Source organism: Odontesthes bonariensis, chromosome 12 (assembly GCF_027942865.1).
Source record: "Odontesthes bonariensis isolate fOdoBon6 chromosome 12, fOdoBon6.hap1, whole genome shotgun sequence".
Classification (NCBI taxonomy): Eukaryota; Metazoa; Chordata; class Actinopteri; order Atheriniformes; family Atherinopsidae; genus Odontesthes; species Odontesthes bonariensis.
In genome coordinates, this window is record NC_134517.1 from 26,178,247 (window position 1) to 26,322,425 (window position 144,179).

The 144,179-nt window shown below is 38.8% G+C and overlaps 1 protein-coding gene across 2 annotated transcripts; it reads left to right on the plus strand.

Annotated features, from left to right (window-relative positions):
- Window positions 1-14,277: 14,277 nt before the first annotated feature.
- epha3 (eph receptor A3) lies at window positions 14,278-116,302 on the plus strand. Of its 2 annotated transcripts, XM_075479895.1 has the most exons (18): window positions 14,278-14,627; window positions 23,183-23,247; window positions 33,314-33,974; window positions 70,217-70,372; window positions 74,816-75,175; window positions 81,580-81,704; window positions 85,200-85,362; window positions 86,766-86,871; window positions 87,331-87,395; window positions 88,432-88,557; window positions 92,057-92,242; window positions 95,780-95,841; window positions 99,238-99,447; window positions 101,283-101,432; window positions 101,937-102,130; window positions 109,474-109,629; window positions 112,239-112,357; window positions 113,698-113,780. In XM_075479895.1, the coding sequence occupies exons 1-17, from the start codon at window positions 14,534-14,536 to the stop codon at window positions 112,318-112,320; spliced, it is 2,961 nt and encodes a 986-aa protein (XP_075336010.1). In that variant the 5' UTR covers window positions 14,278-14,533; the 3' UTR covers window positions 112,321-112,357; window positions 113,698-113,780. The 2 variants fall into 2 exon arrangements, with proteins under 2 accessions (XP_075336010.1, XP_075336009.1); XM_075479894.1 differs by lacking the exon at window positions 112,239-112,357 and having other exon boundaries at window positions 14,279-14,627; window positions 113,698-116,302.
- Window positions 116,303-144,179: the final 27,877 nt, after the last annotated feature.

Genomic DNA, 144,179 nt, shown 5'->3' on the forward strand with positions numbered 1-144,179 from the left:
ACTATTCCTCTAAGGAAATGCTGCATTCATTTCTTTTTTTTATCAAGCCTCTTTATTTGATTGATAGTTTTTTTTTCCTTTGATGTCCAAGTAGATGTTACTCATTAACTGATTTTCAAGGAAAGACATTCAAAGTCGATATCCCTTTTACAGTTTAGACATTCCTGGTCACCTTTACACTGTGAGAACACAATGAAAATCAGTCTGTGTACATCTGCACCTTCTGCGGCCAAAACGCCATGTAAATATTTCCCAATTTAATATCAATTGTTGAACTATTTCTCATGAAAGACATTATTCATCTTCCAGTGCTGTAGGTAAACATTTGTACACTGAACTGAAACTAACAGTTAAACAGATTGTGTACAGTACGGCATGCCGCTACCATAATAAGGATGTAGCTGTATTCTTGTCATCCTGAGGACATAATGCTTATGTTCGCTCAGACTCTGTTGTATAGAGCTGCCATCCCTGATTAGTTTTGATTGGTTTCATTTGTTCCTGTGTTTTGACATCAATCATAGCACTTCCTTTACTGGATCTCTGCTGCCTCCCAGCTGGCTATGTTTCTTATGTGTGTCGATGTCTCTTTGTGTGCTAGCTTCACTTCACAGGTTCACTGTAAATCTATAGGTGTCAGAGAGAAACAAACACAACATAAAAGGCTGTGAGGTGTGAAGGTGGCAGTCTGGGTGCTGCTTGTGGAAAGTTGTCTGTATTTTGGCCCCATTTTCTAGCAGGCTGCCTGAATGGTTGGGTTATTTGTTTAAACCGGCATATAATTTTGCTAAAGTTTCAGGCAGATTTTACAGGGAAAAAAAAAGGTCCTCTTGTGATGAAATTTAAAACAGCGTGTTGATGAACAAGTCCATCTGAATCGAATGATCCGGTATTCACAAGAGGCCAGTGTAACAAATCAGAGCAATTCAAAGTACTCTGATAAGTGAATGGGCATCCCAGCTGTTTGACCACCGTGATTGCTGTTATATTAATGTAGGAAAACTGTTCTGTCTCTCTCCTGGATGGTTCATAACATGATTTATTACTGTAGTAGAGGTGAAGTGATCTATCTGGAAGACCTCAGACACTTCTCAGTATCTTGAGAGAAACAGCAACTGAGACGTGTAAGGTTGCAACTTCTGGCACAACAAAAGACGATGATCTTCCATGAAAGCCTCTGGGATGATGAGGTGAAATTGTTGGCGGAGAAAGAAGGAAGGGAGGAATAGTGTGTTAACATGATATGTCAGACATGCGGCCGCTGAGTTCATTCGACCTGGCAAATCTTCGAATGGCCTTGGTGCTGATGAAAATACGTCAGAGAGGGAGGAACAGAAAGGGAGACAGGACACACCATTTTGTAAAAAGAGAATGGTATTAGCCTGCTTCTTTTAACCGCACAGTTCAATTGAGTACTCTTCTCAGTCAGGGCATTTATAGTGGTGTTTTCTCAAGATTTGCCCATGTGGTTCTTCCACTGGCACAGAGCTGCCTATGGACAGATGGGATTGTTGTGGAAGGGTAAGTCTGGGTGGGTTGGCAAATTGAGCAGAATCTAAACAGTTCCCGAGTATCCTGACAGACAGAATGGCACCAGTGGACACATTCAATCAGTCCTACGTAGAAGGCCAACATCATTATCAAACTCAACCAGCTTCTCATCTTCTCCGGTGCATTATCGAGTAAATTCAATCTTCCTGCTTTTATCCATCAGTTTGAGTATTCACTTTTACACCAAAATGGACCAAACTTTTGATTGTGAAAAGACAACTGAGATATCAAAGCCTCTTTCAGTATGGCATGCCACTACTGTAATCAGGATGTAGCTGTATTTTTGCCATCCTGAGGACATCAAGTTTCAAGTTTCAAGTTTATTTATTTAACAAAGGGACAGCATATATTACTAGCATTTAAAACAAAATGCAAAATATACAAGATTGTAGCCATAAGGCTAATTTCCATCTTTAGTCCCTTGACAGGTTTGATGTTCCTTAAAAAAGGAATAAAAAACAATTGCACACAATTGTAAAATTAAAAAGTCAAAGATATCTCACTCATTTTAAAGTAAATAATACAAAATACAAATACAAATTTCAATACAACAATAAGTTAAGACACACCTAAGACACACAACATAATGATTATGTTTGCTCAGACTCTGTCGTATTGAGCTGCCATCCCTGATTATACACCAAAATGGATGGAACTTTGCATTGTGAAAACATAACTAAGATATTAAAGCCTTTCAGACATTTTTCTTGTGCCAACTGGTAGTGTCAGTTTGAGTGAGCACTCTGTCAGAGTTAATAACATACTCATGTCAATGTTAACATGGCAAAAGTTTGAACTGCTGCAGACACATTAATGCACATGTACGCAAAGTAGTGAATCGTTAATCTGACTTCTGACAAGCTGCTCAGAGGAGACACCAGAGCTGTCCAAACTTTCCTACAGCATGGTTTTTCTACCATAATTAGCTGCATTAACTGTTTTTCACAGTGTTAGAGCTAAAGGGTTGAAAGAAAACTATAATTAAAAGCATTTGAGCTGCAGCGACTGCACCTGCTCTCTGTCTGATTATATGCCTATCAGCTATAATATCATGTTCACCTGGGTAGGGTAGGTCCCTTCAAAGAGCACTGACCAGTCAGGGTGTGGACAAAGAACATCTGAAGGTGTCCTGGAGTGTCTAGTACTGTGATGTTAGTGATAATTAATCAAGAGCCCTGTGGGTTTTGGGGTGGAGTTTTTGTAGACTGGATTTGCGTCCAACAGATGAGATCAGATCCCATCAGACTGATATCCAGGGACTTTTAACAACTCAACTCGATGAACAACTCAGACTCTATGTTGTGTTCCTGAGCCAATCCTCAGCATTTTCTGGAGGGCCCAATGCTGTCCTACCGTGGGAGGTCTGTTGCTGCCATATTACTTAAATTTTCGAAATACATATAAATTGTTCAGCGAAGATATCAAATGTTATTTCCTTTGTGCTTGTTTCTTTTCAATATAGGTTCAAAGGAAGCAACAAATCAAATTATGAAATTTTTGTTGCAATTTAGAAAACCTAACTTTGAAAGAGAAGATATTTGTATAATTTCCTGCTTAAGACAGTGTAAGGCAAGTTTATTTGTAGAGCACAATTCATACACAAGGCAATTTAAAGTGCTTTACAGCTACATAAAATAACAAGAAGGCAAATAAAATCATTCCAAAAAACATAAAAAAAATAAGCATTAATTAATTACATTAAAAGCGAAGTGTGCAGATAAAATACTTTCACGTGTCATATGCACAGCTAAATAGAACTGTTTTCAGCCTGGATTGTATTTATATTCTCTCTAATGGGGTTTTTTATTGTACGTTTAAAAACTGTTTTATTAATTGTTGATAATTTGGGGTTCAGGAGAAATAGAGTCTGCCCTTACTTAGGAAACATTTGAAACATTGTAAGACTTGATATTGCTGTGGTAGATATCAGATGAAATGAGTGAAGCAGAGGTGTTTTTTTTATATGTGAATATCAGCCCTTCTTAGAAGTACTGCTAGTTGTGTGCATTTTTGTACAGACTTCAAGAGAAACTAAAGCACATTTAAGACAAGCATGCATTAGCAGCATTATCAGCAGGACTTACAATTAGTGTGTCTTAAAGTGTTTAATTTAACAGGGCCATATGGGTATTCCAACTGCATGAAGGTTAGTAAAATTTTATTTAAATACAAGGTGGGATGTCATGATGCTTAGCATGCTTGTCAGTGTAACTGTGCTATTCGGCCTGTGTCACAACTCTTCAGACAGTCAAACAAACATGCCTGTATATTAGGTATACTCAAATGCATGCCTATCACCCCCAGGTATAATCAGTACATTTTGTGCATACACATGCATGATAGCCTAATTGTAAAGCATATTGTGTGTTTATGCTTTCCATCCTCTGTTGTTTTCCTCTACATCAACAATACCGTTGATCTATTTGAAACTCCTGGATCATGACAGAAGGGTTTATGTATGCACGTATGCGAGCAACTCCAAAGGAAGGTTATTGGTCTTCTCACATTGTAGGTTGTCAATCAGTTTTCTTCAAGCAGACAGAACACACAGTAAAGTACATCCAGAATGGTGCTGCTCGAGTCCTGAGTAGAACCAGGAAATACCACCATATTAGTCCAGTGCTCAGGTCTCTGCACTGGCTTCCTGTCGCTCAGAGAATAGACTTTAAAACAGCTCTGCTTGTGTACAAGTCTCTTCATGGTCAAGCGCCAAAGTACATCTCTGACATGTGAACCAACTCGGGCTCTGAGAACCTCAGGGAGGGGTCTCCTGCTGGTGCCCAGAGTCAGGACTAAACAAGGTTAGGCTGCGTTTCAGTTTTATGCTCCTAAAATCTGGAACCGTCTTCCAGAAGATGTGAGACAGGCTTCAACTCTGACAATGTTTAAATCCAGGCTGAAAACAGTTCTATTTAGCTGTGCATATGACACCTGAAAGTATTTTATCTGCACTCTTCACTTTTAAATGAATGAATTAATGATTATTTTTTATGTTTTTTTTTTGGAATGATTTTATTGCCTTCTTGTGATTTTATGTAGCTGTAAAGCACTTTGAATTGCCTTGTGTACGAATTGTGCTCTACAAATAAAATTGCCTTGCCTTGCCTTGCCTAAAGGTTAACCTTCAACTTTAAAATATCTGATAATTTGTCATAAATACTCCTACATAGATATATTTTTGCAACTATCAAAACTTCTAATCAAAATGTAGAGCCAAACCTCTGACACGAACTCTCTGAACTTTAATTGCACTTTAATTTAAGTGCCAACTGCTTACCTGAACAAGCAACTAATCATCCATGGAACTATTGAAACCTAAGAAAAAATACCCCCTAATTGGGCACAGTTGCTGTAATTTTCATGTTTGTTTGCGCCTCGAAACATTTCAGCAGCCAGTTGGTCGACATAGGATGTTTTTGAGGATGAGTGCAAGCTTTATAATTTGAATCACAGTGTATTGAAACCATCTGTATATTATAATGGATCAAACAGCCTCTCATCACTATAGTTCAGATATGCAGCAATAGTTCATTTCTGCAATCATCCGAATGAAATGAAACTCCCTCATAAGCAGCCAGCTCTTATAAGCGTGGATGGCAAAGTTGTATGATGATTCTTTTCATGGAAATGTGCGTAGCACCATAAGAGGTCGGTGCCAGAATTACGCTTGTTGATGAATTCCTGTGATGAGATTCAGAAACAGCTGGCTGCTCAAAGTAATTTTCTGGGCTGTTGTCTTCTCAATAGTTTCTGCACTCTCATATATACAGTCAGCAACACACACACACACACACACACACACACAGATATAAGCTAGAAAAGGGGATCATGAGAGTCAAGGTGAAGTTCATCACTGAGATCTCTCCATTACTGAAACAAGCACAGTGGTTTAGTCTGTAGCTATCTTAGCAATTACAGCAGTTTCCCACGGGCTCCAGCAAAGGGCCTGCTAGCTAATATGCTAATGAAGACAAATGGAGGTAATCCCTCTGTTCTCAATATGTCTTTGCAGCAGAAAAAGTGAGCTGGAGAGACACGGAGGGAGAGATGGTGACAGCTAAAGACAGTGAGAGGATAATAAAAGTTTATCCAAATCTCTGCACTTTTTAGCGTTCACAACCAGCACAGATAAAAGCCATACACAAGAGTAAAAGGAGGCTATTTTCCAACCTGTCCTGTATGTTTGTAAAAGCATGTAAATTCCTCTCGAGAGAGCATTAAAGACTTCTTAAACAAGACAGGAAGAGCATCAGACACTCTTCACACGAAAGACAGCCCATACAACAGTTGATGAGGGCTTTACCATGCAGTGTTTTGGCTGGATGTGGTACAAACACACAACTCATCACGCTGCTGTTTGTGGACGATGTGTGTCATAAAGCGAAGAAGCATAATGACACAGGGCCCATTACACACAGTATTTAGAGATTAGACTAACACTGTGGTTTTGTGGTTGGAGTTGTGCTGATGGTAACCATGTGTTCCCGAGAAGGTTCGTACTTAGTCTGTGCTGACAAATAATGAGCTAATGGATGCCAACATACCTGTCCCATGATGGAGTGCCATGTGGGTTTTTACGGGAACAGGGTTGGTCATATGAGCAATGAACAAGTGTCATTTGATCACTTAGATCTGCGCTGTTGCTGTGTTCTCATACGTTTGCCATTGTGTTAATAAATTCAGGCAAACAAACTTGTGAATATTTGAAGTGTACTGTCTGCAAAAGTTCAAGCTCTAGTTGTACCAGGTGTTATTGTAACCATTCGTATTGCTGGAGGAAAGCCAACACACCCTCCACATCATGGGAAAATGATACAATGTCTTATTTTTCATACATGGTGGTTTTTGTCCAAGTGTGCAAGTTTATTTGATGAGAAAGCAGTTTGAACATCGCCAGCAATGTATAATCATTAACATGACAACCTCTTATTATGAGTTGATGTGATTATTTTCAACTGAACAAACACAATCACTCCCAGTGCAAGCACACGATTGTTCACTTGCTCACATCAGCAGCCCAGCTTTGCTTTACTTTGCTTAAATGTTTTACTTGTGAGTTGTCTGACAGAGTTTGGCTTGCTTACCCATGAACAACTACAGTTTCTATAAAGCTTTTAATGATCCATAAGCTCCTTGTAAATGTATGTTTATGACTGCACTCAAAGCTGCACCCAATACGTTAAAAGTATAGGTTTAATAACTAAATACAATGGTGTAGTTAAAGGCAACAATAAATCTAAAATAACTCATATTGCAGTTGTTTGATGATAAAAAAAAAAAGTCTGCTTCCTTGAATCCCTTATAAAGATGTTACATATCAAGGAAAACATTTCTAAACACCACTTTAAAGTTTAAAGTAGTTAAATTGCCTTGTGGTTGAAAGGTTTGACTCTGGATATCTCTAATGAATAACTGCATTGTAGGAAATGTTTAGCTGTGTTTCTAGCGGGCTTGTAATTTTCATAATTTGAATAGCAGCACACTCCAGAGTGTCGCCACAAACAAAACAACATTCCTGTTAGGCTTCCACGATTGATTTAGCCTGGACACTCATGACGTTTCAACACAAGTCCTTACTGATGCTTTTGGGATTCAATTTGTAGCTGTGCACCACACCCAGAGCCTTGGTTTTCACCGCGCTTGCCAAAAGGCTCATAGCTCGACAGGCAGGACAAAAAGCAGATGACGGAAACACAGAAATCCACCAACGTGCAGTTTGCAATGTTAGACAAAGATATTACTATTAGATTTGTTCCGTTCTGTTTTAGCTACTGCTTAAAACTGGTCTTACACTATCCGTCTGAGGAGACATCAATCTTCATGCTGCTCTGTGTCGAGAGAATGATTCTGTGTTAAAACAGTGTATATTTTTACTTCACAAATAACTCAGCCGTTTACCACTAATGAAAATGTTCTGTCTGAAAGGCTGAAATTTAACGAGAAGGTGTTGAAACAGTTATATGAAGGTGAGGTAATTAGCGTGCACATAAGACGACTCAGTGTCACTCACTGCTCCAGCTGCCTTTGTTTTCTTATGGCTGTCTACAGGTAAATGTAACAACAGATATCATTAATGAAAAAGGAATACCTCATTTTGTAGATTTGGAAAAGAGCAGGAAACAAGTGTGTATACGTGTGAGTGTGAACATATATGTGCTTCCTGACTTCACAGCATCTTCCATTTAGTCTCCTCTTCCTCTCCCGCAGCACCAGCAGTAAACACAAAGGTCTGTTGCTTTGTTTTTTGCTGCATATGTGTGCGTTGCATGTATGTATGATGTGTTAATAAACATGTGTGCACATCAGCGCATAGGTATCAGCAGTCTAGAGAGCACAGATGCACCCAATGAGAGTCGGCACTCTGCAGAGCCGCTGGCCAATTAGCTGCTATTGAGGAAGCTGTGCCATTCTGACACACATGAACACACACAACTTCAGGGCCTGCACTACATCATCTGTATAATTAAGGTGCTTTTCTCGTGAATATTTTAGTTAAATATCTCTGCAACAGTGCAGCAACAGACCAGACTATCTTCCCAATGGATAATACAACTCCGAATTGAACCATTAGAAAGCACAAAGATGATATTACAGCAACTGACGTGCGCTGATAAACTGATTTGTGCTCTGGAATAAATATTTATGAAGAAAAATTATACACTTAGAATAGAATATTTCTCAAACATATATATAAATATATATATATTTTTTTTTACCATGGATTATTTGTAGTGCTGAATACAATGTTAAGATGTTAACATATCGGCTCATTAAAGATGACAAAAACTGAAATTAAATAAAAAGAAGCATTTTATTCCAAGAACAGTGTTCTGAACCTGTGTATCTGTGTCCAAGGCTGGGTAGGGGTAGATGACTTAAATCTTACAGCACATGGAGGAGGAATAGTATCCAAGACAACACTGGTAGAAGGAAAGGCAGAAGGGGTGAGATGGGAGTTAGGAGGCTGTCCCTCAAAGATTGATGAGAGCTGTTTCTACGACATATATTTGTGTTAGGTCAGAGCTCCGTCTCTGACAAAAAAACCCTCTATGGTATTGCAACACCATGAAATTAGTTTATAATTACAGCAAGCTGGTGGTCTCGTAGTTTGCCTCCAACAATTGTTTTTCGCATTTAAGATGATTCTTTTTTCGTCTTTCAAGACCCCAGTGACTGCTTACTTCAATTTAGAACAGTTGGAGATAACACATGGCTTCATATGTTAACAATGAGAAGGTGTGGGCAGGTTAACTATGGGTTCGTGTTCAAGACCTAAAATTACAAAGAACACTAAGGTGGTTTAATGATTTACAGTGATTAAAAAAAACAAAAACAAAAAACAGTCGGCTGTGTGTATACATGTGTGGCGGTGAGTGCGTGTGTGAAAGAGAAAATAGAGTTTATGTCAGTTTGTTTGCATTTTTGTGTGTCTCTTTTTGACAAAACCTCAATGCCATCAAGGAGACCAAATGTTGTCTCCTGTCTCTAATTACCAGCTCTTGTGGTTTAGCCATGTTTAGTTTGGTTTCCACAGTAAATGAAGCCTTATGTCTAACTGTTTTCATTCAAGCAATTCTGCAGTTCAGGGGTTTTCTGATTTCATGTTTCCAGGTGAGATTGTATTTTTCTGTATATTCTTTAAGTAGAAAAATCTTGTGTATTCTCTTATTCTGCACCCTACCATGAGCCTGTATTATATTTGTAGTAACTTGTAGCTAATTCATGATGGGATTTTTCTTTTGGTCAGCCTTTTCCAAAGACAGGGTCCATCCATTAGGTGGGAAGTTATTTTACGTGTCTTTCATTTTTCTGGTTAAAGAATTGAATGGCTCACAACAGCAACGCAAGTCTGTCTCCTGCAAATTCCCATTCATCACTCAGTTGCAACATTAGAACCACTTACATAATATTATATAGGTCCCTCTTAAATTCTACCAAATCATCTCTAACCTACTGAGGAGGAGTCTTGTTGTGTCACTTACTGTGGGTACTTTGGGTTCTGTGGGTTGTGAGGTAGTCAACAACTTTTTAGTGTGGTCCTATGGGCATTTCTAAGTGATATTTGCAGTGTGGCGAGGTACTTTGTCCTTCTTCTTGAGGAGGAATAAGAATATAAACACGTTCTTAAATAAATGAAAACTGCAACAAGATAAAATTTCCAATCAGTGTAATTTGGACACAGACACAGTATATTCAGTTAATATTTGAATCAGCAATGTATTTATCTGGATTTATTTTTTTTTTCCTATTTTCTCCACCTGAAATATCTCATTTTAAAGTACAATATCAGCTTTGACATGCATGGCTACTGCATTGATACATTTATTTTGAATAGTTTTCTTTTGTCCTTGGTAACACTTGCTCAAGGTTTGAGGAAGATTGTGATCATGTTCAATACAGTGAGATGAAGCAACATGTATTTTATGCATATTTTTCTATCACTTACATTCTTTTTGTGTCTCTAACTTATCCAAAGTGCTTTTCATGCTTCAACATTAAAACACACAGGACTCTGGCTGCAAACTCCGGTTTCCTGGGTGAGAGTCCTGCACTTGGTTTGCTTCCCATGCACGCTACCTCTCCTTGCCAACTACAGTGCAGTAAAATGATAAATGTGGCTCATTATTTCATTCATTCATTCAGAAAAAAAAAAGACCGCTGCTGACTATTATATTGCAACCAAATGTAGTTCGGATGGCATTTGATTGTAAATTAAAGTAATGGCAACAAAGCCCTCCCTGGGTGGCACTGAAAGACGTTCCAACTTCTCAAACGGAGAGAGAAACTAAATCTACACAGTGTAGTTCACTTGTTACTTTGATAAAGTGGGACACATAACCTCTATAGCAGTAAATGCATGTTTCAGATGTCTCTTTTTGTTGTTGTTGTTTTTTGCTATAAGGCAATTTTTATGTCTAAAATGAAAAAAAGATAGTAAATAAATAGATCAAAACAAAAGGCTTGGTAAATGCCCAAATCATTCAAGCAGATACTAGAAGAAAAAAATGTATTTCTTTTATCTTCTTTTTTTTAGGTGCAGTGTCAAGTTATTATCTGTAATATTTTTAACATTTATATCTTAGAGAAATTCAAATAAACTGCAGTATTTCTACTTTTATATCAACACAGGATATTGCTCTGCTTTCAAGTTGTGTCTGCGTTAATACTGCTGTCATTAACACAGTCATATCCCCAGATCTGAAACAAGCCTAATGTAAAATTGTTAAGGACCACAAATCATAGGAAACTAATGAAAAAAAAAAAAAAACTATAAAATCAGACATTACGATGAGTGCAGCAACTTACTGTTTTTCCAGCTTCCATTGAAGGGGACAGTCCGTTCTGTCAACAACTGGTAATTATTTTATTCTCTGTCCTATCCTTTTCCTATTTACGTGAAAAAATAATCCCATAACCCCCAAGACTCCCTGTAAGCTTTACACTTTGATCCATGCCAGCCCCTTTCCCACAGAACTGTAACAATATGATGTCGATGTGGAAAGAGAGGGCTCGTGGACGGAGGCCCAGCTCTGTCTCAGCCTGTTATGGCGGATCGGTCACTCCTATCTGGACCGTCTCTCAGTGGGTGAGAGGGAGTATTTGCCTCATGAACCATAACCTAATTAATCATTGGTGCAAGCACAGGAAACTCTGGGGCACTTGATTTTTTTTTTTTTTTTTTTTTTTTTGTGTAAACAGTTAGATAACTCAACAGAACACATTCTTCACAACGTAATAACGGACACTTATTTGATGATACTTGAAACAACTCGTACTACAAATTAGCCAGGTCACATTCCCCTTGAATGGACCCATAGTAGATGTGATAGTCGTATTGATCTAGTCAAAAAGATTAGGATGTTAATTGTACTTCTGATGGGAATGACTTAATCCCTCACAGTTTTCTTCAGTGTTTAATTCTTCTGTTGTGCTTTAAGAAAATAAAAGGAAGACAGACTGGATGAAGAGTTGTGGTGCTGGCAAATGTATGAAAGCTTCCATGGTATGATGTTTGGTGAAGGGGGATAGTGTTACATGCCAGCAGCCCGCTGGCTTCTCCTCCTTCTTTACACTGTGAGTATGGAGGAATGTGCCGCCTGCGAACCACAGGGAGGAAGAGGGTACTGACAGCGAGCAGTAAACACAGTCAGCCTATGTGTTTGTTTGTTTGTGCGTTACTGTGTAAGAGGGCCAGGTCTTCGAAACTTCAAAGCGGCTCCTAAACAACATCTGTTCCATGAGTTTGGAGCGCTATTCAGCCTTGTCAGAACACACCATGACTTTAAATTGCGGCTGTAAATCAATATTTTCCTCCTTCTCGTACTAGATTGTTCCACTGGCAGGCGATCAAGATGGACAAGCGCTCACTGAGAAGAGAGAAAAAATGTTGGAGTGGATGTAGATGGGAGGGACACATCACATTCTTCCAATCCACCACAATCAGAAACAGATTTTCAGCAATTAGTCGGAACTAGCTTGCAGGTTTATTGACTAAAAACACAGTGACAATGCTTCTCAGACAACCAAATGAGAACAATTACTACTTGTTGTTGACAGTCAGTACGAACTTCCTTCAAATGCCACGTAATAATTATAGTAACTCATAGCATATTGCCGAGAATGCTCGTGATCAGATTTTTGCTCTTGTCCCTTTTGAGACTGTTTTAGCAAAAAATACTTAAAACCAAAGGCATGGGAATGAGTTTAACATTGGGGGGGGACACATATCGGAACCCTGACAGATATTAAATTATTTCTAGGTGGGACAAATTGCGGGACACGTCCCCCCCTTCCCCCCCGGTTCCTACGCCTATGCTTAAAACTATCCGCATTCTCTTTTGATTCTGATATTAATTTTTTGTTTGCAATTATTTAGCTCTTTTCACTTGTCGTAAAAGGGACTTTAATAATTTAGGATTAAGCAGTTTTTTTTTACCTTTGCTCCTCCGTATTGAAATGAGACTTCTCCACAGAATTAAATCCTGGAAGCTGCAAGCCCACAATGGCTGTCCACTGAATTGATTGTTAGCTGTGGGGCCTCTAATATTAATCATTTTCAGTGTGTAATAAGTGAATTAGTGGGATGTTGAGGATGATGTATGACAAAGACTGGCATGTCTAAAACCTGCTGTAAATCCACATGCCACAGTCACTTCATAATGTAGTCAGAGACCGCCTGGCATCATTCTCCTTTGTTTTCACCGACGACCTAAGACTCATGAATCTCTCACAGTTTGTGCTCTAAGGTGGCTGTTAAGATATTTGTTTGAAAAGATTTACATTGTATCCACTGTAAAAGCTTTCTGATTAATTTCAAAGACGTTTGAAGGCACCAAACCAAGCAGCATGTGCAGGGCAAACCAAAAAAATAAAAAATGCTAAAAGCTGAAAAAAATAATACATACTTCCTCTCATGAAAAGGTACGTGTTAAAGAACATGTGCACAGACCATGTTCACCATGCTGAGCTCTACATAGGTTTGTACACATCAAAATAAGCAATGATTTCTGCTGTAACTTGGTTTCATTTATTTCATTCATTGGAGCACAACATTATCACTGGTTAAATTGGCTTGACTTTTTTTGTATCCTTATCTCGGCTACCAAAGTATGTTTGGCAAATTAGATCTTCAATGGGGAAAAGTATGATTTAAAAAAAAAAATTAATTCTTATTTTATGCAACACTGATAATTGACATGGATGCATGTTTTCTCTAATCCCCAAGTGTATTTCCTCCTTCCATGCATAAACTCATAAAATCATTTAAATTCAGGAGCAGTTTCTCCGAGTCCAAACGAAGCTGCATTGTTGGGCTCAGTGTGTGCTGTGTCCTTTAACTTTTCCCATACATCACATGCCTTCCTAACCTCCATCTTCCAACCCCCCACCACAACAGCTGGTGTCTCAGCAAGGGCCCTGACGTTACACTGCCACCCCAGCCTTTCAGTATACACCAGGCATTGTGGTGTTGGGGGCCCCTAATGGCCTCCTCAGAAAAATGCCCACAGTAGAACTGAATACAAGCACATCACATGTCCTTCAACACAATGATAAATAAAACTTTGTCCCTCAATAGGTGATTAGTCTAACACGGAAAAGAGTATAAACATTTTTTCTTCCTCAAAAGAGGTCTTTGGTAGATTAATGTAAACTATTCATCATGTAAACTTGAGCTTGTTTGAGTTCACCTTCCTTCAGTTTGTGAGTTGCATGCTGCAAAAAGCCACAGTAATATTTAAAAAAAATCCGGAATGTTTTGGTGCATGTGTCAGTTTCTTCTTTGTGGATTTCATTGTCAAAGTTTTGCTTTTACAACAGTCAATTTGAATGTGAGCTCTCTAAAACCGTGTTCAAAAATCTAAATGCAAAGTAAGAGGGCACTAACTGTGGTCTAGAATAAACGTTTAAAGCTCCCGTTTTTTTTTTTTCTTAAATAGAGATTGACACATTTTAAGAAACCAACACTAGATTGTATTTCACTTCAAATCATTAGGTCCGTAATTGGGTCAAATCTTGGGGTAGTATTATGACTTATATATGCCTCTAACGATATTGGAAAGACAAAATATGGCAAATGTGGTTGAATTATTGCTACAATAAGGCATAACAAGAACATGTGCTTCAATAATGCTGTTCCAACACAAACTTCTATTATTTCCCTGCTCTTCCTTTTGCCATTTCATAATACCATTTGGGATTGGCTTGGACTGTAAATTATGGTCAGTCCCTACGTTCGCGATTCAGATAAAAAAAAATATAAAATAAAATAAATAAAAACACCCCACGTGGTACGAGTTCCAGGTTGACCTGTGATGAACTTGAGCGCCGTGTTTTGCTGTCTGTCAGACTCTGTAGGACCCAGCGGAAAACTGCTCTAACCGGAGGGAGACGGAGCAAGAGAGAGGGAGAAAGCTGAGTGGAGAGAAGACGTTCCCAGACCAGTCAGTGGCTTCATGGAGTTATGTACCTCTGATCCGCCGCCATGGATTGCAATCTGCGATCACTCCTTTTCATTTTACACCTTTTAATGTCCAGCGTTATACCTGTCTTTCCAATCATCTACCCCCATAATGAAGGTAAGCGAACTCTCAGTCTGCGGACGCTTGCGTTTAAGAGTGTGCGCTCGCTAACGTGTATAAGTGCGTGTGCGTGTGTGTTTGTATGAATGGTGCGCTATGGCACCCGCCGTGGCGTGCCGTGCGCCCGCCGCTGACTTATTGTTCAAATTACTGCGTTAACAATAACAGGACGATTCAAAGCGCGTGAAGGTGACTATGTGGCAGGAGTGACGCGACATTAGACTGCTGGCAAATATAAGTTGATATTCAACTTGAAGATGGACCCCAACAGGGCAGACATGGTAGCCTAATTTCGGACAGTGTCGCCAATAAGGGTTGATAGTTGTTTAATTCGGGATGAATTAACTAAGCGATGCCAAGAGAGCTCATCGAGCGCCCTTGGAGAGTTATTACGGAGATGTTTAGGGAACTCCGGTCTATGCTTCTATGACCGATTAGTGTCTAGTTGTCCGTTATACCCGAGAGTCCATTTGGGTAGACGCCCCAGTTACTGGGTGACTACAGCTGAACTCGATTTAAAGGCAATACATGAGGATGAGCACAGTTGCGGAGTGCGTAAAAGACGCAAACGGATATAGTTTTGGCAGGAAAAAACAAGACTTGCATTGTTGGCTTCTGCAGAGATTTTGAGCTGACCATCCTGAGAAGTTGTGTAATGACAGCTAATTTAGAAACATATTTATATCTGACCTTAAATCGAACGAGTTCAAATGCACTCTTCGTGTTTACGGTGCAAGCTTCGGTGACTTATTCGACAGTATAAGCTTTTCATTGGAGCACGGCAGACGGGTCCAGTTTCGGCAAAGCCATTTCTTCAACCCTGTCAAAGTGTACTTCAAACACGAGAAAGACACGAGAACAATGCTAAAAATATCCAATTACACAGAACGAGGTATCTTAGGTTTCTAAAGTTGTGCAATGCTACATTTCACAAGTTTAAAACGTGAGACACCTTAAAGCGCTTAATAGCGGGGACAACGAAGAGGAAAGAAGCATGGTGAAGATGCTCGAGCCGGAAACCTTCAAGTCTCCACTAAAGACGGAAAGAAAAAGGAAAATGAATAAGTGGAAGTGGTGGATTACGTGGGTATCGCTATAGATCACATCACATTGGTTTACGACATCGTTGATTAGGGTAATCCATCTAAAAATGCATAGAAAATAAAATCTACATTGTATGTATGAGCATACATACACGCACACACACACACACACCGACACAAAGGTCTCAGTTTAGGACAGCTTTGTTAACCCTCAAGGGATTCAATATATGTGAGTGAGCCTTTATTAGACATAATGTGTTATATTATTAAAAGAGGCAGACGCAAAACATATTAATTTTCCATTTTTTCTGCCGCCCATGCAAGACGGTATGACTGATGTTGCAGTTTTTGAAAGTTTATGACAGTTAGAGGCCGTCTCATAAACACAACACCAGTCTTTTTTTGAGACTTCCCAAACACAAGGTTCAACAGGACATGCAGTCAAAGGATGACGCGGTTAACTTGGTTCATTTTCATCTCTGAAGTTAAACTGGTTTCCCTCAGACGTTCATTTCTCAGGAACGGAAGTTTAATCCTGAAACTCAAAATGTTTGTGAAGTTTCATTTCAATATTGCGTTTTTAAAAAGCCGTCTGAAGTGTTCTCCTTTTCTTTTCTTTTTTTTTCTACAGCAAAAAGAAAAAAAAAACCTGTGGAGTCAGGCAAATAGCCCTGCTTAGCTGGTAATGCAGTGCAAGAGACCAATAGATTTAATTTATGGTACTTGACCTGACGGCGTGAGTCGGGAAAATGTGCTGCGTGACAAAACGGAATAAAAACTCACTGAGTCACACAGGCCTGCTCTAAATCGGTCTCTCAGTTTTCCTGTGAAACTTTGTTGAATAGCTAACGGCCATGATTAAAATATCTTATTGAAATTTAGGGCGGTTAGATAATAAAATGGACGTTAGATGGATAAACACTGAAAAACAGACAGGACTACAAAGTAGTGCAACCAATAAATAAATAACTTTGTCGAAGGGTGAAAAAAGAGTGCGTGTGCTTGAAAGCTCACGTTAGAGAGAGAAACTCACAACGTGTGTGTGGGAGTTAGAGAAAATACAGACTCTCTCTCTCTCTCACACACACACACACACACAGGGAGAAAGACACCAAATCACTCGTTTAGGAACTGGGATGGGAACAGTGTTAAGTGGCAGAATAAAGAGCAAATCTGATGATTAAACAACTTTTTCATCGCATACATTTACCAGAGAGTGTCAGTATCGAGCCACCCCGTATATAGGATATTGTACAGCAATTCATACAAAGTTCTGCACCACAAGTTCAGTGTGGATCTGCAAGAGGAGACAACAGTCTGAACTACAGAGCATAGCCTCTGTAGACATTACATGTTGAGCAGTGTGGATGCATTTGAGTCGCTCATCATGACTTTTGAATTTGGCAGCTGTCCAACAGTCAAACACAAGTAATGAATCATATCTTAATTTCAACTGTTGGCTTGTGTAGTGGAGTCTCAACGAAACAAACAACAACAACAAAAAGTGACTCTGAGTCTACAAATGAGCATTGCAGACGCAAAGAAACAGAACAACATTGTTAAAGGACTTCAAGGCATTTATTTTAAAGGTTCTCAAGTGAGACTAGGTTACTCCTTCGATAGGATTTGAGACTGTATTTATTTATTTATTTGATTTCGGAATGGAAAGTTGGTGGTGATCAAATGTAACCCAGCGCGCAGCAAATGACTGACCCTGAAAGTCTGTCAGTAGGTTTGGAAAGCGACGGTCACATGAGGAACACGGATAAATTCGTTGCAGATCTAGTTATGGGACTTATCTTTTTGGAAAATGCCCCAATGCCTCTTTTTAAACGTAAAAATAAACATTTTCACAAACTTGCATCAGCTTTAATTATATGATGGCAAAGTTATTTTATTTTCCACACTGTTAAAAGCCTTTTAAAAAATAAAAATAGATATTTAGTTCTGCAGTATTTCGTTAAGTGTTCCGCCTCGTCATCGTGACTCGACTTTCTTTTTTTTTTTCTTCCTTTTTTTCCACACTTCATTACTTTGCGGCTTCATTATATCGTGAGGATCTGTTCCATTGTGTGGACAAACAAGAACAGAGCGACATCATTTGGTTGGTCGGATCCATTTATACTTTGGCATGAGAAATCTGTACGTTTGGGCATTCTTAATGGCGGAAAAATATATTGAGTTGTGAGCTGGTGCAGCTTGTCCTATCAGGTGGTGCAAACGTCGGCCCGCTGCGGGACGTCAGGAGGCCTCGGGTATTTTTAGCCGGTCGGCCCAGAGAGCGCGGTGAATCGGTCCCGCTGGGACAGATGAGCGTCTGTGAGCTATGGTACCTTTCAGAGGTGCTGGAAATATGCGCGCACACAAACTATTCCTAGTTTCTGTACAAGCAGGCAACTACACGTCTTCATTTATATGGGCGTGCTGACCGAAATCTCAGCTGAATGATGAAGACTGGCATCCCCAATGTAACAACGAGAGTCCAAGGCGTCAGAAAAAAAGGTTAAAGGACATTTATGCATATATTGCAAGGATATGTGTGATAAGCAGGGCAGGAGTATGCTTTTATTGGCGATTAAGCCACTGTGTGTGAAGCCAATGCTTTTAAGGCTTTAAGTGTAAGAGAATGAAAAAGAAAGAAAGAAAGAAAGAAAGAAAGAAAGAAAGAAAGAAAGAAAGAAAGAAAGAAAGAAAGAAAGAAAGAAAACGGGGGCAGAGGAGCTGGGCAAGCAGCAGCAACATCAGACAGAGCGACTCTGCTCTTGAATAATTCATAATGGGAGGTGAACACTTCACCCTTTAACACAGACACAAGTCGCCTTGCTCTGCCTGCACTGCGGCCTGCCAACCCTCACATGCACAGTACCACGCTGCCAAGACAAAGACCCATCCACCTGCTTCGATTGGAGATTCGGTTCTATTGTATTCTATATTTTCAGTGTCTGATCAAGTCCCGTGTTGGCTCTAGAACTGCATTTGTCTGCTTCCACTCACACAACATCTTGATTGTGTCTGGGGCTGAGTTTCCGTGTTCATCAGCTGCGAGTCTGTTGGTGGAAGCAAGGGACTATCAAATTAAAATGTGTCCTGGAGAATCTTCAAGGCCGTAAATTATAACAGAGACATCAAAATAAGTGCCCTCCGTGCATGTCTGTGCTCCAGTATTCAGCTTACACTTCACCAAAGTGATACTAGATATATGATTATACAGCATGTATAATCATCATATATCTAGTGTCACTGACGACTTCCATTCGTCAGGTGTCAGTTTACGTGTGTGGGTTTTAAATGGTGGTCTCGGTTTGCTTTATATATTGATTCACCTGTTTCTACCTCTGGCGTTTTGCTCCCTCTCAGACAGGCTGCCTGAGTTTGCTATTAATACTCCCGTTTAGAGGCACTCCCTGATGGGGCAGGGGCTATATGCTTGGCTGACGCTAGCTTGCTAACTGACTGTGTGTGTGTGTGTGAGAGAGAGAGAGAGAGAGAGAGAGAGAGTGAAGACTGTCAGCAAATGTTTGTATGCCTTTTTGTGCTTGCTTGAGTGCGCACGCGCAGAAATAAGCACATGTTTTGATGAGTATGTGAAAGAGTTTATGCATACAGTAGATGTGGAATTGTACCAATACATGTGTAGAACAGTTGCCGTTAACATTTGAGCATGTCATATGTGAGCATCACTATTGTCCTTATCCAGTGTCTCTGTATTCAGTGTGTTTACTTTCATCGCTTCTTGCTTGAAGATGCATCCTCTGATGGGATTTTGTGTTTATGCGTGTGATTCTGTGGGCATGTGTGAGCGCAGTTTCCCAGCCAAGTGCAGCTGGAGGGGCCTCTTCCCTCCTGCGATATGAGAGCTGTCTAATTTTCTGCTCTCAAATTCCTTCACTCGGCTCAATTTGAGTGGTGGGCTCGGCTCGTTGAGAAATGCAAATTGGAAGCAATGGGCCTGGATGCTGAGCTGCTATTATCTGACATGAACAGATAGCTTCATTAGATGCTAATAGTAATGTGTCTACTGCCACTCATCTGGATGGGTTTTGTAGCATGGCTACAGATCAGGTGAGCCTCTTTACAAGTTCAGAATTAGATAACAAGTCCCTCTATGTGTCTCTGCCTTATTTGGGCTCTCTTTATGCCACAGCTGATATCTATCAGTTATGCCAGAAGAAAACGATGATTATCATCTCAAACTTTACTTTCACGTGAAGCAACAATTACCTCTTAGAGTGGCTGAATCACGTCTCTCTGCAAATCTGACTCTGGTTGTGTGTTCAGGGGCAAATTTTGTTTCACTAAAATAGGTTTTTGTGCAGCAGCAGCCCTTAACAACCCACAAATATTTTCTTTTTTTTGTCTTGAGGACTGGAGCTTTGAACAGGAGAATGCAGGGAGAATGTATTCGTCATATTCTCACAGTGAATGGAGTTACAGCTGCAGGGCCTGACTGCATTGTTGCTTCACTTTGCTGTGTATGTGCGCACTCGCTTGGTTAAGGATCCATGTATGAGTGTTTATTGGGGTGCACTCTGCAGGATGAGATAAAATGAGTTGAGTCTGTTTCATTGGAACAGAGGAATTTTTCCATGATTATTTATCCTTTTCCATTCGTGCAGGTTGAATAATCCACATTTGAGTGTTTTGCTCACTGAAAAAATTAATGTAAAAAATTGAACATACGCTCAGTTAGCACTGTCACCTCAAAGGAAGAAAGCTCCTTTTGAATTTGGACTTAGGCCTTTCTGTACAGAGTTTGCATTTATTTCCTATGTCTGTTTTCTCTGGGTCCTTTGTCTTGCCCCCTAAAACATGCATGCTAAGCTAACTGGTGATTCTAATTTGATTGTAGGTATGAGTGAGAGCATGCTGGGCTGTTTGGCTTGTCTGTCTTTGTTTTGTCCCTGCTATGGACTGGTGGCCTGTCACGAGTGTGCCCAATCTCTCATCCGGTGTCAGATGGGTTAGGGTTAGGGGTGAACTTCAGCATAGGCTAAACATGATAAAAATCCGGTTTAGAAAATGAATGAATGCCTAGATGAAAATCTTATTGGCCACATTTGTATTTAATCAGTACTAGACAGCTGTCAGCTTTGTGACATATGAGCCAAGCAGCCTACCAGGGATAAGAGCAGTGACTTTTCACCATCTAAATAACCCAAACTTGTAAATTTTCATAGCGGTTTGAGTAAACTTTATATGCTGGATTTTACATTGTGTTGCAGCAGGGACATTCTCTGACTGAGAAAATGTAGTGACAAAGTAAACACTTATCTGATACAAAATTGATGTGTTTTAAAAACCCACAATACAGATTGATTCAAACCGCAGTGGAATTTTTCAGATTTGAGTTGTTTTAGATTGTGAAAAATTAGCTCGTCTGATGCCCTGGCTGGAGCAACAGTTAGCTCGGCTCACCCATCTCAAACTCTGCCTCTCTGCCACTGAAAATACGCTAACCACTATTAGCTGCAGACAAGACATTACTGAACCATAAGTACTCAACACAACCTTAAAAAAACAGATTGTTTGCTCTGTTTTCATGCAAGTTGTTTCACGTTCACCCTGCTGTAAGAACCCGTACTGTCCTAAGTTCTCTATTGGAAATAACTTTAAGAAAAAAAAAACCTTCATAGAGAAATAATCAAGGTAATGAATTCTGCCATGCATCTAATTTTGGCTGTAAAAATTTAAATACTCAAAGGACGTATAAACATCTGATTTTTGTGCAACAATGCAGAATGAGGTGGCAAACCACTTGTGACAGTTTGTCTGCTGAGGAGGGAAATCCATGAAGCATAAAGCTGCCTTCAAATTCTTCATTCCATTCCATAACCCACTCTGACAGTTGTATTCAATGGCCATTATTCACTCCACAGGCATGTATATACACTAAGAATATAAAATGCAGCTCTTTTTTTTTAAAGTTTCAAGAAGATGCTGCACATTGTGTTGGACTCAGTTTGGTCAGCATATACATCAGCATACAGTCACCTGCCTTTTGTACGATTTAATGCAATAGAAGTATTTTCTCCAGTACTTTACAGCACAAGAAGTGTGATGCACTAGCATATCTGTGACTTTAGTTAAATAAAGTTCACTACAGAAAACACTTTTTGCCCAAATCTCAGCTTGCATTTTAATGCTGCTAAGCTTCTTGTCTTATTCATCCTCTGTCATATTTCCTCTATTAGTCATGGATTTCTCTTCGCTGCAGCTTGATGTCTGTTTGAAAAAAAAAAAACCCTAGCAGCACACACACACACACACAAATACTTGTATTTACATTCATTATAAATGGATTTATATTTTGGTTTCAGTGTGGAAAATTGAATTTCTGACCACCTCTGAAACTGGTGATTGCATTTGAATTTAGATTCGAAGCAGTTTTGCTCTACCTGGTTACAATCCAATCACCATGGATGAGCATTTAGCTAGGTAGAAACGGGCTTAGATGGGTCAAAAGCAAGGGTCTTTGAAAATAAACACGTAAAGTGTTTTTTTTTTCAACATTTGCTTTACTTTCGTTTCTTTTCAGGATATCTGCCAGAAACGACTAAGAATCCTATTTTCTGAGTTAGCATAAGCTGTATGCAGCGTGTGTGCAATTGTCCCGCTATTTTAAAACGGTTTCTCACTCAACACAAAACCCACCAACACCCACTGACATTTGTTTTTTTTATCTACAGTGGAATAGGGAGTATTCATTTAGGTTGAAAGACTGAAAATATAAATTATTTATTGGCTTCAGCTCCATATTGATGGAAAGAAGACACCTGGGTGGACATGCTAATATTCACTTAGTGCTGCTGTAGGGGACGCTAGAGTGAGCACATCACCTGAAGAAGTTTTATAAGTATGTTCATGAACCAAAACATCTTACAAAGAAGCTCAAACACTGACAGGAGTACCAAACTGTGGATAAAAAGACATAAAACAATTGTGTTTCACTAGTTTGTGCATTACTCACTCTCAATCTTGCCATGTGGGGAAGTTTCCTGCAGCCTAATCAAGGACAGTAAGACATTTTCACTTAGAAAATCCCCTTACCAGATATTGCTGTCCACCATAGTGTGTGGGACAGATGAACATTATCTATTCACGTTGTAGTCATCTGCATTGCTGTTCCTATGAGCGAGTTGGAGCTCCGTGTTTTTAAATCGTAGCTCTTGAAACGACAGTTATAATCAAGACTTAGTTTTTGGTGTAAGATTAGAATATGGGCAGCAGGAAAGGTGATGGTGTGGTTAGATGCTTAGTTGGTTAAGATAAGGGATAGAGAAAGTAAATGTCAATGACTGTTCTCATAAAGTTAGCCATATGAACACAAGTATGAAGTGTATGTGTGTGTGTTGTAAATGTGTGTGTGTGTGGCAGCTGAGTAAATAGTCATGATCAGTGCTTGAGGTTAGAGACTTTTCCTATGGGATTAAATAAAGGCTAATTGGGGCTAACAAGAACGAGATACTCATATGATGTTTGTTTTTTGCTCTCTCTTTCTTCACACCACAGTTAATCTGTTAGACTCCAAAGCAAGCCAAGGGGAGTTAGGATGGATGTCCTACCCATCACATGGGGTGAGTATCTTCTGTCTTTATACTTTCACCATTGCCGCAATATGTTTATTTTTATGAGACTGATACACTAACAATGACTGGGCATGAGTTTCAGCCATGAAATCAGGATTTTGAGACTCAAGTTCTCATTTTGTCATGTTGAACTACCGAGTCGAGTGCAGATTAACCCATGTTTTTTTTCATGTTATGTTTTAATATATAGCAATTAAAGGATTTTAGGTTATAGACCAAAATCACCCACGTAAGACTATAGATAAAGTCCCATCTCTCAGAAAATCATCAGCACTCATACAACAGAATATTGCTGCTGTTGCATGTGAACTTGTGAGTGCCACTGTTCATATTCCACTTTTTAAATCATGAATGATATGCAATACCTAATTGTGTCTATCAGGCTTTTGAATTAAATAGGCAAACCATGGGCTGCACAGGGCTGTGGTGGTTAGCACTGTGGGGTCTTTCTGTGTGGAGTTTGCATGTTCTCTCCGTGAATGCGTGGGTTCTCTCCGGGTACTCCGGCTTCCTCCCACCGTCCACAAACATGCATTTTGAGTTAATTGGGGACTCTAAATTGTCCCTAGGAGTGAGTGTGAGGATGCACGGTTGTTTGTCTCATTTGTTCCTGTGTGGCCCTGTGATGAATTGGCGACCTGTCTAGGGTGTACCCTACTTCTTGCCCAATGTCCGCTGGGATTGGCTCCAGCCCCACTATGACCCTGAATTGGATTAAGCGAGTATAGAAAATGGATGGATAGGCAAACTATTTTCAATTTGAGTTTTCGAGCACATTTGAACTGATATTAACTAACCAAGACTGACACTCATTATTTATTTATTTTTTACTGCCCTTTTCCCACTTAACATACAAATCAATGCATATTTCAGTAGAAAAATGACTCTTTTGCAAGTTTAAACATAAAACTTAAAGATGACAATAGAATACAATAGAATTGATATTTATTAATCTCCAAATGAAAGTCAAATCAAGAACTGGAAATGTATGCAAAGCAAAAAAAGCTTCTTTTTTTAAAAACATATTTCTAAACATGCCTTCAATAACATTTAGAAGTGTTTTAGTTTAGTTGTTTTGCACATAGCATAAGGGGGCTCTGGAGTGAGTTTAACAAACAACGGTAACATATTAGTTCTTCTCAAACTAATTTTAGAACTCTCTTACTCTATACTATGTCACTCCTGGGCTGTAATAAACTCTAACCTTATAACAGCTCTACATATTTTGTAAGGTAGAAATAGATGTGGTTTTTCCCCCAAAATGTTTTTCTACTTGCAAGTTTCCTGATTATAAGTCAACTAGTCGCTTGCATTTTAAGCTACATAACCTTACATTTTCATATTTATACATAAAATTTTGGAGAAAATAAATGCACAAAATAGTAGAGCCAAAGCATATGATACATTTTTTTCTTTATAGTGATATCGATTGAGTATATCCATTTGTGCTCTCTTGCCTAAATACCATATGTGAGTGCCAGTCATTCATGCATTTTGAAAAACAGGAAAGTACGACATCCCTGAGGTCTCCACTCATTCTGCCATTGCATAAACCTTTTGCAAATATTTGAAATGCTTTTTGCCCCTAAATTCCACCTTAACTTCTTTCATAGACATGAGATTCGTACAGATTTTGCAAAAACACGCAGAAATGTCGCAGCAACGTTCCACATTTTGAAGGGAAAAAAAAAGAAAAAAGAAAATTTGAAAAAAAAATTGCTGCAGCCTCATCTATCAGTCTCTTTGCCACCAAAACCCTCTGGTGGGCTCTTGTTCAGTGTTTATTTGTCTAACTTGTTAGACTCCTGTGCCTCCGGGCTGGCCCACTCTTTCTCTTTCTTTCTGTCTTCTTCACAACACGTTCACACACACACACACACACGCACACACACACACACACACACGCACACACACACACACACACACACACACACACACACACACACACACACACACACACACACACACACACACACACACACACACACACGTCCCTGTTTTTCCTTTATTAAGTGTTAGAATTACTCCTTGGCAGTGGCTTAAGGTAATCCAGTCATTTGTTCCATGGAGCTGCCAAACCTCATTTCCCTCGTCCGTATACAGCGCCGGCCCCGTCAGAAGAACACACTGAGCTTCTTCATGAGGCTGAACCACAATGAAAAAAAATTACCCAAAGGAAAAACTGCAGGCATTTTAAAATGCATTTAGTCCAAAGACGATTGCAGGCTACACAACAATTGCATGACAAATTGAAGGACGAGACTGATGTGCTGACTGAAGTTATTCATGTATGAGCGACTGGGAAAATGTGCACTGATACTGGGTACTTGATCCAGCACTGGACATTGGAATGTGTGACAGAGTCTATGCAGTTTTATTAGTCATCAATGTCTGCTTTATTTCAGTTTTTTGCTTTGAACTATAGTTTTGGCAAAAGGGGTGTGGTTATCTAGTTCATAAAAATGCAGCAGGGACAGGAGCAATGTCATTCTTAAGTGAGTACAAAAGGAGCAACAGAAGGCAGTGGGAGAAGGATCAAAAAGATGAAGAGAAAGGATGAAGACAAAGAGAAGAAGAAAGCAAGAGAAGATGAGAGCAAGGAGGACAGGAAAGAGTGTCAGGGAGACATACACAGAGAGATATTGCTGATGATCAAGTCCTCAAGGTGAATCATCTGTAATTACTCACGTCATCCACTGACTGCGCTCCGATAAGCAGCGTGCCCTGGGAGACCACTGCTCACAAATGATTTCTCATAATGTGGCAGTGGCACTGAGCCCTTTCTGTCTCTTTTAAACATACACACACACACACACACACACAAACACACACACACAGACAAACACTCCTTCACATTGATGGAGAATCCTCAGCTATTGGCCTATCGAGACACAACGTGCTCCGGTCAGAACAAATTAAGAGCTTAGCCTCCCCAGGATGCTCGCTCCGGAGCTGCCGAATGGACTGATGGGTGTGCGTCTGTGTGTTTGAGTGCGTGTGATCCAGATATACTGTTATCTGTCTGGGAGGCAGGCTGATTGCTTTGCAGTGTCCAGGGGGCTTAGCCCATCACTAAAGACTGTTAAAGATTACATTCTCGCATGCTTTGAAAGCATTCTTCAGCAACAAACCAACACCCCAGACACTGGCTGTGCATGCAGAATAGAATTAATGGGTACATACAAAGTAAAGTCAGTTCTTTGTAGCGACAGGGGATAAAACATTGCTGTCTTTGCCAGGAACTTTACATACTGCTAATCTTGATTTTTGCTTCAAGTAACAACTAAACTGGAGCCTGGACTGATTTTTAAAATTCGTGAACGAGAACCAGTTTACGATAATTGTGCTCTTTCACATGTACTGTAGCTTTGAAACACTTTATTATCCAGAGGGGCAGCTTTTGAGAGGGAAAATGTCCATGTAATGATGCAAACTCGACCTGTGTGCAAACAGAGTAGGTGCTTTGCCAGAGCATTCACAGGGAGCAATTAGGCGTGCTGATCCTGTTTGCAAGGATCCTACTTGTCCTTGCTCACCTGTGTCTTACTTTCCACTCTGTAGTCAACATTTTAGATACATCCAAACACAGCTAGTGTAAGATTTTTTGGCAGCAACTGTAATTACCGAAACATCAGAAGGGTTTTCCGCAATACTCAGCATGCTGTAAAAAATACTGCAATTTCTGCAGTATACTTTCTGCATTGTATCCTGCCTCCTGTGCGCTCGACCCAGGTACCACTCCAGCTTATTTAATCATGAGAATGAATCTTACACAAGGCAGTTTCTGAACTTGTATAATTGTGAAAAAACTTGACATCTGACGAGAAAGGCCAGCGCTAACTGTACAGTATGTGAACTTCACTTTCTCTCTCCAAAATAATAGTAAATATTTTACCAACACATATTCATCCCTCACATTCCAGCTGTCAAGAGTTAAGTGACACACTGGCTGCTTCAAGAGTAAATGGCGACCGGTACACATCATTCTATAGTGCTGGGTTATGTAGTAACATGGACCCCACAGTGAGATTGAACGATTCACATTTGAGTTACACTTAAAAATGTTGTTTTTCACTTCCTTTTCTTATATTTATTTGGACTTCAGTCTTGATTTTGACTTCCTTCTCTCTTCTCACATACCTCTTAACTTAGCATTGAAAGTAGGTGAAGGTAAGCCAATGTACTGACCGAGTGTCAGTATGTGACAAGATGGGTGACGCAACAAAATGTGCTCACAACAAATTGTGCATTAGTTATGTTTGTCCACACGCCTTAAACAAAGTAGTGTCACAACTTATGGTTGAACGTCATTAAATGGCAGCATATGTGTTGGTTTTTGTAGGTGAGTGGGATGTGGTATTACTATAACACTTTTAACTTGTACGTTGAACCATTCATAGGTCAGAGCCAAATAGACAAGTTAAAGCACTGTTGAAAACATTTTGTTGAATGGTTCTCCATCCTGATCTCTTGTACAATAATCTGCAGTCTAGCAGCATCCTCCACCCCCTGCCTCTCAAAAAGTGACAAAATCAATATTATGTCACAGTGTGTTGTCATGAATCATGATGTTACAGGTGAGCAAAGTCATCATGCAGTGACATGTGGTAGTTAAATGCCATTGTGTTGTGAGAACGCGGGTGGACACTGAACGTACAGTACATGCTATCATGTAAACTATGACCTGTTTAGACATGTACCAAATAAGCTATTACACCTTCTGCTACCTGATTGGAGAGGCAAATGATGGCATGGGTTTTGTTTTTGGACTTGAACCAATGTTCAGTCAGCCTTTCTTTCTTTCCTCCCTTCTCCTGTGTCTAGTTGTTACCCCAGGGCTTTTAAAGCCTCCCATCCCATCAGCAAAATCAGCCTGACTTTCCCACAAGCACATGAAAAAGCCTGTCCATAAATGAGGATTAGCGGGTAGGAGGAGCAAAAGATGTAGTGATCAAGCATAGTAATATGTTCAAAATCATATGAAAGGCACTTGCAAGATATGTATACAATTTGTATATTAAAGTCTCAACAAATGTTAAAAAATAAACATACAGTTTAAAAATATTCTATAAAAAAGAACTTGTTCTTACCAGTGAAATATATACAGCAGAAAATATTAAAAAAACTTTTGTAGAAATAATGAATATAGCTGACAATCTGGACTTGGAAAGCTTTTAAGGGAATATTAGCTCACATAAGTTACATTTTCCATCTCATGTACTGTTTGAATATGCTTTACCTTTCTTTTAATTATAATTCCTAAATGATCACGAATGAGCTTTGCTTATTCTAAAGAAACCCAGGACTATGTTTCCATTAAAGTGAAATTACTAATGATGATGATAATCAGTGCAAATTGAATACATGTTTTACATGATTCCCTAGTTAAACTAATTAACACAGGCATATTGTCTGTAACTTTGTGAAGGAGGTGGATTCTGATGAGATTGGTGAGTTCACAATCACGTGATACTCCATCTTGCAAGGCTTCAAGCTATCCATTTGTAGCAAAATAATTAAATTACTGGTAAATGAAGGAGTAAATAAATAAATGACTAATGAATAAATAAGATGTGACTACATTTAATGATAGTGTCTCCTTTTCACTTGCTGGCTCTGTGTATAACTCTTGGTGTATCTGATTGTTTGAAGTTTGCACGTAACTTTGTTCGACATACATTTTCTTCAGTGCCCTGCTATTTATTTTTTGTGAAGCATCTGCCCTTTTCCAAACATTTTCCATGAAGAACTTCCTGGATGGTTGTGTGAATCAAACTCTCTGGCACGTCACGTTAACTGAACTAGTGACATCGTTTGTGACCTCCCAAATAAGTCCTTAGAGCCTGAACTTTGCCTTTGATGATGGATCCCAGCTGCATGGGTGACTCATGCTCTCCTCAAGCCTGAACACACTATAAGACCATCTTTCATCAGGCCATCCTCAAACTTAAAAAGAACACGTTATGTCTCCACGAACACAATCACCAAGTATTAGATCAACACATTGGAAGAGAGGTTATGAACAGAAAGACTGTAATTCTGGATTTATTTGTGAGATTTCTAATTTAACAATATAAAACATAAAATACAAAAATAACTATTGTTAAGCTCTAAAAGGAGGATGATCGATCTGTCTTCCTAAAACTCAATCAGTCTCAGTTTCATCTAAGTGCATTGTCACTCTATACTGATCTATATACTGGTGCATTGACTACCAGTGACCTGAACGTCTTTGAAGTAGGTGAACTAGTGTGCTGACTCTGTGACTCTGCCTTTTGCCATAGTTATGTCTTGAGCAGCTCAAGTTACCACACTTCATTTTACTGTCCCTTTAGCTGCCTTACCTACAGCACAGATCAGAGAAACAGGGAGCGGTATCACACCAACGCGTGCCTCAGCTGTGACCATCAAGGGTCAGGGTCAGGGGTCACAAGTAGTCCCAGTGTTGTTGTATATCAATTAGAGTGCTGGGGGGGGTTATGCTCAGTGGAGAAAACAAGGGTGCGGATCCTTACTTTAGACCTTTATTCATCCTGGTTGGCATACAGTTTTATACATTATTTGGGGCAGTTGCCTCAGTTAGTGACAAACCTCTATCTATTGCAGAAGTGATAAATACTAACACAGACAACACAAAAACAACCTGAATGCAATTCTATGATTTTGTAGAATCCTTCAACAATTCAGCGCATGCTAGTGCTCTGATCTATTGCCTGTGGTTAGCAGTTTGTTTCTAGAGTAATATGTATTGTGATACATCTGCACATAACCCCAGAGTGTCATGCTAATGCACATCTGGCCCTGGAGATAGATAATGACACTAAAACTCTCTATTTATGTTCTCCCATTCTTCTTGTCCGATGGAAAAAGAGACTAGCTTTCTTTTGGAAAAAGAAAGTAACTTTAAAAAAACTAACAAAAAGATGTGCTTCAAGGTTGGGGAGATGTAATATTTGGAGACAGTGATGGGTGGGAGGGATTATCTCTCTTATTAACTTTGGCAGAAACTTGCTCAACTTGAGTCATTCCCTTTGGATTAGGATTTAGCAGACTTAACACAAATAGAGGGACTCAGAGATTGAATGTAAACCCTCTCTGTATTTGTGTTTGGCAAAGTTCAAACTTCTCCAGAGATGATTTACTGTGAAAGCTTTCTGCCATCAGTCACATTTTATATAGGCCGATATGCTCATTCACAACAAAATGAATTGGAGATAAAAACAAAAACTGTAGTTTTGGAATACTGAATGCTGAACACGCTGCCACTTTACACTTTTGAAGCAAGAATAACAACGTGAGATCGAGAAGATGTGAGACTGCACCTGTAAAATAACAACAAAATCTGAATTGAATTTGGCAACTAATCCCATTCAAAGAAGTCACCATATGCAGCATCATGCTGCTCCTGTCACTCTCATCACATTTGACATGCTTTCTGAACTCCTGACCAACTGCAGGTACACATAGGTGACTCGCCCTCGATGTTCTACACGGGGTCAAAGCAGCAACCTTTTGCCTTGAATATCATCTTTAGGAAGAGAAAGAAGTCATGGAGAGCTAAATCTGATCAGAAAGGCTGATGATGAGCAGTAGTGCTCTTAACAGCAGCCTGCACAGCATGCTGTTTGAGTTTTTTATTGTCATAATGGCATGTTGTTTGGATCGTTTCACCAAATATATTTCCTCAGGGCACCTCAGGATGTTACAGTGTAACTCAGCTTTGACAGTATTACCCTGTAGGATGAATTGCAAGGACAACCATTTAAAAATCAATGAAAATGACCAGCATGCTCCCAACCAAATGTACCAAATGTTCCTCACTTTTGGAGGTTCAACAGAAGGCTGTTATTTGGTTTCGAGGTTGTAGCTGTAGAACCAATATTAAAGTTGATTCTAGTTTTTTGAGCAAGTTTGTGGTTCAAGATGAAAAAGCAACTATGCACCATTAACTGGTCTGAGTGGGACATCCAGGAGGTGTTTATGGCACCGGAAGTATGGAGGGGGAAGCAGCCAAATTAAAATCACACATTGATTTAACGTTTTAAAGAGGCAATTTGGTTTCTTTAAACTATGACAGAAAATAAGTTTACATTCAAGTAAGTAGCTTGTCTTATCAAACACACTCTCAACAGAGTCACTAATCAAAGTGGCGAATCTCGTCCTCCCTTTCCTTTCTGTTGTGTTAGTCTGTCAGCAAATCTTTTTGCATGTCATCACATAATTTTATTCTCATATTTAAAGTTAAGATTTTAAACTTGCGAGTGCAGAGTGGTTGAAATGTTAAGTTTAACTTAACCTCTCTATATTTAGCCCAAATAAAACTCCCCAGTCACTTCCCTGTTATTGTAAGGACTATGGGGAACTGTGACTGCTCTCTGATGAATGAGGTGATGCCAAAAAAAAAGAAGAAAAGCATGACAGTGGAGACTAAACATCGATGGAATTTCTCCCCCAAGTTTTCATTTCACTTATCTCTGCCTGTTCGTCCTTTAACTCCTTTTTTTTTTTTAGCTCTGTCTCTTGTATTTTCTCTCGTTTTTTCGTGCCCTCTAAGGAGTGTTTCATTTACTTTACTGTGAGATGAAAAGGGAGTGGCTATCCCTCAGCCGGAGAGTTCCTTCAACACCACGCACTCGCACTCATAGATATGTTTTACACCCATACACTGACACTCACATGCAGGCACACATAAACATGTAACACAAAGCCTGTGCTTTCTCAAGCCGTCACCAATATCTGGGCTTGAGAAAAGGTAACTGCTGTGTTTGCTTGTCATGACACTTAAAACGCTTAACATTAGCTTTTATGTGAGTGTTTACATTTGAATTTGTGTGTCGTTAAGCATTAATGCTTGTGTGAAAGAAGTGACCCTTTAGTTTCCAGTCACAACAAAAGTCTTTCTCGTTATATCTGTCTTCGTCCGACTGCACTGCTCATTCAGGCACGCATCCATTCTGAGCTCTACAGAAAGAGAAAGATAGACAAATCATCCCTTCACACGTTTACGTCCATTCTGTCACTTTAACCACTATGAGCCCACTGTTTCAGGTGTTTGTCCATTCGTCTTCGCTGTGGTTCGGTCTCGATTTTGCCCGGACAGCAAAGCCGAAGCGCATGATCAATGAGTCTTCCCACTGTGCTGAAATCAAAAGGAATGACCCCACTCTCTTTTTCTCCTCTCCCCTCTCTTTGCTTTCTCCCAGTGGAGGGAAAATGTAAGATAGACACGAACGTTCCTGGTATACACTCACATCTGTCTATACGTCGTAGCTTCTTTTGTTTCATAGTGGATTCAGCACGTTTCCTTTTCAGTAGAAGTAGTTCTGTGATGCAAATAACCAAGACTGCAGCTTGAAAGTCCTCACTTTTAGAAAAAAATAAAAATAAAAAATTAGTATAAGGGTGGAAAAAAACACTATGAGATTTGCTTAATACTTAACATTAATTAAAAAGCTTCACATAGATTTAGAATTATTGAAATGGGAAATTACACATCGTGGGTTTTCTCAGAGATATTTTCACAGCATTCTAATAGAAAAAAAATTGGCTCTGGCAGCAAGTTTGCTTTTAATTAATTTGAGTAATTTACAAGAGATCTGGTAGTGTGATTTTTCACCCTTAAGTGTTTATTAGATGCTTAGTATTCAGCAAGACTGAATCTGGATCTAAATAATTCATTTCAAAATGCTTACAGGGTAGCAATAACTTTATTTTTCCCTCTGCTATCTCTCCCTCCTTCCCTTTTATTTGTCCGTTTCCAATTCTAAATCCCTGATTTTCTGTCTTGAACTTTTCTTGAATCTCTTCAATCTTTTCACTCTCTCTTTGCTTCTTTTCTCTCGCTTTTACTTTCAATTTCATGTCTTCACCTTATATTTTTCCCATTACTTTATATACTTTCTTTCTAACTGTGTCTTCCCTCATCTCTGCTTCTTTAAAATCTGCTTCTATTCCCCCTCTGTTTGGTACTATCTGGGTCTCCTCCTGTTCTGTTTCTCCTCCTCGTTTCTCTCTGTTTCTCCTTTCGACCTCTCCTTCTCTTCATCTTTTCCAGTGGGAGGAGATCAGTGGAGTGGATGAGCACTACACTCCCATCAGGACCTTCCAGGTCTGCAATGTGATGGAGTACAGCCAGAACAACTGGCTTCGCACCAACTGGATCCCTCGCCAGTCAGCCCAGAAGATCTACGTGGAGCTGAAGTTCACCCTGAGGGACTGCAACTCCATCCCGTTGGTCCTCGGCACCTGCAAGGAGACCTTCAACCTCCTCTACCTGGAAACAGACGATGACCAGGGAAGCCATTTCAGAGAGCATCAGTTCATCAAGGTCGACACCATAGCTGCTGATGAGAGTTTTACCCAAACTGACCTTGGAGATCGCATCCTCAAACTCAACACTGAGGTGCGCGAGGTGGGCCCCTTGACCAAAAAGGGCTTCTATCTTGCGTTCCAGGACGTGGGTGCCTGTGTAGCTTTGGTTTCTGTGAGGGTTTACTTTAAAAAGTGCCCATACACTGTGAGGAATCTGGCCTCCTTCCCTGATACAGTGCCCGTGGACTCCCAGTCACTAGTGGAGGTCAAAGGCTCGTGTGTCAACCACTCCAAAGAAGAAGAGCCTCCACGAATGTACTGTAGCACGGAGGGGGAGTGGCTTGTGCCAATTGGGAAGTGTCTGTGTAACCCAGGATACGAGGAGAGAAGCAGCACCTGCCAAAGTAAGACACTTTTCTTTCACTCTTAGTTTGTCATCCATTATTTCTGCATGTTGTCTCTGTTTCTTTTATCTCGTGTCTCCTCTCTATCTATCCTGTTTTGGAACCTGTGGCCTAAACAAATCAAAAGTTTTTCAAGGCTGCAAAAGTACACTGTTTGATGTGAAGACTCCCACACTTCATATCTGTCAGCTCAGAAGCTTTAATGTCAAACATCCAGTCTTTGTGAGCGTGTATGTGTGTCCCTATGTGTGCATTCTGTATGTGAGACTTTCAAACAAACCCAAGAATCTTAGGGTGTCTGCGGATATGTTGTATAGTTCTACACGCACATTTCCATACATTTGAGTGATATATATTCCAGTTCCCTCGGCGATAGGGTGCAGCATACAGTGGTTCAATAGTAATCTTCCCCTTGACACATCATTAGATTTGGGATGATCTTAACCAGAGCTGCAGAGAAGGGTCTGATAACGCAGAAGAAAGGACTGCGCTGGAGTGGTTGGTGAATAATGAAATAGTTGCTGTGATGGATGTGAGCGCTGGTGAAAGAGTAGGTAGTTATTCGAGACGGTTGCAAAAGTCTTTGCATTTTTTTTTTTCCTAATCATTATAACTGCTCGTCTTGTCTGTTAAATGGCCATCACACATGTTTTGAGGAAGACTGAGCTTGTTATTTTGAGATAGAATGAAACTGGCACGATTTTCCAAGAAACACCCAGCACCTGAGAATTTGTCTTTGACGGCGGTGGGAATTTGCTCAGTTGTTACTTTCCTTTGATTATCCGTGTATACTTCTCTCATCATATTCCATCTAGTGACAATTAAGTGAATGAGACCCTGTGGGAAGTTTTATTATCCTGTTTTGGATCAAATGACCAGAGGGTCAAAGGTTAAATGTCAACCCATGCCTTTTATCTAAGAATTTTAAACGGCATCTCTGTAAGTCAGTTTAAAATTCTGTGTAATATAGATTTCCCCAAAGTATTTGTTTTCATATTAGTTCTGGTTTCACAAAAGCATTTAGTTTATCATTGTCTGACCAAGCAAACGAGTCAAACAACAGAAACAGATCAGACCGAAATTCTGGCTGCATCTACCATGAGGCTTTTTGTTCACTGTGTTGTTGAAGGTGGCTGTGTGCCACAGAACTCTTGTGTTTTTCTCTGTTCTTAGTTTCAGCGAACTCCCCTCCTGTTAAGCAGCCAGACACAGCATCTTTCTGACAGCAGCCACCTCTGCATCACAGATTTCCCACCGTGTCTTTAAAGTTAAAACAGAGTTGAAGTTTAAAACAAAGAAGTCGGTCTTTCGCGTTCCCAGTTATTGTAGCTTGTCCCAAATGGTCCCTTGTTCATCAGCTCTTTCCTCTCCAGAGGCGTGCCCAGTGTTAATTAAAGATCAAAGGCATTTTACCAGGTCAAGCCCCTGCTGTCAGGGCCAGGGGAGGCTCTTTTTCTGGAGCTGTGGACTCCAGACAAGCCTGTCTCACTGTCCAGATGCGAGTACAATTTTAGTCTGAGCTGTCAGATGAAAGTCTTGTGTGCAAAATTTAAGCAACAATGAAAATGCAGATTAGAATGAGAGTTATATTTCTCCCTCACATTTCAAAGTAATTCATCATAAAATGAAGTAACGCTAATAAGGTGAAAGGAAAAAAAAAATACAATACAGTTGCTTGGTGGGCTTTCAGTCCTTTCCTTCAGATTTGAAATAAAATGAGTCGTAATTAAAAAATAGCCCGATGTTATGCAGACAAATGGCAGACCCCTGCCTTCCCCCTCCTACCACCCTCTGTTCACTTCCTGTGAATTGTGTGAATGTTTGGATGTATTTGACAATCTCTTATTAGTTTCAGAGTGGTCTAATGGACTCTAATAAGGTCTTATGTTACTATGGAGTGGGACAGCTGCACCAACAGGCCCCCAGACTCCCCCATGTGCAGCCGTCAGGGGCCCCATCCCGCAGTTTGCACTCCAGGCCCTTGGTGTTAACAGATAGATGGCTGAATGGGTTAGGTCACCCATACACACAGATCGCTAAAGGAGATGAAAACATATTTACGGACAACTAAAACCGATTGAAACAGATGTTTAAGTGACGGTTTTGCGAGTATTTACATGTCGCAAACCTTCAACCAGACACGTATCAGGCCCCAAAACATTTTTAGAGACACTTTATCCCATAGATTGCCGATTTCTTGTGAAACTTGACTGAAAATGAGCAGAAACCCATCAATTTAATGGGCACATTTCAACAATATAATTCAAATTATTTTTAAATTCAACTATTCTGTTGAACCCCCCACCCCCCAAAAAAAGAAAGTAGAACAATTTTACTGTTTGCTTTATAACTAAAATGAACAATGATATTGCTATTAAGCTAAGAGGACAGGAAGTTCATGCTGTCTGGCTGCATCGTTGAGGTTGATTTATCGACAAAAAGTTTGGTTTTACTGTTGCTGTCTTTAACTGTCAACTTACTGAATATTTCATGTTTTCTTTTTTTTAACCATATATCACTATTGGGCTTCCTCCAGTTGCCTAAGCATCTGTTCTTTGACTGTATGTGTGTCTCTGTAAGTTCGAGAACAGTTGTCTTTGTTTATACAGACTCGATAGTGTGTTTAAGGGCTTTGATAGAGTACACTCTAGTATTAGATGGTCATTGTCTTGCTGTGCAGTGAATGTGTGTGTTGCATGTGCATGACTGTGTGTTTATGTGAATGGTCAGAGATGTTGGAGAAAGTGCGGATGTTTTTTCAGTGGCGCTTTCAAAAAAAACATGAATTCTGTCTGGCTTGAGAAATGGGAAGGTATGTGTGAGTTGCTGTTACATGAGGGAGTGCGCTTTTTGTGTGTGTGACTGATGACTGCAATGCTTTACAGAAAGATATGGTGGATATTCTTGTCAAGATATGTCGGGTCTTTTTCAGCCTTATCAGAACAGGGAATGTTATCGGATTTTTCGTCAGGGACAAACTCTGTGAATGGATGCAGAGTTTTTAGGACTGTACAGCGAGTATGGTAGCATCAGTCATCATCTGGATTACTGTATGTTTTGTGAGCGGCCTTCAGCCTTTCCACACTGAATGTAAGGCCAGATCTAATCTCGCTAAGTCAGTCTTTCATCTGTCATTACAACAGACTGGAGCAGGTGAACGAACTGCTATCTACCATCAGTGTGAAATTCCTGCAACCCTAATTTGATCCTAAAACAGCAAACGAATGCCTGTTTGTCAAATGTGTGTGTGTGTGTGTCAGTGTGTGTGTTGCAAGCGCAAGCAGCTGTTCTGTGATAGGTTGAGGAGAGACCCAGGTTTACATTCTTGCTGGATTAATCAAGACACTCAATCCTGAAACTTGCCAGCGCTATAATGCTTATTACAATTATAGCGCAGAATAAATCTTCATACACATGCATAGCCGACTGGCTTTACTTGCACGGGACATTTAACTTTTTTTTTGTTTTCTTTAAAATCATAACTGGAGGAAAAACGAGAACCTGGTAAGACTCTGCAGACAAAGTTCTTTTTTTTTATAACAATTATAACACTCCATAACATATCATCTTTGAGACAAGCGGAAATAAAATCTCCAATGACAGTTATGGGTTTTCCTTTTGTAGCACCCACTGATGTAATCAGATATCAGATTTGATATGTCTTGGTAAAACTATTTACATGAAAATGAAAGTTTTATCTTTACTATTATTATTATTTCCATTGTTTGAATTCATTGAATGAGACATCCAAATGGTTTAAAAATATTTGGATTTCTATATTTGCAAAATGAAACATTTTTTGCATATTTCAACATTGAATTTAAGAAAGTGTGATGAAAATGAAAATGAGATAGACTGGGAAATTTGCATAATGACATCAACTATAAGACTGTGTGCTGTATAAAACTCTATTCTCTTATAGTCTCTCCTGCATTTACATATGATTAATGAAAATTGCTTTTGTCCAGATTTCTTGATAATATGAATTTAAAAATGATTTCTCCTTTGACTGATTCATCCTTTTCAGCATTTCCAAATTAAAATGCCTTTTCTTTGTTGCTTAATCCTTTTCTCTCATCTCTGCCTCTCTGCTCATCTTGATTGTCTCGGCTGCTGGTTCAAAGCCCTTCGTCCATCTCATGTCAAATGTTTTATATCACTCTTCACTCTCTAGCTTAAGTGATTTAGCTGCTGCCCTCATGCACGGAATTGCTTGGCTTTCAAGCACACGATCCAAACTCATATTATACATCGTCCATTGACCCTGTCACGCAAGCCTCCGTCAGCTGGACCAATCAAAGACTTGGGCTTAGTCTGAACTGGTGTACCACTCATTTGAACTTTTTCCAATAATCAAATCTCTGTTCAGCAATATGGTATATGCATACAATGAATGTGTGTCTGCCTCTATAGAAGTTGGTCAGACCACACCAGAGCCTTCAATGCTCTGTTCGTGATGAATGTGCTTCGTGAGTTTGTTTTGGAGCCACTCTGGAGTGATCACAAATGAGTCTGTGCCTGACCGTGTTTTTTACTGCTCTACACAGTGTACTTTTTTAGACATTCAAACTCAAGCATATATTTTGGGTAGACATTTTTTATAACAGAAATATTTTAAAAAATGCACATACTGTTGTAAAATTTGATAAAGATAGACCTCAATGGGAAAAATGATTTTACCCATGCTAATCAATTAATTAAATAAAGAAATGCTTCAGCATCACTCCAGAACTCTTACATTTATGCAAACAATTTTCTTATGGTTTTCATCACCCATATTGTTTTTGGTACTGAGTTTTTTTCTATATTTATTTTGCCAGACTGTTGAGGTTGAGTGCTGTGAATTCATAGAGCTGTTGGCTCTCCTCTTGTCCCTTGGAAGGACTCTGTTTGTTTTTGTTGGCCATTATATAACAGCCCTGCTCTCACAAAAACATGTCAAATCTACACACACTCACAAACACTTTGAAATCCACCCGCACACACAGAGCAGTGGTGCTGTCTGTGTGTCCCCTATGGATTGCATTGATTGCAGTAACTATTTCTAGTCCAGCACTAAACTAATATACTATATATCAGCCCTTAGTTCTGTTTCCAGACATGTGTTTGCATACTGTACATCTCTGTGTTTTTGCCCTCTTATTCCCTGTGTTCTCTGGGGCTTTGATTCTTTTTCCATCAGACCCCTGGTGTGATAACACATTGCATTCTGTAGCTGCACACACTCACAATGGGAGCAGCACAGTATAACAACAGCCTGTTACTATTGGGTTTTCCTTGCTAAAGGGCACCTGCCCTCTCTGAGGTTGTGTATCACAGACTTCCACTAAACCAAATCCAGGCAGTCAGATCAGTTAAATGTTGCCAGTGTCCGTTTGATTGGGTTCCTTGTGCATTATTCTTTACATGGCTCTGTTTTAACACTGGTGTTCTGTTGCTTAAGTCTCCTCATCTCTTGTCAGTTTAGCTTAGTGTGGAGGCTCTTGCTGTGGCAGCCTTTTGGCTGAGTGTTCCCATTTAGCCTCTTTGGACCTAAAAAGGAGAAGAGAAAGTGGGAGTTGGGGACTGAGTGCTCCAGTGAAAGAGGTCTTAAATCCTAATGTTAATACTATACTATACTTGGAATACTAGCCAAATTAAAAAGCAGTCACATATACTTATGTAAATCAAAATGAGTGAAACACAAACTCTTTCCCCAAACAAAGGCAACCGAGCACTCGGGTTGGAGTTTTCACAAAGGTTTCAGGCATTTTTGGGGGGGATTTCTTGTGACAGGGGTCCATTCTTGAGGCAACGCCATATTTTCCCAAAGTTAAATTGGATCTTGGATGACATGGCAGCTGAGTGGTTAGGAGCAGCCAGACAAATTAGTAAAAGTCAGTCCATTTATCTTTTTTCCTACTCCTCAATAGTTCTGGTCAAAACACCCATAAAGAATTGGAAGAAAAATAAATTAGAGAGAAGGAGTAAGCCCTGGACATTTGGGTCACTAAATGAGTAATTACAGTGCTGTGAAAAATGCCTTGACCCACCCCTCATCTCTTTATATATTGCCTGGTAACATAAGAAAGCTCTCTTAAAAGGGTTCAGACTCAGTAGAAGAAAAAAGGTGATCAGACCAAATAGAGTTTCAAGCTAGTTAGAGTTCTTCAAATGCTGTATTTAGATTTATGTTTGCAAATGGTTAAATAAATCATTGCACTTATTTCTCAGTTTCAGGATAAAATATAAACACGTTACTCTAAGTAAGCAATTAAGTACATAAATATATCTTTAAAAGAATGCATTAACTTCACCCAGTTCGAAGTAGACTATAAGTAGAAAATTCAATATAAAGAGAAATGATCAAATGTGTGGCATGAAGTTGTGGTTTTTAGCATTGTCATCTAACAGTGAAAACGTTTCAGGTTCAGATTTCGTTTTAAAACTTGCGGGAAGTTTACATGGCTTTTCTGCTGGTATTCAGGCTCCTTCCCACAGTGGAAAAACATGCATGTTAAGATAACTGGTGATTCTAAATTGACTGTGGGGATGTAAGGTTGTTTGTCTTTGTGTTAGCTCTGTGATGGACAAGTGACCTATCCAGGGTGTACATAGATACACTGGGTGCACCTGGTGGAAGCTGGGATAGGATTCAGCTACTTCCCCCTCCCAACCTGCCACGCTTTACTGAACAGGAAATGAGCAGGTATTAAAAAAAATCATAAATGATTTACATGACAAAAAAAAACCTTTCTAAGACTATTCGGGGTAATGTAAGATAGTGGCTGCATCATTACCTCATCTAAATCAGTATGCTGACTTCTATTAAACAAGCCCAATTCACATAAATGTATTTACAATGTCTGGTTGTTTCTGATGGTTTGATTTGACCATAAACCTCAGTTTTCATTTTGTGTTGCTCGGTAATTTACCACCTCACTTTGTTTGTTTTGCTTCTGATAGATTTATGTCTCAGAAGATATCTCCTTCCCCAGATCTGTAATTTATTAGCTCTACCCATCATGGTCCTTGTAGTCTCCTTTTGTTAGCAACATGAAAGCAACTGTGATGTGGCTGAACATGGGGCGAAGGAGAATGCGATGACTATAAAGTTGTGGTCTGATATGTAACCTATGTGTTGTGATTGCGACCCCCTCCTAAAACAGTTTCTATAACAACCCAAAGTACCTTGACTCCTTGATGATCACCATAAACTTGATGAAAAAAAATAGACAAGAGCTGATTAAATCATGCTGAGAATACTTCAGCAATCATATTGACTCTCACTTTACAACACAGCAGCCAGGAGGGATATATATGTGCCAGGAGGGAAAGAAAGCTGCAGGGAGAGTGACAAAGCAGGATCATGAATAACGCTTTACAGACTATGTTTACCTTAAGTCTAAATGTGTAAAGTGTTCACTAAACAAGGAAACTTAAGAAGTGATCTCATAACTGACACACATCTGTGTGTGAAAGAGGGAGATGAAGTGCGTGTGCATATGCTAAACCATTGCTGCAGCTTGAAATATTGGATGAACATATGTCTGATGTCATACATATGTCAGTCCCTCTTAAATCACTGTCTCCTGCTTCATCTGCTTGCACACACGTAGCCTATATCGATGGATTTGTGTGTGTGTGTGTATATGTGTGTGTGTGTTGCTGGCATTCCGAGCCAAAGAGGCTGGAGCCAAGGATGCAGAAAAGGTTTGTTCACTGTGGTTATTATTGCCTGTTTGCTTTTCTCTTTATGGGCCTTCCAATGGAGGCTGGGGGTAGTGGGTAAGCCTGTCACCCCGGAGCCCTGGTGCTGTTGGGACTTCAAAGCTGTTGGTAACCACAGGCTCAGGAATTCAACTTAACTCTCTCTCTCTCTCTCTCTCTCTCTCTCTCTCTCTCAAACTCACACATACACAGTACGCACAGATATACCCAAATACACACACACACACATAGAACCATTCCTACAACAGGAATCCAGGGCTGGAAAATCGGGTGTTTATTGGTTGTAGAGGCCATGCTAGTTGACTGTCTTCAGAGTGGCACCTTCACAATCTTTGTGTCCGTGTGTTTGAACACATGAAGCAGTATGAGTATGCATGGGGAATACAAAAAAAAATTATGTTCCTCTCCACAAATGCAGCTTGTGTGTCAGTAATATTGGAACTGCTGGTTGTGCTACATGCTGCATGTTCTGTATATGTGTCAGGGGCCAGCCAAGCACAGAGGGGTGGCCAAAGCAGGAATCGTCTTGTCTGACAGTAAGTGAATGTTCGGATTCACATGTGATGCAACAGGGGAGGGAAAGCATGGAGTTGAACACGAGAGTCACTTTGTCATTTCTGATAAATGAGAGGAAGCAAGTTGGAGAGAGAGGCCAGGGAGAAGGAGGGGAGATAAGGGCAATAGAGGGAAAAAAAAATGTCTGTCATTGGGATATAGACTCCTGCTGAAAAGTCTTTGGCACAAAATGCCTGTTTTATGATTTGCTGCTTTGCTGCTATCAATTCACCATCTTCTATGTCTTTTTATTTGTCACTTTATTTTCTTCCCACTGTTTCTCCAATATTTATTTTTCTCTTGAGTGAACATTCAAATGTTGAAAGAATTTGGCTGTTGGCTGATGTAATGATAAAAATAGCAAGATAAAACCAGTGACTCCTGCAAAGGTTGATGAATATTTTGTTTTTCTTATCCATTACTTTCTTAATATTGTAAATGTTCTTCAAATAATGGATTGTAGAGACAATATTTGTAAGTCTCTTTACAATCTCTGTAAATCTGTTTTGGGAGTCTGGCTACAGCATAATCAACAGCTCATTTGTATTCTACCACATTTCCATGCCGTCTGCAACACTTCCGATTTCTATCGGGAGTGGGCCATGTGGTCAGAAGACCATTTGACTATCTTTTGGGGAAGATTCATGGTCCATATTCTGAGTAACAACTTCCCCCACAGATTTGTTTGAACTCAAGTGACCATATGATTAGCTCTGCATGTTTGCCAGGATACACACCCCATCACTTGAACTCAAGGTTAATGACCCAATTCACAAATCTCTCTGTCCTGTTTTGGCTCTTATGAGAGTTGTGAACATATGTGCTGATTTCTTTCTCCCTTGCTTTCATGCTTCTATCAGAATGTTTATTTTTTTGTCCAGCATGCTGTTCTCCACAGTGAAAGACTGTCAGATTGCCGACCCCTAATTTTTTCTAGTTTTGAATCAAAGTCATGTATGAAAGGCCTATATCTTTACTGTAAACCTACAATATCTTACGAAATGTCTGCTGTATGTGTTGCAAAAGATATGTTGGTACTCTCCTTTGCAACCTCAGTTACATCGAGGGGCTGTGGCTGTCAAGTGCCTCACTTATCTAAACACGCATCATAGGCATGCGGTGACACTGTGAGTAGTTGTCAAAAGCATCATTTCATTGTACAGCTGAGATGAGTTCACTGAAGAGAGACCTCTCTGTGTCATTTCAGTTGGGTTTCAAAACCCAAGCATCACCGCATAAATATCTGTGTTGCAGCAGCTGTCTGATCTCGCCGTACCGCTACACCGCAGATGTCAGCGTACGAAAACCTTTCTATTTTAACAAACACTGCATTTTTTAATGACAGCAAGCACTGAGAGCAAGGGCACAGCATGGAAATCTAGTGATGATTCTTCTGCGGGGGCTTTGCTGGTTAATGTTGTAAGCGTTATCACTGATGTTGTGAATTATTCGAGGCGTCCTTTGTGGAGAAACTCTGCCACCAAAAGAAATTTCACTACCACTTGAGTTTTTTTTAACATTTCTCAAACATATACAATGACGCTTTGCTCTAATGCAAAATGATCTGACACATATAGCTACAACGCAGTCAAGTCCAGGCAGGCACTCACTAAGTATGTTGGCATATTAAGTTGACTCCGGGAGAAGTGTAAGATAATACATTGAGTGGCTGTTGCTATGTTTCTGAAGTTTAAAGCACTACAACTTGTACTGACTGGCCTGCAGCATCCTGAAGCAATCAAGAGCAGAAAAACAACTTTGCACTGTCATCACAGAAAGGGACAAAGATATTGCTCATCCTACTGTGAATATAGCTGTGAATACAGCTATATGTATAGTCATTTTTATACTGGTAAAAACTCACTAACATCTGCCTTTTGAGTGCAATGGGAAAATGTTTAATTGGCATTCAGTTCCGTGTTAAACGACTCTGCTGTGGTCAGGGGGTATTTATCAGCTCCAGCTCCAATCAGCATTGATAGGCACACAACAATCAGGTGCACTCGCTAATTTTGGAGGACTTTGAATAGTCAGGACTACAAGAGTGAGCAAAGCTCGCTTCTTCATAACAGAAATAAATTTTAACAACTGCACCCTCTCACATGGCAGTAAAACTCGTGGACAGAGAGAGACAAGATTGATTGATTTTACCTTAAAACAAGAACAACCATTTACCTCATAGACTTAAGCCTATCAGAATCTATGATCCAGCACAACCTGTAAGATACGATGTAATGTCATCTCTTCAGGATCGTCACCTGGGAGGTAGTGGTATTTACTGGACCGAATCTGAATACATTCTAGCACCCAGAGCACTGAGGATAAACACGTAGGTACCAATAATAGGAAATTATTTAATCAGATTGCTACTTTTGGGCTTTGTGATGTTGCAAAACCTCCAACCTGTGCTCACTTCATCCCTTTAACCAAATCTTTCATTTTCCTTTTCCTCTCTGTTTCATACACTCATCAGTACATTAATCTGTTCCTACGGCACCCGATTCCGAGTTTACCCCCCCCCCTGGCTTTATTTCTGTTTATTTCCCTGTACCTGTGTTTGCTTATGTGTTGTTGACCTTGCTGTGTCAACCTTTGTGTTAAAATTGTTTGTGTCTTCCATGTTAATCAGATCTTCAAGAGGTGAGACATCAGAGTTCCTTTGGGATCTTTATTCACTTATGTGTGTGAGGGTGAGACAGAAAGAAATAGACAATGAGGGCATGACATGAACGTGAGAGGCATGCCTTTCAATATATACAAGTCATTAGTAAACAAGAAGTGAGCAGAGAGGAGGAAGACAAAACGCTTACTACAGCAGGAAGCGCTTCATATTGAGGCGCATACACACACACACAAATACACATTCTAAAAACGAATGCAGTGCATTTGTTCTTTTTTTTCAGCCTTTTCAAATTCCAATTTCAATATTTTTCTATCAACTTTTCTCGATTAAGATGTCTCTTTTTACTTTATATGATTTTATTATTATGATGACTCATTTACACCTTGTGAAGTGCAACTTGACCCAGAGCAGCTTAAGGAGTATCAAAGGAACCAGCCAGAGGCAAGTTTTTATAATTACGGCCTTCAAAGTTTGGAAAAAATAGGTTGTAAAAAGAACTTCTTGAGATGCTCAGGTCGAACATGGAATAGTGTACATCACAGTGGGCATGTCCATGCACTCTATGATGGAGCCAGAAAAGATAGGTAAGAATCAGTATTTTACAAACTAGAGCACATGCTGTGAAGCGTGTTTTCTGAAATAAACATTATTATAAAGTCCCCATGTAGAATGACATCATCTACTAGGGGGAAAGAAGCCGTTTCTAACTTGAACCAAAATGTAATGCTGCATTTGGTGTACCTCGAACGTTGGAGTTACAGAATTGAAATTGTTTTGACCCTGCACATTTGATATAATTAGCAGAGAAAAAACATAGCTGCCTCTAGGTTTAAATGTAAATGACTCTCTCTGCTTAGAGGAAATGAGCCTTTCAGAGAATAAACTTTACTTTCTTTAACTACAAAGTACTCCAGAGAGGACTTTTCTGATTCATCGTCTCACACGTACACAACATATAATTTGTGTATTATAATAATAACCTGTGAAAAACTTATTTTTTATAACTTTTACCCCTGTTGAAGTCAGTGATGCCTCAGATGATATCAGATCTTCCTGAAATGATCCACAGACTCAGACTCCACGCATCTTTGATTCTTCTTGCTTCAACTGCTGATAGAGTAAAAGGTCTCTGCACTCATATGGCCCACTCAAGCTGTCCCCATCCACCCGCGAGAAGCCGAGCGGTGACATTTTACCTTCATCAATGGCGGTTAACTTAGAAACGATGTCAGATGGAACGACATGCCATTTGCTGTGTGTGAGTGTACGTGTGAATGTGTGCATCTGTGAGAATGCGAGGAGTGGGTTATTTGCGTGTGAGAAATGTTCTACTGTTGCATGTGCATATGAATGTGTGTCAGTTCGTGTGTGCTGATTAAAGGCAGTCAGGCCTCAGTGATCAGGCCTTTAGTCGTCCCTGCACTCTGAATGCCAAACACAACCGTTCATTCCCAGTGCAGCCAAGTGTGGAGATTGCAACGCTAGACCACACTGGACAATCTCAAAGGCCTGCAGCTGTGCGCGGGCGTGCGTCTTTTCCTATTTAGTCATTTGCCTTTTTGTTCCTTATTGACAATTTCAAGCAATCTAGATAAGGAACATTATTTTTTTTTCATCTACCACCGCCAATTTCCTACATCTAATCAAAACACGACTGACTGTGTGTTAGTCTGAAACTTTTGCATTGGTTTAAGTGCTTTCACCATCATTTATCCATCTTACTAAGTTGCAGTCTTTACAACTCAAATAATGGATTCACTTAGTATTTGGAAACTAAAAAGTACAGATGAAGCTAAATAACATATATATGCTCTATGGTCATTGAGATATTAAACATAATGGGTGTGGCCATATAGAATGTAATTCCTGGAGTAGACAGCAGTCAGAGAACACTCTCAGCTTGCAGGATAAGAGAGCAATTCTGATGTGGGGTGCGAAGCTAAAATCTAATGAGACACAGAAGAAGGAGAATTCTTATATGTGCATTATTTTTTTCAGTTTATACTTTCCAAGTTAACAATTTACTTTACTTACTCTATGGTTACTGAACAAACAGTAGATGTTACATGATACATTTACAATAGAACAAGAACATGTCAGGCAGCATGGTGGAGGAGTGGTTACCATCGTCACCTTACAGTAAGAGGATTCCAATCTCAACTGTGGATAGTTCTCTGGTTTCCTCACAGAGCCCAAAGAGATGCATATTAGGCTATTTGGTGATTTTACTGACCTGTCCAGGTTGTACCCCAACTATTGTCCACTGACAGCAGGGATGGCCTCCAGCCCTCACGATCCCGAGCAGGAAGAAAAAGTATAAAAATTGGATTGATAGAGAAAAGAAATGAAAAAACATCTCCATACACCTGTTTGTTTCTTCTGTCTGTTCCCTACCAAGCTAAAAAGCTAAAAAGGGTTAAGACCCTAATAACTGAATAGCAGCTACATCCTAATAATGCGTGACCATTTTTTGGCTTTAAACACAATGTAATTAGCGGTGAAATGTGCTTAATTAATTTTTTGGTAAATGAAAATGTTAAAACAATGTTCATATTGGGCATGGAGGGTGTAAACCATTAGGATGACCATGAGGCATACATCTACCTGTTGTCCAATAGTCTCTTTCTTTCGTCCAGCTCCTGCTTGATTATATTCTCTAAATGTTAACTTAAAGCTATGATAATGTTTCATGGTGTGAGATATCACTGATGCAACTCAGCATTTTTTGTAACCCCCCCATCATCTTAGCCCCTATTCAGTATTTATCCGCACCTGATTGTTTGCCAACAAGCGTTTTCACTGCCAAAAAATGCTTCTTTCTTCCAAATAGAGGCCTCTCTGTGAGTCTCCTCAGCCCCTCTTCTTGTAGTGGCTTGAATGAAGTGTCACTTACACCACGAAAAAGGATCCAACCTTTAAAGGTTGAGGGATCCTTCGGAGATGAGTACTGACCTTTCTTGTGAATAACCAGCATACGCTCAAACATTCCTTCACAAATATGCATGGAAGGTTAGAAGCAGTGTGAAGATTAGCAGAGCAAAATGGCAGACAGCAGTGTCCAACGAGATTATTGTACTCATCATCCACAGATTCCTCAACCCCCGCCAATTCATTTCCCTCTACCTTTGTCTGTTCAAAAGGATGGCACCAGGCATTTGTCAAGGTGAAGGTAGCGTGGCCCACACTCTGCGATACGACCGACCAATTTTTCTATTTCTTCCGCTCTGCTTGTCTTTTGCTATTAAGAGTTCAATTTCTGCACCTGGAGGCAATGTCAAAGTGCAAACCTTCAAGGAATGTTAGAGAAGTCTTACTGATTAATTCAAAGCCCCCTCAAGCTCTACAGACCGTGTTCCTTAGTTTCTTCTGCTTTGGATTGTTGTTAATGCAAACAGAAATAATAATGTTTGGAGGCAGATAATTCCATTTAACTGAAATCTGAGTTTTATTTTATGTTTCGCACATCTGATATAACATAATCATATCATGACTGCATAATTAGTCTTTAAAATAAAATGTTTGGGTTGTGATATTTTGATCAATCTCTTCACAAAAATGTAATGGTTTTAAGTGAAATCTGACGATTTCAGAGACTCTCCAAACATGAAAATCTTAGGAAAGCCCTGGTATATGCTAATTAATACAAATTGTTGAATGAATAATAGCATCTGTATTAGTGAAATTCTATTTTGGTCATTTTGATTATTCTAAACTGGTGTTGTGGCAGTAAGGAATAGAAAAAAAAACTGTTTCCCCAAATTAATTTCTAAGATTAACACAACTGTGGTAAATTTCACAAAGTTTTCAGTTAAGAGACCTCATGTATCACTGGTTGTGTGTGTGCGTGTATCTTTGAGGGGGGTGGGGGGGTGTTGACAGCTCAGTGCCAAGGGTAATTGAGGTGTGTGGTATTGATGAGACCTCTAGTCTAATGAGCTTTAGCCAATTAATCCATCGATTTACATGTAAATGGCTCCTGAAAGGTTACCGGCAGCAGCTGCCATCTGCATGTACTTACCATGCTAATGTTGCTCTGAGTGACACATCAACACACATGCAGAAATTTAAGGGTTGAGAGATGGAAAATGCGGGAGAGAAAGACATGGCTGCTTGATCATTGATAGATCACACTGCATAACATTATCAGCAAAACAAGGTGTTAATTACAATGCCACGCATCAACCATAGGTGCACACACCTTTTAATTATGACCCACAAATCTTTCATGTGCTGTTTGCATATCACCCACATCTCTACGCCTGAGTTTGTCTGTGTCATCGATGCAGTATACATATATATGTATATATATATATATATATATATATATATGTATATATATATATATATATATATATATATATATATTTATACGTATGCATGTAGGTAGGTAGGTATTCATCTTTCATACATTTTTTATAATGAAAGAGGTATCACACCTGAAACAGAAAAAAGTCAATGGTAACTACAGCTGCTGTTACTTATGATGCATTGAGCACTGCACTCCATTTTCAAATTTATTCATGTCCATAAATTACATACAATGTCTTTCCTAAGTTCTCTGATGCAACTTGATGACGTTGATTCATGTTTTACAATTACTTGTTAGAATTGGCTACAATTTGAGGAGCACCCTCCCCGTGACAAGCACTGCGCACCCTGTATTTTATATGAGTATAGCTTAAAGACCTGTTTACATTTGCATGGATGTGTCTGTTTCCCTGTCTCTCAGTTCCCCCAGGTGGGTATTTTTTCAGTGTAGATGGAAAAATATGCACTTCTGCAAAAACCTAATATCACCTAGGCTTCAGTGATCATGTTACACTTTGATTGAACATTGATTGATAGAGCGTTAGCTGGTAGAGCTCTGACAATGACCGACTTCATAAATGAAGCACCAAAAAAAAATTCTAAATAGCAAAGAAGCACACGAAGGAAGTACAGACATCTCTGTCCACTTTGACTTATGTCTTTATGTCCGTCTCTAATTGACCAACAACATCATCAACACAGTTAAGAGCAGCCCATAGCTCAGACACTTCCACATATTTCAGATAATGCCCTCTAGTGGCAGCCAAAAACGCTGTAGATATAGATTGCCCGCAGAATTATTTTCAGGACAGTATGTTGGTAGGTGAAAACCTTTAAAGGACCAACACGTGTTAAACACATGTTTAATGTTGTAAAAGTTAACAAGCCTGGTCCAAGCTTCGTGCAATAAGCCTCTCCTTCTTCTGGATTAACACGATGAGGTATCCAGATAGTGTGATGTCACCTGCAGCGAGCATTTGCGCAGGATCTCATCGAATCTGTTTCAAATGAAGAGAGACTTTTATTAAAGTCTGTCAGATTACTTTGCAGATTGAAAAGATGTTTCAAGATTTACGCTTTGCAAATGAGGCACCAAGAAATCCTGATCAAGCATTCTCAGGTGACAACAATATGAAAAAAAAAATTGGTTCATCTCCAGCAATACAATAAATTATAAGGGAAAACTACATATTTGGTGCCTCTGTCTGGCATTTGCTAGTTTTCATATCAAAACCAACTCACTGATTTAAATCAGTTTATTATACTTAAAGAAGCCATCAGTGGTCCCATGGTAAAGAATTGATTGGGGTCCAACGTGAAGTTGAACACCTTTTCAGCTCTGCTTTTTTAAAGTGCAGTTGTGCTTTACAATGATTTGCATTTCTTTCCACATTCAGGATGGTTTCTCCTCCTAGCGATGAAGAACAACATTGTGGTTTCAAAGAAATGGGCTGGGTTAAATCTTTTACCTAGAACAATGTGCTATGGCAGAGATGTCGATCAGGCAGCTAAATTAGGTTCAGTGTTAATTACTAGAGCTCTCAGCTTAACTGAGATCCTCAATAAATTGTCCCCAGGTGGGGAAAGAATGGGCTCTATCTTCATTTTTCATAACTGCAGTTGAGCTAATTATGATGGTGTGTGAAACTGAGCCAGGCTTGAGTCTTTTTTTCGTTTTTTCTTTTTTTTTTGTTCTTTGTGGCCACTTGAGAATGTTAGCTACCATGTTCGTGAGTATGTTTAGAGGGTTTGTGTTTGCAAAAAAAGCTTTCAAAAAGATTTGTCCCTATATGCATGTTTGTGTGTTTGCACTTTCAGGCATGGCAAGACAACAATTGGCACATGCTGAAACATGCAACTTCCAAAGCCCACAGTTACTGTTAAGTGAGATGTGCTGTATTATAATGATGCCATCTATCATGCCTTTCATGTCTTCATTCCTTTATCCCCTCACTCCTCCATCACTGTCTCTGTGGCCTCATTAATTTAGCCTGGACTATTTATGGGCCTATAAAAACAATAAGGAAAGAGAAGAAGGGTTTTACTGGCACAAAAGATACTTCCAATTCACGGGAGAATTTAGGAACTCTGTGGAATTGGAGGGAGCGTACTACATAACTTCCAGTTAATTGCAATTGACCCTGGACATCTGGTTATCATTGGAGAATAGTTCCATACAGTACGTATGTTTGTTCCAGTGTATTATAACTAGTTTGCTCAGTAGATTACATACGTAAATTAAAGTTAATCGTATCTTTACAGACGGTTTTCAGAAAAACAAACTACTTGTGTTTAGAAATAAAAAGGAATAATTTGTCATGACATTTGATTGATGTTGAAAGAAATATTATAGAACAAATATAGTACATCATAGAGCTCTTGTTCAAGAATATGTTATATGAGTTTTTACTAGCAAACGTTTAGATATAAAGTTTCTGATTATTTTAAAGTTTCTGAGATTTTATAACCTAATCATATACCAACTAAACCCTCAAGTCATACCATCTATAGATCTTTTTTATTAAACTGCACGAGTTAGTTCTTTCTGTCTTACAATATTCATGCAAAATATTCATAATTAAACATATCCTGTAAAATTTGTATCTGCTGCTATTTTATCAGATCTGATACCTAAAGGAGTTGTTTTTTTCCATCTTGTGCTTAGTCTAATCAGCATATTTCTCTTTTTTACGATGTTATACAGTTGGATATGCAAAGGGCCTGATGTTCCCAACTAAACTGCCAGGAACAAAAATAGACACAATTGCTGGCAGTGTACTTACTGATCCATACTCCATGAATGGATTAAATCTAACAGACAGAATTATCATGGCAGGATGCTAGTGAGACATTTGAATTCCAAATACATCTAAGTTTTTGATTACTTGAACAATATTGTGGCGAGACCAAGTTGCCTTTCACTGTTAAAAACACAGTATGGTTGAAATTATAGCTTCAGTGACAAAATAAAATAATGGTTAGCCTGAGTTTTAAAGGCAATTGATGCTTGTAAGTCAAAAAAGACACAGAACCTGTGGCACACCAGCTGATTTTAATGACTCTATCAGGCTTCCGGTAACATGTGGTCACTGACAATGAGGTGGAACACACATATGCTTTTGTTGGGCTGTTGCCATTAAAGCTTAAAACAAGGAAGCAGAATAGCCTGCATTAGGTTTAAGGTTATTTTAAATAGCAGACTGCTCACAGTCATTGTGCTTCATGCTGCTTGAGAGGAGAAGCTGCAGCACAATAATAAAAAACTTATGTTATGAACATCCAGCAAAATCTATCCTGTTTATTTGGCTGTGAAAATAATAATAATAAATAAAAAAAAAACATGCAGCTGCTGCACTTGAAGATGGAAAGTAATTTCATTGTGAGGGGGAGTTTAGACAATGCCATCAGTAGACGAAAGCCTCAGTGTTTGGACATGTAAAAACCCAGTTTGTCATCATGCTCTGGAAGAAGATGGGTATGTGCTCTGCTATATCTGAAAACTTTGGTTCCCTCTCACAATGCTCTGAGCTGACAAGACACTTCCGATTGCTGTAGTTTTCCACTCCTAACAGCAGAGTGACGGCTGAGGTTTTCATCCAGTGTGTGGTGGAACTGGTACATCAATGTTACTCCTTAGGCCGGATTTAGTAAGATTGTCTTATCAAGTTAGACACGACACAGACAAATCCAGTTGGAGAAATGAAAAGGACTGCTTAGTTCATTCAGACTTTTGACAAATGCATCAAAGGAATTTAGCTACAATTGTGTGTATTTCGGTCAACATTGAATATTATGGAAGGTAGGTGTGACTCTACACAAAGACAAAAGACAGTCCACGTAGATCATGACCTCCCTGCAGACTTCTTAAGTTTGTTTACTTGTAACCATGCTACGTCCTGCATCTGCCTGATATGATAACTCTTCACCAAGTTTCTTTTTAATGATGGACTACCCTTGGTAGCTGTTACTGGGGAGAGCCAGGGTTATCACCCTGCTGTAGAGTGAAATACCATGTGTTCGCTCAGCAGGAGAACATTCCTGCTGGCCCCATGATTTCCTCAGGTCATTCATGCAGTCCTCATCCCCACTGTAATGGTATTGTGCTGGGGCTCAGCTGCCCCACCAGGCCCCCCACGCTTCAGCCTTTGGCCTCCCTGACAGCACTGCCCTTCAGCTGCCTGTCAACTACGCCAAGCCTGCGGTTGTTGATGGTAGAGTGGGAGGGATGGGGAAGATGGGGCCAGGGATGGGGTAAACATTGTATTCAGATCATTTAAAACTGCCGTAAACAGGCACTTTGTTTTTACAGTAAATACTTTCATTGATTTCTGATCACTAAGTTGCCACAGTGCATTTCACACCTGGAGAGCTAAAATCAAAATTTACCAATCACACCATGACAGAGCCCATTCTGTATTCGGTTCTGATAGAGTTTCCATGGCACAGTATAGAAGTTACATAGCAAAACAAAAACTCTAGCATTTGTGGAGCTCGATGAGGATATCATTTGTTGTTACCTCATACCATAAATAAGTTTTACAGTAAAAATACATGCATGAAGCTACTCAAGCCCAGCAGAAGAACATGGTGGCCAGAATGAGGAAGGACGACATCTGCCACCACTTATGAATTCAACAAAGAGTGTGCAGCACACATCTCTTCTCAAAGCTTTTCTTTCTCTCTTCATTCTGTGTGTGTAAAAGGGGCTGTTCATCATTATTCAAGGACGGAGCTGATTAAAGGTGATTAAGCCCTACCCATCCATCACTCTCGCCTTTCAGCCTGTCACTGGCCCCAGTGTTCAGGGGGACTCCAACGTATGAATATGTGTGTGTCTCTGTGTGTGGGAGACAAAGGAAAAAAAGAGACTGTCCATCCAGCTATGCAACTTTTCAAATATTTGCTATTACACTAATTGCAAATAATTTCCCAAGTAGAAAAAAAACCAATATACTTGGATCTTAATAATGTTGCTTAATACTGAAATAATACACAAACGCATTCAAATTGTGGTTTCAGCTTAAATGGGCCATGACAGCTCATTCTTTAAAAGACTCTTTGGCAGCCGTATGATGAATGTCCATTCTCTGTCGTGATGAATGACGACAGTGAGAGCCTTTTTTGCTCTTGCCATTCCTCATAACAACAACCCAAAGTAATGCTAACCAGTGTTTCAAAAAAGGATGGAGAATTTCCTTTAATAAGACTTAACTGATTGGATGTTCTTCTGTTCTTATGGAAAGTTTGTTGACACTGACAATGTCAACAAACTGTGTGGACTGTGGGAAAAAGAGGAGCTTGACTAATTGTTCTATTTCTGAATTTCTGTGCAAATGGCTGGGCATTCTCAGCTTTTACTGACTGGCTCATCAAAAGCTATGAATATACGATTTTGACAATTTAACACAAAAAAAAGAGCTTCTTTGTCCCAACACACTGTGACGTCCTGAGGCAGACTACTCTTCAGGGTATTTAAACCGTCAAGAGACATTGTAATTCTTTCGATTTTTATAATGGGGTGAGGGAAGTTTCACTGCAGGTTTTACAGAGTGTTGAGTTAGGTTTCATTGGCTGTGGTCAGACAGGAAGCTAGCGATGTCACAGACTACTCAGGATCAGATTTGTAATAAATAGTCAGTATCATCTCAATGTGTGTTGCATGAGTGTATCAGACAAAAAAAAGGAAAACTAACCTTTCACTTCTGGAGTGAGATTATACTGTGTCTCTTTTACTGTCGGGGGGCAAACATCTGACAATGCCCACAGAGAATGAATCTATGTGAAAATATACTTTCCCAGATACCAGATCTTTCTGTAAAATGAGATACTTAATGCTCACATTATATTTTACATAATAAAGAAATGTAGGGATTTAACATGTACCCATTTCCCTGAAACATAAAATGCCAAAGTTACGTACACAAATGTAGACAGTTAGCCCACACATCAAACTTCTGGAGAAGGTTAACTAATTGCGAATCAACTATTCTCACTGTCATGTTTTTTACATGGCTAGAATACACTGCTAAAACTGCAATTAGTCAAGATGTTGGGAAGTTTTATGTGTGCTACCCATCCACTTTTGGTTCTTTAGCACTGGAATCCTTTGGTTCCAATATGATTTAGCACTTGAAACAAAGCTATAGGGATAGCTCATTCTTTTAAGGGTCTGATAAAATGACCAAGCTTTTTTCTGATGTAGTAGTAATAGCGTTCCAAAGACTTGTAGAATCAATACAGAGGCAAAGATAAGGTGTTTTATGGTAAATGGAGGTTTGACATTTTACTGAGATGCTTTATATATGTTATTTCTTTCATTTGTTTCCTAAATAAAAGCTCCACCAGTGACAGCAACTCTAATGACTGTATGCAGACACATCCTGTTTCACAAAATTCTAGAATTCTCACATAAAAGAAAATAAGTCAATAGGGGGAGTTGAATATCTTGGAAAATGTCTGTTTAAGGGATCAGTTTGTCTGTGGTCCAATGAGAGTGTCACACAGAGAACAGATCATTGTGTATCTGCACAGAGAAGCAAGAATCGTATTGTTTAACTTTAGTGTCCCGCTGCACTGAGCTGGGCCTTCTCAGGCTCCCACTAACATTAGCTCTGCGGGGTGCCATACTAGAAATACACTTCTGCTGAACTTGCACTTTTCAAAGTGTCTCAGCCACACCACCACCAAACATCATCTTTCTTTCACTTGAGACTCAAAGTCACTGGAATGAGGCTGAGTTGTTGCTTTTTAAATGTAATGTTTTCGGGTAATAGGAATTTTAGTTTTTACATTGGTTTTGTTTTGAATGGATCTATAGCAAATTCTTTTTGTCGTCTCACAGTTTTTCTATTTTGCACATCATCATATGTTTATATATTTCTTGAGTCGTCTCTCTACAATCTAGCACAGTATAAATAACTGTATTCCTAATGTAAGCCTGAAGTACAACATAGCACTTCAGCAATCTGTGGCACCACATTGCTGCATGGATCCACATTCCACATTCATGTTTTAAACCTGCCAGTTGTTGCAGCAATATTTCACCTATGACAGTATAGCTGGTCTTTTTCTATATTTACACATTGCTTAATGAGATTTCACAACTTGAATAGTCTTTGTATATTCAATATTCCTTGTTTAATCAATTGACATTATCTTAATTAGCTTCTCTTGTTTTTTTTTTTTTTACAAAGTTCTGATGGATGATTTGAGCTTGAAGGTGTTCTAAGATTAGTTCAGGGAATTCGTGCTGAATGGACCCACAAGAATACTATCTATGCTTGTGTCGTCAGTGATGACTCATTACTCCACACATGCTATGCACGCTACATGTTGTTTACACACCCAGCTGATTTTCTGTGTATATGTACAGGCTACATAAATGTGTTTTATATCTGTTTTGGTGCATCCGTGCTCTCTTATGGATTACATATAAAGTGGAACACATACTCAATATGTTACACAAATGATAACTGAGAGATAACTTCATGCTAATTAGCGGTCAGTGTTATTATTTTTCCGCACACCTTACATGTGTGTGTGCTGCAGCTGCTGAGGGTGATGGTCAGAGGGGAGGAGCCAGAGGGAAGGTAGGGAGGAGGGGGTAAGGAGAGAGTCTTGATGTGTATTTGGATCGTGCCAGGATGTCTAGCCCTGTCTGTGGCTCACCTGCGCCGGTCTGTCATCCATATACGCACACACACACACACGCACATTTGCACATACACTCAGTGATAACCCTCCATATACGAGGTCTAAGTGTAGCATATCTTGATGTGTACTCTATCTGTGTGTGTCACCAGAATCACAAGACGCAGATTTATAGGGAGGAATATGTTTTTCGCAGTCTCTGCGTGACACAGGAACTCTCTGGTTTTCTCTCTCAGTAGCAACACATGGTGGGACACCCGTGGTGAGGTGTGTCATTTGAGGAGTGATTTAGTGCTGTTTTGCCCTAACCACCGCTGTGACACCTGCCCCAGGAATCCCACAGCACTCACACTGACACACACATTGATGCAGAGAGATGCATACACATGATGGACACGTACTCACAAAGTAGTTTAGCACCACCTCATGCATCAGCCCCCACAGCCTGATGAGACCTTGTTTTGCTATTTCCGCAACACATTGCATGCCAGCTCTGATCGGATCATGAACTAAAGTATTCAGTTATGGATTCCTGAATTTTCACGAGCCATGTAATACTTCAGAGGGGAAACACAGTTCACCACTAATGACTTACTCAAAGATGTGTGATTCTGTGCTTCTTTTTTGGGGTAATGGTAATTCTTGTTGAATAAAACATTAAACAATAGTAATTTTACTCTGTCGCAGTAAATCGAGCAGGGTTTTTTCAATTTATTTATTTTTTCACACTAAAGTTTCACACTAAAATGTCTAGAAGTTACTTTGACCCAAAGTGCACAAAAAAAAAACTTTCTGGGCTCCAAAATTTATTTCATGCTTATAATTCGCACATGTGAAAGGCAAACCGTAATGTTTTCCTCAATCCTGACCAATTCTTTCTTAAGCCTAAACATAAGTGAATAGCAATATTCCAATTGATTTGAAGTGTGAAACAAACAGGAGGCAAACTCTCGTTTTCAGGAGGACAGTCCTTTCTTCCTCATTATGTAGCCCTTTTCCGTTTTACAACAGTTATATGTTTATTTTTATATTAATTATGTCCAATCGGTTCCATTTTTTAAACTTCCCTGAATTGGCATATGAGATGTGTTTGTGGCTCTTTCAGAATCTTTTTATTTCTTTCTTCTCTACAGCTCTGTCACAACAATAGGGGACAGAACAGAGCATAAAATCTAATTTGAATTCAGAACACATCAAGTAGAAGAGGCTGCAACATTGGCATGATGCTGTGAACTATATAATCATTTAGTTACATGAAACCTTGATCAAAAGAACTATCAATGTATCCACCATGGCATGCAATCGACTCCTGTAAGCCACCTCAGGCTTGTGCTACACAAATATATTGTGAGCTTGTCAGCTCTTTGCCACTCTTCAGTATGACTGTAATATGATAGGGTCCTAGATACATAAAAGAAAAGGTGCGTTATAGAGTATTTGTCTGAAGAACCTGTTTTGTTGGCTTTGTATCATCATTCCACACTAAACTCTGAAGATACTCCCTAGCAGTTTCTTTTTTTTTTTCAATTCTATAAACAGTCAAATTTTACATGCCCCAGCAGACATGGCTATTCAAATTGAAACCAAATACACACTTAAAGTGAACGGAAAGTAATATAACAGATGAAACTATTGTTTGAATCATATTCCTCATCTTATGATAGCTTATGCTATCTTTCATAGCAATAAATGCAAATCAGATGTCAGATTGCTGAGCCCTAAAATATATCCACATAATATTCAAATAAGAGAAAACAATCATGAGTGTATTAAGTTCATGAAACAGATACATATTCAGTGATGATACCCCTGTGATGATGTTAAGTAACAGCTAGAAAGTAATCACCATGATTTATCAATGTATTGTGTTGTTGCCCCCAGCATCCATTATGGGCTGCATGTGTCCCAATGAGAGTAACAGTTTGGGCAATGTGAAGAACTAGAATGCCATACTATCAGAGAAGCCTGGACTAATTTTAACATATGGCAGCAGCTACCTTCTGTGGCTTGTTTCTGAGGTATCTGTCAGAATATGCACATATCTGAGTGGGTTTATATGCAGGTTTCTGTTTAGGGTCTTTATATCCTTCGGATCCCCTCAGGTTTTCCAGCCACGAAGAATTTTTCGCTGCAGTTCTCTGCTAAGACCTCAGAACTCAGAGCAGCTTCTCCCCATCTGAGGCTCAGTGACTAGAAATCAGTTGCACGTTGATCTGAATTATGACACTGAAGGGACTAGGAGGAGTAAGAACTCAGGAGTTGTACTTAACTAATGCTTAACTCTAATGTCTTTGAGTCAGTTTTTTTTTTCTTTTAGAGGAAAAATCTTAATTACATTAATGGTATGTTGGGAAAGACTTTAAAATAACCTTAAAATCATCACATAAACTAAAAACAAACAAAGCTCCCCTAAATGCAGTTACATCTGATTGTCTCCAATAGTCAACTATTATAAAATATATTACTTTACCTGTATGTATTCAAACTTTTTGGATGTATTTCAAAGAAGTTTACAACTGAATAGTTATTTTTGTTCCGACAGTCATATGCTTAACATCAGTAATTTCATTTGGTCAAGCTAACTGAACACATTCAGTAAAGTGGGCCAACAGTATTGGTTCTGAATGTGTCTGTGAGCGAGTGTGTTCTGTGTGTGTGTCCAGCCTCAATGCAGATGACCTATTTTCTCTTAAAGTTGAGAGCGTGTCCTAGCTGGCACTGGTCAATAAAATTATCCTGTGTAGTCCCACGAATGGAACTGGGCTTCCACACACAACCACACACAAATGTGAACACACGCACACACCTGATCCTGAAACATGTATATGGAAAAGGAACAATGAAAGATCTTCTCTTTTACCTCCTCTCTCTTTCTCATCCATTTTCACTCTGGTTTTCCCAGCCACACATTCATTACGAAGTCATGAATCTATCACAAGTTATGTCAGGAATACTTTTTTTTTTCATTAATAAGTCATAATAATATATACTCAAGAAAGATTCTATTGTGATAAGAAACAACTAGAATGCAGCATTCTCTTCAGATGTGTAGTCATTGTTATGGGTTACTTATATTTGAAAGCTTTCCACTTTTAATTTTAGCAACAGTGGCTGTGTGAATTCCATACACAAAGGCTGTAAATCTGTCTGGGCTCAACATCAATTTTGCCATGTTAAAATGGAAAAGGTGGCTTGGTTGCCTCTGGCTACTATTGTCACACATTGGATCATAGGACAATGGTCTAGCTAGCTAAATCACCAAGATGACGACAGCTAGTGTCCTTGTGTGAAAGGGTATCTGGTGTACATGGCTGGTTATCTGTCCTGTTAAAAGAAACATAATGGTGCTGTAAAGGATGAGTAGAGGCAAATGGGTTTAAACTCTGCTTCGTTTGTGTGCTGTGTTTCCAGGGACTCAACAGTGGAATTTGCATATGTGTGTGTGTGTGTCTGTGTCAGTATTGGGGAAAGTGGGAGGGCAGTTTGAGGTCAGTGTCTTTTTCAAACACAGTGGCTGCATACACACAGATATAAAAGGGCGTGTTGATTTGTAAATGTGGTGTTGCTACCATTTGTGCACGTGTGCGTGTGTGTTCCTGAACATGTAGTGTGTTCCAGCTGGTGTGCTGGATGTCCTGGATATTCTTACTGACCTGGCTAATCTCTGGAGTGTGGAGTGTGTAGGAAGCAGTAATTGCATCCTTGATGGATACAGCAGGGAGTTGATCCATGCCTCTGCATGTGTGGGGTTTGTACAGTACTTGCCCTGTTTTGTCCCAGTTTACTGTCCTTCCCAAAAGCTTTGCACATACACAAAGAAGCACACACGCAAATTCATACACATACTATTTTAATGAGTTTGCTATTTTGATTCAATCCTCTGTTAATTTAGTCTTAAGGACAGGCCCCACAGGTGGTATTCTTCAAAGAGTTCTGTACCTAATTCTATATAGTGTATCAAATATAGACAAAAGTATGATATAAAGATATAAAAAGGAAAAAGCAAATGGAGAAGATCTGATGCATATGAGGTGGTCCTATTAAAAAGCCTCAATGTCTAATTTCTGGTCTAAGCCATCAAACAACAGACTTGTGTGATCTGGCCAGATCTGACGTCCCATATATCCCAGAAAGTACAGGGGATTCCTTATGAAGAGTTCTCTCCGTTTATCTCTTGTGGGTGTTCACAGCAGTATTTGTTATATTTTCTTCCTGGATGTTTGCTACTTATTCTACTGTAGCTGCAGTTTTAAAGGCCTTGAGCAATGTAGTCTACACTGCCACTGTCTGCTGACACCACCTTCTATTCTACCATTCAATGAAAACATTTTACATTTCTTTTTTGCAGCTTTTCAAAAGATTGCTTCGAATTTGCAGCGGCACTGAATGAAACCCGTTTATTATAAACATAGGATGTTTTTTGCATTTAGTAAAAGAACTAATTTACCACTTTACAACATTCACAATGAAAAAAAAGTGTGTTAAAAAAATGCAATGACTGTGAAATTTGAACGTTTGTCTTCATAGTCCTTTGTGTTTCCCTGTATCTGAAGGATGTTTTGATGCCACAACACAGCACCTCAGTCAAGAGTGTATTTTAATGAGCATCAGCTGTGTTGACTCTGCTAATTTCCTAGAACATAAAGAAAGCAATTGTGCATTTACATGGAGAGGAAGAATTCACCCACACTCCTTTTTTAAAATCATACTGATTAGACTGATACATGAAAGCCAATATTTCCAATGAAAACCAATGTAGTGGAGTTAGCAGACTGTGGCCACATCAGTTATATTATGATTATATAATATTAATCACCATAAACACAGTTTTCCTTTCATGGAAATAATTAAGTTTAATTTATAACAGTACTTTAGACGGATCAGGTTGTTTTTGGAAAACATGGAGAAAGCTATTAACACAACTCCAATATCATAGGTTGCTATTTGTGTATACCTGAAGGAAAACGTACACGCGGCATTTATTTTTCCTCATGAAAATATCTGAAGTGTTTAACTTGATGAAAACCAAAATAACATTAGTTTGTTTCGTTGCTTCCCTATCTGACCTGATATCAGTAATGGAGAGCTTCTCTCTTTCCCTCCTCTTCTCTCCCAACTCATCCCATCCTCCTCCTTCATCTGCCTTCATCTTCCTCTTCTTTCTTTTATGCTTCTTTTAGACTCCTCATCAGGCTGCTTTATCATGCAAATCAGTCTTGGATCAGATCACTTCATTAAGCCTGTTTTGTGCCAGTTTGTGCACAATCAAACACATACATATGGGCAAAACCCACTTTCACGCACTCAAATGCATACTTGTGGAAACTTCCTTTCACACGGGAAGAAAGAAGCTGTTGGTTGAGAGGACTTTCAATTGTGTGCACACGCACACACAAACAGGGACTAGGCATCAGAAGCGTCTCTTTCAGTGTGCAAAGATAAACACATTTGATAAGCAGGGTCTTTCCAGGTCATTACTCTTCAGTTAGCATCTCATCCTCATGAAACCAACTGCTTCATTTCTGTTACAGCTGAAAGCCCAGCTTATGAGGTCATTACCGTGATAAAACTGAGCATCAGGATCAGATACTGACTTATGTTTTAGGTTGTCTAAGAGAGCTGCAAGAGCAATGTTGTTCTCCAGTGACAGGACTGTGTTGTTCTTCAGTTTTTTTCTGAATAAACGGACCTAAATCTAATGAAAAAAGTAGATTAAGTTTGAAACATTTGGAAAATCAGGAGCAGTGATAGTGCATTTCCTTTTGAGCCATGTCATTAAAGTTTAAATTTAATTGGAAACGGGGAAAAAAATCATATGTGCGTTTTGTTTTTGTAAAAGCAGAAAATAAATTCAATGTGCAATCAAAGCTGCAAGCAGGGCCTCACACCTGTGCACATGTTGGTTCACACCACAGCAGACTCATTTGATCGCAGTGGTGAAGAAGTTTTCAAGTCTGGACTATGATTTGGATGTTGTACTACAGAACTATATATTTGTTCCTGTCTGCAATGTAGTGTTAGAAAACACCTACTTATTATGTTATGTCCACATGTATGATCTGTAGGACGCACCCTGTAAATTTCAAGACAGACATCCTTTTTACATTATGGGGACTGTGAACTCATAATAGCGCAGGTTTCTCTAAGTTTGTACTCTTTTCGAGCATGAAGAAGTATGGGAAAAAAATTCAGCCATGTACAATATGTGTCAGTTAAAGCAACTGCCTGTTTTATGGCGACACAGTGAGGTTCACCACTAAATGAAAACTCAAAAACTTTATTATTTATTAGAACAAGGGTCTTTAAATTAGACTGACATATACATACATTACACTTGTGATGTTATATATGGTTACCAAATTTCACACGTGAGTGAAACATGGCAGATATTAATAGATATTATATTTCCTGCACTTTTGATGTGTGGCAATTTTTTTCAGTTTTTCAGCATCTGTAAGCCCTCAACAGCAATTTCCTGTTTTATGGCAAAACATCAAAACTCACAATCTTGGCTCTTTTTTACAATTAAGCATCAACAGTGTCTCAATATATTCTGGCCAAACTTGAGGTGGATGTGGTCAGCACTAAGAAAGCATATCAAAGCTAAAAAGACATAATTCCCTCTTGCCAGTAGTTTTAGCTATGACCTGAAGTATTTATTTTTTTCTTTTTATTATGTAGATTCTGCAAGTTGGGACCCTTGTGGAACTCTTAAATAATTAATAGCTGTTCCTTCTTCCAGCTCATGCTATGCCAACACAAGACTAAAAGGACCACAGTGTAATCATTAACAGTTATGCCATTAAAAGTTGAAAGCCCATTAAAGCCCTTTCTTATGGTATATTTTCATTAGCTTAAGTGGCTCCCATAATGTTGAAGAAAACTAAATTTAGTTTAGTTTGGAAATTAATGTGTTCTCCAGTTCCTGGATTCAGGATCATGGGGGTTTTTGCGGGTTCCAAATGTGCAGACCAACTTTTCTTTTCAGACCAGAGGGCACAAGCATTTCGTCTGCCTTATTTACTACTGACAAAGAGATTAACTCTGATATGTCTCCAGTGTGATTATCATGGCAAATGACACTATAATTGAGCATAAAAGAGATGGAATGCGTAATAATTTGCCCCAAGACACAAGCTAACAGCTCTGATTATTGGTTTCATTTAAACTTCTGACAAAAGTAAAATAATTTTATTGGGCTACTGACATATTAGCTTCAACAAATTGATTGTAATTCAGCATAATGGATGTCTGGGTTGCTTTGTGTGTAGAGTAATGTCATCATGAGTTAGTCCTCAGTGTCTTAATGTGACTTTTTTATTTTCAGGATGTGTATGTTTGTAACTGTGGCTATTTGAAATAAATGCTGGCATTATTTTGCTGCTGACATTCATTATTCTAGCTGCTTTTTTATTGATTTTCCTATCTAATATCTAATAATTCCGTACAACACTTTCATCATTAAACAGAGAAAAAAATCCCTCCAAAATGCATCGTGGTCTCATAAAAGACTTTGACCTTTTTCAGATTTCTGTAACTTGTTACTGGTTGGCCCCAGGAGGGATTTTAAGGTAGAGGGCAAGATGTTTACTGTTGCCGTGTTTCCAGTAACATAACAAGTGGCTCCGGATAAGACTCCCAGCCAAAAGCCCGAGCTGTCAAAGTAAATAAGTTTTCCATTTCAAAGAGAGCTATTCCAATTAAGGAACGAAGAATGGAGCCGAAAAGAAATGGAAGAGGGAGGGCAGGACGAGGGGAAGGTGGAGACGGGGGGAGATGGAAGAGGAGTATAGAGGGAGTGAAAGTCATTGCAATCCTGTCGGGTTGAAAGAGAAAAAAGGCGGAGGAGGTATGGAAACAGGAAATCAGTTGTTGGGTTGGTATTTTGCTTTGGCTCAGGTTGCAGTCAGACTGAACCTCCCTGTGTGTGCAGGAGATCTCGACCAAGGCTAAAGCTTTGGCTCAGGGAAACAGAACGATGGGGGTTCAGAGGCAGAGGTACTTTCCCTACGTGACATCAATCAATTTACAAGTAATGACAGGGATCAGGGGTCATTTGAACAAAAATCATGTGAGACGTTACATGCTGAGGGTAATTACATTTTGCCAGGTTATTCTAATAAAAACCTATCAAGGCTTCTAATGAATCTTAATTATGTTATGGATAAGCACGCTAAAGTTTGTTGTCAATTTGTACTGCTTGTTGGTTGCACTAGTTATTCAAAAAGATGATTGCAAGTTGCATTGGGGCACATTCTTTAGTTTTTACTGAAAAAGTGAATTGTGACAGTAACACTGAGTCCTGAGAGCATTCCAGGTGTCTTTCATGGAAGTTGCTATAGACATCCAACAAAAAACAGTGTAGAATGATATATGATAAATTAGACATTAACTGCACTCACGTAAACAAAAAAAAAAAAAAAGGAAAAAAAAACAATATATCTCTGCTTTAGATTAGATCATCAGTTACATGTCACAGGGAGAGGGACCTCATGTGACCACTAAAGCATCCAGCAGTGTTGTTAATTATTGATGATGGTTTCCTGTGACCTAGACTATTGATTGAGCAAATTGCAGCCCCAGTTACAACCACCATATCATGTGACTGCTGCAGCTCTACATGCGTGTATGTGTAAGTGAGTGAGGCGATTGTGTTACAGCTGCCATTATGTAGAGAATAAAAAAACATGGTGTTATACCCCTGTGATTGTGTGAGAATTTAGACAACTTCAGCTGCTGTGGCTGTTGACACGTGTGTGTGTGTGTGTGTGTTTGTCGGTGTGTCTATGAAAATGTACTACTTGAGAAAAAGTGCAGACGTGGTGTTCCTGTTGTAGCTATTGATTTGAAAATGAGTCAAGATTATTTATGAAATAGAAAATTCCTATTTATCTCCTTTCTAAGTATTTAGTTATTTTTTTCAGGACAGTAATATTTCCACAAAAAATGTTTGAATCTACTTAGTAACCTAACCTAAACCTAACATTACCCCAAACAAAACTGTCCTCATACGCTCCATGTATGTCCCCATGGGGGAGGGATATGTAGAATATGCGACCTCTGGTGACTGTGAGAGGACTGTATGGGGTTTGTAAAAAATGGTTACAGTTGCATTTTTTTAATATTTTCAGACATCATAGCATGATGTCTTTACATCTAACCACGGCAACCAACCAATAGGGCTTATGGAGGTGATGGTACAAATATATATCACAGCTCTAACCATGATTTTCTTTAACCCTAAACAGGTATCTTCTTGCATGAACCTAACTGTTTTAGTAAAGCAGTGTGTCATTAACTGAACATAACTCATAATTGAGGAACCGATTGTCTTGTCTTGGTTTTGATCTAGTGTCATAAATGAATAACTAAAACTGCACCATCCATGCTGAGTCGTTCCTACTTATGAATATTTTGTGGCTTACTAAATTAAACTCATGATAACGATATCTACTCTAAAACCTGACACATGAAGGTGGAATACTTTAAATGAGCTATAGGATTTCAGGTGGAGGACTTCCAAAACTTCCCTTTCCCAATCATAAATCAAGTGGTTACTAGCTTTTTGGACCTTTATGGATATCATCCACCCAGAATATGACTGTGTATACCATTTGACGTCCCCACAACAAGAGTAAAAATGTAAGCAATGTTGCATCTTTTAATTAATCTCAGATACCTTAACAGTGAAGATGGGCAGGGACAAACACACCCAGACACACATACTACTGCGAATGGTATTATACTCTCCACTCATGCTTCTGCACACACAGATGTCTACACATCTCAGCTCTCCTCGAGATGAGGAGTTAACCTCCTGCAAGCCAGATCTGATTTTAACATCAGTCCCTGTCAGAGCTGCTTTTTTATTCTGGCACAGACTTTGGGAAGAAACAGGGCCGTTATTATCCTTTTCCAGCAGTTATAAAAATAGTTATAGGGTTGTGGTCAAGAAAATACAACATATCACTATACTGTCACATGAAAACCTCATACCGTAAATGCTACTTTGGTTATTAACTTTAACGGTACATTGAGGGTTTATGAGATGCTCTATGCATTTGATAAGTTTTGTGTCTGTTTTTCATTGAACAATTCTTTATATATTTCAACTTTCAAGTGGAAATGATCCTATATTCCCATTGTGTTGACTTGTCAGCAGTTTAATAAAGCGTAACAAGATGCAAAGTTCTTTGATCAGTTGCAGAACAATGATGGTTAAACAAGAAGTCTGGTAATATTTTTCATTATTCTAATGTCAAGACTGTGGTACAGCTAAAAAGTATTTTTAGTTAAGGACCAACACTCTTCTCTGTAATATCTTTATATCTGTTAATCCGTCTTTTATTTGTGAACTCACAGATGATCTTAAAGATGATGTCAGCTGAAGTTGTTCAGTATTTCTCTTAAATTACATCCTACTTCATACTTCCATAATCTCAAAAACAATGCCACACTGTGTATCAACATGTCGTCACTTTGGCAAAGGCCACTGACTTGGTGCTCTTCGAAGTCGAGGAATGGCTATATTCCTGGGATGATAAGTCACAAAAAAATTTTCTTTGAAGGACTTACTCCTTCATTTGGTGAAGTTTTGATAATGTTGTTTTTGTGTAACTTTAGTGTTCTACAAGAACCCACTATCGTTTGCATATGTTAAAGTTAAGGAAAAAGATAAATCGACGTTGGTGCAATTTGCACTGAAACTTTTATTTATTTTCCATTGTAATGCGGTCCATCAAAGAACAGCAAAGTATAAACTGCCAGTATGAATGGATTTAAGGTTACCAACTGACAGCCACCAGTCTGCATCTCAGCTGTTGTGTGTGTGCAGTGTAATTGATGGTGGGACTCTAGTCGATATACACACCCACATTTTAGGACTGTCCATTATGTGTTTCCAAAATGTAAGAAAGGAGTCTCCCCTAAGATGGACACAACTTGAATGGAACTATCCTACCAATGAAGCATCCATGACTTTGAGAAGCACCAACTATGTCATCCATCTTTACTGTGGCTAATATGCCTGTGACAGCGGGCACATGCACCAGTTAACCTAATTAAACATGACTGATATTACTTAACTGAAGTCAATATGACAAATTTCTGGTACAATAAATGGGCTACATTTACATTTAGCCGATGCTTTTATCCTAAGCGACCTACACATGAGTAGCAACATTCAAGCTTCAGTGAATCAAAAAGCCCAGGCGTAAGCATTAAGTACCAAATCTATTTAAAGGACAGAGTGCACGAAGGACAAGTAAAGAAGTGCAAAGTAGTTGGCAGTTAAGAGTTGTTAGGGTGGTAGAAGTCCTAGAGAGGGAAGAGATATGTCTTCAAAAGATTATTGAGGATAGACGGGGACATCCCTGTTCTCATAACATTTGGTAGCACATTCAACCATCAGCACAGTCCGGGATATGAATGCATAGGCAAGGCATTGGAATAACACCGCCAGCCACTCCCTTTATTACACAGTCACACTTAGACTCCTAAAAATATGTATTCATCTACAGATTGCAACAGTCCTGACAAATGTGCCATATCTACTCATGAGAGTGATGTTTTCTAAAGAGCCTTAGCAAATCTAATTTCTGACTGGAACCGAAAAAAAAAAAAAAAAGACAAGGTTATGATCATCTGTGATAAGTTATCAGTGATATTTGAATACTGTAGCTAAACAGAAACAGATCTAGTTGGACTTGAGCTCAGTGGTTCAACAGTTCATTGAATACAGTGGTGAAAGTATCTTTCTTTGGAGTTGTCCAGGGTGAAATGTTCAGGCCATACATGTTCTGTCGATAGTTGCAAATAACTTGAAGGATCAGGTGAAAATCTACGTCTGTCAGAAGCATGACATTTATTCATTGTAACTTTTTTCTGTGTAATCTCTTCTATAGTCCATGAGCATTTAATTACAACCCAGTTGCTACCTTCCTGCTTCTGTTACCTGATTGGCCAGGGGTGCTGGCTGTCAGGTCTAATTTCCTAGTTTGTTTTCCAATCAGGGTGGTCTGTTTTGTGTGTGTCAGCAAGTGTTACAATCGCTATTCCGTCAGTACGATCATACAAAGCTATTCAAACCCGCTCCTCATTCTATTACGCTCAAGCACCGCAGCAAGCATGTCCCCGCGCACTCACACACATATAGATGTTGTAGATAGTTCAGTATTTAGTGCAGCATAGGGGCTTTTGTGTGTCAGTGTCAGTGATGGATACGGCAGTAGTATCAGCAGTGTTGGTTTTTGCAGAAGTGTGCTGTCGACCACTGGGATCTGTCAGGCCTGTTCTGCTGAGCCCACACATTCTGCTGGCTCGCTGCTATTGCTGCTAGCCATTTCTCTAATCGCGTGTGAGAAAGAAAGCATGCTTGTTTATCTGAGCATGTGTGCAACAGTGTCATATTACTGTAACAGAGCTTTGTTTGCTTTTAAATAAAAATCTTTCAGCTCTTATCAGTGTCGCCCACATCCTATGTGTTAAATCAATTGTTCATTTAAAGTCCATGATTTCAATAGCAGTTTATCCAAATTGATGTAATTCGTGTGTCGAACATGCAAACACATCTTTCAATGCTCAAAGAAAGCCTTTTTTGATAAGATTGTTTAATATTGGAGGAGAACTTTCATCCACCTCTAGTCCTTAGAAGTTCAGTGCTCTCAATGTCTGACTCGAAGGTATTTTGTAGGCTTAAATGCATTTGATCCTGGCAGTGAGCCTAGATAAGACGACAGGGGTTTCAACCTTTAGCTAAAGGAAAAAAGCTACAGCAGATAAAGCAACGTTTAACTAAATAGGTGGAGAAAGAACAAAAAGAAGAAAGAAAAAACTAGAGGAAACATCAGTTTTTTTTTTCTTTATCTTTTCTTTCTACCCATCCCACTTCCACCTGCCTTGATCTTCCCTCCTACAGTCACACTTTTAATTACATATGCAATATACAGTGGTGGAGTGTCACCCTACTTGCGCAGATTGCAACAGATTTGTGTTGAGTAGGAGTTAAAAGAGCTGCTGAGTGCAGATTTAATACCACAGATATTTAAGGAGAGCATCCCTTTTATCTGTGGGGACAATTTGCATTATTCATGTTGTGCCTTCTGAGAGCTGAGGGTAGAAGGAAACAGAGATAAAGACATTTCAGAGAATTATTGTTTTACTAGTAGCCAGTGGATTCCCGTTACATTAACAGCAGATTTACATTTATTCTTTTTCCTGCTCTTTGTTGGTGTGTGTGTGTGTGAGAGACAGAGACTACATTAAATGCTCCCAATCTCTCATTTCTCACTTGCTATTGTTGTAGGTGCCCTGAAGAAGAATGAAGCTATTATAGAGCCTGTCCATGTGCTGGTTCAGCACGATGCTCATGTATCTGTCTGTGTTCTTTTGTTTCCAGCGTGCAGGGCAGGCTTCTACAAATCAACCGTCGGCAACATGGAGTGCTCAAAGTGTCCACCCCATAGTTTCTCTCACCATGAGGGGTCACTGCACTGTGGCTGTGAGAAAAACTACTTTCGTGCCGAGGGAGACCCTGCCTCAATGGCCTGTACACGTAAGTGTTTTTATGTTCTGATTAGCATTATTGTTTTCGGCTGATATGATACACATTCCATGATGTGCCCAAGGATGCTCTAGGTGCATTGAGATCTTTTACATTTTTTTTTTTTTACTACAGAAGAACTATTAAAAACCTCATATGGTATGAAATTAATCCATCTAAAATGAATGCATCTAAAGTTACAACCTCAGTTCCAAAAGAGTTTGAACACTTTGAACCACTTTAGAAAACATATCAAATGCTGAAAGTTAGACATTTCTCTATTTAACGAAAAATATGAAAAATTAACAGTTTTCCAGTTCACCTGTGAAAACAAAAAAACAATGAACAAAAATTATTGAAATTCCTCGTTTATTTAAAGGTCGAGTAAGCCAAGACTGCCCACAAACTTTTTACCACCCTTTCAACCCCCTCAATTATTCTCACTTGCTTCCGTCTGATGGAAATGGTTTGCAGATGCAGATGCCTCCTGCAAGCATTCCAAAACGAATTCACTGTAAAACCATAAATCAGTGCATTCCCTGATGTCAGATTATGGATACATTCGCTACAAAAGGGGCTGTGTGGAGAACAGTAGAAAACATAAATCAAGCCTGGTCATAGACAGAATCCTAATTAGAAAGACAGTCACGCGAGGTCCCTGTTGTGATTATCTCAACATCATCTTGTCATCTACGCAAATTTCACCTCACTGCGACAGACAGAGCAACGCAAAAGCTGAAAATGAATAGATTAGCTGCTAGCAGATAATGATCATGATTATCTCCGGAGAGGGATTTTATTGTTAGCGGGCCTGGTAGAGGTTGTTTCAAGTTGACTCAGGAAATTTGAAAATATTGGCAGGACAACCTCAAAGGGCAGAGAGAGAAAACTAAAATGTTAAACAGGGAAAAATAGAGGAAACTCAGCAGTACTGTATTTACTTCTGTATTCAATAAAAGATCATTTAGTAGCAGCTGTTTAAACAGTGGTCTGTACTCTCACAAGAATTCTGTTTAATCACTTTTAAATGCATCAACACATTCCTCCGCAGTCCACAGCACCAACTTCAAATTAAAACAAATATGTGCAAAATGTCAGTCCACCTTGCTTATTTTTTTTTTTTTTCTCTGAAACATGAAGTAACAAAGAATGGTCAATACATAAGGCTCTTTGTGCGCGACTGGACATTGCATATATGATACAGAACAAATGGCTCAACCACTAAAAGTTAAGGTTGGCTTTAAAACAGCACCAGTCCTTCTGGGTACACTTTCACTAGCTGCTTGTACTGGTAATAAAGAACAGAATTGCCACAATACTAATCTGTGATATGGAAACATGTTGGTTGATTGTCTGTAGTCACAGTCACCCTGCAAAATTATTTTGGAATTCAAAACCAAGTAACTGCAAGCCTGCGTGATGGTCTGGAAGGATGTTGGGAGGTATTCAAACAGCTGGAGTGCGTTAAAGTTTTGCACAGTACTGTAATCTTGATACCTATCTACTATTTTGACATTGTATCATGGGATCAGTTCATGTTGGTTTCTCGGGGACATTTTTTTAATGTCTGTATAGGTGCTTCATTGCATTACACACCCAAAACTTTCATCTGGTCCGCTGAGTTGAACATGAGTATGTTCAGAGGTCTATTTTCACCATTAGAAAATTTGAAGGATTTGCTGGCTGTTTTCAATTCCATAAATCTTTTCCTTTTTTTTATCTTCCCTTTTCTTTTTCTCATGTTTTTCTTCTTCTCAGCTCATGTTGGATTTCTTATGACAGATTCAAAAAGTCTTTGTAGACTTACATTTTTGGAACCAGAAGATTTCCAAATGTCTTTATCTGATTTTCTATATGACTAAATGTTTAGTCTATTTTTCTTTTACTTGTAACTGCTTTTGTACAAGAACATGAGAGAGTGTAATACAGATTACTAAGACCAGAGTTATCCATAGTTTGAGAGGGAAGTAAATTAGTGAAACCAAATGTACAAAGCATTTTATTTCCACCCGCAATCCAGAAAGACCATTTTAATCTCCTTGCTTCCCCTGCCTGCTCGTATCCCAACGACAGTTTTGGCACTTTTGTTTAGTGTTCTCTGTATTTGCCAAAGCTTTTATCTGAGAATATGACAGTCTGTTTGTAATAAGACATTTTTATTTGTGTATGTGAGAGTTTGACTCACTTTTTTCAGCGATGACATGCACTTCTTATTTTTTCATAGATCCATAAACGGAAAGAGAGAGACAAAAAGAGCATTTTCACTGACTCATTGGCTCAGAAGATAGATTTTGAAATCCTGTTACTTGTATATAAAGCTCTTAATGTTATTGATCCAAAATACTTCTTTGATTTACCGATACGTTACAAATTATGCAGACGCTTCATGTCAGCTGAGCCATGTTTACTTATTGTTCCAGGAATCAGAACTAAGCAAGGTAAAGCTGCTTTTTGTTGTAATGCATTCTGCTTGTAACCAAGCTACCTGGATACCTTCGGTAGGCTGACAGTGCCCACACAACAAACTGTAACTATTCATCTGGCCTTCTTCTGTTTTAAGACCAACAATTTTACTTTTTACTGAATATACATATCAAAAATGTATCTGCTTGTTTTTGCATTTTCTTACATATGCCAATCCTCACAGTAAAATAGCTGGATTACAATGCCAGCAGTTATTTTGTGGAAAGTTCCTTGAAAAAAGGATTCAATCCCCTTGGCGCTCTTGTGAATTTTTTGCTTTGTAACCTGTAATTTAAATAATTTATATGTATATTTTACAGGACTATGTTTTAGATCAACCCAACATATGCAACAGTACTCTGACTTGATCAGACGTAGTAACATATACACAAACACACACACACTAGGTCAGATACATAACTTTCAGCATGGCAGCAGAGAGTTAATTTGGCTACTGATCGGCTGATCTGACAGAACTGTCAAACTGTGATTGTGCCATAGATGATTTGCTGCAGCACCAAGTCATTTTTTAAGCTATCTGTGCCAAGAAAATAACAGAAAACAGAGTTTAAAAATGTTTGAGCTTAGGCTGACGCTCTCCTCTGTCTGACTCTGTATCAATATTTTGAACTGCTCCCATTTATTCAGTTTAAAACAATGCTGTTCGTTAGCTTGATGGCAAATTTGATTGAAAAACGAAATGTTGTAAAACGGATATCCGGAGGATTTTTTTCTTTTCTTATTTTGATGATGTCGCTGCTTCACTTTTGACACCCAGCAGTGATGGTAACACTGACTGGTACACAACCTGTACATGTGAAACAGTAATATACAATGCTCACATCCATAAACAAATTATCTCACAAAACCAGTGTGTGTTTGACATATTATGATATTAACATGAATTGTTAAAAAAAAAAGTGATATCAAATTAAACGTGACCAACATGCTTATGACTGAATGTGATCACTTTAATAGATTAATCAATCCATTATTGTTACTTATCTCATGTATAGTATAAAAAAGCCCTGAAGGACCTGCAAAGACTGGAGTGTCTGTTCATTGTACTACTGTAAGCCAGACACGCCTCGAAGTTGTGCTTTGTGGAAGAGTAGCCAAAAAAAGTCATTACTTAGAGGAAAAAGAAAAAATAAATTTCTCCAAAAGGCATCTGGGAAACTCCCAAACATGTGGAGGAAAGTACTTTGGTCAGATGAAATTAAGACTGAACTTTTTGTCCATCAAGGAAAACCACGTGTGTGGCTCAAACCCGCTACCTCTCATTACTTCTAGAAAGCTATCCCCAAGTGAAGCATGGTGGTGTCAGCATCATACTGTGGGGATGTTTTTTTTCATTGGCAGGAAATGGGAAATTGGTCAGAACTGAAGTAATGATGGATGGGCCTAAATACTGGGGAATTCTTGAGGAAACCCTGTTTGAGTCTTTTAGAGAATTGAGACTAGGAACCAAGGTTCAACTTCAGGCAAATGGCCAAAAGCATAGTGTTAAAGCAACACTCAAGTGGTTTAACACAAAATATGTCAATGTTTTGGAATGACCTACTCCAAAGCCAAGACCTCAATCAGATAGAGATGGCTTCAAGATTGCTGTACACCAACAGCACCCAGCTTGAAGAAGCTAGAGCAGTTTTATCTTGAGAAGTGGATTAAAATTCCAGTGGTTAGAGACATGCATGGAATTTACAGCTGAAATTGCTGCAGACAGGGGAAGTACAATGTATTGACTTTTGGGGGGGAGCTGAATACTTTTTTTTTCAAAACTATATGTATTACACCACTCATAATGACAATTAAAGAAAAAAAATCATTAGTTTTTAAATTTGAATAATCGTCACTTCTACTGCTAAAACATTCAGTCAAATAATCAAAGTAAGGAAGAAAAATGACCATTTATGAATTTGACTCTCTGTAAATCCATTTGCCTTCTCCTCTTCCACAACATTTAATTCTTGTCTCCTCTTTGTCCAACAGGACCTCCTTCAGCTCCTCGGAATGTGATCTCTTCCATCAACGAGACCTCAGTTATCCTGGACTGGAGCTGGCCAGAAGACGCAGGAGGACGCAAAGATATCACCTTTACTGTCCTCTGCAAGCGCTGCCGTGGTGTTGCTGCTAACGGCAGCAACAGTGGAACCCAGCGTTGTGAGCCTTGCCGGAGCAATGTTCGCTTTTTGCCAAGAGCCACGGGTCTCCACAACACCACGGTGACCGTCGGGGATCTGCTAGCCCACACAAACTACACCTTTGAGATCGAAGCACAGAACGGTGTGTCAGCGCTGGCGCCCAAGATGAGACAGTACGCCGCTGTCACCATCACTACCAACCAAGCAGGTAAGATGTTCCTGCAGTTAAGTAAATAGACACAGGCAGGCTTTCAGATAATCCAGAAGACAAACAATAATTTGGTAATGATTGCAATCAGTTTTGAACCACATGTTCGAACAACAACATCCAGTAGTTTTGTATAGCAATGGGGACTTAAGGGAATAAACTACACTTTTGTTCATTTTCGGTTTATTTTGTTTCTTCTTAAGTCGGAGTTCAGTTGGAGTGAACTGAATTTCAAAATCCAACCCAGCTGCGTCTGTAAATTGCTGCTGTTTTAGATGTATAGAAACATAGCCCCATTTCCAAAAGCATTAGAAGCTTTGTGAAATGTAGATAAAACAGAATGCAGTGATTTACAAACCTCACAAATCAATCATCTAATGACAAAAGAACATAGAAAACATAGAAAACATAGAAAACGTATCCAACGTTGAAAGTGAGACATTCATGAAAAAGTTTAGGTCATCTTGAATTTGACAGTGGCAACTAGTCTCAAAAAAAGTTGGAGTCCTTTTTAATTTATGGTATGAAAACAAGTGAGAAATGTTCCTCATATTTATGTCCAAGGTGGGGCAACCCATGGTGTTAAAATGTCAAGCTTGAACCGAAATAACCCTAGTTTAAATCTAGTTTAGGAGACTGGTTTCATCTTTCATTCTATTATCTCTCACAACTTTTGCATTGAATGACCCGGATGTCTTTCAAATGCTCCAAAGAATAATTAACAATTGTTCAAACGGCCTCTTGACTGTTTTTTCTTGAGATATTAAAAGATCTCTGAGCTGAACATAAAAAACTAAACTTCTTGCAGATCCAACTTTTGCATTTTGCATGCCTTGAGCAAACATTTCATTTTCAGTATGTTAAAGAGCAAATAAGGTGGCAGGATCAAAACAATTGCTTCCTATGGTGCTTTTTGAATTTGGAAGTTTATCTATCTTTAATTTTGGCTGGGCCTTGTATTGTGAGATATAAGACTATAAGACTCAACAGTCAATATTTATGATACACTTAAAAAAAGGTGTGTACGACCAATACCATAGTAGTGTGGATTAAACATTGCAAGACCTGCCTAACACACTGATGATACACTTCCCACTCTATTTCTCCATCTTCTACATAATTCTTATCTTATATTGTACTAACTGCAAACATGTGCACTCCAGCCATCAGCTCCGGACATTTACAAGCCGATCCCAGGCCGCTGTTCTCTTGTTTAACGACCGGGATCGAATGACCTCCTCCTTTGCAAAAGAAATATCTCCTCCTTTTAACAGACTTTCTTAACGTGAGGATGGCCTCCTAAAACTCCCATCAATCCTTTTATACAAATATCTCTCCTCACATCCAGTTCTTAGAAGAATAAGGAGGCAAAGGGAAGAAGCGTTGTGAAACTCCAAGGGTAAAATAAATCTAGCTGTGGTATAAAGTGCCAAACCTCAGAAATCCCTGACTCGAGCAAGGAATGCACAAAGGTCTAGCTCTAGTTCATCAACTTAAATTTCCTTTCCCTTCCCCTTCCCCTTTCCCTTCTCTCATTCCCGACACAGTTTGCCTTTGTATTTGGTGTCAACAGTCCATTATTTTTTTTCATCTAAATATTTTTGGATTTCTCTGGCCTGTTTTTCCCCTGTGTTTCTTTGCCTGGACACCAAGTCTTTCTCCCCCTACCTGTCCCTGTTCACAGCCAAACCACAGAGTTATTCTCCTCATATTTATGTGTTTCCCCATTTCTCCTTGTGGTCTTTTTTCTTCCAAGCCTTTAACTTTGATTTATCACTTGGTCGGTTGTTTTTGCTGAGAGTGAACAGATGAGAGATTCTTTCAAAAGTTGTCATCCAGCAAGATCAGACTCCCTCACATAGATGATGATAGGCGTATGGCACGGGCTGTGAGTTTAAACTGAGTGGTCAGAATAAGGATACCTTGAAGCCTAATGTACTGAGACTTAAAAACTATTCAAGGGCACGGCTTTTATTATTTCTGGAACAAATGAGGTGTTTTAGTAATGTGAATTCACAAATTCCCAATCTGTGCTTGCAGAACAACTAGAACTTTGTGTGAGCAGATGCAGCTCTGTTGGTGATGCAACTCAGGTAAAAAGAAAAGAAAAGAATTAGGTGAGGTGAGGTGAGGTAATTCTCCTCACACAACTTTTCCTGGAGATAAATTCAATAAAAACTGTTTTTGATTTAATTGCTTATGCTTGCAATGCCTACAGTCTGCACAGACACGTGTTTTGCACTGGTTCTTTTTAGTAATATCTGTAAGATAGGATGATTTGGCCTGTACACATATTCATAAATCAGGTGAGGTAGAGTTAAGGCAACTGAAAAAAAAATGAGCTGAAGAATGCGGAGCATTTCAACCAAAAACAGAAAATCGTAAGCGTCCATGAGGCTAACCTTCACACTTTAGTGAGCTCAGAAGCTAAAAGGATAAAAAGAAGATGGACGGAGTTAAACACAGATCTATTGACTCGATTGCTGTCTGTTTTGCTGTGCTTGGATTACAACTAAAAGGATTTACCCTGTGAAAACCAGCTACGTCTGCACAAGCAGAGATCTGATGACTCTAAACCTGTCTGTACCAATGAAATATTGTATTGTTTTTGACCGCAGTGGTGCTGGTGGTGTAGTGGTACCCGTAGCACTTGTTGATTCACAGACATATTTCACATTTACGAATGTGGTATTGTAAGTATATTTGTGAATCTTTTCGTTGCAGTTACTCATTGAAATATTTTTTAAATTTTTCTTTCCCCTTTTCCTTTATCCATAACTGTGTCACTGACTGGAAATCCTATAGCTGTTCTTGCAAATATGACAGTATCTGTACTTACATTATACTGCTAAAAGACCTGCGTAGTCCATTGTTTGCTCTGTATGAGTGAGAGGTTAAAGACATGGCCCCTTTTAGGTATTTTAAGTAATAAAACTGGAATGAGAACATATTTTGTGTATGTGTGTGTATAGAAGAGCACGTGCATTTAGACTGACAGTAAGAATAGATGAGGAATTCATTGCAGTGAGGATGGATATAAAGGATAAAGGTCAAGGAGGATTAAAAAAAAGCGATCCAAATGAGATAGATAAGCTAGTTTTATAATCTGTGCTGTTAGTCAGGAGATTCTTTCTATGATCTGAATATATATTAGATTTTAAGAAGGCTTATCAACACTGAAAGGTCTTTGTGTGCTCTGAATATTGAAAAGCATCCTAATGTTTTAATGATCAGAACAGATGGATCTTGGTCTTCCCTATCACAGATGAGCACACACACAAACCCACAAGCAACAACACACATGCATCAAGGCACAAAACACACACTGTACCCACTGTCCTCACAGTCGTCTTGCTCTCCAGCAAATATCTCAGCCTGCAGCTGCACACCCTCCATCAGCCCTCAGAGTTTACAAGGATTAGGTATGTCAGTGCACCAGCCCCACCCGTCGACACTTTTTCTCAAACACACGAACACAGATACACACATATATACATGCCAAAGCTGTTAAAAGCTGGTTTAAGTGTGTCCCTGGGAAGGAGCGGTGTGTCCTGGCTGTTCTGTCAAGGTGCTGTCAGATAGTTCTCCTCTCTTCTCCTTTGCCCTCCGTTTAAAGTCATAACTAAGCTAACAACACAGTGACAGTGATCCACAGTTGTGGATATGTGATTGCAATTGAACGTTACCAAGTGGAAATCCAATTTCAACTTACTTATTCAATTGTATGCAATTATGATGTTGCTGATGACAGAATTCTATTCTTTATGTTCATTTGAATGATCTTTTTAGTCAATGAACTGCATTTCTGAATGCCATAGGCCTCTCAATATCCACTATTACTCCCAACAGTTTGCCAGTGTCAAATGGGATACTTAGAAGCTTTTCAACAGCTGCATCATTTTCCTCAAATCACAAGTGAATGACACAGAGGGCCACTTTTTAAGGCCATTGCAAACCCAGTCTGCTGTGTCACTTTTACAGTTATGCCTCAGACGGAAAACAGAGAGTGACAGCAAATTAAGTGCTTGGCGATAGACATGAAGAGAAAGATAGAAGGGAAGGCATGGAGAAGAAAACAGGGAGGAGAGGAACTTGAAGCTGCCTCCAAGCGACCCAGACTCAGTAAATCATTACCACCATAAACCACAGAGCCAATAAAAAGCACAGCCTCACCCCACTGTCAGAGCCAAAGGGGGGCGGGGGTGGGGGAGTAGAGGAGGAGCAGGGGGTATAGAAACAGATTCTACCCATCTGGATTCATTACAGGAGAAAAAATAACTTCCAGCGGAAATACACACTAGTATGTGTATACACACTTAGACGCATTCTGCAGCCATATAATCATAATCAAGAAAGGCTTGAACATTTCAAAGACAAACATGTTTTTTCCTGTGGTCTAATAAAATTAAAAGTCGATGCCTCAGATGCTGAGTTGGCCCCGGAGCTGCCTGGCAATTAGAGAGCAGTAAAAATGGGAAATGAGAAAGGGAGTGAAGAGAGAGAGAGAGTCGCAGAAAGAAGGAGGGGAGTGTGGCTTCATGGAAGGAGAGATGTGCTGTATTGCTAGATTGGGACCACGTGAACGCCCTGAGGCAAGGCGATGACTCGGTGAGGATTGGTGAGGAAGATTGGCAACGGTGAAAGCGAGCAACCAAGGGATGGGGACAGCAGAGCAAGGAAATAAAAGGTTAACAGGGTTTCAAATTCTAATAGTCTGTCAAGCAAAAATGTGGTTGAACTATAGAAACTACGGGAAAAGCAGAAGGACAAACTATTGTGCGAACATGAGAATTTTCTTCTTGTAATACGGGCACTATTTAATGCTCATAATCAACCAAAATTATTTTTCTTTTTCCTTTAATAATTTTCTTTTAGCAGAAAATAAACATGGTAACCAATTGTCTTATGTTTTCTTTATTTTGGTTGGATGTGCCAGTGGATAATTCCAAGCAATTCTTTTAGCATTTTTATTTTATTTTATCTTTTCTTTTATTTCTGAATTGTGGTGATTTATGCATTTTATTGGAACTGCTTTTTCAGTGTGTACCCTACAGATGAGAGTAATACCTCTGACTCATGTCAATATGACACATGACATAACACTCCCTTAGTTTGGTGCTTACATTATGATGAATATATACCTTTTGTGTAACAATGCTATCTGATAAATTCAATGGGCAAATTTGCATTCATTTCAAGATAAAAAAAGATTATTACATAGTTATATTAAAAGTTATTTTTTCATGTTGTCGTGATTAAAGCTAAATTATTTTTATGATGTCCTTTTTATCTCCCCCTGAATCAGAAAATACAACAGTAACAAAAATATATATTTCCCAATGTCTTTTGTTTTCTTAAGACATATGCTGTTATTCGGGCTATAAACAACACAAAAACAAAACACTCTGTCAAGATCTTGAAAATCTAGATAAGAAGTGTGGAAAAGTGTGGAAAGTTTGCACTGAGGTGGAGAATTCTGTCTGAGGATGAAAGATAAGTTTATTTTCTAAAAAGCAGTCTTTTATGACATTTTCATTGGAAGGTGAAAACTCCAACAAAATAGAAGTTTCCATGAAAACTAACACGCTACATTACATCCCAATATTTTTTTTGCTTTTATGTTTTCTTGGATTTTTTTAATTATTATTCTTGCTGTATCGTAATTTTGCATTTCCTGCGTCTTGTCCAGGTTAGAAACATTGCCTTTGAAAAGTTGAGTAAGTATTTTAGAACTGTATGCTTTTACGCTTTTACTTTGTACTTCATACTTAAACAAAAACAAACAATAAAATATTATATCTTTGAAGTTTTTTTCAGCTGCAAAGGTTCTCTGAGAGACAACGATAAGGAGGAATAATAAAAACAAAGAGCATTGAGATATATCTCAAAATGCTCCTCATTTATAATTTGTCATCTAAAATACTTTTTCTTAATAAACAGGGAACTGTTAAAAAATTTAAAAAAAATCACAATTTAAAATGAATTGTTTTACCAGTAACAGTAATTTATGCTGCCCAAATGAAAGACCTTTGAAGTTCTGCTATTTGAAATTTCTGCAGTTTGAAAAAAGGCAAATTGATCTAGTGTTTCTAGTATTTTAGTGGGTTAAAGATCAGCACTTTTAACAATACTGCTTGCATATAGGTTAGGTGGGTCAGAATTTGTGTCAGTATTATTTGGGAATTTGTGTGCGTGTGAAAGCTGTCGTATTACAGTTCAGTCATGTCATGTTCCCCCTTACAACCCCGGGCCACAGTCTATAATACGGCCCCACCAAGCAGCAAACTGAATTAGGCTAACAGGAACTATAGATAATTTCCAGGATTCAACACCAAGGAGTGAACTTCCACTGAACCTTACTTTAACAGAACGTTCTCACTCCCTCTTTCACTCTGTGTCTGTAGCTCCCTCTCCAGTGACAGTGATACGTAAGGAGAAGACGTCTCGAAACAGTGTAGCCCTGTTCTGGCAGGAACCAGAGAGACCCAACGGTATCATCCTCGACTATGAGATCAAATACTACGAAAAGGTAGGTTGCCTAACAGGCCTTTGTTTTCACAAAAGTGCCATGAAGCAGTCTTTTTTTATGATCACTGATTTGAAAACAACCAAAACCTCTATCAGCTCTTTATTCCTCTCCATTACGACTTTTCCTCGTGTTTGTGTTTCTCCTGCCATTCTTCTGTCCCGGCTCCTTTCTCTTCTTCCTATTGTTTCCCTTTATCTCCATTTCCGATCATTCCTTCTTTCTCTCATGCTGTTTTCCTCTGCAGTTAGTTCCTTAATGGAGACACGTTTCACATCAGACAATAAATGTAGCTGTGGGGTCCCTCATTCTTCCTTGAAGAAAATTAGTGCAGAATGAATTATACTAGCTTTTAGCACCAGTGCTGCACTATGGCTGACATTTGATGGTTAAATTAGGCGTGGATACAAGTTTAATCACTCTGGCTGATTCAGTGTCTACGTATTTTTTCACATGCATGAGTATGAGTGTGCCCCAAATCAGTTTGCTTGAATGCCAGCACTAGCCTCTAATCTCTTGATTAGTAGGCTGACAGAAGCTGTTTCCTCTCTAAACTCTGGTCTGTGCTCAGCCATCCTTAACTAAGAGGTGAAAACAAGGCTGAGAAGACAGTGTGAGAGAAAGTTAATGACTGATACTGTGTTGGTGATCACTGCAGGTCTAATTGTCAGCTGTTGTTGTCTACATTCACAAACAAGCTCACTCATTACAAATACATTATAATTATAAAAGGGTAGAAAACATAGTTGTGGAGTTAATGAAATATGTCTGAACATTTCCACTGTGGCTTGGTCAGTGTCTTCCAGTGACTGCTAGACATATACAATCACATATACACACAATGCATATTTTAGGATTCTCCTACAAACAAGGATTTTCAACCCTTTTCAAAAAGCCCTTCCTCATAACGAATGGCAGGGGACTCTTGTGTGGCAGGCAGTTCAAGGATCAAGATCATACCATTGAAGCACAAACATTAGAGTACAAATTCCCGACACCAAAAAGAAAGATAGTTCTGGAGATGCATACATAGACAGATATAATTTCATATGGTCACAAACAGGATGGTGAAGCAGTGCACAAAAACAGATGAAAAATATTAAAAGAATCCAAAATAATTCATCAATTATTTCAGTCTGGGCCCTTTCAATGTAGAAAATCGAACATTATCAATATCCACTTCATATTATTCAAAGTAATATACTTTACTCCTTGTAAACCTTCCGCAATCAAATATATTATGTGGGCAAACCAACGTCCACTAAAGAAAGTTATACTGTACAATAACAGCTTCTCTTTTTTGGGATTAAAAGTTCAACACTATTTTGTGTAAGTTGTCGAATAAAGAAGTTAAAGAGGACTATTTTGAACAGTGACTTATTCAACCCTCTTGCACTCTCAGCTCCTCACATACATACACTCTGCCAGGAAGCCTTGGCATCACATTTTGAGGCCGTACCCTTCTGGCCCTAGTCCAAGCATCACCTTGTGACATGTTTTAATTTCTAAAATTGCTCCCACCAGTGCAGACTGGACTTCCATGTCTCGCAGTCATGAAACCAGAGGCTCGGATGTCTTAAGTGTTAGGGGCCAAGGGTTGTTCATTTCCTATCCTATATATGGGAGTAGTTACGGAAGGTTTGGTGATTTTTCTTGGGAATTCCCAACCAGAAAGCTTCCCAGAAGGAGAGAGGTGTTTCATCTTCTGGAAGTCTGCACGATCTGTATGATCTTCCTGTCACTCAAACCGGCTAAAGGGCGCTTTGTAGCCGATAAGGTGTTTCCAAGTGCACTTTGTGAAAATAGAATTTGTGGGAGTATACTTTGCAGATTTTTTTGCATGTCTTATCATCTTCATCTAGAGAGCTGAGAGAGAGCTTCAAAACCACTTTAATTTAAGCTGTTTATTTAGCCGTAGACAAAAGGAATGCTTGCTGAAACCGTATATTTCTGAGACTTCTGTTGCACATATTCTGTTGTTCATCTATGACTGTATATGCACATGAGCACTTACTGTTTGCATGTGTTATACTTGCTATAATTTTCTACAGCTTTGTTTAGATTATCAAGGCAGAGCACAACACAGAGGCCTTGTTAAATTCTAACGGTGTTCTGGTGAGACACACACACATGCGCGGTATGGATGTTTTATTTAATATATATATATATATATATATAAATATATATATATATATATATATATATATATATATATATATATATATATATATATATATATATATATATATATATACATCTTATTTTTCATTTTATTCAATTTTTATTTTTTTCAAAACCAATCATTGGCTGCACCTGTGTGTGATTTTTAGGGGATCACATGTTGTCCTTATCACTGACAAGCTGCGTGAGATTTATAGTTGTGATGAAAAGTTGTTCCAGCGCAGGTCTGGTGTATCAGTTTCATCCACACACATATACCAGTTTAAAAAGCTTTGTGACTATAAAAACTCTGATCCACCCCATTAATGGGCGTGAAGTTTCCTTTGGACTCTGATTGTGTGCCTTTGTGTGTGTGTGCGTGTGTGTGTTCATGTCTACAAGTGCTGTTGCCGTTCCCTTTTCAAATGAGCATTTGTTAAAATATGGGTCTGTAAAATGAGTATTTGTTAAAGGCCGGACAGGGAATGGCCTTGAGTGGTTTTTATGAGTTTGCCTACATTGCAAAATGAGCAGCTCATTTTTCAGAATAGTTGAAGTCATCCCTAATAGGTTTTCATTTAGATTTAAGATCCTCTTCGTGCCTTTTTTCCCCTTTACTTAACTGTTGTTCCATAACTTAGAACTGGGTCACGAATAGTGGTGTTTTCGGTCATGTGTGGGGAATGTACTGGCATAGCAATTCCTATTCTGAGCAATTTGAAATGGCTATGAGGCAAAGTTAGAGAAATTCAGCATGTGGAGCAAATTATTGTTTGATCAAGTGATAATTTCTTTTGTGTTGTAACTGGATACATTCAAAGGTGAAATATGGTTGCCTTGTCACTGTTTTCTATTTCCATTCTCCTACATTTTCATTAGGTTTAATTTTGTCCCTCAGAAAACTCTAAATCACTCTTTTATATATTGTTACTCTGTACATCCTCTCTTTTTCCCTCCTCCATTAGCTCTCAGATTTTTTTCTCTGCCATTTTTTCACCTTCCACATCTGGAAACAATGTGCAGAACCTGGAGTGTAAATCTTCCTGTTGTTCTATCAGCAGAGATCAGTAGGACAGAAGTCATAAAATATAAGGGGCATAATTCATCAATTTGGGAAGAAAGCTGTCAAACTGTCTGGGACGTCTGCGTGTATGCATGTGCATGTGTGTTAAACTGGGCAACACTATATGGTGATACACAGTGTTGTACATACTTTATGCAAATTCTATCCATGATGATCCCAAACAAGACAACTCAGATATATAAGATGTTAACATTATTAGAAAAAATTGATAAATGTTAATTTAATTCACTCTTGCTGTCGTCTATGGTTTACAGGAGGAGCAGGAGACGAGCTACACCATCCTCCGTGCTCGAGGTTGTAATGTGACCCTGAATGGTTTGAAGCCCAACACAGCCTATCTGCTTCAGATCAGAGCTCGCACCGCGGCTGGATATGGAGCCAGCAGCCCCAGTTTCCAGTTCGAAACCAGCCCCGACTGTAAGCTCCACACAGTCTGTACAAACTGCTAAAAATATAGCTGAACTGATTACATTTTCTGCAAATGCATTTTATGATTCTGAAAATGATTAATAATAACGAAAGGTGAAGTCATTATAGCTGGAGAACACATAAATATGGAGGTTATTTTTTTTCTTTTTTTGAAAGAGGAACCTTTATATCCTTTGGTTTAAAGGCTGCTTTAAAACGCCTTGCAATGGGATGGAACACTTTTTGGTGTTGGTCAAACTTATACCAAATACACATATCCATCCATCCATTATCTTCCGCTGGTCCGGGGATCGGGTCGCGGGGGCAGCAGCTTGAGCAAAGAGACCCAGACGTCCCTGTCCCCGGCCACTTCCTCCAGCTCTTCTGGGGGGACCCCGAGGCGTTCCCAGGCCAGCCGAGAGACATAGTCTCTCCAACGTGTCCTGGGTCTTCCCCGGGGCCTCCTCCCAGTGGGACGGGCCCGGAACACCTCACCGGGGAGGCGTCCAGGAGGCATTCTCACCAGATGCCCGAGCCACCTCATCTGACTCCTCTCGATGCGGAGGAGCAGCGGTTCTACTCCGAGCCCCTCCCGGATGACCGAGCTTCTCACCCTATCTCTAAGGGAGAGCCCAGCCACCCTGCGGAGGAAACTCATTTCGGCCGCTTGTATTCGCGATCTCGTTCTTTCGGTCACTACCCACAGCTCGTGACCATAGGTGAGGGTAGGAACATAGATTGACCGGTAAATCGAGAGCTTCGCCTTCTGGCTCAGCTCCTTCTTCACCACGACGGGCCGGTGCAGAGCCCGCATCACTGCAGACGCCGCACCGATCCGTCTGTCAATCTCCTGCTCCATTCGTCCCTCACTCGTGAACAAGACCCCGAGATACTTGAACTCCTCCACTTGGGGAAGGATCTCATTCCCGACCCAAATACACATAGTGAAATTCAATTAAAATGATTCTTATAGCAGTATTGAATTTTCTTAGGTCCTGTTCAGTCCTGCCAATTTGAATTTAGTTATTATTCCAGGGGGAGAAAAGAGCTGTCAAAGCATATCTTTTTTAAATCAGTCTTCTCAAGTACCAGTCATACCCTTTTTTCAACCAATGCTACCTGGTGTTTGGAGTCTTTTAAACAAAATTAATTAGTTTGAAAAGTTGGTCGAGTGCAAACCATGGTAATAACAGTAGATATGTCCTATTCTACAAGTTAAAAAGAAAATATATGCAATGTCTTCCATTCAAGGTAAATTTGAGCACCAAAGAACAACTGAGTCACCTTCATTTGCACGAAAAACAACTGCATAGTTACTTTCGGGTATTGAAGGGTAAATGATCCTCATCCTTTAACGATTGTTGTTAAAAAAAAAAATAAAGTTAACACAGCTGTTCCTGTTTGTCTTTTAGCAGCCTTCTCGATCTCCAGTGAGAGCAGCCAGGTTGTTTTGATTGCCATTTCCTCTGCTGTGGCCATCATCCTGCTCACTGTGCTGCTCTACGTCCTGATTGGCAGGTCTGTCCACCACCACTCGTCTAAATTCTCAGCTTGTGTTTTGTCACCTTCAGTCACAGCAGTCCATTTATTATCTCCTTTCAGCTGAAACTGATTGTTGATTGAATGTGTATTTTTCAAGGTGACTTTTTCACCTCTTAATGATACATTCTGCAAATTTCTATTCAAAGGCTTTCCCCTTTATTTCTACTCTGTAATGTAGGTATGTGTGTGGGTGGGTGTGTTAATGGTGTTTGCAAGCCTGTGTGTGGCTTAAGTTGGCAGTCAGGAGTGTTCAGAGAGAGGATAAATCCACGGCACATTACAAGTATTACTGATACTCTTTTGGTTTATAACAGCTGGGATTACGCACTTACTCACACACACAAGGCTCTTACCAGACTCCTGGCTGGAGCCGTGGGTGAAGTCTTACTGGGAGATGTGGCACTACTTCTGCTCTTTCTTTCTCTGAATTTGTAGGTTTTGTTGCCGAAGCAAATCCAAACATCCAGATGAGAAGAGATTGCACTTTGGCAACGGCCACTGTAAGTATGCTGGGCTGTGTTTTCTTCAGACCAAGTTCAGTCTTTTCTCATGCAGTTTTCCATTCATTCAGGAGGAAGAAAATTAGCCTATTACAGAACATCTAAATTTGATGGTTTGACCTCAGCATGCGTCTTTTGTCAGAACAGCTTCACACGCTTTGACCGACAATGGGGGTTTAAGAGCAGATGCTGAATTTCTGGGCTTGAGGTGGTTTGCCCATTACTTTGATTTGGTTGGCCTTATAAAAAGACAAAAATAAAGAAGAGACCACATTGAAAAAGAAGTTTCTCAGTCAATTTAAAAACCAATCCAAGAGTTTTAAATTATAAAGGGAACACGTTTAGATTGTTTTCCCTCTCAGCAAAAAGGGAATCCAGAAAACAATGTCTCAGTTTAATTTTATCTAGACAGAAGGGTTTTCTAGCTAGTTAGTCATTTTTCCTCTATAATCAAGACTCATTGCTATGGCTTTATATTAAGTTAAAGTTATTCATGTGAAACAGGGTGAAGTATGCAGATGACAATTGACTAATATTTTCTTTATATACAATTTCCTTTTTCTTTTGTTCACTTTGTTCATACACTTGGTTATTTATTTGGCATCATCTGGCCTCTGACCTTCACCAAGGCAATAGCCCCAGAATTCCCCAGGCACTGAACAGCTTCTACCCACTTCTTCATGAATAATTAGGATGGGTCAGATGCAGAGCATAAATTTCAGCATGACACGACTACTAAGAGACAGCTGTACTACTGAAATGATGGCTTTAGATTTTATGCCTGTATGTTATAAAAAACAGCACTCACACGCCTGTTGAATTCACAATTACTCCTGAAAATAATAGAAAATACCCTGAACAAGAGCACAATTGTTACCACACAGCCTTATTATATTAGTGGAATCTGCAATAATCCACTTTAATCCAGACTTTCTTTATTGTTTTATATTGCTGTTTCTTCATAAATACAAAAAATGCAAATATATTTGTTAAATTTTTTTGCATATTTAAGTTTCTTTTTCTTATGTCGCTGCAGTGCGTCTGCCAGGTATCAGGACTTATGTTGACCCCCACACTTATGAGGACCCAAGCCAGGCTGTTCATGAGTTTGCCAAGGAGCTGGATGCCTCCTGCATTGCCATTGATAAAGTCGTGGGAGCAGGTGAGAATGGGCAAAGAAAAAAAAAACAAAGGACCCGGTGTCACTGTAGACACAAACACCATAATGGTTATATCAGGCAACACTGACAACACAGCACTACGAATGCCAAAATGTAATAAGTTACATATTTCTAATAACCTTATCAAAGGTGTAGCACCTTTGTAATGGCCAATAATTTGATTAATAACAATAAATCATTAACATATTTCTTATCAGTCTCTGTAACTGATTACAATAACATTTATTTTGTAGTTCATGTAACTCTCTACCATGTAACTGAGAAGGTATTATCCTGTGTATATGTAACTAACCAGTTTGGTAAAGTGATCAAAGGAGAAGTCTACCAATGCTGAAAACAGGTGACAGTCACCCCCAATTTACAAGAAGAAAAGTATATATGTTAATATAGAAAAGTAAAATAGTAAGAAGCAGATAGATGCCATTTTTCCCCCACTCTGATGTCATAGTTCCTGTCTTCTACACTCTGCATTAATGGCAAAGACACACCAAGTGCACAACCACATGAAGGAAAAATGAAGGCACATAGAGCCCTTATATGTCTACATTTTCATCGCAGCAGGCTGCTTATCTGTGTGTCATATACTGCACAGCTGGGAATAAAAAGGTATTTAATGCCTCGACTCGATGTCCCTACTCTCTACTCCTTACCTTGGATGGAGAGAAAGAGACAGGGTGGTTCATGCCCCCCTTTTCTTTGTCCTCCTCTCACTCTTTCCTTTCATTCATTACTTTTTTTCACATTACCTCTAGGCAACTGCCCTATACTCTGATTCTGAAATAAAACAAGTTTCTTTTCCTCTCCTCTCCTCTCAGCGTTTCGTGTACTCCCTGATAACTTTAGCAGGAGTGCAGACTGGAGGGTAATGCATTATGATTCATGTCGACTTCAGTCAGAATAGATGGAGACCAAAGCATATAGCCCATAACAGCAGACTGGTCTGCAGAGCCCTGCCAGCAGAGCCCTGCCAGCCCTTCACACTGTAAAACTGTTGCGATAGAGTGTAATACTGAGTAAACAATGGACCACATTACACCCCAGAATATTTTTTTCGTGGTGCAAAAAGAGACACACAACCTTTTAACATTTGTTGGATTATTGTGGTACAAGAACATGACTTTTTCAAATATGGAAAAGTTTCTTGATAACTTTTCTATCACAGACATGTTAAATTCATGTTTTTTGTTGAACTAATGAATGCTTAAGTTGGGCGTAATTTGTCATTTTACATATGGTTTTGATTTTGACAAATAGGCATAATTCTACTATATCATACAACAAACTACGAATACTAACTCGAAAAATCTTTAATTCAATGATGCAAGCAAAACACTTTAATTCAGAACAAATAAATAAAGGAGGGATGCGAATCTAGTATTCATGATGTATTATTTGTTCTTTTAACTATATCATTCTTCTAAACCAAAATCAGTTGAATTGCATCACCCTAAAACACATAGTGGTTGGGTTCACACTGTAAAGAGTTACACAGCAGTTAACTATATTTTGTTAATTTACACAGTGCATAGCTAAGACCAAGTATATTTACTTTAGCCTTTCTTCATACTGGTTTGAGGTTCTACTTCACATTGTTTAAGAAGTCTGTTTTGTGCAGCAACTGTCAAAACATGTTCTGGACATTGTAGCAGGATGATTACAAGAAATATATATGAGAAAACCATAGATGTGCAGATCCAAGTGCAATAGAAAGGAGAAGAGGCCTGAATCGGGCTTCCTGTTCATCTATTTTAACTCCAGAAAACGTGAACTGAACACTGCCATGATGTAAACATTATTGTCCGTCAACTTCGATGCAACATACTACTCAACTGTGTGATTTTTATTAAGCCACATAAGAACTCTGATCAGTATACAGCATACCTCCTCTTTCTCCATCCCTGTCTCAACCCCCATCTGTCTTCATTAAATATGCTAACAGGACTTTGATCTTCTTGCCAATTGGTGATTGTGTGTTAAAAGACATAAAACACATGCCCCCTTTTGCTTACATGGATCAAACTTTGACATCAAAGTGGGATACCTAGCTCTATACAAAACAGGAAAGGAGTGAGTGTCCCTAATCAAGCCTTATTTCACTAAGATCTTCTTACTCGGAGTGACCACATAAAGAGGTGCCTCGGCCTCGCTCGCCTGTCCACTGCTGAAGGCTGGACGAATGGAGCACAGCAGGGACGAACAGGCATGCTTTCGGTATTTATACAGGTTGTAATTATTCTGGTTTAAGTTCTTCCAGACACCACTGCTTTACGTCCAGAGTTTGACCCATGCTCTCTGATCCAGAGCTGCTGTGGGATATGATTGTACTAGATGGAGAAAGAGATCTGCACATCTCAGCACTGACATCATCTCACATGAACGCACTCAATATGTGTACACATATTGTGGTGTAACATACCCCCACATTCAACACATGTACACCGATATGCACACTGTACTCATCTTCTAAAGTCCAGCCAAATACCTGTCACAAGGTCTGCCTTTGAAGTGGCCAGACTACCTAAAAAGCCTGCAGTTCCTCATAAACACATGCATGTGCACACACACTGGCTCACACTTCATCAGATAGACGCAGGCATCCTCTCACCAACAAAGCATGTTAATTGATCTCTCCCAGAGTTGATGTTGAGTCATTCTGAGTTAGAATTTGACATAGAAATAAACTGTAAAGTCACATTGCTATCAGCTCAGATTCAATTAGGGGGTGGATTCAGGACATGCAAGAATTATATTGATTGATAAGAGTTTTAAGTATTGACAGATGCAAAAATCCAATCTTTTTCTGATCTGCTGCTTTTTCCGGCTGATTCATTGACAGGCATCCATTGTCAAACCACAACTGAACCCCTGCTATAAATCAATGCAGTACCACGGTCTCATGCTATGCTTGTTAGCAAACTCTCAAGGGCAAAACTGGAAATAGGCTTTTGTTGTGTCTATTGCAGTCAGCTTGGTAAAGATACCTTGATGTGTCTCGTGGAGGCAGCTGGTTATCCAGTTAGCTCCCTTCGGTAGATGTGCTTAGCTATGCTAACCCACACTTTACTTTATCTCGGTGACACAGGCATAAATACTACAGCCACAAGAAATCCCACACACCACACACTGTGAGCTAAGAAGTCACCCAGCTCGTAATTAATGAAGATATTTTGGTTGATAGTTCTATAAAAGGCCCAGCACAACACGTCAAGCTCTCTCACTGAGGTATGAAGTGCGCTGCCTTTGTATCATTCAAATCAATAAGATTTTGCAACGGGAGTACAAAACACACGCCTTTGGAGCTCTAATCGACAGGATTTTCCAAGTTAATTTTTATGAGGAGTTAAATCTTTCATGACAATACAAATTTTTGCTGATTCTCAATTGTAATAATTGCACATCTGGAACAAAAAGGATCCCTATTTCTACTATTCGCAAGCACTCATACATATGAACTGTTTGGTTTCCATGTTTTGTCCTCAGGTGAATTTGGAGAGGTGTGCAGTGGTCGCCTGAAATTGCCCAGCAAGAAGGAGATCTGTGTGGCCATCAAGACTCTGAAAGGAGGTTACACAGACAAACAAAGAAGGGACTTCCTTGCTGAGGCATCAATCATGGGACAGTTTGATCATCCCAATATCATCAGGCTGGAGGGGGTGGTAACACGCAGTAAGTGCATCCACAATGCATGATTAAAAAAAACCTCTAGGAAACTCTTTAGTTAGATACAGTTTCAATTATACCATTTTGCTCCAAGAACACCTGTGATTCCAGTTTTATTGTTGTTTCATATGTTATTATTCTGTTAGGTGTTACTGAATTAAATCTACATTCCATCACTGATCCTGCTTTTGCGGAGACCTTTTACCGATTCCAGATTTGCAATAGTCTTTGACAAATGACTTTAAAGGGGCCAACACTTCCGTAAAAGAGCAACGACTTTTATTGAGTTGCTGTGGTGTAAATCTCTGCAGATCAATGTGCTGTGATCAAAGCCTGTGTCCAAAGTGGGCAAAAATCCATAAATCCATATCTCTGCCTTGCACCCCTCCGGGCCTCTTTATAAGACTATCATTAGCACACAGAAGGCCTCTTTAAAAGGGAATGACTGCGGAAAAAAGGAAATAATGAGTCTGAACTTTGTCGCTGTGAAACGGGTCTGGCCTCTATCGCTCCCTGAAGCACTTGACTTGTTAAGTAGTTTTGCTATTATGGTTATTCTAAAGACCAGAATGAAATACCTGGAGAACTTTCCCTCACTGTTGTTTCCCTCTTTTTTAATCTCATTTGCTCTACTTTTCTTCATCTACTTGTCTTTCCCATTAACTTGGTGGCTTAATTGCTTCTTTGAATTCATATAGTTTGAATTCAGTGAATTGACTTCTTATTGAAAACAGTAATTCCTGAAAAATAAACCGTCATTGTTCTGAGTTGCGTGATGTACTCAATTAGCCTGGAATTAAAGTCAATTTAACATTTTCCCATAAAAAAAAAATCATTATTATTAAACCAAAATATTCGAGTAAATGTTGTGCAGAGGATGAAAACATTCACATTACTTAATCTTTTGTAAGGAAAGCACGTCCAATCACATTCACCTTTGTTTCAAGATAATTTTCATTCAGCCTTTGAGACTGATTGCAAAATGAATCTTAAAACCACTATTTGTGAAAATGTCTACTCGGTGAAAAATGAGCAAGTAACACAGGACTGCGGTTTTATTTACTGCTTGAGACTGATAGGGGAAGCCCTGTACTTTGCTCTGTGGGTGCATGCGTGTGTGTTCGTGACATTTGGAGGGATGCCCTGAACATATGTGCATAAGTTGGAGCAGCATGAGTACAGGGCATAGTTTTAGAGGCTCCATTTGATATGCTCTTACACAGAGACACACACCTACACACGCAAACACACACATTGCTGAGGGGTGATTTATTAAGCTGCTCCTGTTAATTCTTAATAATCCTGAGACTTTCACACCCCATTTACCTTGCTGCTGCTTTTGGCCAATCCACGTACACACACTCACTTACTCACACATCTTTTCTTCTTGTTCAAGCCTATACACACGCATCCACATTTGCACAAATACACTCACACATGAGCTGACAGAACAAAGAATCTTGGGGGTCTTTATCTTTACTGCCAAAGTTGAGAATAGGGAGAAAGAGGGAAGGGAAGAGGGCGGGGGACAGGCAGGAGGGCAGGGTGTGTGTGTGTTCCTGTTGGCAAGTATAAAAGTCATGCACTGGTAAATGGAACAATCCATCACAGACTTTTAGGGATTGGGGTGGGTGGAGATTTTTAAAATGCTTATTTGATTTTAAATTTAAAAGTCAAGAGTCCAAACAAAAGAGATTTTTAATGTCTTCACTGACCAATTTCAGTGTTTATGGAAAATATAATTTAACACGATGCCAGCAACTCACACTAATAAAGTTTGGACAGAGGCATGTTTACCATTTTGTTATACCTCCCTCATTTTAAATTTAAATTTCACTTTCCAACCATTTAAAAAGTGACATGAAGAACTATTACAGTGTTTCACGATGAATGTGGCCATTCTTGTTGAAGAATATCAAGATGTGACATACATTTTCAACAGCAGACAGTAACATTATCAAGTCACTCATGCTATGGGCATTCATGCACCCCCATACCATCACAGAGGCTGGTATGGTCTGGATGATCTTCAGCAGAGGGTATGTGGAACCAGATGTCATCCTCTTCCCAAAAGTAGCTGAAACATGAAATCATTCTAGCACAGAACATGTGTTCACTGTATTTTTGACCGTCTGAGATAACCTTGTCCTTGATGAACTCCTAAATACTCCAGAGCCATATGTTGGTGTTGCTTGTATATTTTCTAATCACAGATTTTTTTAATTTGTTAATTATGTAAAGATTTTAAATAATTCATATATGAATGATTTTGTTGCTTGAGATGGACTGGCAACCTGTCCAGGGTTTACTCTGCCTCTCACCCAATCACAGCTGGGCTCCAGTCCCCTGAGTTGAATTAAGCGAGTATAGAAAATGCGTGATTTTCTTGCTTTTTGGAAAACTTTCCAACTTTTTAAGAAACAGGGTTTGTATGATTGAATCATGAGATTTTTTGTTTTGATTTGCTTTTGCACTGATTTGCACTTTTAGAACTTTTTGAGAGAAAACATGCTGTTAGCATGTGTTAGCTGTGTAGTTAGTCACGGTGCCCAAAAAAGAACGTTAAAAAAAAGAACAAGAAAAAAAAACCTCTCTATAATACTTAAAGGTGTTTTCGAGAAAAATATGAGGAAAGACCCATGTTAGATATGAATAAATAAAACTGAATTAGGCAGTACCTGAAAGACTCTTACAGATCAACTAAATTTATCCCCAATTAATTTTTTCTGACAACTTTTAACACTCAGTTCCATCACCCTACAATTTTAGCTTATTTCATTCCTATGAAAACAAAAAAGCCCCTGTCGAAGCAGATGTGGAGAGGGACTCCTATTAAGACATGCAAGAGAGCCATAGAGTGAAGGATAGGCTGATGGGAAAAGAGAAGCAGGGATAACAGAGAAAAGGTAGGTCAAGAATGAAAGGGGCAGGGGGGGTACATTAATCAGAATAAGAATGGAAAGGAAGCATACGGCCGGTGCTAAGTCAAGAGTGAAGCAGAGAGAACAAAGCCATCTGGGACACAAACAAGTCCTGACTCAGACTCTCTTCATTCAACAGTAGGTGATTTAAAGTTGCCCTTTAAAGGTTTTTTCTTTTTTTTCCACTTGTAATAAACCTTGTGTTGGCCGCGGTTTGATCATGTACAGATGATAACAGACAGCATGGATTTACAGTTGGATCCTCCACGGAAATAAAGATGTCACACTTTGACAGCTAAACTGCTGGGACCCTAAAACTATGACAAGGATCATTTCATTCTGCTGTTTGTGTGTGTATGCGTGTGTGTGTGTGTGTGTGTGAGTATCTGTGTAACAGACAGAAAAAGGCTAAGTTCATCCTGGTCCCTTTCAGGGCTCTTGTATATATGCCTGAAGTCAAGTCCCAGCACTCCCTTCTGACTCCTCATGACTTTGCCTGCATCTGAGAATGAATCAGAATGAAACATTTTGTTGGAGCATGAGTCTTTTGGTTGTTTGTGCAACAAACAGATGTTATTATTTGTGAGCGATTTGACCATTGGCTGAAATCTCCTCTTTTTAGGTAAACCTGTCATGATTGTCACGGAATACATGGAGAATGGATCCCTTGACAGCTTCTTAAGAGTAAGTAATTAAATAAACACCTGCACCTTTGGAGTCCAGAATGAATTATAATGCACCTCAGAGGTACAAATCAAATACAATTTGGGGAACATGTGTTGGCAATTAAGAAAAAAAACGGCAGGGAACATCTGCCCTCAGTGCTTGCATTTTTTTTTAACACTCAACAAGAACAGGTCGTAAAAACAACATTGTCAGTTGTTTCTGTAGTCTATAAAACAGTGTACTAAGAGAATAGATGAGATAAACTTAAAAAGTTTAAATGATGTCCTATCCTACCAGAATATACTTTCCTGATGCTATCAAATAAGACATTGTGTGGCAAATTCAGAATAATAAAATTGACAAGAAAAATAAATAAAAAACTAGTGTAGTGCCTGCCATTATAACCTTTCTGACATTAGACAGTAGCTGGATTTCTTGCGCCATTTTTTATATGCATTCAGTAATATGTGATTAAGTAAATGTGAATTGAGAAAAAAAAAAGCACAAACTTGCTTGCTTGAGGTAGTTTGTGCCTGTTTTGAAGAAGACTTGATAAGTGTTGAGGACTTTGAAACACATTTTACAAATAAAATCTGATTTTTACAAAGAATAAGAATTTGTGATTTACCAGCTGTTTCAAGTCTGAGTAGGCACACAGGAAGCTGTCATGACTGACCAGATACGATCAAATATTCCAGGTATTTCCAGAGATAAAAGTAATTCCTGATGAAGATCTTTCTCCACTTCTCTCTTTAGTATGTCCACCGCAGTTTTTGCGGTTTCTTTCATTTTCGTCTTTAAAGTTTTCCCAGTTGGAACAACTACTTCTGCTACTGAATTGCTACCACAAGGAATGCTGCCTAGACTGCCAACCTTTGGCTATACTACACAGCCTGTAATTTATTTGCTTAAAATCAGTTCATACCTTTGTTTTTGTTTTTTTGCCAATACTACAGAAAATTGCCTCAGATTATTGCCATCATGATGAACAGAAACCTGACTAGTGTCCGGGCAGCTTCCTCATCAGGGCAGATTGAACCAAAAAGTTCTAAAGTCTTGCCTGTGATCTGAAACAGCTTTCTAGAATATTACGTCTGACCTATGAAACAATTCTTCAGTCTTATCTTGGATTTATGGTGACATTCACATTTCTTTTCCAGTGTTGCTCCTAAAATGAAACCTCCTCTCATCCAATTGACTTCTGAATCAGCACCATAATGGGAGTAATTTAAATCAGTCAGATGAACAGTTATTGAGAAACACAAAAAAATGGACAGACAGTCAGATATTCTTTTATTTATTGTGAGATAATAATATGCAAGTCCAGCTCCAAAGTCTTTCAAGCTCCATCATGCAGGATGTTTGTTTGTATCCTGAAATATGAAGCACCCCATGAACAGCTTTGATTTTCTTTGAAAGGCACCGTAAGCCTGTTACTGTTTGACCTGTATAAAAAGGTTAAGTGGCAGGAGCACTACTTGGAGTCCTTTAGTTTGACACCAGTCTTGAATATATATGTTTTATCTTCATTTTCATTTACTATGCAGTAAGGTTGAAGCATTACACGTAATTGCTTAGGTTTAGGAAACAGAAGTACTTGGGTAATGTTTGGAAAAAAATAATGGTTTGGGCTGAAATACAGACCTTTGACATGAAGTTGATTTCATCACCAGAAGAAGTTGCACATTTTTAAAATGTAAATGCAGGTAATATTTTCCTGCTTGAAAAAAAAAAAAAAAAAAAAAAAAACATGCTGCTGTTACCACATGACAATATTTGTTCAGTTGTATCCCCACTGCTCTTCCAGCCCAGAGTGAATTTGATTGTTGCCATGCCTCTGTACTGTAGCTTAAAGAGGAATTGACCTGCTCACTGAAATTAGCTTGAGCACACGAGCCAAGCTATGTAACTCGCATGAAAGCACGTGCGCTCATGCCTGGTTTAGCTATTTTTCCACATGTCTCTGCACTGTATCCAGACATACCCAGGGCGGTGTAGCTGTTATTTCCTCACGTTCTTCTGGAGGCCTGTTCTTCATCATGAAAATGTGTCACACATATAAATACACGCACATTCATGCTTCATAGCTTATGCATTGTAGCTTATGTCAACGTCCTGAATCTGCGGAAACTTTAAAGAAACTAACCCAGGTGGTCTGGCCAGTAAAGGCTCCAGATGAAATGGGAGGAGAGGTAAGTTGGTTGTTTTTTTTCAAAGAAAAACACACTCATCTTACAAACTCGTCTTAGATTCAGCTCAAAATGACGTGGTCTTTAACAAACACAGCGTAAATCAGAGTAAGTAGGAGACCAACTTATGACCATGGATGGAAAACAGAAAGCCACAGAGAAGCTGCACTCACATGAGTCCAAAATACCATAGATACTGCAAATAGATAGATAGATTGTTGGATTGTTGGATTGTTGGTGATAGACAAAAAAAAGTCCTGTTTTGCTTAACATTGTCAGCTTTCTACTGGTACTTTGTCATCTCGTACTTTTTCTCCTTTCATGCTTCCTCTGTTTGTATTTCTTTCCTCTTCAAATATCAGCAGTAGATTAAAGAACATATAGGCTTACACATACACACATGTCAGTGTATACAGTGTAAACAATCCTGCTTGCCAATGCAAACAGAGAAAAGGAATATGTTTTGTGTTTATACAGCTTTTCATTCACATGCTTAAATGCTGCATCTAACCCTTTTGCAAACACTTAGCTATACAAATCCAGTGGATGATCCAGTTGAAATCTCCTGGATTCACAATATAAACAGATTACTTAAGAATTTGATGCGCTGCCACAAAATGCTACATATGGAGTTTTTTTTATGTATAAATCCTGTGTTATATCCACTGAGAATTTAGGATTTTGCGTTTAAACTAAAAAAATATATAAAAATGTATTATATAGGATTAAAGCTTGAACAAATATTGACATAAGTTCCAGATGCATGAAGAGATGATGACTGGTATCGGTGATAAATCAGCTAACGTGCCACAGAAAGGTCAGCTAACAAATGCTAAAGCTTTCTAAGTCTTTTTTTTTTTTTCTGCTTAGTAACAATAATAAAGAGCATCATAAGCAGCTTGGCAGGTAGATGATAGTAACTGTGTGATTTGAAAATGAAACTTTGTTTTATACCTGTATGTTCCTAATTTCCATACATTACTTTTCTCGGGCCTTGGGATTTACCAGTTGAGCTGAAGATGGGGTACAACATGTCAAAGTTGGTTTTTAAAGGTTAATGAAAATATTGTGTCTACTAATGACAAAAGGTTTTATTTAATGCAAATTGCCCAAAAGGTCAAACTCCTTCTGTGTTATTTTATAACATATTCTAAAGGTATGGCATTAACAGGATACTTTTCTTTTCTGTCATGTGTTTTCTCTTTCTGTCTTTTTGTCTCTTTAGAAACACGATGCGCAGTTTACAGGGATTCAGCTGGTTGGCATGCTTCGTGGCATCGCCTCAGGCATGAAATATCTGTCAGACATGGGTTACGTTCACCGAGACCTGGCAGCTCGAAACATTCTGGTCAACAGCAATCTAGTGTGCAAAGTGTCAGACTTTGGCTTGTCCAGAGTGCTGGAGGATGACCCGGAGGCTGCTTACACCACCAGGGTAAGCTGGAACTCTTAACAGAAGTCAAGAACTTGTGTCAAGAACAACATGAATGAATGTATTGGGCAAAGTCTTGGGGCACACTCCTCCTTTTACTGCAGCCCTAACAGTGGCTACAACATCTTACCTTCTCATGTCTGATCTTGTCATCAGCAAAAAATATTTTTTACTTTAACCTCCTGCTCTATCCCTTACGATACATAGTGAATAATGGAGAACTAGGAGAACACACACCCATACACACATACTACAGCCCTCTTCCAATTGCCTACTGTGGCAAGGAAGAAAAAAACACAATAATGAAAAGAGGGTTGTGATGAGTTCGACAGAAATCCACAAACACGCAAATGGAAGGTCATGGAGAGGACTACTCCAAGCACTGTGTACCCCAAGGAGAGAGACTGCAACAAAAAAAATATAAACAGATGCATTGCTAACCCATTTACTGTGTCCCCAAAAGCCCATATTCGAAGCTCAACAGAACTCGCCATAATGTGGAACAAACATCCTGAACATAAGCAAGAAAAATCAGGACAATACACTGCATACTTGAATTTTTAATGCAATATATTTCCCTTTTAAAGGTGATTTGATACTGAAAAGTGGCACATTATGTGCAGACGTAACAGCTTGAGACATTTAGGTTACATCCTATCAATAATCCTATTTGTTCGACTTTCCCTTAGTGTGGAGAATCTCATCATATTCGGAACATACCTCAGTGTGAGGATCTTGGAAGCAAACAGAAAGTTTAAGTGGAAAGAATGATCTGAACTCATTAGCCTTTGAGTATTTCAGCTCTTGTTTTGCGTAAAGAATAGATGCTCACGATGCCACCGGATGAAATATAACAGGAGCCATGCCATGTTCCAAACATTCATTTGTATGTTTTATATACATATATATATGTGTGTGTGTGTGTGTGTTATATACGCCAAACAGAGTGTAATTTACTGGCTGAAAATTGCTTGTCAAATAAACAGTCTGTGTGGCATTTGCCTTTCTCCCAGAAGTACATAAAATTGAATAATAATAGAGAATAATAAACTCCACTCTGTCCCATTAAATGACAACCTTTAACTCATTCTAGCACATCCAAATCCAGCACTCGCAGGGAATTTTCTTTTTTAAATTTCTTTTACCCTGCTATTATAAAGGTTTGTCTTTGCACGTTTTGAATGTTTGCACCATGAGTGAGTTGATATCTACCTGTTTTTCTCTTTATATTCAAAGTGAAATGTATGCATATACATAAGTGATGGAGTTTGACTCTATATTTCATATTTACAGCCGTTTCAGTGAACCTTAGTTAATTTCTGCAACCACTGACCTCTGGGCAGCACCTCACAAAAGCTGACCGGCTCAACCCGTATTTCCCTTTGCTTTGGCTACTGTCAGCTCCCTTTTTTCTGCCCCATTTCATTTGTTTGATTTAACTCCTTTTGTAATTTTGCTGCTTTAAGCTAGAATATGAAATTCAGTGTAACAAAGAATGAAACACAAGAAACATCTCCATATGCAACTCCAGACTGCAGAAGCCATTTGGATTTAATGGTTTCAGCTTATGAAATTCACTTGCATGTGAAGTAAACCACCTAATCCAGATAGCTCTTTCTAGATCATTTAGCAGTACCATCGAATCTGTGTCACTTACACATACCCAGACTAGGATGGTCAAATATCAGTGGGCTCATCCATAAAATTGAATTTACATATGAAAAATAGTAATGCCAGGCATCATAGTGCTAGTGTTCAAATCATTTGTTGATTGAGAGATTAGCTAAATGACTGAAATGCTTACTGACCAGATTAATATTTCTCCTGCTGTATCCCAGGGAGGAAAGATCCCTATCAGGTGGACAGCCCCCGAGGCTATCGCATACAGGAAGTTTACATCAGCCAGTGATGCTTGGAGTTACGGCATTGTGCTTTGGGAGGTGATGTCATATGGAGAGCGACCATACTGGGAGATGTCCAATCAGGATGTAAGTGCTGCCCAGTTGCCATATTCTTCTAGCAGTGGAACCAATACACCTACAACACCCATGCACTGCAGGCAGCATTATAGAAGTTTCATGGGTAGGATGTAAGTGGAGACATTGGTAAATGTTTAGTTCATGTTCAGAAAGGAAACAGAAGAATCTTTTTTACCGGCATTAGCAGAACTGCATTTCAGACAAAACCCAACAGAAACACTGAAAGTGTTCATATTTAAGTACTTTTTGCAACGTAATCTAATCTAATTTGTCAACAGCAGTTAATTACCCTAATTGAACAGCAAGGTATTTTCCCCCATAGAAACCATGAATTCCACACCAATTACAACTTTATAATCCAATGGAATAGCAACCTCTTACTAACAACTTTGCTGTAAGTAATTGTTAATGTATGGATCACTATACACAGCGTAGCTCTGATTATATATAACAGAAACTTCTACCATCAGTTTGATTTTAATTTATTTTAATCTTGTCTGTTCCTGAACAAAGGTAATAAAAGCTGTGGATGAGGGTTACCGCCTGCCTCCACCCATGGACTGCCCTGCTACGCTCTACCAGCTGATGTTGGACTGCTGGCAGAAAGAGCGGAACAATCGTCCTAAGTTTGAACAGATCGTCAGCATCCTGGATAAACTCATCCGCAACCCTGGCAGCCTCAAAATTACAGCCAACACCACATCCAGGTATCAAAAGGATATTGAGTTTGTCATAAGTTTGCAATGTGCATACCTAAAATAGTGCAGGAAAGAAAACAAAAAGGGTTTATAACCTCTGCTGCTGTTCTATAGCATTTAGGAAATGTTATTATCTGAGCTATTGTCTCATTTTTTTTGGTTCATTTCTGTTTGGTAAACAGATGCCTTGCAATCCATCTCTAAAAATAGTCCCCTTTATATTCTAAATGATACGGCAGCTTGGGTTGTATTTATTTGTGGCAGGTTCCACCCTGTGATCACAAGACATTGAGGTATTATAGTAGTTGCCATTGCATTTTCTATAAATATAGCCCAATTTAACATAACTGATGTAATAGAAAATAATGTTAAAGATACAGTTGAAGTGACACAGTTGGTGGAAAGTGGGAGTTATGTTTTATACACCATTGGTGGATTATCTTTTTCAGTTTGAGACTAGGTAAAAGTAGAACCTCAATTTAAGCTTTTTCCTCTAACTTGTGAAATTACTGCAACCTATAATAACACATATTGACTTTTAAAAATTTAAATTCTATATCTAACAATTTTTTTTTCTTTATGGTGCAGTTAATAGTAAAGCTGTGCCATCACTTTCTCTCCCTTGTTCACATGTTACCTCGCCCCTTGTTACCTTCTCTTATGCCTGTCTTCTTTGTTGGGACCACCATTCTCCCAGGGGGCTGTGGGGAAGCAGGGTAGCCCATGTACACTTGTCAGTTCTTGGCAGGGAGGGAAACAGGCGTTGGGTCTGCAGCAGACGGCAATGGCATTATGGAGATGTCAGAGCTCATAACATTGACTAATGATTTCTTAAGAAAGTGAAAATAGGTCCCTTGGAGTTTGCATGTAATTTTCTTGATTGGCTTTTAACACTGGGTGAGCACAGCCGGGCCGACAGAGGCCTATGTGGTGATTTATTAGAACTCCGTGTGCGGATGTGTGTGTGTGTGTGTGAGAGTGTGGTGGCAGCGGCAGTTGCACAGCGAGAGCAGCTGCACTCAGCTCAACACACCTCGTTTGTCTTAGGGCTGTCCTGGCTGGCTAATGCACTAACCCCCCCTCCTCCATAAAGCCAAGACCAAAGCCTTAGACCAGAGGAGAGCATCTGGAGACATTGGAGGTGGGACCTGGTCAGAGTTTACTGTCTCTGCATGTGGATGGAGAGAGACAGGGGTCAGTGGGCCAAGGTTGGCTGTCAGAGACTAATTATGGGCCAACAGGAGTCCAATCAGGGTTGGAGGTTTCTGTCTGAATTGCTTTTCAAGGTGTCTAAAGACAAAAAACTGCAAATTTGTCTGTTTTCTATCTGAAAAAAACGTCTTCTTTGTATTCAGGAAAGTGTGGTTATGGCTGCAGCCAGTCTTAGAACACAACTAGGGGTCCATCCAATAAATATGCCAGTAAATATAAAAATGTAGCAGTCTGTAATGCTTTTAATGTAACCCCAAGCCATTAAACTCAAAAGCATGTTTGAATAAAGTCTACCTTGAAGCGGTACTCATTTTCACTAGAAATCCCCAGGTTAATTTTAAGTAAGGACTGCGGTAGAAATGAGGACGGAGTTTAAAAAAGTGATAAACCATTTTTTGCAAAGGGGCTTAAAAGAAAGTAACATGGATAGAGGTTTCAATATAGATTCTTACTCCAGTACAAAGCACATTAACTGAGTAAACCTGAAACTCTTTCGCTGAATGCAAGGATAGGAATCGAACAGGAGTTGGAAGCTTAACAGATGTTAAAAATATATGTAGGTATATGGGTGTGTCAGCAGTAGACAATGGTCAGAGTTCTTTAAGTTTGAAGAATCTTAAGTTTTCCTGATGCGTGAGCCAAAGCTAAAAGCTTCCCACAAGAGGGCTGCCAGAAGAGTACATTTTTCCATCTAAAAAAAAAAAAAAAAAAAAAAAAAATGAAACCTCAAAAACGTCATAGTGGTTGCAGCAAACACTTTACATAATTCATTTTAAACCATGCCACTTTTGCATCAAACTGTTGTGACTTGCAAAAGAATACTATTCTCTGAAGGTGGAAAATGGCACGACTAATTCTCACTGTTGAGTAATGTTATCTTTAAAAGTAACTCATTAGATTTCAGGATTCCTGCCCTTAAAAGATAATGTTGTGCTTTGCCGCTATACTTGCTCAGAATAGTAACTTGTTACTATTCTAGAGTAGTTTTAGGTTGCCAAATATAAACACCCATTTGCAATTCCTTGTGCACTTGAATTCTAATGTCAGAGTGAAGAATGTATTGACTCTTCATTGCAAAAGGAATTCTATACTTTATAATGTAAAACTCTTCAGGCTTAGGAATGACAAATGCAATAACCAGATTACAGTGTTTTATAAGCAGTTTTGTTCTAAAATAAATATCAAATCAAGCAAGTTGGACAAAGCCTAGGAAGTTGTTGGAATTTTTATCACCTAGTGATAACAAAATGCAGCATCAGACTTCTTATTTGACTAAGAAACTTGCAACTGAGTACTTGAATTAAGAAACTAACGTACTCTATTTTGTAAAGTGGTACCTCTAAAAATTCCGATTCTTAATATATTTTTGGATTTTATGTCAAATCTTTGAAGTTCAGCTTATTCTAAAACTAGTAAAAATAAATATAACAACACTAAAACTAGTTATGAACTAAATGAAATGAAAATCATCTTTTCAGTGCTGACTAAAACTGAATAAATATTGTAGGTAAGCTTGGCCATGACTGCCTGGGCCGTGATGAGAAGTATTACATCATATCTTTCTACTCGAGCACAAGCGGCAGATAGCAAATGGCCACATGTCAGAACTGAAATGCCCAATATTGTGCCTATATATCTGTGTGACCTCTCTTAGATACACTTTGGCTGTTGTCCCAGTAATGTAGTGAGAGTTAATTTCTTCCCCTACTGTCCTGCTCACATGTGCTTTTTCTGTTCAAGTTCTTCTCCTCATCCACCCCTCCTCTCTTCCCCGGTGAGATCTATAAACAAAAGACTACACAGCCCTGGTTATTTGGAGGTCAAAGGTAGAGCACAAGAGAGGAGGAAAGGAGAAATCAGGTAGACTTTATTCTCTGTGCAGAGTATTTATACTTCTTTCTGTTAAAGCCGTGTTTTTATTTTTTCTGCGTCTCTGTAAGTTGTTTAATTCACAAGATTTTTTCAAACTATCCTCTGGCGTCAGACAGATGTTCTCTTTTTTTCTTTATTTTTCCCTTCATCACACTGCTTTGTTTGCCCTCCAATCATCTTGTCCCTTGAGTTGCCGTGAGATGTTGCTCAACGTATAACTACAAAGAAAACAAAGAAAATGATAAGGCAGGCAAAACAAGGTCATTTGCAGTTAAAATCTCAGTGGAGGCAGCACATGGGGAAAGTGAGCAGAATACAGTACAGAGTAAGAGGATATCTGTGAAACAGTAAGAGTAGTATGGATGAGAAGAAGAGAAGAAGATCAATAATCCTGTGCAACATTCTCACTTCGACAACCCAAAAGTTAAGGTTGTTTTGGATATATGTCTTTACTTTGTCCATACTTGTTTTCTTGCAGACTCATATAAGCAAAAGTCAGTAAAAGCCTTCTCAGGAAAATTCATAGTCTTCCTTCTTCTTCACTCATGCAAACTACCCCCCCATATAGCCCCAAATCCCCTCCCTCAGACAAACCAGTCTTTCCAGGGGGTCCTCAGGGGCCCTCAGCATTTTGACAGGCCTCTGATCTGGCAGGAAAAGACTCAATCATTGTAACAACACCCACTCCACCACTTCAAGTACATCTTTTTTTCTTCTTCTTTTTTCCTCTCTTCTCCTGTCTCTGTTTCAGGTCCCACGTCTCTTCTCTTCTCTCAGCATACTGTCTTTTGTCAGGATGGCGCTTTTGTCAGTGTTGCTTTATAGCAGCCTGGTGAATTTCCATTGTAACATTCTTTTTTTTTTTTTTTTTGCTTATCCAAATCAAAATGGCATTGCATCGTGATTAAATTTGCAGAGCATATTGTAGAAAAACTATACACTGAAACCATGTCACAATGAGAGCACATAAAAACATGTTTAACCTATTGTTTAAAATGTCCTGCAGTAGTATGAAGTAAAACTCTGAGCTAAAAGATAATGGCCAATAAATGATATTAACGTCACAAGAAGGTTAAGGTAGTGTAATGTGATTTATCTAAATGTACATGTCCTTTGAAGTCCAGTGGCCTTTTGAGACATATAAATAACAACAGTTCAAAGGGTTTTCACCTGCATTATTGTACCCTCTTTCCTCTGAGTAACCCCGTCCCTGAGTAGCATTTCCCCAAATCACACACACAAGCATTCACAGTGGCTTCAAACCTCCTTACAGATCCGAGTCAGCCAGGCGGAGGTGGACTTCCTGGTATTCTAATGACTTTGTTTACATTGCCACGAATAGTATTCCCTGTGGGGGAACTACCTTTTCTTTTGGTTCTGTCGTTTCCTGCCTTGTTCTATTCCCTTGTGTGTTTGTCTTGGCACAGGTGTCTTTTTCTAATCTGCAAGACAGGTGCAGCATGTCCTGATTAAAAAGGGGGAAAAAAAAGAAGGAGGGTGGGCTTCAAAACGTCATTTTCAATACCACTTACAAGTTCAGAAGCATACACAAAAAATGCTTCACTGCTGTACCAATCATTGTGTGAATAGTCCCAGTTTTGCCTTGACGTGGTTTGATCTGGTTCCCTAATCACTGTGTTGATGTGATCCAGCTTAATAACAGCTAAGGAAACCACATTTGTATAAACTAGAATCAGTAGTGTTATTTGGAACTTTGCCATGTCTTGTCACCCAAGGCTTCTTTCTGACATCTTCAACTTCCTCTCGACTCTCCACCTCTAATATTCTTCTCCTGCTCTCTGGAAGTGTTTCCACTGTTTGTCCTACTTCTATCCCCCTTTGGCAAACATCAATCAGAGGTGGACAGAACAGTGCCTGGAGCCTTTCCTCCAATCTCTACTGTTGACTGAGCAATCTGAAGCTCAGCACACACAGTGCATTTAATTTGATTTGATCCAATTGAAACCATCCACTCTAATAAAATCTAATGTTGCATTCTGCCAAATGGTACATGTACTGCAGGAAGCGGTAATGAGGTTAGACCGAAATTGATGCCGCTTTTGTTCGGAATCTTGTTCCTGAATATATGAAATGGAAATGTTTTGGACCCCTTCATCCCCACCCCCCACCTCACACATGTAAAGACCTATGGTATTTATGTACCACACATATACATATACATATACATGTAGTTCATGTTAGATTTAAAAAGAATGAATCAGAATTAAATAAACACAAAAAGGGGTCTCAAATACCATGTAAATGATTTTAGATAGATGATTAGATTTAATTAGTTTCAAAAGGTTTCCCACAAACAGACAGTTTACAAGTAAGTATGCATTGTTAAGAGTATGCTTGTGGGATGGAATGTTTAGCGCTGGGACTGTATCGGAATGGAACAAGTTAAGCAAAGGTACCCTTTAAAATTTGGAACGTGGTCCAAAGCAGAAAGTATAAAATCTGTGAAAATATCAGTAAATGTTTTAGCTTTCCTTTCATTAGCATCTACTGTAATTAGTGCACAAATGACAACAAATAAATTATGAAAATTTTCCTCACACATTTTGGAATTAAACACTAGTTGCTTCATCTGTCAAACATAATTAAACACTGGGGAATGGTTGGTGTGCCAGTGCAGCCTAGCCCTTCTGTTTGGGATATGCAAAGCATTTCAACCATTTTGCATGAATGATCTGACACATGACATACTCTTGACTCAGCAACACGCGCACACATGCACATGGCATTTGCTGTCAGGGCTTTCTGCCAGAAACCTGTTTTCTTTTTTCTTTCTTTCATATTTTGGCAGCCCATGTTGCTTGCCATGTCTGTAGCAATATATCTATGTCTATTTTAACCTAAACTGCAATGTTTTCCTAAATCCAATCAGTTCCCTTACCATAGCCAAAATGGTTTTGTTGGTATTCATCAATTCATGTATATTTAAAATAAGAAATAATTTAAGTTTAACTTACAGGGACTGTTTTAATTCAAGCCATGATGTTTTCCAAACCTTAGCCTCCTTGTTATAAACTTATAAATTAGACCAAGTACCATTTAATACATAACAATAACATTGCGGTTTTAAATTCCTCACCTTAACCATGTCATTTTTTTTATACTAACCTTAACGACGTAGTCTGTAATGTGTGAAACAGCAACAAAGCAGCACGAGAGCAAAGAGACAGCAACTGAATGATTCACTTGGCAGCAGAGTGTGTAGCGCCATCGTCCAACCTAAAAACACACTTTTTTTCCTGGTGAATATCAATCAACAGTTGATACGTCACTATTTCATGAAATGCAGTGACAAAGTGTTACTATATGAGAGTTATTTTCATGCGGTGACTGCACAAAAAACTGTGAAAATCTTTTCTGAGAACACAGATCGATACACACAATTTACATGATCTTACATTTTACTATGAGACTAGGTTGGAATGCCATGCCTAGTTATGTCACCACAAAAGTTTTTGAGAGTAATTACATACCATGTATTTTGAAGTGGTGACATCCTGCAGCATGCAGGTAAACAAGTTATATATATATATATGTTATTGCTCCCGAAACCTTTTAGTATTTCATGTGTGATACTGTAACATCACAGGATGACCTGTACTTTTACCCTAACTCTAACCATTTCACATGTCTTTTAACTGGCATAAAATGCCATGTAATGGCTTAAAGTGCCAATGCCTAACATGCAAAAGTGTGTTTGAAGTGGAATGCTATTTATACGCATTACCGTGAGATCACATTGCCTAAATTCTTTGGCAAAATGGCAGAAAGGATTTTGGCAGAAAGTCCTGAAGGCAAACTTCTCCCCATTGTGCTCACAGTACACTTGCTCACATAAAATCATAGCAGGAGGCCTGCCTCTTGACTGTCCACCTCCAGGCTTCGACCCCCTTTCATGGAAATGTATTTTAATCACTCCCAGTGCTCATCTGCTTGCATGGTTTGTGCTTCAGGGGACATACTTGGAGCCTAGACACCAATATAAACTCTGTCCACACTCAATATTCACATAGTTGTAGAAATAGTTCCCTTCCACAAGCGTTGGCTGACTGCTGCCCAGACAGCACCTGTCAGACAGTATATACGATTGTCAGCTGATGATCGGGGTGATGCTTATGCACCTGTTTTTGTGAAACTATGTTATGAATGCTTGTGTTATTAAATATATGGACATTTTACATATCATTTGTCGTTCCTTCCACATTTGTTTCTCTTTTGACTATTTGCTTATGTTATTTCTTTTCTTTCAGGCCAGCCAACTTATTGTTGGACAGGAGCAGTGCAGAGGTTCCCTCGATGGGGACCATGGGTGAGTGGATGGATGCGATGAGGACCCTGCCTTGCAAGGAGGCCTTCTCTGGGATCAGCTACAGCTCCTGTGACACCCTGGCCAAGACCTCCACAGAGTAAGACAAACAGATATTTGGCCTCTCTGCCCATTCAAACGAGCAGTGTTTACAGGGCCCAAGTGCCAGAAGGAAAGCCCAGGAATTTGGAGAGACTCTTGTTGAAGTTCAGATAGACACACACACTCTTGTAATTAGTACATAAAGAAAGCTTTGGAACCATTTATAAAGATGTCCAGATGAGACTCATGCTTGCTCATAATGACAGCTCTTTAGCTGCAATTCCACTGTTGCAAGTATGACCGGAGGGTAAGGTGAGAGCATTGAAAGAAAGAGGAAAATAGAGCGGCATGAAAAAGAGAGAATGAGAGTGAGTAGAAGAGCTGTGAGTACCTAGAAGGAGGCTATTGACCGAGAAAAAGAGATGGGAGATTTGATAAAATAAAAGAGTAAAGAGAGGGTCCTTTGAAAGAGAAAATGAAGGCATAGCTGTCAAGTAGGTGTGCAGATATATGGCACCCTTCATGTTCTAGGGCATTAAAATGCAAAGCTAAGACTAAGCAACAACTGTCATAACGTTTGATGCCAAATCAAGCTAAATAAACTGCAGGACCCACAGTATGATGAATCTAAGCTGTGAATGACGGCTGCCTGTTTTGACTGCCTGACTGACTTTTTATTTTCTTTGAAATATATATCTTAGCACAAAAATATTGATGTCCTCTGAAATCGTGGGTCAGTGTCTGACAAGAGGCCTGTAGTGGAACATTTATAGGAATTTCCAGCACAGTGACTAGACTTGGACTTGGATTGATTAACAATACTCTTTAGGACTTAAGTTCAGCTATTTTGGCCGTCCAGTTTCAGCATCTTGCCCTTTTTTTTTTTGGTGAACCTAATTCTGTCTCACTCCCACCCCTCTTTCCCCCCGTTGCTCTGTTAGCCTGCTGCTGCTTTAATTCATGTGGAATGCAACAGGGTAAATAATTGGACATTTCTAAGCATTGTGATCAAAGCAGCCATTCACTGTGTTGATGGCAGCAGTGGGGGCACTTGGGGAGTGGTGGTCAGTGCTACAAGAAGTTGTAACTCAATAGCTTCACAAATCAGGCAGTCATTAAGAGTATTGGGCTTAATTTGTTCAATAGAAGCACTTTGCTATGAACAACCTTTCAAATGGTGTTGCATTGTGAAGTTGACATAACTACCGTAGTTGGCCAGAGGAAAAATTTCACGACATGGGATGCTCCAAAATGTATGATTTGTTAACGAGGCATGTTAGAATTTAATCTCTTGTAATTCATATATCTGTATTATAATGTTTTATGCCAAAAACACCAAAATTCATTGTGTATATTTTTTCTTCTCAAGTCATTTGTCATCACATTTAAATCAATGGATTTCAATGAAGACTTTTCTTCAGTAAACATTTTAAACGACACAAATACTTTCTCTACGGTGTAAGATGAAATCCACATTGTGTATTAACGAAATGAATCCCAGACACACTGCAGCCGAATAACCTCATGCTAGAAAAATTATATCTGTCTACAAAATATTCTCTGTGGGTGGATGGTAAATTGGATCAGTACTGTATTAATCCACTGAATGCTGCCTCTAAGACACTCAAGCTCAGCTACAACGCTAACAGCCTTGGCTCAGACTATGTTCTGCTCAATATAGATTGCTCTATTGATTTGTACAGTCTTAATCTCGTCCTTGATATTCAGCACAAGGCTTAGCAATGTTCTGACCTGAGAGGAACAGTTATCATACTTGGCACAAGCATGCTGACTCATCTTCTGCAGTAATTGATTAATCCTTTTTAGAGAATAGGATGGACTCAATAGAAATAGAGCATCATTTACAATATAATTTGCATCTGCACAGAGTGCACGCAAAGTTCATTTCTGGTATTCCATTGAGGAAGTGATTAAGTTGACCTAAAGTGCTGGACTAATTGAAATAAAGTAATTTTTATTGCACAACAAAGTGCATGGCAGAACAATGTATTATGCAATAGTTTACACATATGCTTTGGTTTGACACAAGGGTTTTTGGGGGGTGGGAGATGTTCAGTTGTTTTCTTCCATTCTTTGGATGGGTAATTCCCAACATTTCATGCTGTATTTGTTTATTGTATTTTTGTTTTACTTTTATTTTAGTTAGCAAATTAACTTGCTGCACATGTGCATTAGAAAGGGAATTTACATAAGTTGTTTCAAATCCTCTGTTCTGACAAACAGTGTTGCTGTTTCCCATTCTAAGTCAATGTCCTAGACTGCATTTAAATGCAGCAACAGCAACTGATATCAAAGCAGGAGCTGGAGCTGTGTAAATCCATCAACAAGGAAAATATTCGTATGATCTTATGTTGAATGGCACCACACAAATGTAATACCTATATTGTATTTGACTGACTCAAATGCGATATTACACAGAGGAGAGAAGAAGGAAATTATTAAATGTTCTTTATTAGGATTGGAAAATAACAATAGCCAAAAAGAATCTGGTTTTGAAAAACTGTGATTTTCTGTAAGCAACACACACTTCAGGTTCAAAGTATTTTCCGCCCCAGTTTATTCCAAAAAAATGGGTATGAAATGCCATCCAAGACAGATCAATTGTTGCATATTGTGTTAACATTGCTGGGCCTGGCTGTTTCTCAGTAGAGTGGTTCTGACGGAGGTCCATGTTACACCAGCCACATGCCCAGAATGGGAGCCATCCATGGGGATCACCACCCTCTAACAATCAGCTCCTCTCCACCCTACTCAGGCACTGGATGGTGGGTGGAGGACCGAGACACAAGCCCTGCCTGAGATCGAAAACTTACCTCCATAACCACTACTGGACTTCCTCTTTTTAAAGGGATAGTTACTTTCAGTTTCGCGATATCACAGTTGCTTGAAATATAATAATCATTATATGTTGCAATATATACAGTATAAATATATAAACATATATAAATATTTGTTATTGCAATTTCATAGCAAATGTATTTAATAAAAAACAAAACTTGTTTTTATATATAATGCAGTTAACAGCAGATCAATATTCAAACTCATATATTCTTCTTTAATTGGACTAGATGTAATTGAAAATCATCCCAACTAATTGGAGTTGTCTATTAGGATAAAAAGGAAAGAGAAAAAGCTTCTTTGCTGATATTTGCCACATTGAAGTTGACTATCCCTTTATATTGTCACACAGAATGAAGCTGATGTGTTTCTGGGTTAGATTGTTTCTCAATGGCTGCTTTGGCAAACTAAATGCCCTGCTTGCATCTAAAATATAAAAAAAATGTCATTTTGATAATATGTCACTCTTAGAAACCTAATAATGACTGATGTGTCTGTTTTAGTCTTACAGCAATTCTGCCTGCACGACACTGCTTATACTAATACATCACATTATTCTGGAGAAAAGTATGACTTTTAACATGTGCTGTACTTTACATATGTTGAAATCTCAGCAATGCTTTGTTTATATTGCTCTGTATATGCTGTGTTCTGGAAAGCTGTTGTCAGTCTATGTGTCAGAATCGGCTCAATAACTCAATCAAGCCAACTAAGTACTTTGTGTATTTCAGGTTTACACTCACCTAACAATGTTTACCCAAATAACTTAAAGTGTCTTCTAAACAAGTGGTCTTTTCCTCAATGCATGTACAGTAACAGATTTTCTAAGAATGTGAGAAAATATTAACAAGATACCTTTGGATAAATGTTATGTCCTACACATGCTCAGGTGCTGCTCCTATCCATATACATGCACCAACCCCCATTGAGTAAATCCAGTTCAATGCGATTCAGGAAAATAGGTATATTCTGAACTGTGCTTCTGGCATACCATTGTTTCCCCTCACTGACAGGGTCATGATAGCAACTGTCATTGTGGCCTTCTGGGAAATGCAGTATTTTCTGAGTGACAGTTTCACAGGACAGTAAAGGGAGCAGCACTGGGAGCATGTCATTAAATGTCACATGGGTGTCACAGTCACCATCACTAACACACACTTTGCATTTTTTTTCCTCCCCATCTTTCCCTATGCCTGATTGTGTCTCATTTATTTCCAACCTCTCATCCCCTCCCACCTCTTGTCTACCCCTCTTCTTCACAAACCAGGGATCTGAAAAAGGTTGGAGTGACAATTGTAGGACCGCAGAAGAAGATAGTGAGCAGCCTGAAAGCCCTAGATTCCCACACCAAGAATGGCCCGGTACCTGTTTAAAAAAAAAAATGAAAAATGAACCCAGCAAATGAAGACCAACAGAGACTTTTCTATTGGTCCGTGTTGACTTACTCTAACACAGTGGCTGCATTCTAAACTTGAAATGGGGGACAAATATGATACGATTCATAAGATGTCTTTCATTGTTTTGTTGAAAGACAGAGTTCTGACAGAGAAATGGGAAAGAGTTCAGAGCAAACCTGCCAGCTAGTTAACTGGCTGAGTCAACCCTCTCTCCCCCCATGCCCAAGTTGAGATGCCTTACAGACTAATAGGGGGGTGGAGATCAGAGGAAAGATGAGGAAGTCAAAGAGACCTGATCAGGAAGACAAACCTGGACTAAACTGGGATACAGCCCGAGGATTAACATAAAGTGGAGTTCCCCATGACTGTGGCCTAGCCACATAACCTGCAGCCTGTGGAATGACACAGTGAAATGGCTGAGATGCCTTGTGTAGAGGATTGTGGACATCAGCAGCTGACCCGGATGTGGACCCCTCCTAGATTGATGAAATCTGAAGCTGGAGATTACATTGCAGCTATATACATTTACAGTCTCTGTTCATGAGAGAGCTGAGCTAATATGGACACTAGACGCTAACCGAGCCATTTTACTCTGTAGCTCTAACCTATAGCATTTGCAGTCAGTAGACACACCACATAAAAGCAATAATGATATAATCCGTCAGATATATTCATTGTATGGAAGCCATGGGTCTGTCACATGTGTAATGTATTGAATGCTGTGCTTTTAAGGTACAGGGGCCATAACACACTTCACACACAGATTTTTTCTTTACAGTGACTTCTTTGTTCTATGTGCCAATGAACAGATTTTGTAAAGTACTGTTCCGTACCATCACTCTTTGTGTGAATTCTCAGGTTGTGTGCACTCTGTTTCCTCAATCAAGAGGAAACCGATAGAGAGGACAGAGCAGAGTCTGGAACTGTCAGTGCATGTTAGGAATAGGATGGAAGGAAAAGTGGAAAATGTAAGAGAACTATTGTGGTAAAAGATAACTTAAATATGATGAAGCAGTATCAGTTCTCTGTTGCAGATGTTGTTGGACTGCAGGATGCTTTTGAAATACCAGTTTGTGCTTGAGTTTCTTCATTAGGGAAGACAAGCTTGCACCATCAAGCCCACAAAATGGCAGGTATTCTTTCGTTGCCTGTCCAAGATTGCTACAGTAGGTTGATCAATCTGAGATTGTGATACATCATTTGCTAATTAACTTATTAACAAAAGCCATGTTATATTATTAATTTCTTCTTTGATTGGAAATTTGGTGAAATAAAATAGTATAAAAGTGGGTTCTAATCCATAAATCCTGGTGTGTTCAATGCAAAATGTTGAGTGCCTCCTGTGGTTGGGCTGGGTCATGGTGGGATCAGCAAGCAAAAAGTTTTCATTTTAGTTTGATTTTTAAAGAAAGTCAGTCTTTTTCTCTGTGTTCTGTTCAGGGTGCAGGATTAATCAACAATTGCCCCAAAGTAACAAGGTATGAAAATGCCCTGAAAGAGAAGCACTGGTTTTAATGAATGACTGCTTACCCATTACAGTAACAGTAACCCATTATATGTCCAAGGAGGGATTTCCTAAAGGCACCTTAAAAGATCTTTATACTAGGAAGTACAAATTTAAAGATGCTAGTCTCCTGCTTTGATGTCACCCAGCCGATCACTTTTGTACTTTGTGCTAATGGATGGGTAGTATTAAACCAAGAGGATGCTATCTTCCTGACTCTTTGAGCACTTAGTACACAGTATTGGAGCACTTTGAATAGACATGTTATTGCCTTGGCTGTAGACTACGCTTGATTATTGTACAGGGGTAATGTCGGTGCTTTTGGGAAACCCAGATCTATTCAGTCTGTAAGTTCTGTCTTCTGTTACTCGGTCTACCTGTGGATGCTGCTGTTGCTGCTATGTGTTCCAATTAGCATGTACATAATGTAAACCATTATAATGAAAGCAACTAGCGCTACAGATCCCACTACGTGTACATGGCCATCCCTTTTTTGTACAAATGTTTGTATGTATAAATGACTGAATAAAAATTGTGCAACATTTTTAATTAAAAAAGGAGACAAAAATCACCTGTATTATATTTTATCTTATTTTGAATTATATTTGTCAGCTTTTTCTACAATAAAAAGGCAATTATGGTTACTTTATTTATTTGTTAACATTTAAAGTGCATTGTTGATTTTTTTTTTTCTTTTTTCGAGCATAAGGTAAATTATATGTCAGTGCTGTCTGTGTTATGATTTTTAACATACTTTATAAACCTGAGGCATCTGAGAGAGCAATACTGTAATGAACCCAATCAAGATCCCTAATTTTTTTTTTGTCTCAAGACTGATCCAAGTGTCTGTTTGAGAGTTTATGTATGCAGATGTAGATGGCCTTGTCTACTAATGTAAAATGGTTTGTAGTGGAATCATTTATATTTTTATAATAAATATTCGCAAAAAAATATTTTGAAAAAAAAATGGATGATGATAGATCTGCTCCTGTGTTTTATTTTTGATCACATGATGCTCTCACAGGCCAGAAAATTATGTTGGCTCTTGGTTTTTAAGTGTAAGTAAATGTCACTATGTTTAAACAAGGTCATAAGTGAAAGCTTTTAATCTGGAATTTGAAGTCCGTAGTAATTCAACTGAAATGCATTGTGTGATGTCAATACGGGTACATTTTACAACGTAAGAAACATATCAATATTTTTTTTCTCAATTTGAGCAATGATTGTACAAAATTATATAGATATGTGTTTTACATGCATTTAAATTAGGAATACAAATATGTCTTCCTAACATTGATATCGACTGATATTCAGCTGGTAGACTGCAATCAGTTGATCTGCAGATGGGATAACAGCAACCGATGACAGTAACCAAGATTTGTCTGTTTTTTCCTGGTTTTGTTGCATTGACAGTACGCCAAAAGTATTGAGATTTACTTACATTTTACAGAAAAGTGGCTAAAAGGTTTTTTGCAAAATTATATTTTTTTAGTTAGGACCTCTTATGTGAAAGGTAATAGGTAGGCTTTTTGTATGGGTGTGCTATTATTTTTTCTTTATAATACATGTTTCCATGGCATTAAAGGGCAAAAAAAACTTCTGTATTGGCTGAAAAAAATCATATAAAATAATCCACAATGGACATGCAAAAGCAATTGGAGTGCTGGGTTGATCATTAAAATCAACCATCACAAGAAGTATCCCCATTGTTATGTGAACCTTTCAGAATGAAAACCATCAGGATGAGGTCTTCATGGTACCGGAGCCAGACAAATGCATTGAAAGGCACAGGAAAGCCTATTGGGATTCTATCAAAATCCTCAAGAATAACTGTTAGATTGTGAGATTCAAAGTCTTCTGTGCTGGTGAAACAAACATCGAACTACTTGATCACTATCCTCTGTGGTGACGGCAACATCATTCTGTATGGCTGTTTATTGTTTCCTCAAAAGGGGCTGAGAAACATGACAGAATAGAGAAAAGATGGTAACACATGAAGATTGGCTGTGAAATCATGTTTCCCATCTAGCATGTTTAAGTTTGAACAGTTCTGCCAAGACGAACGGGGGTAACCTCCAAATGAAAGCTGCAGGCTTGCTGGATCATTCCCAAGAAGCCATTGCTGTCAAGGGTGCTTCAACCTACAACATAGAGTGGAGTCTGAATACTTATGTAAATAAGATGTTTCAGACTTGCAGGACGATCTGAAAACCACACTTTGCCATAGTGAGCCGGCAGAATTGGGTTTAGATTTTGCATATATTTTCGATGAGTCTTATACATAATCAGATGTTGAAACTTGAAAGTCAGAAATGAGAAAATTAGACCCCTACTCATCCAAAGGTGTGCTTGCTTGGACTCTAACATTCTGCTTAGTTTGAGGTAAATCAGATGAGCCATTGCTTGTAAAAAAAAAATGTAGCAGTTTAAAGTCTTGTAAGTGATCACAATTTCAAGGCTCCAAAGTCGTGACATGACTACGTTTTTAAACATTGTAATGTGTCTTTTCCTATGCAGTATGTGGAACTGTCACAAAAACAATATTTTCTGCATTAAACATACACAAGGACACTTCAAAAGAGGGAACAGCCATTGCCATTAATCTGTGGGCTGTCATACAAAATATCTCTTTAAAGAAATGAGTTCATATCCCATCCGACTCAACAGGTCTAATGTCCAATTATACAAGGTTAGGGATATAAATTGAATCCTGTCACCCTACACGAAACAAAAAGTGACTTAAGTATTCCTGTCTCATAATTTCAGAGCTTTTTACTGACATTTCCATGTTTTTGCACAGTAGAAACATTGCTATTATAAGTTTTGAAGGTAGACTGGGCTTTTTGTAGATATTGGCAAAGAACAGAAACATAAATGACTAAATTTATTAGATAGGTGCCAGCTAATGAGCAAGCTTTAAACTCAGTATGTTTGCATGTATATTTACAAAGCAATCTGATTTGTTCTACCTAGATCTACCTTTGCTAATCATAATTGAATTGCAATTATTATGAAGTTTTCCAATCAGAAAACTAAGATCTGCATTTGAAGTGCACACTTGTCGACTGTCACAAGAGAGCACCACCACCCATATTGATGTTTCTCAACAGAAGACCTACCTCTCTTTGTCTGCAAATCTTCCACATCTGTTACAACTCAAGCCTCTGTTTCTAATCCCTCCCACCCTACTCCTTGTTTCCTTGCCCGAATCTAATAAAGCATTTTGTTTCCGATCATCCATGGTTAAAGTTGATTTGTTGTATGACTTTAAAGTGGAATATCAGTGTTTTTCTCTTTTTTCTGTCTTGAGGGAGGATGAATTGTGTCAGCGAGGGGCAGGGCAATGGTCGCTCTGCTCAAAGTTGAAAAGCTGACACTATCCAGATGTTCCCAGGCAGATGTGAACAGAGAGAAAAAAAATACAGGACATTGTTCTCCTTGAGGCAGGAAATGCTGAACACAGTATGCATGACAACGCCACCAGTTTGATCTTGTTTTCATCTATAAAACTGCTGTGATACTGAAACAGGCCAATGAGATATACGACAGGATGGGGAACATGACGGATGTAGAGAAAGAGAAAGTTCTGAGATGATGATGCATACAAAGACTGTGCTGGAGGTATGATATTTGTGGCAGTCCTGTCCAAGTAGATAAGAACTTTTTGAACAATGGCATACTATAATACAATACTGCAGGGGAAGATTAGCCAGCACCATTCATCATCCTGCTTCGCAGCACACTGTTGAAATGTACTTCTCCATTGCAGATACAGAGGACAAGGTTCCACTTGGAAAGTAATGATAATGGGAAAACAAAGTCATGATGTGTAAAATGAATTTCCCACTTTGAACAGGGGTAACACACAATCATCAAAAAGACAGCTCTGCAACGCCTTGGTCCTTCTTTTCAATTTCTTTTTTTTTTGCCAGCTATGACTGTTTCCATACAGGAACAGAACCATCACTGACAGCGTTGTCACCATGGCTTTCTATTTCTATCCTATTTGAGTGACTATTGCACCTTCTTCATGGGTCAAACCATCATCCCTTCAGCCCTCAAGCTTATGCATCTACACACTAATATGAGGGAAACATTGGAGAAATCACACAAAGCAAAAATAACCTTCACCTGGAACCATATTCCTCTGATTTAAAGCCAGTGATTTTAATTGTAAAGCAATGTCAATGTACAAACTTCGGAAAATCTTATTTTCTATAGGAATTTTAGTCAATTTCTGGAACTCATTTTGCTGTTTGCATTATGTGGAGCGTTTGAAAAGAAATTAAACTTATTGTTCTTTGATAAGGAGCAAGAAGGTCACATCCCATCCTCCTTGTAAAGCACCATTGCCTTCCTCTGAAGCCTGCCCCCTGGCCTCATCTCTGTATCTCCCCTCTCTTCCTTTTGAGGTTTGTTGTACAAACAGGCCTCAAGCTGTGTGCAGCTGCTTTACAGGGCCTGATGCCATGTTGAAAACTTCTAATGTTCTGTTCAGCTACCCCTCTGGCCTGCTGAGAGGATGTCAGGCTCATAACCTTACTTCCTGAGTTCAGAGTTCACTGATAAAGGACTGGGATGTCATGTGTTAATTATCTTTGTTGCACACCGTGTTTATCTGCGTGCAGTTGTTGAAGAATTAAGGTTTTGTCTTCTCCAGCATTGTGCAGAATGTGCAAGAACACACATAAGCAGTGCTGACACAAACAAGATCTTATTTGTACACTGCAGGGAGTACTAAGCTGTCACAATACTATATCCACCACACAGCGCACACATTCAAAGATAAATGGATATTGGTGGTTGAATTGTAACATCTGCGTTCTCTATGGAACCTACAGCAAACACATCCAGACTGTTTAATCATCGATGTAACACACAGTGTTATCATCACAGCACACATTCGCACACAGGTCCCAGGTCTGCAGCGCTTAGACAGCTTCTGTCACTTTAACAAATAATGCCATCACAAAAGAAACAAAAGGCATCATCGCAGCTTCCTCACCAGTGGCTGTATGGTGCAGAGACACCTTCTGGAAATCCGTCTTCTTTAGTGGAAACAACAGGAATGTGTGTAGTTACCCAGCCAAGGCCATATAGGTAAAAACCACTCTCCCTGAGGTGTCTCAAGTGTGACAAAGATAAAAAAAAACAAAAAAAAACATATTTATACATGTTCCCATAAGTACTTTAAGATTTAGTGAGTTCCATCACCCAATGGATTTCCAACTGTATCATCCATATGGGCATGCCAGAAAAAACTGATGCAGTGTGCTGCGTGTTTAAATAAGAAAAACAAGACCTGTGATTTTAACCATGAGTCCCTTTAGATCACATTCTAGCCCATACTGAGGTGTTTATGTATGGGAATGAGTATGGTATTTACCCAAAGTTGATTTTGGTTGACATTAGACAAGGATGAGAAATCCTAACCCTGACAATGCCTAGTCTTCCTCGTGTCTTCCATCTACACCAGATCCTAAAAAAAATTTTTTTTCATCTGAGGCCTGTGCAGTTAACTTGCATGTGTAAGACTTTAGGCTATTATGTACAACAAGATAATTTGACCTTAAAGATTTCTATGTTAAAATGCTCGGGAATTCTTTCAAAGACGGTCAATGTATGAAGGTGTTTAGAAATGTATTCCCAGGAGGGGTTTAAAGAATTATTGCTGAAAGTACTTTTATGTCCGTGGTATTTTACTTTGTGTCTATCTTTCTTTTACCGTTTTCTTTTTCTTTTTTTTAACCACACTTTGTTTGAATGTTCTATATCTATCTGCTAATGTTTGTATTAAACTCAGAAATAATGTAAGTCTTCAATTTTGTCTCTGTCCTATTTTATAAAATACGCCCTGAAGCACAGCCCTGAATCCCTAAGACGAAGCTTAGAGTGAGAAGATAATAATGAACCTGAAGAGGTGGTGTTATTACCACTCTGTCTCTCCCTTAATGGCAGCAGCAAGGGTGTTGAGTAGCTGGTCTTGCCTGCTGTTGACACTGTTGTTCACTCCAGAGAAAATTGATTTTCCATGAAAGCTGAGTGATGTGGAGGGGCTGCTGGCCCTCTGATGTCAGCACTCTGTCATCTCTCCCTCTTTCTCTACTTCTACATCATCTTTGTCACTATATTTTAGCATTGTTCTTTAGTATTTATCCCCTTTCCCATCTTACTTGTCCTCTTTTTCCTTTTAGTTCTATATCTTTCTTGTGCTCTTCACCTTACAGCAGTCCTCCCTTTGCAGTTTCTCCTCCATTTCTCTCACTTGCTTTTGTTCACTTTCTCACGCAGTTTTTTTCTTGTCCGCTTCTAATTACAAGTTAATTCTACCTTATTGACATCATGTAGCAACATGTGTAGTATCCTAACCTCAGACTATTGACATTTACAGCACATTAGTTGGAATTAAACAGATGTACTAACATCTCACTTCCTCTCACCTCCTGTTTGGTAGCAAGCTGAATGATTGCACAAAAACATCCCACTGCTAAAAAGGACCATGATTTCCACTGCTGTCACATTGTTTGCATCATTCACATAATTTCACACTGTTGAGAGAACATGGCCTATGTTTGGTTTGTATTCAGCTCTTACAGATTGTTGCAAAAGGGTGAGGGGATTCACATGGCAATCTACAGACGTCTTCTTTATTATCTTACCTTTAAATTTAGAATTTTAAAAAAATCTTGACAAATTCATTTTATGTGTTGAATGTTTTTTTAGGATCATGTAAGTCATTACTGCTTCGAATTTGAAAGCAGTTACATTTGCGCTGGCTTTAAAAAAGCTGGCATGTGGCCACAAAAAATTATGTGATACCACTATGAAAAAGACTAAACAAGCAGTCCCTCAATTTCAGACGTGTTTCAACACAGAAATTCAAATAATATGGGTCATCTTCGGTGCTATGTATTATTCAGAGTACGGACAAAGATTGAAACCTAAATCGATCTTTCTTCCACTGCATGAGTATACTTCTGGAAATCGTTCTCAGTGGTTACAGTTTGAGATCAATCCATTGAGCATAGCAAATAAATAAATAAATGAACAAGAAAATCCAGAAATGTAACTACCATTTTTGGGCTAAAGAACACAATCATTGTTCAAAGGAGAACAGTCTTTTGAACCTTTGAATTCATTTAAAGTTTTCTTTGGAAGTCAAGAATGCCACACTCTCCAAACTAAAGAGGAAAGGGACATTCCAGATTGTTATCAGCACATACAGTTAAAAAGCCGAGGGAATGCAAGAGTGTAAAGGACATGGGTAACTAACATAATGCTGTCATTCACCAATGACTTTTTACAGGGAAATACTTGATACCAAAATTGCCTGGAACAGTCTGCAGCAGCATGTCTTGGAATATACTGTATATACAGTATATATGAATTCCTTTTAAAAAAAAGGAAAATTATTTTTTTCTTTTCTTAAACTTTACATAAAACCCTAACATTTTTGGAAGCGTGATTTTTTTTAAAGGCACTTTAGTACAATGTCAGCACACAATTGATTTTATATCATCTGTTATTTTTTTGTGATAGTTGTCAAGATTTTTCCAGATGCACACACACTTTCACAGGAGATATTTTCTCTTTTTCCCTTTCATGTTCTCCACTGCCCCATCTTTCCATCAACATATTAAAGCAATATATCACCTAGATCAAACCCAGTATGTGAGAGGCAGCAATGGGCTGATTTAGTGGTGGGTTTCCTCTCAGTCTGAGAGTTTTATGACACGGGTCGAGGGCCATGGATACAGGGATACATTTCTGACAGGGAATCGCTTTGACTACTGGTATTTCTGGCACTTTTCATGCCTTCTCGCTCAGCTTGACCTCAGTGAATTGCTAGGCCACATGTTAATGCCACCACTGACTTAAACAGCTGAGTTCCAGAGGATGTTACAACCAATGCTTACCAGCTGCTACTGAGGTTAAGAGCTGGCCATATTTATCCTGAAGTGGGTTACCATATTGCTTCAAATGTGTTTCCAGAGACTTACGGTGAACAATGAAAATCACGAGCTTCGTCTCTACTTTGAGCTACAAGGCACAAGCTTATTGCAATTTAATTGAGGATTCACAAAAACAATATATTTATTTTTCTGTTTCTTGTTTAAATAAAGTGATTTACATGTAATTTCTACATGTCAAGTGACTTAATATCTCCTGAGTCATCAGGGACATTTCTTCCTCAACATGATCTTGCCATAAGTGAAAGGAAAAAAAAATATTATATTTATTTCAATTTCCAAAGAAAAAGCATGTCGTTATTTTGCTGAAACCCTATCCTTACACCCTATTTGTTTTCTTCACAACGCAGTTATTATACACAATGCAATTTATTCTGTATTTTAAGTTTTTGTACACAGTAATGTGTCTGCCAAAAAATGCATGAGAGGTTAATGATCTATCCTTTCTGAAAGGATCTATCAGAGAGGGAAGGGAGTGTACTTACAAGTTTTTTTTTTACATCACGTTCATGGGGGAAAAAAACAAGAAAACATCTACTATCACACAATATTATGTCCTTCTCTAACAAAGGCATGAGACTATAACAGAATTCATGATTTAGATATATTTTACTGAGACCGAAAACAACAAGAAACATTTGTAACTGTGAGGTTTGTCGAATGATCCTTTCTGCTCTGACATTTCCTCCTCCACATCACTGTTAACATGTTAAAGCAATCATCTTTCAGGCTTTGTTGAAAGTATGCATGTGTTTATTTATTCACTTGCATATCCTGCATATACCCTGTATCTAAACGTGATACATTGAGTACAGACATATACATCTGAAAGTTAAGACAGAAAATAACTAAAAAAATTCTTAACAATTTTTCATTAGGATACACTGATTTGATTTCCAGATGAGTCTCAGTCTGGACTCTGACTACAATCACACCGCAAGCTTTATTGCTCAATTCAGATTTTTATTTTTCCCATCCATCCATTTTCTATACACATTTAATCCAATTCAGGGTTGCGGGGAGGGTTGGAGCCTTTCTCAGGCTACGGCTACACGAAAACGAAACAAGGTTTTTTTTAAAAACGGGTACGAAAATTCTTGCGACCACACGGCAACGCGCTGCTGTAAAGAGGCTGCGGCTACACGAAAACGTTTTTCACTGTAAACGATAGTTTTTCTTATCGTTTCGCTGTCGCGGCCACACGGAGCCGGCGTTCCCACTACCCCAAAACGATAGTTTTTGAGAATGGGTTCCAGAGTGGGAAAGTTTGAAAACGAGGTTGTTTCGTTTCCATTATTACAGCGAAAACGTTTTTGCGTCAGTCAAACGTTGACGCTGTGAGACTTCTCTATTGTCTCACAGCGTGGCGTGACACAGTGGCGTGTGTACTGCATCGTTTCATCGTTTTCATCCGTTTTCGTCTGGACCTGAGTCTTTACAGCAGCGTTGCCGTGTGGTTGCAAGAATTTTCGTACCCGTTTTAAAAAAAAAACTCGTTTCGTTTCCGTGTAGCCGTTCAGGTCCAAACGAAAACGGATGAAAACGATGAAACGAGGCAGTACACACGCCACTGTGTCACGCCACGCTGTGAGACAATAGAGAAGTGTTAAAATTGGCTCACAGCGTCAACGTTTGACTGACGCAAAAACGTTTTAGCTGTAACAATGGAAACGAAACGAGGCCGTTTTCAAACTTTCCCACTCTGGAACCCGTTCTCAAAAACTATCGTTTTGGGGTAGTGGGAACGCCGGCTCCGTGTGGCCGTGACAGCGAAACGATAAGAAAAAGTATCGTTTACAGTGAAAAACGTTTTCGTGTAGCCGCAGCCTCAGATGTAATTGGGCAAGAGGCAGAGTATACCCTGGACAGGTCTTTGTTTTGTTTGGCTGTTTTCCTTCATGTAGTGTTTTATGACACTTCTGTGTAAACAGATCACGCCCCTAAACTGACTTAGATGCACAAAAGAACATAACAAAGACCTCACGTGCCACTTGTTGCCATACAGAAGAAAACACGAAGACAGTAGCAGTTGGCATCAACTTTTTTACTTGCAGGTTCATATGAGGTGGAAGTCTGCAAATTTGTAAGCGGATGATGACAGTGATTTTCTAAAAAAATGGCTTTTTGGGGGGCTGTGGCAATTATTTAGGTGAGGAATGGTGGGAATGAGATGTTAATGTTTTCACTGAAGATTTCCTTCAGAATTTCAAAATAACTACGGAAAAGGTAAGGTTATCTGGGTTGTGAGACCACAGGTTAACTTACGTGGGTCCTTTGTGTCTGCATGCAAAGAGCTATGATGCTGCCAGGTGCTAAGTGTAAATAAACAGGTGATCTGGCCATGACTGCTTTATCGGTTAAAGTGTTTATCTTCTTTAAAATTAATTCATAGGTTTTTCACTTTTCTATCTTTTCTAGTTTTCAGTTTTCAAGTTTATCTATGGCCAATTTATATTATTTTGTTAGCTATATTTTTTAAAGACAGGCCTATTAAGAACAATAATAACCATTCTGAAACCCAAAATTTCTCTGCAAGTTTTTGCTAGCAGAGAAGTGTAAACCCAAATGCTAATGAGGTCTAACATTTCATCATTACTTTTCTGAATGGCTTCATCGCTGCTTTCATAAATGTATCTATCTGCAAGCTGACTGCAGCCAACACAAAAAACACGTTCTCACGGAGAATGTTGTAGGTGTTGAGTAAATTCAGGTTTGGCAGTTTAGAATATAGGGTCACATTTAAACCAATCCAACTTGTATTTGATTTAGAACGTATTTGAAAGCGGTCAAATTCTGAAAAATACCAGATACAGTATCATGTGACCTGTACTGTTCACACTGTTACAAAAATGCATTGTGTATATTATCTGTGAGCAAAAAAAATTGCCATTTGGAACATTTTCACTGGCAATGTAAACAGAGTCTTGACTCCAAAAGCAATTATAAAGTGTTATTTGTGTCATTTGCAATGTGAGACTCGAGAAACATATCTAATCAAAATAGGTGAAAGAGCTGAAAAGAATGGCTGTATTTGCTACGGGGAGTGCTATGGCAATAAGAAACTTTGAGCTGAGACCTACATTGCATCCTGAATATGTTAAATTCTAATGAAGGTTTGGATTGTGATGTGAGTGAATGTTTGTTTCTTTTGCTGAATGCTTGTGAACATCTATGAAGAATATGTTTATGTGAGAACATTTTTGCATGTTTGCCCACTCAATGCAATACACTTTCTACTGTTTTCCCATTACACCACAGTCAATGCATACTGGCTCTGGTTTCCCATGGCCATTGTGATTGCTTTGAAAGAATTTTTTCTTTTTTTTTTCCAGCATTTTTTCCACTTTTCCAGAACGTCAGGGGAGTGCAGCCAGCACTTTCTCCAGCACTGACACAGAATTGTGGGACAAGTCTGGCTTTGCTATAACCACAATCAATGAAAGGGTAATCTAAAAACCTTTTGTAGTCTTACGATCCCACATGCATGCTTTTGATCTCTGTTGTTTTGGTGGAAAATTTTTAACTAGTTGTTCTTTGAGTTAATTTTGCAACATTAGAGGTGCTTATTCTGGCAGGTGAAAATCTTGTGATAGTGTCAAGATGCCTTTTGAGTTCTTTTCCATATGTGCCTTCAGATTCCTTCATGATACTTAAAAAAAAAACAACAAATGCCCGTTTCATTGGGAACCTGACAAATGTGGTCGAGATGCAGCGGTTCTTATGACTGTCTCAAGGTCCCTCTGAAATAAAATAAGTCTGTTTCATTTCATGTGTTTTCTTGTAACACGCCGGGGCAGATAGTCCTCCCCCGACAGAGGTCCCCTCCAAAATTGGACTTTTTAAATGCATGTAAACAGAACTGCAATCAAAATCTTTCAAAATCAAGCTTTTCCAAACTTACACACCAAGACAGTACAGTTTTAGCTTGAATTACCATAGAAGAACCAACTAACCAACCAGATTCAAATGGGCAAATTAATCTGTACATGCTCCAAAGTTCCATATTTTACAAATTCTTGTAAAAACAGTAATAAACATGGATATATTAATTAAGCCAAATTCAAAGAAAACTGTTCACATATTTTTTTGTTTCTTTTGTCAGATATTTGATCGAGTCAGAAAATCAGCCCATTAGACGATGTATCCAGTGATCGTTTAAAACATTTAAGATAAGATTAAGATCCAATTTATTGTTCATGCATACACACAAAATTTGTCCTCTGCTTTTAACCCATCCAGGTTGGCACCTGTTGAAACACACAGGGTCACACACTCAGAGACAGGGTCACACAACCTGGAGCAGTGGGCAGCCATTCAGTGCCCAGGGGGTACAGTGCCTTGCTCAAGGGCACCTCAGCTGTGACAAGGAGGTGTACTGACTCCAGCTATCAATTCCACCAATCTTTTTCTTTTGAGTGGTGAGAGTGGGAATTGAACCACCAACCTTCTGGTCATTGGACAACTGACTCTAACCACTGAGCCCAGACTTTATAACAGCAGCATTACTAGACAAAATCATCATTTAAAGCAATACTATGTAACATTTCTACCTTAAAATAACAGCTTGAAAAAAATTGTGCGGCTAGAATGAGTTTTAATATTACGATTGGCCTGTCTCCTATGCCCTTCGGGGGTCTGAGTTGGAAAAACTGCGCTATGTAACTTTGCTGGACCGGCCCGGTAGCGGCCCGGGAGTTGAGCGGAAGTACTGCGACTTGCTTTCTGGCACACCTACCGCAAAAACAAATAGACCCCTCTCACGCTCCCAGGTACATTTGATTACTCTTACCTTCTCGGTCGACATAGCTTGCACCTTCTGACTCCTCGCCGGTTCGTCAACAAACGTGAAACGTGAAAGTGAAAGGGTGTTGTGTTTACGACAGTGTAACCGTACATTACCTCCAAGCCTGTAGGGGGAGCTCCATAATGGGCTTTTTGAGAAGTTACATTGTATTGCACATAAAGACAACTTGCGCAGTGAATTTGGTTATACCCACAGGTACAATAATATCTCAGAAAGAAAGTTAGAAGCAGCAGAATGTCTTCAAATTCACTCACACAGTTCACAGCATTGCGGCGCTGGATGTAGCTCATTCAATAACTCGATTCCGCTCCTGTGCATGTAAACAGTCCCAAGGACGATGGTCCATTCAACGAAGCCCAGTTGATTTGTAACCATAGCTCATCTGAACAGTACAGGAGACTTTGAGGAATTGCTAAGGAACTGACATGTCAGTGGAGCTTATTAGCATATTCATAGATCTTGACTCACTGGACGAGCAAGAACTTGGAGAGTCATGCATGCAGTGTTATTGTAAAACTACAAGTAATACAATTTTCAGAAAAAAAGATGAGTTGTTACGGGTTTAGGGACTGCTGAACTCTTTTTCAGTTGTCCTTATTTTTGTTCATTTCAGGAAAAGTCCTCACATTTTAGCCAAAGGATGACATTTGAAGAGTTTACTTGGAGAAACAATGGCCTAATCAATGATCATGGCACCTGTCCTTGAACACAGAAATATCGAGCACTGGGCAAAAAGGGGCCAAAACATACTTTAAACAACAAATGGCACAAGGCATTGTGCTGCTGACACCATAAGACATGCATGCATGGATGCTTCCAGATAAAAAAGCAAAAAGCAAGACTTTTATCTCTGTCACATATGCTGTCTCCCCTTTCTTCCTTTTTTCTTTGTGTGTTTCCATGTCGGATGGATGAGACATGACAAGTTCTTTCCGCCCTTTCCCCCAAACTAAGACAGTTTACCACAATCTGTCTGTCAACCAGCCAACCAGTCAACCAGTTGTATGACACTAGTTTAGCAGGAATTTAGAGGAAGAGTCAAACTCTGTGTCGGCCCTTTCATCATCACTTTTTTTTGTAATACGATCATAGTGAATAGCAAAATCTGGAAAAGTACATACAAGTGTAATGGTATGGTCAATGTATTTTGTTGAAAAGCCATAAATGTTACAGAGGATACATGAGTAATATGTTTATATTGCCAGAATGTATAACTTGATGCTTTTGAGCAAGTATCGTATTCTATATACAATCAAAATTATACAGACTTGATGCTTTAAATTTAGCTGATGAATGACTTTCTGAGTCTAATGGATCTGCTATAATGTTTCTCCCTTGTTCCTCCTAAAAATATAATCGTAAAGAGAGTTAAGGTATTTATTTTTGTGTTAATCCTGCCTGACATTTACAATTACCACTGTGTTTGGTTGCAGCACAGTCTGCCTTAATAGCCCTGTTGACTGTCAAACTTGTTTTGGGTCCCTTTAGATCTCAGCACTCCTTTCATCGGGACCTTATGGTTTGTGTGTATGTGTGAGTGTGTGTGGAGGGGGGAGGTATACGTGCAGAAATGTAACAGTTCCAGCTGAATGTGAGCAAGGTTGGGTGCGTGGGACACTTTTCTGGAACTTTTTCTCTTTGTGTCAGACATGTGCAGCTAGATATATGCAAAAAAAGACATTTGCAGGCCCTGTGAGGACGTACATTTGTCCGAATGGAGCTCATTGCCTCAATGAGAAATGATCAAATCTTTCCACTTCCGATGATTGTCACGAGAGGGAAAAAGACTTTAACAAGCCAGGCGGACTGGGTTTTCATGCTCTATGATTCTGACTTCCTCTCCGGTTACAGCCGTCCAAACAGTTCAGGGAAGTGACTGCCATAATGCACTAATGACATGAACAGTTAGCAGGGGACAGACAGACTGACTCATGGGGACTGTCAGACATGTCGGTATTGATTTGTAAGATGACACTTTGTCCTAATGGAGGCATTATATAGTTAATATATCATTATAGTACGCTACTGGGGGGGACAAAACCAAACATTTTGGGGCAATAAAAGCCTTTTTGCTCCATTGATCACGTTATACCGCATGCATGATTACATATATTAATTTATAAATGTAAGTCATCAGTTACAGTTACAGTATTTAGACACATATAAATATGTACAAATTATTCCATTTGTAGATAATTATTCCATTTGTGAAAAGTATGATCAAATTTCACATTCAGTTTATACACCATCCATCTATTCATCCATTTTCTATATCCGCTTAATCCATTGCAGGGCTGTGGGGGGCTGGAGTCTATTCGAGCTGGCACTGAGTGAGAGGCAGGGTACACCCTAGACGGTTCGCCAGTCATCACATGGCCACAGAGACAAATGATGCCAACAACCATGCACACTCACACTCACTCCTAGGGTCAATTTAGAATCACCAAATAACCTAACATGCATGTTTTTGGATGGTAGGATGAAGCAGAAGTACCCGGAGAGAACCCAAGCATGCATGGGAATAACATGCAAACTCTATACAAAAAGGCTCTAGCCAGGATTCAAACCAGGAACCTACTGGTTGTGAGGTAATGGTGCTAACCAACACACCACCACGCGGCCCTCAATTTATCAATCTACACAGTATCTTGGCTGTTCCCCGGACTGCACTCTTCCGTAAAAGAGATCTCTGACTAATGTTGTTCAGAGAATTTGCTAAGGCCACTCATAGTTTGGGGGTCACAGCCATAAGTCCTCCAAATACCACTGGCACCTCTATTGCCTTCAATTTCCTTTTGAAACCAGCCACTTGTTCAGTCTGACAGTGGTACATGCCGTGCAGGAGTTTATCCATCTACGATGGGTCCTTGTCTTCCTCCTCCCCCTCTGCTGCCTGAGGCATTCACTTTGCAGTTCATCACTGGGGGCCATCTTTCTGATGTATTCCTGGATCTTTGTTGTTTCATCCTGGATAGTGGCTCTGACACTCACCAGCCTCCGGCCTCCCTCCTTCTGCCTGGTGTACATTCTCAGGGCTGGGGATGAGGGATGAACCCTCCTCTGGAAGTTCAACCCCTTCATTTGGGATCATCTTGCCTCTCTCGTGATACTGTTTGGCTACATTCACTTAGCTTCATGTTCCAGTATCCTTCCTCGATATCCTTTGTGGCTTCTTTATGTATCGTGAATCAGTCTATGTCTCGCTCAGACTTGGCATACACCGTGATATTATCCATGTGGAAGAGTTGACTGATGATTCCTTTCCTTGAGAACCAGCATCCATAGCCACTGTTTGTGATGAGCTTGCTGAGTGGGTTCAAGCCTAAGCAAAAAAGCAGTCCAGACAAAGCATCTACTTACTATATGCTGCGCTTGATTAACCCTCTGGGGTCTAAGGCCTTTTCAGAGACTTTGAGGCAGTTGTCACCACCTTGACATTTTCAAGTATTTCAACTAACTGTAAACATCTATGCAAAAGTGACATATATGGTTGTATTCGGAAAAGCCTAACAAAAAACAATATGAGAGTGAAGTGAATGTAATGCAAACAAGTTTTATTTAAATTGAGGGGAAACACAACTGTACAAAAAAACAAGTTTTAGAGGTCTTCAAACAGTGAAAGAAAACACACTATAAATATATCTAGCCAAGACTTTTGAAGGTTGAACCTTGTAAACAAAAGTGTTGGCTGCATAAAAGTAAAAAGTGCAGTCAGAAATGTTTTTTTGTTTTCACACAAACTGTAAAAAAGTAATTGTAACTCCAAGCAATGTCTCTGAGCGTTGAATACTAATTAGATGGGTGTGTAACACCCCTGATTGCCCCCACCCCCCTGTCACTCTCCATGTGATAATTGTCTGTTTATGCTGGCTGAATGGGGCGTGTTCTCACCTGTAAATAGCCACTCAATCCCCTGGTACTTTACATGTGAATAGCGATAGGTGTGGCCTAGGAAGCTGCTGCAGTAAAGCAGAAAATCCAAAGATTTCTGTTCACTCTCTTTAAAAAGGGCCAGCTATATAATTTATTTTAAAATATATATATATTTGAAAACTAGAAGTTTCAAGGTTTTTAATGGTGTCACTTATATGTTTGAATGACAAAAACTCACAGTTACAGATGTGTTTTTGGAGATGTGTCAAAAATGCTCACCGGTGGGCTTTAGACCCCAGAGTGTTAAATGTGCTTGTTAAATGTGCAACTTGTTTTGAGTTGCCCTTTAGAGTTGTTTTCTACAGTGCCTTTGAGTTCTTGATAAAGGCTCTTGAAGTCTTGTTGATGTTGTAGCATTCCAGAATCATTGTGTGTGGCACTCAGTTATAGTCTTTCTTGTAGTCACACAAATACTTATATGTCTGATTTTTTTAAGCCTGAATGTCCATCATGCCCATCAGTAGCTGGGGTTTGGCTTCTCCGGTGTTACTTCCAATTCCCTACTATTTTTATTTGCTATGATGCCTGACATGATCCTACATGTTACTTTCATTTCACTTTGGAACACATGTTGGTAAATTTGCAGTTGAGGAACAGATAGACTCACAAACTCAGGCACACACATAGGTTCATGGTCCCTGGCCAACTTTCCCTTAGAACAGAGGTATGGTTATCAAAGCCATTGTAATGATGTGATGGTCTGCTAACCATCAGACTCTTTCGTTGGAAAGAAAGATCATTGTAAAGGTACAGTCTGATCAAATAAAACCATACCCTCTTATCATCGGAAAATGAAGGTGGCAACATCAGGAGAAATATTTGCATTGACTTAAAAAGTTTAACTCTAAAAGCTTGAAAGCTCTGGGGAGCAGAATCACTTTTAGGAATGACCACTTCGTTCCACTTGGAAACACTTTTTTTCCCTAATTTCTGGCAAACGGATTGTTCCCAAATTGACATGATAAGATGGAAGAATAATGTCAGTATTTGAGGAATGTTAAGGGTGGTGGATGGTGTGATTAATGGTCAAAGACATTCGGTTGCTCATAAGGCTGTGCTCTTTGTGAAATTGTGTGAGTTGCGAGGAGCATATATGTGTCTCTCATTCTGGTTGTTTGAATCTTACCTGCAGGACATTAGATTGACCTTAGGTGTTACAAGACAATACACGAAAAAGGTTATTTAATAGTTGTAGCTCGTGTATTCTTTTCTAGTGCAACAGTAAAAATGACATAATCTTAATTCAGAATTGTATTTCTTTAAAAAAAAGTATTTTTTCCTTTTTCTCCAGTGAATAATTTTTTTCAATGTGACCATGCGTGTCGACAAATTAGTCGTAAGACACACATTACACAACACACATGTAAAACCATAGAGACTTACATTACAGCTTGTCACTCTTCACAGTACAATTGAAAATATCTAAACACCACTTCTCCCAGGAAATTGGACATGGGCCTTTATTTAAACTTTGCATATTTCTGACTGTTTCAGTCGTTTCACCTCGGTAGAACTTGGAAATCTCAACTGACAGCCTGAATCCCTATCTGGCTGGGATCAGAAACTAGTCATCACAGTCCAGACCATCTGTTTACACAAAGACAAGCCACAGCGCTCTGAGTCAAGGTTACTCAACACCGCCAGACAATGCAGCTCAGTCCCAATGAAAAAAGCAGACCACTGTGAGGCAGCAGCCACAGATCTACAGAGCTCTAGACTACAGTCTAAACAATACAAATAAAGTTGGGCTCTTTGGAGGCAATAGTTATAGCAAGCTGTTCAGCTGCAAGCTGCCTCCCTGAATCCACATTTCTCTCCTCATATATGATGAATATCATGCATTTTGATCAACTACTGCTTATGTTCTTCATTTTACACTGAGAATCTTTTTTACCTCCCTTTTATTTTCTTTTTCTTTTACAGAACAGTTGAAAGACAAATGCCTGTATGAAAATCAATAGGGTAATAATCTATTTCTGTAAAATTCCTTGACTCTTAATGGTTGTACAGGATTCTTTACTATATCGTTGCACAGCTATAAAAAAAAAAAAAAAACACTAGTGCATTATATTTTCATTTTTCTGTGAGTCTCTTTGTTCCTCTGCCAAACTCTGAGCCGAAGCAGAGGTATGTTCTTTCTTTGTCTTTTTTTTTGTCTGATTTTTTGTCAGCAAGATAATAAAAACACATGTACCAGTATTATGAAACACAGGTAATACTTTTGGAAATATTTCTTGTGTCTGCATTTGTGAATTTATATTGACATTGCCCAGAGGTTTTATCCATATTTTACTGTATACCCAAGGTATAAAAAAGTAGTGAGATGGCAATGTATAAGGCTGATGTTTCACATAGTGCAGTGTCAATGCCACATGTATGACAACCAGAACCCATGGAAATTAAAATGTGTGACCCATGACAAGATGTATTTTTCTAAGCATCTAAACTGAACCATGTAAATCAACTCTTTACAACTACTACAAGCATGTACTTTTAACTCATAAACCAAACATTTAGAGGTGAAGTGAAGTAAATAGGAATAAATCTAACATAGGAGCCGTATAAAAAAGTAAAGGGATTGTGAAAAATGTGCAAGGCGAGCATCTAATAGCAATCTTTCGCTAATACCATCCACCGTCCCCCCTCCTCCTTATAAGTGAGAAAATCAACTGTCTGCAACATGTGTACGTTGTCATGTGGAAAGTGAACAACGTCATTATACAGCGAGTCGTGGCAGTTGGATGTAATCACACAGCGAGAATGTGGGTAGAACATATACATCATCATGAAGCTAATGCGCTATCATGCGATTTGAATGGAACCAAAAAGACATTTTTACAATCTCTGTTAGAGCTTCTAATTTAAAACAAATGACATGCTATGATTGATTAAGTAGAAAGGAAAGATAGAAGGGAGGAAGGAATGTCTGAAGCCCAGGGTTGAGGTCAAACTCCAGCCTACTGCAGTGAGGACTGTCTGTACATGGAATGCATGCTCTACCAGGTGACCTGGTGGACTAACCAGGGTGTATTCCCCATGCTAAAGAAAATCATTTTGCCTTTTATAGAACCCATATTATACTAACAGTCATGTTTATGATACTATGGGGTCCAGTAGAAATGTACATGCTTGATGTTTAAATGTTAAAAAAAAGTACATGTTTTTTTTTTCTCATTGTGTTGATTGCTGAAGTAGCTCTCCTGAAAAGTCAAGGCTACTCTGATTGGCCCATTGTTTGGTCAAAATTGTAGGGTTTGAGTGCAGTTTAGTCTTTGTTTGAATTGTTTGAAGTATGCCAAACTAGTCAGTGGGCACAGTGTTTCATGTTTATGTAAACGAGTGGGAGAAAAATATTATGGACTTTCAACAAGGCATTTCAGGAGTATTTCTCTCTGGGAGAGGAAAAAAAAAAAACTGAGAGAGCATAATGTCATGTCTTAAAGAAATACAGATGGGTGAAATATTCAAGAAAAACAACATAAAGTATCCTAGTACAGTGATGAACAACAATGTGAAGCCAGGACAGCTTCATTTATCCTTCCATTGATTGTAGGTCTTTTGAACTCCTCTAAATGGATGGAACACTATGGGATGCACAATCCAATATGTCAGTCCAAATCACACATAAGTGTTCAGTTGAACTGAGATAACGTTACTGGTAAGGCAGTAACGTGTCATTATGGGATAGCCAGACCAGTCAGGGTAGAAATGTTTCATCATACGATAAAGATGATTATATAAAATGATGTTATATTGATTTGAAGTAACTCTTCCATCTCAGAAAAAAAAAATCATCCAAACCATGCCAGGCAAAAGATCCTGATATCAAAGCGCCAATACATTCCTTTACTGTATTGGTTGGGATTCAGGTTTTGTCGTTAGTCGAGCACTCATCTATAAAAAGCACCATATCAATAAAAGTGCTGTTTAAATCTGACTGAATGTCCCCTCCATCTTTTTTATTTAAAATTTTTTTAAGATATATGTAACTTAGGCAGTGAGGCTGCATGCTAAAAAAGTTAAAGCTTAAAAACGAAGAATAAGTAGTAATATCTGCATTGAAAAACTGGTAATCACAAAATATTTTACTTACTTTATATCATCAATACTGGAAAATGTAAATAAATAGTCAGAGCTGATACATGTGTGAGTCAAAGGCAACTAAGTTCCATAACTTTAGAAAAATAGAAATGTTACATATACCACGCTACATATATATATATCTATATATATATATATATATATAGATATAGATATATAATTATCTGTATATATACACGGTATATCTGTATATACAATATATGATGAGTGTAAATTCCTGAATTTGCTTTTGGCCAGTTAGAGAATACTCATAACTGAACTTGTGTTGCATCAACATTATGCTTCATAAAAAATAAAGGAAACTAAGACCCTTTTTTTCACTTCTTTTTTCTGCACTGAAATCAAGAGTGCAGGAAACATCAGAATCAAACTTTACCACTAGATTTATCATCTAAACAAAGTTAAAGTTGATTCAAGTAGAAAATGTGTTTTGAAAATGATATCTATACAAGTTCACACACCTAATTTTCCTGACATATTAACTTCCTTAAATTCACGAGTTGGTTTCTTCTTACATCTTCATTCAGTCAGTGCAGCTCATATCCATAATTTCTTATCTGCATCGCCACTGTCCACAAACAGTTGAAACTTTGATTTCACTAAGTGAATAAAAAGACTTCCATCTCGTAATTTATTGCAGATGCAGGTCTGTCTGAATACAAAACCTTGACATAAACAAATTTCCAATGGAGCAGCCAAAACAAAAGAAGTTACCAAGCAATTGTCTCACTCTCCAGCTACATTATTCCAATATAGCGGGTAATTGTCCCTTTGGCGTAATTGCATGTAAAAGCCATTATGATCTGAGTCCATGCTAATCATATTTTGAGGCTGGGCCCAGCAGTAATTGTTGAACTTTCTGTCAATGTGAGCAGATAGAAATGCAATCCTGGCAGTGGCATAGATGCAGCTGCTTCCCTTTTCTGCTCTAAACCCCTAAACTACAACAGATTGCTTTTCATTCTCTCCTATGTAGGACAATGGAGTACAGTTGAGTTCTTTTTCAATGACTTGTAGTTTAATTTTCCTGACCCTACCTCGAGAGTTGGCGCCTCACTCCTCAGGATGAAAGATTGACTCGTGAACAGATGAACAGATCAGCCATAGTGGAAAGAGGGAGGGAGGGAAACACCAGAAGAAGCAGGATGAGGAGAAGAGAGAAAGAACAAAGACGGAGTGAAGCAGAGTGAGGAGTTTCATGTCAACACTGTGTCGAGACAGCTGTCTCTGAGCTCCTTGCTCTTTGGAAACACTTACAGGCTCATCAGTCAAAAGAACCGCACCTGCACCAGCCTTTATGTGTGGCAGAGATGTACACGTGTTAGCATGTGTCAAAGTTAAAATGTGTGTGGGCACAGATGTGTGTATGGGATGAATTTAATTTTTGGAAACTCTGAGCAGTCTATGTTTACATTTCTTCATGCACAGTTTACATCTGTTGCATGAGGATTACTGTACTTTACTTTACTTCAAATTTCCTCTTGCTCAACCCACACTCACTGTTTCTACAATGCTCTCATTGATCCAGTGACTGATAAACTTAAGGCTATACAAGGAAATGTTTGAATGTCCCCGCCAAAAAAAGCAGATATTTGTGCCACTGTTTCGAAACTAGAAAATCCCCCAAGAATTCAGTGTGTTTCGGACAACGTAATCCATTTATAGGTAAAAATGCCAGCGACAAATTCAGTCATATAAAACATAAAACTGTTTGATAATGAATAGATAAATAAATATGTTTTAAAGTATGTCTTTAAAATGTGATCATTTTGGTCCCCAGTGACTGCATCACAGCTCAAATTGAAATGTTCTAAAACGACTTCAACAGAATTTTCCAGACATTTTAATATGTACATACAAAATGTGAACAAATATATTCATAAGCACTAAGTCTTACGAATCATTCATCACAACGAAAGGCGGTAATGATTCTAGTGACACATTGCTCGGGATTATATATGGCCCCTAATTGCTATGCCATCAAGCATATTTGGCTTCCCAATATATCATATATAATGTGGACTGGAATCACAGTTGGAGGCAAGTTTGTACTTTGAGTGTCTCTGCTGTTCCCAGATAAACAGACAAAATGTTTAGTTATAAAATAAACTGAACAATAGCGTCAAATCCTTGTTTATCTCAGTTACCTTTCACTAAATTATGATCGTGAGCATGTTTGGGCATCTTAAGTAATAGAAATAACCTTTTAAAGTTTTAATTCTCGTATAACCCACAGTATTACTGAAATAGTCTTTTTGCTACCATTTATGTTACATTTCGATAGACAGATTATTTAGTTTTTTTGATGCAGCAATAACAAGCTTTGACTTACTTTTGTAAGACATTAAAGAAAGTTTAACCACTAGAAATGTGACTGTTTAGGTAAGAATTTTGTAAAACCACAACAAGAAAATACAACAGTGCTCGCACTGTACCAGTCAAATGTTTGGACGCACCTACAAATTTTATTTTGAATGAGTAATTTTGTTCAAACTTTTATCTGGTACTTTTTACAATGTGGTGTTTTATTATAATTAATATTACAACACAAATATTTCCCAGAATTTTACAGGAGTTTATATGACTCCCTGTGCATTCAGAGAGAAGTAGAGATGTGGGCAGGAATAGCAAAAGCAAAATTGCTTACATTATATACAGTGATCCCACACATATTAATGTCTGAGTTTTAGAAAATTCAGACAATTTAAAGCTTTAAAATGTGCGCTAAGTGCAGAACTCACAACATCAAAGGCCAGCATATTAATTAAAAAAGCTAGAAGACTGAACATTTTCTGTGGCTGTGGTGGAAGTCACAAAAACCAAAACAACATCTTGCACTTCTTTTTACAGTCACAAAAAGCCACTTTGGATGCATATAATAGAAAGCTTACTCCATGTGCCCTTTGCAATCTGCTTCTGATAACACAATTAATCCAACTGTCAATTAAAGTCAAAGTTGAAGTGGAAATCACTGAGCTGTGCAGCCTAATTCTTAACTTTAAACAGCACCAGGCTTTGTGTGAGTCTGTGTGTGGGCATGAATCTGAATTTTGGGAAATGGATTCACTGAAAGTCTTTTCTTTTCACCACATTTAGATTCTGTCATAAGGGTCATATTGTAGCAAAAATGTCATAATATCTTGAATTGAGCCCCCCGTGGTTAGCTAAATTAGTACAGCATAAAGAGCCACAACCACACTTGGACATATGCACACTCAAATCCCAGACTCATCATCACCCATTTTAAGGAGTTTTCCACAGCAGAAGCCACTTAGCAATCATTGTTGAAAAGTCAGGGAAACTGTAGTAAAGTGATGAGTCCCAGAATCTCAGTAGCATACGTCACCATAGGTTGTCTCACGGTTTCTTGCTAACCAGTCATTCCGAACAGATGACTTAAAGATGCTGAATTTAAAAGGAAATTATGTGTTTGATGACTTAAAACAATAGCAAGTCTCTGTATTTGCTTTGACACATTTTTTTTTTTTAGCCCTGTGATGGACCCGTCCATGGTGTACCCCACCTCTCACCCAATGGCAGTTGGGATAGGCATTGGCTTGCCTGGGATCCTGAATTAGGTTAAGCGGATATAGGAAATCGATAGATGTAAATTAATAATATTCATATTTACTATTTAAAGTGATGAATTTCTGGTGTATAGTGTGCTTCTTTCTATGCTGACATACAAACAATGTATTCAGACCTTAACCTTTGATTGCAGCTTGTTATAGGGAATCGTGTGTTTTGGTTTATTGAAGTGAAAAACCATTTTCAAAGTCGACATTCCCTGGCTGAGGTACTTTTCTTTCATTAAAAGGAGAGATGTGTGTTACTCAACTTCTCTTTGAGTAGGATGAATCGTCCTCTGGGCTCATATGAGGGGATGGAGTGCTGGATTAGAGGCCTTTACAGATCCAGTGTTAATGTTTAATTCATGCCTAAGGGCTTGGCATGCCTATTACAGATTAGTCCAAGCAACTGTTGCATCTAAGACGGTCTGGTGTATGGATAGAGATGTTTATAGTGTGATTCTTGATTTAAACTGAACCACAAATATAAACCATAGTAGCTGATGCAGCTGGCGCAATGTCGGCTGCTCTGATGTGTCAAAGCTGGACTTGCTGGAGTTTCTTTGGGTATGCAATTTATTATTGTTGCTTTAAGACTGCAGTTGTGCATTGGAAGTTGCAGTTGGTGTGTAGGAAGGTTCTCAGTGGTAAATATCTGCGGTCACTGTGAAGGGTAATTTGGCACCATGCATTGACTGTATAGTAAATTGCACACAAACATTCAAACAGCATATTAATAGTAATGAACAAATGGAGGCATTGAAACACAGAGACTGAAATAGGTTGTGGAGTTATGGAAGGAAAATAAACATTAGTAATCAATGCATTGATTTTCAAAGTACCCAAGTACTAACAACTCTGGACATGCAAAGTCACAGAGGACAAACAATCAGTAATTTGATTTTTACTGTCATCAATACTGAACTCATGCAGGGACTACAAAGAAATCCACTTGTCAGCCACATGGAGCACAATAAAGCAGCAAACAGGAACTGCTTCAGGCTGCCAATAGTTCTGCTGGCATGGAAAGGCATAATTTCCACTGAGAAGCAGCCTGGGGGCATAACCCTTTCAATATCATGTTGTGCTATCACATATATAGTTTCCAGTTGATACTCGTTTTTCAAATATTTCTAAGGATGTCAAAGCACCGCTGTCATTCCCTTCATGACAGTGATCATGTATTATAAAATGTTTTTTTGTGTGTGTATCTATTACATCCTATTTTTGCCTTTAATGTTGCATAGCAACATGGGCCCACGACTAACGTTTGCCTTAGCCCAAATCCAAAGAAAAAGGAAAAAGACAGTGTACATACTCAGCTCCTTGGCATTGAATTTGCTCACTTTATAGACGAAGGAATAAACAGTGATTTAGGAAAGCTAAACTGAGACAAACAGAGTGATATATTGACAGAAACTCATTTAGCATGATCAGCAGAGAGGTGCCTGTGATGCGTTTGCCAGGAAACATTGGTGACTGGCTCTGTCCTACCCTCTGTCCAAACATAAAGAACAGCAGAAGATGTGAAATCCTCCTTCATTGAAATGTCTTTAGTGTCTCATTGAGTGGTGGCAACCCTTACTCAGTCACTGGTAATAACTCCCCACTTTGCAATAGATATGGGAATTTGCAAGTCTTGATACCACTTACAAGTTCCGTTGATTAAAATTGAAGTAACAAGTGTAGCTTATGTTTTCACTCTCTTTGAGACATAACCGTGTTTATACATGTGCCGAGCAGAAGAGGATCAAAGGCAAGATTGTTGCATGTTGCCTTTGATTAATTACATTGTAAATTCCCTATGACATCATGCATTTACCTTTGATGTTACTTTGAACATGGACAGCTATATTAGCCTGCTAAAGAAACCCTTCTCTTTTCCTTCTTTTTCTACTTGGCTTTTCACAGACACTGACCACGATTAATATTCAGAGCATTGTGCCCACACATTAAAGCTTATCATGACCAACAGCTTCTTGTGTGGCAACAGCTGCTACACTTAGAATACTCCAACAAATCAAAATCTTTATTACTGATTCCACCCACTTTATGAAATGAAAAAAAGTACGACCATGCAGAAACTTGAGAAACATTACCGCTTCTTAGGGTAAAACTCGAGGGAAAAAGTCACTCTTGACTGCTCAGGTTATACAAACAATGTTGGGAGAGAGCGCAAACAGTGGTGATTAGATGGACAAAGGAACATCATAAAGACTTTGATGAGGCCAGTCTCTCATCAAAAACTTTGATTTGGAACGAGTTCATTCTCCTGTTGGTGAACCACTCTATGATAGAGAAGTACTGGTAAAGAGAGGAATTATCCCAAAACGAGACTGCTATGGATGTAACACCCACCAACCTGCAAAGTAGCAGTATTGGCTGATAATCTTAAGGTCCAGTACTAGTGGTGAGTTACATATTTCATAAAGATGTTTACTTGGAAATCCACCATTAAACCCCCTTAACAGAAGTAAAACAGTACATCAGGCATTAACCCTGACCAGAGGTCATGTGCTTACCCATTTTAAGACCGACTCAAACAAAAACAAGGGTAACATAGCACTTAGAGTAGCGGAAGATTTGACTGCTATCTTATACAATTTGGGTTGAGAAAGCCTAGCTCTGCACTTATACTGCTCCCCTGTCATATATTTGAAGAATATGAGATGCACAATCTTTGGGACAGGGAAAGAACCATCAGACAGACTGGCAGTAATTCCAAAGTTCATTTGTGAATTTTTTTATCAAACATATTTTTCACCAAAGGTGTAAAATGCAGCCCATAGGTGTTTGCATTTCTAGCTAATGCTTAGTAGTTAGCTTGGATCAGAGACGGTTTTAATGGATTCCAAAATAGCCAAGTTTCACAATGATAAAAAATGTCCGCTACCTTATATGCTCAGACCACAACAGGTAACATGGTAGATAGATATCCAAATGTAACATAAGACCGGATATTGCTTTTATTGAGTGGCTGTCTATAAACAGCTCTAAAATGTGTGTGTGTCATTTGGTATTAATCATGTACAATACATTTTGGAACCTCATAATAGAGTGTTTATGCAGTACATGTGTGACAATTTCCCTTCTCAGGGAAAAAGTTTAGCATAACAGGAATATGAATGATGATGTTTGTTTGAGTAAAACTCTTAACACGAGCAAAACCGGAGACATGTCATGAACTTGGCTGTCTGTTTAGTGTGAGCTGTCTTTAGGTGATTTGACATTGTTTCTAAACACATCAAAAATGTCTTGTGTTTGTTATGGGGCAGATTCTTACCATGACTGAATTAATGACTGCAATATGATTAATGGGGGAAATAAATGAAGGACCACCATGATGGTGACACTCAAGGCTGAGTGGAAGCAGTGTTAAGCACTACTATACTGAATTCATAGTATTTTTTGCTGACAGTGAAATTATACAGTGAAGTTCGGTATTATGTGAGAGATATATAGGAAGATTTATTTACTTAAAACTTTCTCTCTTTAAAAAGAAACTGAACTGGGTAACTTACTGAATACTTATGACTAAATGGTTTAAAGTTGCTGACTGCATGTAGAATATTAATGGGGAGGATTTCAGAAAGCAGTATATCATAGTTCATAGTTACAGTATGACATTGGGATATGGAGGCAAATTCAATACCACGTTAAATTATGCATTTTTTAAAATGTGAAATGTTGTGTATTAAGTGAAACCTATACATCGCCACAGAATATATCAAACAGAACAATATGTGTGTAATTACACTAATCTGTTGTATGTTCACCTCAAGGTTTACTTTTTGGATTTTTGCCCTGTAGCTGTTTCTCTAAGAGTGGGTTCCTATTCTAGTGTATATTTACACTATATAAAGCTTATGTTATTTGAACAAAACACAGGTTGACATTCATAAAAAAAAAAAACTAAAAAAAACACAAGCTTGGTTATAAGAGTAATATATCTCATATGTCTTATATATCTCCATAACTAGAATTATACCAACAGCAGTTTTAATGTCGCTGCTCCCATTTAGATTAGCTAGTGAAACATAGCTGAAGTGGGTAAATGAGATTGAGAGATAGCGTGTTCACAAGGTATTTAGCTGTGGATTTAAAAATACAATGGCAGATGGATAATGCTAATGGGCTCTCTGGAAATTTAAGAGGAAAGAGGTGATGGAGAGGACACATGGTCCTGTCAGCACACAATGTGTTTAATCCCCTCTGCCGGATAAACAAACGTGCACAAACCATGAAAACTGAACTCTGATAAGGTATGATAGGAATACAAGGTCTATAGCTAATCCATGTAACATTTTTTTTCTTTTACTTTCTGACATATCTCAGCTGTATACAAGCTACACAATTTGAAAGACAAATATAAAACTAAAACAGTACCAGTCAAAAGTTTAGACAGATAGACAATTTCCAAGCTCTTAAGTTTGGAATAGTTGATGAGCAATTAGCATAATCCATCTGCCAT

Bases quoted from the DNA above. Each gene is read 5' to 3' on its own strand.
- epha3 (XM_075479894.1), top strand. From the start codon at position 14,534: ATGGATTGCAATCTGCGATCACTCCTTTTCATTTTACACCTTTTAATG. The intron at 87,396-88,431 runs GTAAGTATGCTG...ATGTCGCTGCAG, and splicing joins GCACTTTGGCAACGGCCACT to TGCGTCTGCCAGGTATCAGG. The intron at 102,131-109,473 runs GTATCAAAAGGA...CTTTTCTTTCAG, and splicing joins ACAGCCAACACCACATCCAG to GCCAGCCAACTTATTGTTGG.